General features: G+C 56.4%; 1 protein-coding gene across 10 annotated transcripts; it reads left to right on the top strand.

Annotated features, from left to right (window-relative positions):
* Positions 1 to 52,107: 52,107 nt before the first annotated feature.
* Positions 52,108 to 133,737, top strand: CADM1 (cell adhesion molecule 1). 10 transcript variants are annotated; one of them, XM_088540226.1, is made up of 13 exons: positions 52,108 to 52,231; positions 102,205 to 102,351; positions 103,001 to 103,153; positions 105,432 to 105,569; positions 106,906 to 107,061; positions 111,156 to 111,255; positions 113,506 to 113,678; positions 116,059 to 116,130; positions 123,305 to 123,337; positions 127,680 to 127,733; positions 128,975 to 129,055; positions 133,232 to 133,363; positions 133,608 to 133,737. In XM_088540226.1, exons 1-13 carry the CDS (start codon positions 52,129 to 52,131, stop codon positions 133,724 to 133,726), a joined length of 1,461 nt encoding a protein of 486 aa, XP_088396352.1. In that variant the 5' UTR covers positions 52,108 to 52,128; the 3' UTR covers positions 133,727 to 133,737. The 10 variants fall into 10 exon arrangements, with proteins under 10 accessions (XP_088396352.1, XP_088396354.1, XP_088396353.1 ...); XM_088540228.1 differs by lacking the exon at positions 116,059 to 116,130; XM_088540227.1 differs by lacking the exon at positions 127,680 to 127,733.
* Positions 133,738 to 138,574: the final 4,837 nt, after the last annotated feature.

Below are 138,574 nucleotides of genomic sequence, written 5' to 3'. Positions count from 1 at the left end.
GAGGTATCGGCTCGTAGGTGGAGGAAAAAAAAACCCGGGTGTCTCTTGGCAGGCGCCAAGTTGAACTTCAGGGGTCGCAGCCGCCGAGGCGGTGGCAACGCTTGGACGAGAAGCAAGCGGGACGAGGACATGAGCAGAGCGCCTGCCAGCTCCGTGCCCCGCAGCTGGCAGCAGTAAAAGCCACCTATTATAAAGAGCCAGGAGAATGATTTGCAATCAGGTACGGTGCTTTTTATCGCCATTAGCTTCCACCCCAGAAGAACCGTTAATGGAAAGCTGCATTAGCTGTCCCCACGGCTGTCACACAGCGAGACAGCACCGAGCAGCCGCGGCTGCGAGCCCGCGGGCTAATTAGCAGGTTTTAGTAGGCAGGAACAAACTCATCTGCCACTGTAAAAGAAATTGTTAGCAAAGGTGAATCCGACACTTGGAAAGCCCCGAAAGAGGCGCCCGGGGACGTGCGGGAGCGCTCCCCAGCCTCGTGGCGCGCCTGCCATGGGTCTGATTGCGCCCAGCGCCGGCAAGCGGGTTCCTCGACTGGCCGGCCCCGCTCGCCCATCGGGGCGCCCCGGCCGCTAGCAGGGGTGCCAGGCACGGGGGCATCCCTGGGAGCCGGCGGCTCCCCGCTCCCTGCGTGGAATCACTGCGGCTGGAAAAGACCTTCAGGATCGGCGAGTCCAGCCGTAAGTCCTTCAGCACCAGGCCTGCTAAACCGTGTCCCTAAGCGCCTTTGCGGGAAGCACGAGCAGCTTGTGGGCAAAGAATCAAAATTCACAGAATAAATTACATGCGCCGAATTATTTGCCCAGCTTTGCTGATTATCTGCAGTTAGGAAGTTGGAGGGAGAGGAGCTTCTCCGCGTGTAAACAGCAGACGGGGACCGTCACTCAGAGGCGCGCGCCCGGGCAGGGGGACAGGAGGCAGAGCTGGGCGTAGCGCTTGCTACCCAAATAACGCCAGGTTTGTGGCACTATCCAGGCTCTTCTGGAGCACTTAATCTGCGCACGCAGACGCAGGGGGTCGCAGCAGTGGCACCGGGGCCCGGCGGTCCCGGCGGAGCGGGGAGACCCGCGGTGGGTCATTTAATTGAGCGCCGTTCACCGGGCGTGATGATAAATCACAACTTGATGACTTCCTCTACATCAACGGAGCTGAACTGGCTTGGGGAAACGGTTTGATTTAAGAAGAATAGGCCTAATTTTGGAAGTGCTTCACACCCATCAATCTAAGTGAAATTCATTTATCTGAGGCACAGCTGATATGTCTCCCATTTACATAGTATTAAGTGCCTCGCAATCCTTGGCATATTGAAGCTCACAGCGGGAGAAGAGGACACCGTTGCTATCCCCATTCCGCAGATAGGGAACCAAAGGCACAACATAATGGAATCCGGCGCCCAGCACCGCACGGGAGGCCGTGGTGGGGCCGGCTGGAGCGGGAAGCGGAACGCTCCGGGGTGCCGGGTGCCCGCGGCATCGCCGGCGCCGCCAGATTGCTCGGCCCCGGCCCGGCGCTCCGGCCGCCTGATGGATGCTGCTCCGCTCGGTGGGGAACGGGCCGAGCAATGATTTGTCACTCAGCGCAAAGTGCTGCTATTTCATCGCTTAATGTCCCCCTGGTGCTGCCTGCCCGCTATATGCGCCAATTTATGGCGTGGCTGGAGCCTGACGGCGGCCGAGGCTGAGGTGCGCGCCGGCTCTGCCCGCGTCCCCGGCGGAGCGCGGGGAACGACCCCCTGGCGTCCCCGGGGCCTTCGGCACCGCGGCCGGGCCGGGGCAGCGCAGGTGCCCGCACAGCTGGGCCCCGTTGGCACGAGGGCTGAAAGGCACCGCCGGGGCTGGGCCGCCTGCCTGGGGCTGGGACACGGGGTGCTGCAGGGTGCCTGGGTGCTGCAGGGTGCCTGGGTGCCGTCTGCTCCAGCAGCACCAGGGAGGAGCGCTGCAGGCTCATGGGCACCACGGGAGCGAGGAGAACTCCATGGAGGGATCCCACATCTCCTTTGCAGCTGCTAGAGGTAGGATCCGAAAAGCCCCGGGGCTTCTCCGGCGGAGGATCCCGGCACCAGGTGCGGAGCCGCCTCGGGTGGGCAGTGGAGCCGGGGCTGCTCCCTTCCCTGGCAGCGCTGGGGGCTGCGGAGGAGCCGGGACAGGAGCCGCCGGGCAGGCCCGGGAGCGGCGCTGCGGCCCCGGCTCCCGGTTATCCTCCCCCAAGGAATGAAGCAGCCCGGTGCCCTGCCGGCTCCTTCGCTCACGGTGCTCAGCTGGGGAACGCGAGGCGCTGTCCTGGCGCTGCCGTCCCCGCAGCAGCGCGGAGACCGCTGTGCAAAGCTGCCCGTGCAGCTGCAGGGGCGGGCAGCGCATCTCCCACCCAAACACAGGCCCACCAAGGCAGGACGGCCAGTTTGCCTGGAAAATGGGAAAAGCCGGCGTATGCAAAATGAAGAGCGCCTTTGCTTTCTGTCCCCCTGGGAATTTCACCCCTCTTGACTCCAGGGCTGGGCGGGGGGAAGGAGCTGCTGCTGCTGAAATATCTGGCCATGATACAGCAAGCAGGAGGTGCTGGTTCCTCAAAGCGGAAATTGCACAGCAGTAATCGCTTAAAACCCCCAAGAAATCCAGGATTGCCAGGGTCTTCAGGAGCTCTTTTAATTATTACTCCAGCGGGATTGTCTCAGAAATTATATTTCCCCTGGAAACAGCGGCGGTAACTGTTATCACTTCATTTTATAGCCCGGGCCATTTGTTAGCCGCCAACGAGCGGGATCGGTGCTGCGAAGAGCTGGCACTGCCATGGGCTGGCGCTGGGATTGCCATGGGCCACGTTCCGTGTGGAGCGTCCGGGACACGGGGCAGAGCCGCGGGAAGGGGCTAATGGCAACGAGACGCTGCCCACGCGAGCCAAGCGTCCTGCCGGCCGCCCGGGGCTCCCGCGGGCACCACGCGGCTCCATGGAGCAGCCACGGAGTTATTTAGAATCATAAATAACATTATCAAAGAGGCTCTGCCGGGTAAACCGAGGCGGTGGATAAATAGTCGGCGCGCGGTATTGATCGCTCTTAGCTGACTAATGAATTATTCTGTTTCAGGGCCACGGCAGCGCCGGCGCGCGCTCGGAAGGACGTCCCGGCGGAGCGCGCGGCCGGCGGCGCTCGGGGACGGCAGCGTCTTGCAGGTAACCGGCAGAGCGTGTCCAGCGCCCTCGGTCCCGCGGGCTCAGCCCGTCCCGCTCCGTGCCTTCCGTCCTCATCCACGCAGGGCTGCACGCGCCGCTGCTGCGGGTTTTCCATACGCCCGGCTCCGTGCGCAGCGTTCCCAGCCCTTGGCATGAGGTCCGCACAGCCGCTCATCCCACGCAGCGGTGCCTTGGAGGCTGAGCCTCTAGCTGGGAAGGGTCCCAGGGTCCCCTCAGGACAATTACTGGCATTTTAGGGAGCGGAGCAGCATTAAGAGGCAGCTAATTCTAAAATACACTATGCAGTCAGCAGCTCTGTTTCCTCCTGCCCTTTCCTGGAGCCGCTGCTGTTTCAGGTGGAGGGCTGCAGCTCTGCCAGGCTGGCACTGGTTTTATCACAAAAACTGCCATTTCGCCGGGTCGTCCTTCCCTCGCGGCCTTCGCTGCGACTCCTGTTGTGTCCCCTCGCAAGGGAGCGGGCTGAGGCTGCAGAGCAACGTGCGCGTGTCCCGAGCCAGCCCGGGAGCTGCGTGTCCAGCGCAAGGCGCCCTGGTTACCGCGGCCGGATTGACTCCTCCGTGGGACCGGCGGCGTTCGGAAGGCACCCGCCGGAGAGATGGGAATGGGGTCGGGCCGCCCCGCTTCCCAGAGCGGCCGCGAGCCGAAAGGGCTCCAGGTTTGTGACTTCAGAATAATGCACTTCCTCTGAAGTGCAAATTACGGTGGAATTGGTGCTAAACTCCCTATTAACTACAGAGCCTGGGAAATCTTTAGTGTCCCAAATTACCTGTCACTTTCCCTGCAACACAGCATAATTCTGTTGCTTAAAAAAATGGCCGTAATTTGAAATTTCAGTGCAACTTCTAATTGAGCCAATAGTCAACTGTGCCGGCCTAGCGGTGTGTTCCGCGGGGCAGGCAGGACAGGGCAGCACCCCCGGGCCCTCCCAGCCTGGGGGTTTTTCCCTTGCAGGTTCAGGGGGACTCTGCTGTGTCTGTGTCGGATGGCGAGAGGAAAGGCGGACCCCGGGCAAAGGGAGGCAGAGAACGCTTGGGTTCAACCTGCCTTGGTCTCCGCATCTGTGGCCGCTTTGCCTCGGGGCCCGCGGGCTCCCGGGTGAGCAGGAGCGCTCGAAGCCGATTCGGGAGCGTTTGGGGCGTTTCGGCGGGCGCGGGGGAGCTCCGGTGCCTTCTCTCCCCGCGCGCTGCAGCCCCTGCTCCCTCCTGGCCAGATCAATAATTAAGCATATTCTAAGCAGTGCAGTTTTGCTTGAAATTTTTCATTTGGCTTGTGCATTAGCTGAGAATGAAATATTTAGAGGACAGAATATAGTAATAAAGCCAGAACACATTTTCTGCTGGTATATTTTATTTATTTTGTTTAATAATGAGGTGCTGTGTCTCTCCATCCATCCGCCTTCGTATCAGTGGCTTCCTCCTCTCCGCCTTTCCTTTGGAGGCAGCAGATAATATCCCCCTTCTGAAAAAATAATCAAGCCGGGCTTGTCTGACAAGTCTCCGCTCCCCAGCTCTGGTGTTGCGAGTGTTCAAAGGAGCTTTGTGATGGGGAGGAGGCGCCTGGCGCTGCCGCCGACCGTTCCTGGTGTTTAACCCGTCACGGGCCACCCTTGGGTCCGTGGGGCCGATTTGGGTCCAAGTGCAGGTGGAAAATGGCTGCTCCGTCCTAAGAAAGTTTTGAGACTTTGGTGGCTTTGTTCTCTGCACTATTTCTCTTTTTTTTGCGAGGGGGCTGTAAGAGCATATTTAAATTTCTCAAATTACTCCAAGGAAATTCATGTCAGATACACTAAAGCGTTTCATTTCAATAGCTTCAAAATATTTCCCTGAGATTTTGATCTTTTCTTCAAAACCTGTTTACGGTAAAAAAAGCCGTGCGTGTGTATTCTGAAAGAGAGCGTTTCTCGCAAGCGGGCTGTGTGGAGATGCACATTGTCTGAAAAGCAAATGCAATTTTCCATCCAAAAAGGCGCTCTGCCAGGAGCGCGGAGGCTCCCGGGAAGGCTGCGGGACGCGGCGGCCGCTCGCGGTGCCCGTGCGTCCCGGGGCCGTGGCCAGCGGGGCCGGGCGCCCCGCGACGCCGCGTGCCCCCGCGCAGCGCCCCGGGAAACGGCAGCCTCGGCGCTAAGCTCCAGCCCGCGCAATGCAGAAAATGGTATTAAAGGATTTGCTTTTCACGAGCGTAACTCGGAGTTAATGTGCATTTGATGTTTAATGTATGAACCGCAGGTGATTTCAAACTGGCACGGCCTTTTCTAAATAGTGTTTTAATCTTGGCTTTTTTTGAGTTTTTAAGGCTCAGCTACACAGCCTGACAGGCAGGAGGAGGAAAAAAACCGAGGCCAAGCTGGGTGTGAGAATGCGATGCGGGCCCCGGCTTTTGTTGCCGCCTTTGTTGAGGTTTTGCCTCTAATCTCGGCCTTTTTGATGCGATGTAGGATGAAGGCAATGGCAGGGGAGGCAGCCGCGGGCGCTGCGCCGAGGCCGGGCCAGGCAAAGGGAATGTCCCGGGAAAAGCGCCGCATTCCCCCCGGAGCGGCCCGGCAGGCGCAGACGCAGCGCCGGGGCTTGCGCTCCAGCAGAAGCGGAGTAACGTCGTGCTCCATTGATTGCACATTTTTTCCGACTGTTGTGACATTTGCAGGGAGGCTAATTTATTCGAGCATGGAAATCTTTAAAAACTTAATTAAGTTATTTCTGCTATTTCCATGCCGTATTGTTTCGACTTCACATTGAACTTTTATTCCAGTTACCGCGAAAAAAAAAAAAAACAGAAAGAGAAAAAGCCAGAAGGGGGGCATCGGTGCAGGGAAAGGAGCCTCCGTGAGAAGGCCGGGCAGGAGCGGCCGCTCTTTCCCCGATCTCCCGCTCGGGCGTTTTGCTGAACACGATGTTCTGGAAGGGCACCAGGCACTGCCAGGAAACCTAAATGCTGCATTAATAAAGTTTCTGTCAGTAAATTCCCTAATTAAGGCTCACAGATGGAGCTGTAAGAAATGCTTGTGGTGAAACCCAAGAAGTGTGAAAATTGTCTGCTTCTGGAGACATGCAGTGAGGCTGCAAAAAAAAAAAAAAAAAAAAAAAAAAGGAAAAAAGGACAGGAAAAAAACCCGCGGAGCTTTGGAAAGCGCTGCCCTGGGGCTCGGGGACCGGGCAAGAGCAGCGCCGGGGCGGCTGCTGCTGCAGGTGCTGCACCACATGCTGGCGCGCGGGCCGGACCCTGCACGTTCCCGCTGCGTTTGGGGACGGTGTTTTTAAGTCATTAATCTCTGCCTGCTGCTCTGACTCAGCAGCTTTTCCGGGGGAAATTTGCGGTGGGCGTCGCGCGGAGCAGACAGCGATTCACGGGGCGCTGCAACGGCCTGCGCTCGCGGATGCTGCGTGGCTCCGGCTTCCCCGTCCCCGTGGACGCGCCGGCGCCGTCGGCACGGGATGCTCGCGTCCTGCTCCGGGCTCCCCCGCTGCCGCTCTGTGCATCCACCTTGCTCCGAGCGCGGATCAAACCCCTCTAACGTGCAAGGAAAGGCGGGATGAGCACGGGCACAGCAAGCTCCGCATTTCTAAAGCGCTGCTTGCTGCAAATACAATTAGGCCGTAATGTTGCCATTGGAAGAGCAACAGCAAGAGCCGCTGGCGGCTCTTTGGGAAACTTGGAACCGCTTGGAAGTGTGTCTGTATGCAACAGAATAGATTGCGCGACAGCACCGATTTCAAACGCTTTAAATCCGACTAGCTTCATATCGGGCTAACTATTTTTTAAGTAAGGCAACATCTCTTTTGAAATCACTGTGGCAAGCACTTTGTAGCATATGTAACACAGTCCTGAGCAAATATCCTGCCCTTTCCGGTGGCGTGATTCCAATAAAACCGGTCTTGGAGAAGGGAAGGGAAGCAGATCTATGGCCTTGCTGTGCGCCCGGCAGTTTGCTGGGACAGGCGGAGCGGGCGGGAAAGGCGGGAGACGCGTCCTCTGCTTGTTTGTGCGCGCGGAGACGTTGCACGAGTGCGGAGTTTTGCAACCGTAGCAAATGCTATAAATTGAAAAGTCTGAAATTTACAGCCTGGGTTTCCTTTCATTCAAAATGATTTAAAAGGCTTCCGCGTTCCCGCAATGTAATTATCCGAAAGATTTCTGCTAGGGCTTTTTTTCCTAGGCCTTTATTTCTAAAGAGGTCTTTCTAAGAATGCCACTGGGTTAGAGTCATTATGGCATATAATGCAAACAGGGCCATTTATTGTATTTTTATGAGGGTTATACTGCACCATCGAATAAATTTTACAGGAGAGATTCAATACAGAAAATGCTGAGGTTCAGCCACAGCAGGGTCAGCCAATGTGAGTCCTCATTTGAGATGAAGGTAGTTAAAAGCAAAAAAAAAATGTTTTCTTTTTCCTTTGTGCGTTTCTTTTTGAAAGGAGAGAAGAGGACAGGGACTAAGGGAAAAACAGGTGAAGAGAAAAGCGGGCGAGAGGAGGGATGCGGTGCTGGGGGCCCCGTGGCTCTGCGCCCGGCTTGCAGCGCTGCTTCTCTTCATCAGTTCGCTACAGCCAGCGCGGGGATCGATGGAAACACGTTATTGATCAGAAATTCATAGGGCCGAACCGTGTCGTTCATCCCTCGGCGGCAGAGACGAGTCTATCGGGCCGCGCTGCCTCTCCTCGTTGGGGTCGTTGGGGCTGCCCTCGCACCGGGATGCCGGCGGGGAAGGAATCGCGGCAGGGACCTGTCCTTGGCCGTGTCCCCTTGTGCTGTGGACGCGGGGAGCGCGGGAGCTGCTGCCCTCCTTGCGAGGGGCCCCGGCACAGGCAGTGCCACCAAACGGGCCGGTGTTTCCATGTAATGAGCCACGTGTTCCAGCTTGCTCCTCCTGAAGGCGAGAGGGTTTCTGTCGAGAAGCCGGATCGAGCTGTGCCGCGGGCTGCCCCTGCCCGTGCTGGGCCCGGCCTTGGCCAGGTCTCCGGCTCGGCACGAGCTCCCGGGGCAAAGCAACCCGGTTCCGCAGGCTGGAAGGGAGATGGGATTGGTGATTCCGTCCTAATCCTCGCAGTGTTAGGAGTAAAGCAGGAGCTCGTGTCAGGCCAATTCCCTGTCCTGGTTATTTGCAAGGAAATGCGGCAACGAGAGAAGCATAACACTTCATTATACTACAATAGGGCGAGCAATTTACATGCTGCTCCTTTCTTCTAATGGCACCCGAGCACCTGAAGATGGAAATGAGCCGTAACAATAAACAAACACAGGGCTATGCCAGCGTCCCAGAGCCGCGCGGCCTGCCCGGCTCCGCGGCCCTCGGCACAGCCGGGCGCACCCGAGGCAGAGGAGAAGCCCCAACGTGCTCAGGAGTTTCTGCTCTCTCCAGGGTTCACTTCTGCTGTTGGAGCAGGGCTTCTGCAGCTGCCCGTGCTCCGTGTCGGGCAGCACCGCGATGCACCCTCCGCATCGCGCTGCCGGGGCAGGAATGCCAAAGCCATCGCGGCCCTTCCCTGCCTTCCGAGGGAGCCAGGCCGCGCCGCTGCGAGGACAAATGTCATTTCTGAAATGTGATTTGGCTGGAGCGCGCTGCAGGACAGCAGCAGCAGCCGCAGGCGCAAACCCAAATAATGCTCAGCGCCATAATTGCATCCGTTAGAAAGGAAAGAAGGAAAGAAGGAGCGGGAAGAAAGTGGCCTCCGTTCCTCTCCCGGGTGTGACAGATGTAGCTGTCATCCTATTTCCTTTGCTGAGCGCTTGTAGGTGTTCGGTGCTGAAACTCAGATTTCCTCCGCTGGGCCTTGTACAGGGATTTGGAATATAATTTCTAGTGCGCAGAGGTCAAACCACGAGGCTGTACAAGCGACTCGCATGTCTGGCAAGGACTTATCAAGCTTAGCGCTTGATCCGCAGTCCCCCCGCAAGGCTGGCAGCTCATAAAGCCGGGCGCGCTGTCCTCCTCCGCGCTGTTCTGCATGTCCTCCCGTAAGGACGTGGGGATTAAGAGCTGCCGCCTCGCTGCCCTGCGGGGCCCCGTCTCGGCCCCGGCCTGCCGGGCTCCCCGCGGCTCCCGCTGCGGGCGCTCGGAGCAGCCCATCCTCGCGCAGGCTCCGAGACTCCGTGCTAAATCCCTCCAGGTGCTCTGCAGCAGAAATATAATATTGTTTTACCGTGGCCTAAATTAGATGCTATGCTTTATATAGACATTAATCAATACAAGAAAGAGACACCATTACGGAAGACAGGGTTCTTAGCTTGCAAACGAACTCTTTGCTGCCTTGCATCCTGGCTTGTGAAAATTGAAATCAATGTATCAATCTAATTTTCTTCTCGCAATCGACGCTTTAGTTTTGCAATTGGCCCTAATGGGGCTGGCGTGTTCCGGAGCGCGGGTCCCGCGCGCAGGGTCAGCGTTGGTGCCATCCTCCTGGGGACGCGGCTCGCGCCCGCGCGGGGCTGCCCCTTTAGCTGGGACGTAGCAGGGGTGCTAAGTTGTCCTTAGCCTCACGCAGCGTTAACTCCATCGCCCTCCCTGAGCCGCCTCGCTGTTCTGGGGGCCGCGGGAGCTCTGTCCCCAGCAGGTGCCTTCGTCACCACCCGGCAGCTGCGCGGCCCTGCAAACCCGCGCTGCCCCCAAGGGCGGCAGTTATCAATCTGCTAACGCAGCCGCAATGCGCTCGGCCCTGCTCCCATCCTCTCCCAGGAAGGGAAAATGCTGCTGTCGTGGCAATTACCTTAATGCAATTATCTCGGATGTGAGCTTTCCTAACAGCGCGCCGTGCCCGGGCTGCGGGAGCGGAGCGCGGGCAGGAGCCGGGAACGTGCGCGGGCATCTCTGCCCGGCCGTCCCATCCCTTCCAGCTGCCGTGGCCGGTGCCGAGGGACGATTCCTGTCGTGGATGTTACCGGATCCGTGCCCTCGATAAGGATCCTCGAGATGGGGGGTGTTGTAGCAGCAATCCAGCCCTATCTCAGCCCCCAAAGCTGAATGGAAGAGCCTAGATTAATTTGTCTGGCTTCGACACGGCTCTTTGTGGCCCTTGCCGAGGATAAAGGGAGTGCGGGAAGCGGCACTTGCGCTAATCCCTGCCTGGGTTAATGGGACGCGGTCGCCGAGCGGTTCCTCCCCGCTTGCCGAACCCATGGCAACCAGTCATCAAGGGCACTCGCGTGCACATCCAAGCAGAGCAAGAAAGTTCTGCGGAAGGCTCGGGCACAGCCGCCCCGATCAGAGCAGAACATATTCTGCAGTTTGCTCAGGCCGGCCTGGAGGACGCTGCTCCTGCGCGCCCGTCTCTGGGGAAGGAAGGAAGCAAGTAATTGCAAAAGGATTCTTAAAAGAAGGCGATTTTAGCTAGCCCCAAACATTAAATGGATTTTACTTCCTCTGCTCTGATAAATATTTAATTATGAAATGTAATGGCAGGATTGGGTTAGCTCTCGCTTGTCCTGATGGGCTCTTGTTTGTTTTAGCATGCGTGGATATTTATTTAGATTCTGAGTTTCCATTGCAAGCGCTGTCCTTGCGTGGCATCTCCAGGCTGCTGTCTGCTGCAATTAGCACCAAGCGTCTTCCCGCACCTCGGACGGCAGCGGGCGGCCTCCCCTGTGAATATTTCGCTGCCCGCGTAGGCAGGCATGGAGCAGGGACGCAGCCTTTGCAGAAGCGTTTGGTCCCGGCCAGAAAGGCAGCAAGGAGTGAGCCGAAGGGAAAATCCCTGGGAGGGCTTGCGGGAAGGCCGGGGCCGCTCGTGTGCCGGGGAGGTACCGCTCGCCGCGGTAGAATTCCCGTCTCCTAGAGCAACAATCCCAAAATAAACCACCTCGCCGCTGCGGCTGCCTCTCTGCTCTCATTTGGCTGATGACCTCCTTTATCACTTGCTTCTCTTGTTGTTTTCGAGTGTATTTCCGCACGGTTCTTAACGTTTGATTTTTTAAAATCTCCACCTGAGGATGTAATTGCTTGAAAACCTTTATTTACATAAGGGACTCCTTAGTGAAAACTCCAGGCTCTCGACTGCTAATATCATCCATCGCCGTAATTGTGTAATTAGAAATCAGGCGGTGACTGTTCGGGGCGGCCTCCCCGCCGCGCGGGCTCTGCCCTCGCTGCTCCGGAGCATCGCGCCTCTCCCCACGCGGCAACCTCACCATGCCCGCATGGGGTTCCTCCCCGCGCTCGGCACCCAGGAATTATTGCCCATGCAAAACCTCATTAAAATCGCCGGGAATCTGCACGAGCGGAGAACCCCAGGATTTGGCAGAACGCTGCTGCTCTGCTGTGGATATGGCAGCCCTGTCCTTCGGCAGCGCTGTAGACGGTGCCGCCTCGAAGGGACTCAGCCCTGCCCAGCCCGCGGGCACCGCGCTCCTCTCCAATCCCATTTGGGGCTGTGGAATTTGTCCCGGCAGGACTGGTAACAAGACAGCCTCGTAAATGATGGTGCCCAATGGGATGCTGCAGCGGGGCCTGCCTATTAGCACACGCGTATTTCTCTTCATAATGCTTGACTGTCTTACCCATGATTAACGGGGCTCGCTGTCTTTCTAAGGAGCAGAAGAATGGGTATTATCGACCAGGACAGTATTTTTTAGTATATTTTTAAGCTGAAGGGTTTGTTACTGTAAAAGGGCCCTGCACGTCCCCAAAGCAAAAAGCAACTGTCTGTTTTTGACTCTCTAGGTGCCATGTGCAAAGCTCTACGTGGTGATCTGTTTGGAAACCAACCCTCCCTTCTGCACAGTCCGCTGCGCTCCGGGTGTTTTCCTCCTTGGAAATGCAAAACCCCCTTGAGCAGCGTTGGCTTGCGGGAAGCCTCGGTGCCATAAAGCTCCTGCTTCAGCTTCAGCGAGGTTTCCTGCTCTCCTCGCGGAAAGGTCTCTGTCGCTGGCATTTCGTGGCCTCGGCCTTATGCGTAGCCATAAAACTGGAAGGGCAACAGCACCTGCAGGCATCGTTTCCCCGGCACACGCGTGGCTGCGCGGGCTCCCGTCGCTGGGGCTGCCCGGGACGGGCTGCATGCGGCAGCGGGAAGCGCGACGGGGGCCACGAGCTGTGCTAGAAGTGGCTGTGATGGGCAGCCCTCGCCCATGTTCTGCAGTGCCGGGGTCTCTGGAGATGTGAGAGCTGCCGAGGCCGGAGCGCGGGGAGGTACTGCCCGTGGGCGCCTATATAACCCGTGCGGTCCCCGAGGAGCGATTCGGAGAGCGCTAAAGCCGGCGGGTACGTTTGATGTCAGCTTCCATCCCTTCGAGAATCCCACTGAACTGCCATCCATCAGCCGCGCGCGTTGAAAGTGCAGGGGAATAAAACTCCTCATGTACAATGGCCCCCAGAATGCCTCTTGGCAGCTTTATTGCCTGTCACGCCGGAGCCGGAGCAGATGCAGCTCGAGTTTCTGCGGTGCTCAGAAACCGCTCGGATGGCTCCGCTAACAAGCAAGGAAAGGTGCGGGCGGCGGGAGCGCGTGGGCCGGAGCGCACGGTGCAGCCCCGGCTGCCGCTCGCTCCGTGGCGCTGCCGTCGCCCCGTCCCCGTCCAGCCATGGGGCCAGTGCGGCAGATGGGCTCCCGCCATCCAGGTGCCGTCCCCGGGCAGCCCCGTCAGGGGTTGCCGGCCGGGTCTCGTTGTCGCCTGTCAGACTTGACATCTTCAGCGCATAATTAAATGCCAGGACGCGAGCGGCAGAGCAGGTGCATGCTAATGAGGAGATCAATTTTAATTATGATTTTAATTAAACACCCAATCCGGTAGGAAATATGACAAGCAGACTAGAAATGCAAAATCTGTGCAGGGGAGAAGGAGCGGCGAGGGAAGCGGGAACAGGGCGCGCGCATGGGCAGCATCCCGGGAAGCGGGTTCGCGGCCCCGCCGTGCGGCTCGTGGGGCACCCAGGGCAGCAGCGGTGACAGGAGCCACCCCGGGGTCACCTCCCCGCCCAGCCGGGCATGGCCACGGTCCCTCGGGGTGCGCATGGCCCCTGCTCACGGCAAAACCCCCGGTTGTTATTGCGGGTGCCGTGAGCACGCACGCCAGCCAGGTGACAGGGAGGCAGATTTTGCAGGTAGGGCCGAAATCGAGGGCACCTTGTGCGCTCTGCAGCTCCGGCAAACACCCCTCTGCGCCTCGGCCCGCGGGTGTCTGCGCTTGTCGGAGGGATAATGATACCTCTTTTCTCCCTCGCTTTCTCCAGCTCGCTGTTTGGACTGTAAACTCTTCAGGGCGGATTATGCCTGACAGTGAATCACTCTGCTCAGCGGGAGATTTTCAGCACAATCAGAAGACAAAAAAGAAGACAGAAATTCCGCATTGTTGCCATGACTTGATGGAGAAGGTCTGATGGCCAGAAAACTTTTTAACAGGCTGCTGCTATTTATTCCCCATCTCTGCTGGTTCGCGGGCCCCCCAGAAACGCCGCCGCCAGCCCTGCCCGCGCTGCCTCGGCTGCAGGGAGGCCACGAGGATGCGGATGCTCCTGCTCCCGCTCTGAAAAACAGATGTGTCAATTAGGCTGCGCGGCACCGCGCAGGAGGAGGGGGAATCGGCTCGATGGCCGCCAGCTGAGAGGAGCCGAGCGCGGAGAGGGGAGGATCTGCCAGCGACTTGTGCGGAGCGGCCTCCAGCATGGACCGGCTGCAAGCGGCGCCGGGGAGCGGGACGCGCGGGCGGCAGCTCCCAGAGCCCCGCGAGGGCTGCGGGGCCGCCCGCGGCCGCGACGTCCCTGCAGGCAGCACCCGTAGCGCGGGGACAAGGAGCCCTGTGGAGCGCGGCCCCGGCCTCGGAACGGGGTGCTGCAAGGCCTGGCTCTCCGAGCTCATCGCTTGTGTGCGCTGGCTCTGGGTGCTGGCCCTCCCCCCGGCCCTGCAGAGCTATCGCCGCTGCTGTTTTTCACGACTGCATATTATAAATTGCCGCGAGCAGCCCTTTTCCCTACCTAATGAGGCCATTAGCGATGGGGCGTGGGCGGCAGGCGGCTCTGCCCGCCGCTCTCGGCGCGGGCGCCCGCGCGCAGCGTCCGCGGGGCCGCAGCGTCCGCGGGGCCGCAGCATCCAGGGCCGCAGCATCCAGGGCCGCAGCATCCAGGGGCCGCAGCATCCAGGGGCCGCAGCATCCAGGGCCGCAGCATCCGCGGGGCCGCAGCGTCTGCGGGGCTGCAGCATCCAGGGGCCGCAGCATCCGCGGGGCCGCAGCATCCAGGGGCCGCAGCATCCAGGGCCGCAGCGTCCAGGGGCCGCAGCGTCCGCGGGGCCGCAGCATCCGCGGGGCCGCAGCATCCAGGGCCGCAGCGTCGCTCCGCCGCCCGCCCGGAGCCAGCGGAGGGACGGGGAGCCGGGAGCTGCCCCCGCTGCAGCCCCCGCCAGCCCGCGGCAGCAGGACGCCCGCGCATCCCTCCCTCCTCTTCAATTAGCGGCGCGCACAGCTCCGGCAGCGGCCGCAAAGGCTGCCCTGTGCTTTTCTACAGCCAGGGCTCCTTCCTGCCGCTCGCCCTTTGGAAATGTCAGAGCAGCGGGCTCCCGGCCGCTCCGCTGCTCGGGTAACGTCCCGGTGCCGCCGGCTCCCTCGCGAGGGCCACAGCGGCCGAGGCAGCCGCACGGGCCCACGTGGATGCGCGAGCGGCGCTGCGGTGAGCGCTTGTCCATATGGGGACACTCAGGCCAATGAATCCAAATTAACTCCTGGAGTGGGTTAGTTAAACCTTTGCGAGCTCCTTTGTGGGTGTTCTTACTCAGTATTAGAGTGGTTCTAATTCGATTTATCTTAATTCACTTACAATTTGCTTATAATTAAACTACAGTGAACCAAGGGATCTGATTTACCCAGCACAGTGCAATCTGATGAGGACTGTGAATCAGCCATCTCAGTTCACTGCACAGTGTATTAATATAAATTGGAATCAATGGTGTCGTACATTAATGCTTCCTTGAGTGTCCGCATGTGCGCGCGCCTGGGGAGAGCGCGGGCACGGATGGGGCGCACGGAAAGCACCACCCGCCTCCCTTTGCCCTTGCTCAGGGCGCCCGCGTGCCCTTCCCAGCCGCCCCACGCGCTCCCGGAGAATCCCGGGAATGTCTTTGCCATGCGCCAGGCAAAGCTCCCCGCTGGGGAAGCCCAAACTCTGTTCCTGGGGAGCAGGTCTGCAACCCGCCTGCACGAAGCACCAGGCTGATGCGCAGGGAAAGGAGAAAGCGAGCACGAAACTCGTGCTCCTTGCGCAGCTCTCCCGGCTGCACAAACGCGAGTTGAGGCGGTCCGGGCCACCCTGCGCGTGGGCACAGCCGGGCCCTGCGGGTCCCCGCGGCTCCCGGGGACTGCGAGCGTTTCCCTTGCTGGGTAAAACGGCCCCTGTTAATTAAACAAAGGAGGTGCCGGGGAGGATGGATTCCCCCCGAAGTGTCTCCTAATGGCACGAGCACCTGACAAAAGGGGGTCGTTAGCCCGACATAATGGCCCTTGTCAACATTAAGCTCTCTCAGGACGCAATTCAACACACTCAATTATCTCCTAATCAGGGCCATTTTGTCAGAGGTTATTGCCCCAAGGAATCAATTAGATTATATATACGTCATTAATATTTTATGGGAAAATCTTTCCCAGGAAAGTGTTAACACCTTCGGAAGCGCCCCCCGCCGCGCCCCGCGGAGAGCAGCCCTGGCCACGGGCCCCGGTGGCCCCGGAGGGGACCTCGGTGGCCCCGGTCTGCGCGGACCGTCCTCGGAGCCGCGTCCTGCCGCCTCCCCGCGCGGCTCTGCGGCTGTGGAAACGCTCCCGGTTATATTTAACTCGAGTCATAATAGTTTGGCACTTAGACACCTCTCTGCTTTATTAAGTAAGGCGTTTGGATACTTACAAGTCGAGCTGCTTGGAAAATGGAACTGCAGAAAATTGCAAGGGGAGTGATTTATTTTCATTATTTTTTTTTCCCAGAAAAAAATTCTTCCTTGCCACCTGCCCGTTACCCTATTCATCTCGCAAGGCTTATCTCCCGCGCGGGAAGGCCCGGGAGCGAGCGCCGCTATCCATCGCGGGGAGCGCACGGCGCCGCGCCTGCCAAAGGCCCCTGCGCAGCTCCCGTAGGACCCGGCACCCCGCGCAAGGGGCCAAATGTCCCCCGGGCGCCCCGCTTCCTCTGCAGCAGCATCCCGCTCGGGGAGCTTTTCCCAAGCAGTTCTTGCGTGCCGTGGAGCGCTGTCCTGCACGGAGAGGGCTGCGGAGAGCCCGCCGCCCCGTGCCCTGCTCGCCCTGCGCTTCTTGCATGTGGTCTGGAAGACGCCAGTGTTCCACAGTAACGTGAGGTGACATATGGTGGGGTTTTTTAAAAAGTAGTTCTCCCAGTTCCCTAGGCAGTTTTGATGTGAATATTAATATTAACATAATTTCATGATGATTAGAGAACACAATTAGGGGCTATTAATAATGACACAAATAACGACATTTAAGGCCTCATTTTCCTGTGAGTAATGCTCTGTCTGGTGGTATTTAACCGGCTCTGTCTGGTGCAGTGGGGGGATCCGTCCCAAACCAGCCCGGGGGGAGCCCAGGGCAGGGGGCAGCGCGGGAAGCCCCCGCTCCCTTGGTGCCCGTGTCCGGGTTTGCACGGCCGGGACGTGTGCGCTGCCCGCGGAGCTGCCGCGGGACGTGCAGAGCTCCCCCTCCGGAGACACCCCTCGTCCCGGCTCTGCTCCCACTCCCGTAGCCGTCTGCCTGGGAGGAATCCCCCAGGCCGCCGATGCCGAAGCGTGCTCCATTTGTCAGGCGCTATGTACACCTATAATTCACACATACAACACATTGCCATAAACAAAGCATTTTCATTAAATTCTTAAGACAAACAGCTTCAGGCCCTTCTGCATTTCAATGCACATACAAACATCTCGGTAAAATCCTGCTCGTTGAGACTTAAAGTTTAATTTCACAGAGAGCATTTTCCTACCACCAGGCACTCAATTTTGCATGCACAGTCTGGTGCCTGCAGTTATTTTGCGAGTGTCAGAGTTCCCATATGTACCTGGGAAGTAGGTGCTCTGAGGCTGACAGCCTGATTCACAGGCAGCAAGGGGCAGCTTTACCGAAGCGAGCCCGGGGCGGCAGCGGAGCCTTTCCAGAGCCTTTCCTTAGTACCGCGGCCTCAGCCACCGCGCAGGGGCCCGCGCTGCTCCGCGGGCGCCGCTGCCCACGGATGCGCCCAGCAGCCCGCGTGGACACGGGCGGCCGGCAGATTTCCATCTAGATGGGGCTGTTCCGGGCTGGTGCCCGTGTTCCTCGGCAATACATAGCTGGAAGCGATGTATTCAGCTGACTGATGCAATTAATAACAGCCTCAGTGAAAGAGGCAGGCTCCGTGATTGCATGAAGCCGTTCCAGCCATTTCAGTCATCTGTGGGCTCAGCCTGCCCAGATTAGGGCCTCTTGCTCGGCAGCGGAGCGTTGCTGTTTAATTTCTCCTCCCGCTCGGTAACAACCTCCTAATTCCTTCTGACAATGCAAAGCCCACAAAGACCCTTGGCTTCCTCCAGCGAGCGCGGGCTGCGGCGGAAGGTGGCAGAGGGCAGGACGCTACCAAAGATAGAAAAAGCTGCCCAGAGAGTTATTAAACTTCAATTAAACAATGCCAAAGCTGCGCAGGTGATGCTAGAATTCCTTGAGCCAGTTTTTCTGCCTTCCCAGGCCTGTAACTAAAGTGCTGCTGCTCAAAGGTGCCCGGCTCTCCAACACCGCCCACAGACCCTCTTCAGCCTTGGTCCAGCAGAAGAACCCACGTGCAAAACGGTGCAGTGCAACCGAGGGCCTTTTTCCCTGCTGACCGGACACAGAGGGAGCGGAGGGGGAAGCGAATTCCGGGAGGTGGTGGGTGGCAGGCGCTGCGGCCGGAGCTGGGGGCTCTCCTAGGAGCCTGCAGGGCCTCGTTTGGGGCCCTGAGCCTGGCAGTGCCGCCCGGCCGGCACCTCTGCCCCCTCTCCTCCTTGCAGAGCACCGGGATCCCTGCACCAAAGCTGCGCACGGCGCCTTCTCCCTTTAACCTAAGGAGCAGGACGCTGTGCACGCCTTTTGGGTAGGTAGAAAGGGAAAACAGAGCAGACCTGTTTTATTTTGTTCTGGCTGAGAAGCTGCTCTAGCTCCCACTTTAGGATGCAGCAGCTGAACGACCCAGCTGCAGGGTGCAATGCACAGGTTGTCTTATCGGCCTCCAACGTGCCATTCAGGGCCATTTCCAGTGCTACGGCCTGTGGCACCACAGAGGGGACAGTGGCTGTCAGGGAGCGCGGTGTGGCACCAGGGATGCTCTCGGGGTGGCACGGGGTGGCAGGGTGTTGTAGGGCAAGGGAAGGTGCAGGGAGCCGTCTCGCAGAGCAGAGCGCGGATACCCGGCTCGGGCAGGGCGGGTGCGAGCTCAGGACACCCGGAGCATCCTGCATCCCGGGCAGAGGATGCTGTGTCTCTGGGAAGCTTTCTTGGCACGTCTTGGCAGCGGCGCGGCCCCGTGGGCGCCCCGGCAGCCTCACGGGACCCTCGGTGTCTCCTCGGGGCCGTTTCGGACCCCGCCGACGGCTGCGCGGGGCCCGCGGCGCCCGGCGCCGCTCGGGGCAGCTGGGGCCCATCGCGCCGCTGATTGCGGGCCCTCCCGCGGGGCCTCCCGGGCTATAAAGGGCCGGGCCGGGCCAGGCGGGGGCTCCTCCCCTGGAGCGGGACGAGACGGGACGGGGCGGCCGCGAGCGCGAGCGGGAGCACGAGGTGAGTCGTGGCGCGCGCGTGGGGAGGCGGCCGCGCCGCCGGGGCTGCCCCACGGCCCGTCCTCTCTGCGGATATTTGATGATTTGGTTAATTAAGGAGCGGCGTGTGATGGATGGCGCGTGCGGGGCTCGCCTGACCCCGGGTGCTGCTGCTGCTGCTCGGCTGCCTCCCCTCGCCGGGCCGAGGCGCTCCGCGGCCTCGCAATTTGCATGCATTAAATGGAGCGCCTTAATAGGATGCAATGGTAGCGAAAAGCCACAAGCATAGCAGCTGTAACTTAAAAGACAGCCCCATTACTGCAAGCCTTATAATTAGGGTAAGAGGGAGACTCGTGCTGCCATATGTTAAACTCTTTTGAGGTTAATAGCTCTGTAAGATTTTGCAATTTAAGGAAATTAGTCTTGAGGAACGCTGACGAGGCTGCTTGCTGGGGCCGGTGGGACGGGGCCCGCGTGGCCGCGGCGCTCGCGCGTGGTCCCGCCCGCTCCCGGCACTGCCCCTTTTTGCAGAAAGCCCCGTTTCGCGCCTTGTTTACACGATGGTGACGGGGAGGCTCCTGGGGCCTGGCTGGCGTCCGGGGCCCCCCCGTGCTCACGGCGGGCCCGGTGCACCCCCGCGCTCGGCTGCGCTCCGGTAGCGCCGGTGAGCGGCGGGTGCAGCCGCCGAGCCGAACCCGGGCCCCCTGCCCTCCGCGGCAGCCCCGGGGCTTCCTTCTGCTCGCCCCTGGTCCGGGGCGGTGTCTAAAGCAAACCCGCTGTCGCTGGATCAACGGCAAGGCCATTACGGTGCCCCTGCACTTTCCGTGCGTGATGCTACCCTGTGCATCACGCCAGCGGCACAGACTGTTTTTAACGAGTTCATCTCCTCCCGTATGGGGACATACCTCACTGCCCTGTCCTCCCATCCCGCCAGGCTGGCTGTGAACTGCTTGGGGCTTTAGCAGCAAAAAAGATTCATGAGGGTTTTGCGCCAGAGCGGCTGCCCAGATGCGAATCCTCAGTGGGAAGCGGGACTCGCCTGCCTGCAGCGGGTGTCCCTCGGGGCAGCAGCAGTGCAAAAGCAGCAGTATATTAGGGTGGGCTCCGGGGCGCCTGCCTGTTTGCAGGCACATTCTGGACGTGACTGTGCTGCAGAGAGCGTGGAAACCCCTTCCCTGCCGCCTTGTTTGAGCTCTGCTCAGGCTGCCGAGCTGCGGGGCTCGAGGGCTGGCCGCAGCCCTGCCCGGTGCTCCTGCAGCTCCCCGTTCGCCCCATGCGTGTGCTGTGTGTGGTGCTTTCCCTCCGTTTCCATCAATAGTGTTGCAATTATTCAATTCAAAGTGTGGGCTGCCGGTCCTTCCTCCGCCAAGGAGCGATCTCCTGCAGAAGCGGCTGCCGCGCGTGTTCTCTGCTCGGGCTCGGCGCTGCCGGGAGGGGAGCCCCTTGCAAAGGCGCATCCCGGGCGCGAGGCGCCGCAGGGTGCAGCACAACTCGCTGCCGAGTGCGCTGCAGCCCCGCACGAGGTTTTACTTGAGCTCCCGGGAGTTTTCCGGAAAGGGCCTAGACCCAGGCGTGGTGCAAACTCCCGGGAGAAGAGGTGTGCGTGTCCCCGCAGCCTTCAGTCGTGCCTCTCCCTGCTCTGGAAATGTCCTAAGAAATACTTTTTTAAAGTAAAGAAACGGCCCTTGAGCAGTGCTGCAGTGCAGCCCCTGGGTGCGGGGAGCAACGTGGCGCTGGGTTGGGGTGCTGGGTGCCATGCGGGCCATGGGGCCCCTTCCCCGGTGCGTGCCCTGCTCCCGAGGGGATTTGGCCCCTCCGTGCTGGCAACTTTGTTGCTGCTTCAGCCCTCCACCCGGCTGTGTGTTGGCTAAACTGAATGCTAATGAGCTGTAATTGCTGTTCTGGCCTCGGAAAGTTCACCTCAATTTCCTCGGATGGGGAGCTCTGAGCAGCTGCTGAGGTGACCATTCCTGCAGCAAGCCAGGGGTTGCAATGCTGCCGCTTCCCAGCATTGTACCGGCCCTTGCACGAGCAGATCTCCAAGCCCTTCACAAACACAAATGAGGCAGGTGAGGACAAGTGTATCTGTTTAACAAGCACATGCGATTCCCAAGGCTGCGAAGGCACCGATGGGACTGGCACACGCGATGCACGCAGGGACGAGCACCGCATCCGCCTCCAAAGTGGCTCCTGGTGCTGCTGCGGTGCACGGGGTGGCTCCTGCTGATCCGTGCGATGTCCCTGCCCGCCGCTTCGGCATCTTCCCGGGCTTGTCCGCAGGGATGCCATCGGCCGGCCGGGAGAGCCGCGTACGGAGCCGCTGGACGGAGAATCCTAAATGCAGAACAACCTATCACGTTTTGTTCCCCGAGGAAGGTTTTCCTTCGCTTTTAAAGTTATTTAATTGATTAGCCCTTTCTTTTTATATACCCGCGTTAAGCTGGTTTCCACAGTAACAACCAAACCGGGAACCCAAAGCTTGGAGCCAGATTAGCATAAATAACGCCAGCAAGGTTCCTCGGGTGTTTCCGCGGGCTCCCCGTGTGTTTGGGGTGAGTCCTGCCCGCGCGGGCAGCGCTGGGCTCACGGCTCCGCTCTGAGCATCCCGCACCCCGACAGCAGCCTCACGAGCGCTCCCTGCGCGCGGTAATTTGGGCTCTGGTAGGGATGTGCGCTCTCAAGAATTTGAATGACATGTTTTTGTACCTAGAGCTCTGTTCCACAAAGTCATTCCTCCCACAATCTGCCTTTTAAGTGAACTCTCCTCAAAACACTGGCTGGCTTCTCTGCGCTGCCAAGCAGAGGAGCTTTGAAAGGTTGTCTGACCTAAACAGGATGCCCTTCACTGAAGGCCCTCTTTGGTCCAAGTAGCGGGTGTGTGCTCAGTAATTTGGGGCCATCTGATGTAGTCAGCCTTCCTAATGGCAGTGCTGTGCCCTTGGCTCCCCGGAGCACACCTTGAAACCAGGGGAGCGAATGAGAGCATCCCGGCCCTGAGCATCAGCTCGTGCTGAACCGAGGCGGTTCCCGCCCGCGGAGCAGGGCGCGCTAGGGACACGGGGCGGCAGGCAGGTGACATGGGACAGAACGGCGGGGGGTTCCGCACCCGGCTGCCTGCGGTGGCAGCGCACAGGAGAGGATCCTGGGCGCTCACCGTGGCGTGGGGCCGCTGCAGGCCAGCGCGGGCAGCGTGGGGCGCAGCGCGGGCACGTCCGGCTGTGAGGGGGCTCGGGATGGGGCTCGCGGGAGTGCGGCTGTGCTCACAGTTCCAGCCTGTGGTGCATGCGGGTGTGCTCGTGATTTCAGCTCATGGTGCGTGCGGGTGTGCTCGTGATTTCAGCTCATGGTGCGTGTGGGTGTGCTCATGGTTCTGTCCCGGGGTGTGTGCGGGTGTGCTTGTGATTTCAGCTCATGGTGCGTGCGGGTGTGCTCGTGATTTCAGCTCATGGTGTGTGCGGGTGTGCTTGTGATTTCAGCTCATGGTGCGTGCAGTTGTGCTCGTGATTCCATCCTGTGGTGCATGTGGGTGTGCTCGTGATTTCAGCCCGTGATTTCAGCTCATGGTGCGTGCGGGTGTGCTTGTGATTTCAGCTCATGGTGTGTGCGGGTGTGCTCGTGATTTCAGCTCATGGTGCATGTGGGTGTGCTCGTGATTTCAGCTCATGGTGTGTGCGGGTGTGCTCGTGATTTCAGCTCATGGTGCATGTGGGTGTGCTCGTGATTTCAGCTCATGGTGCGTGCGGGTGTGCTCGTGATTTCAGCTCATGGTGCGTGCGGGTGTGCTCATGGTTCTGTCCCGGGGTGCGTGCGGGTGTGCTCGTGGTTCCGTCCCGTGGTTCTAGCCTGTGGCGCGTGCGGGTGTGATCATGGATGTAGCTTCTGGGTGTGAATCCTGCTCAGCTGTTGTGACTTCACGGTGCAGATTTGTGCTCTGCTTGTGTGTGATTTCACCTTGGTTAGGATAGAGGGGATTTCTACTTATGGATCCAGCTCTCAGGTGGTGACTCCGTCTCGGTGGCTGCTCCAGCTCGTGGTGCGTGCGGGTGTGCTCGTGATTTCAGCTCGTGGTGCGTGCGGGTGTGCTCGTGATTTCAGCTCGTGGTGCGTGCGGGTGTGCTCGTGATTTCAGCTCATGGTGCGTGCAAGTGTGCTCGTTGGTTCAGCCTGCCGTGCGTGCGGGTGTGCTTGTGACTTCAGCTCATGGTGCGTGCGGGTGTGCTTGTGGTTCTGTCCCGTGGTTCCATCCCATGGTGTGTGCGGGTGTGCTTGTGATTTCAGCTCATGGTGCGTGTGGGTGTGCTTGTGGTTCTGTCCCGTGGTTCCATCCCATGGTGCGTGCGGGTGTGCTCGTGATTTCAGGTCATGGTGTGTGTGGGTGTGATCACAGATGTAGCTTCCAGGTCTGAATCCTGCTCAGTTGTTGTGACTTCAGGGTGCAGTTTTGTGCTCTGCTTGTGCTCTGCTTGTGTGTGATTTCACCTTGGTTGGGATAGAGGGGATTTCTACTTACGGATCCAGCTCTCGGGTGGTGACGCCATCTCGGCGGCTGTTCCAACTCGTGGTGCATGCGGGTGTGCTTGTGATTCCAGCTCATGGTGTGTGCGGGTGTGCTCGTGGTTCCAGCTTGTGGTTCTGTCCTGTGGTACGTGCGGGTGTGCCCGTGATTCCAGCTCATGGTGCGTGCGGGTGTGCTCGTGATTTCAGGTCATGGTGTGTGCGGGTGTGATCATGGATGTAGCTTCTGGGTATAAATCCTGCTCAGTTGTTGTGGCTTCAGGGTGCAGATTTGTGCTCTGCTTGTGTGTGATTTCACCTTGGTTGCAATAGAGGGGATATCTACTTACGGATCCATCTCTTGGGTGGTGACTCCGTCTCAGCGGCTGTTCCAGCTTATGGTGCATGCGGGTGTGCTCGTGATTTCAGACCATGGTGCATGCGGGTGTGCTCGTGGTTCCGTCCCGCACTGCGTGCAGGTGTGCTCGTGATTTCAGCCCGTGGTGCGTGCGGGTGTGCTCGTTGTTCCAGCTTGTGGTTCCGTCCTGTGGTGTGTGCGGGTGTGCTCGTTGTTTCAGCCTGCAGTGTGTGTGGGTGTGCTCATGATTTCAGCTCATGGTGTGTGCGGGTGTGCTTGTGATTCCAGCTCATGGTGCGTGCGGGTGTGCTTGTGGTTCTGTCCTGTGGATCCGTCCCATGGTGTGTGCGGGTGTGCTCATGGTTCTGTCCCAGGGTGTGTGCGGGTGTGCTCGTGATTTCAGCTCATGGTGCGTGCGGGTGTGCTCATGGTTCTGTCCCGGGGTGCGTGCGGGTGTGCTCGTGATTTCAGCTCATGGTGCGTGCGGGTGTGCTTGTGATTTCAGCTCGTGGTGCGTGCGGGTGTGCTTGTGATTTCAGCTCATGGTGCGTGCAGTTGTGCTCGTGATTCCATCCTGTGGTGCATGTGGGTGTGCTCGTGATTTCAGCCTGTGATTTCAGCTCATGGTGCGTGCGGGTGTGCTCGTGATTTCAGCTCATGGTGCGTGCGGGTGTGCTCATGGTTCTGTCCCGGTGTGCGTGCGGGTGTGCTCGTGGTTCCGTCCTGTGGTTCCAGCCTGTGGTGTGTGCGGGTGTGATCATAGATGTAGCTTCTGGGTGTGAATCCTGCTTAGCTGTTGTGATTTCAGGGTGCAGGTTTGTGCTCTGCTTGTGTGTGATTTCACCTTGGTGGGAAAAGAGGGGATTTCTACTTACAGATCCAGCTCTCGGGTGGTGACTCCATCTTGGCGGCTGCTCCAGCTTGTGGTGTGTGCGGGTGTGCTTGTGATTTCAGCTCATGGTGTGTGCGGGTGTGCTTGTGATTTCAGCTCATGGTGCGTGCGGGTGTGCTCGTGATTTCAGCTCATGGTGCGTGCGGGTGTGCTCGTGATTTCAGCTCATGGTGCGTGCGGGTGTGCTCATGGTTCTGTCCCGGTGTGCGTGCGGGTGTGCTCGTGGTTCCGTCCTGTGGTTCCAGCCTGTGGTGTGTGTGGGTGTGATCACAGATGTAGCTTCTGGGTGTGAATCCTGCTCAGCTGTTGTGACTTCAGGGTGCAGATTTGTGCTCTGCTTGTGTGTGATTTCACCTTGGTTGGGATAGAGGGGATTTCTACTTATGGATCCAGCTCTCGGGTGGTGACTCTGTCTCGGCGGCTGTTCCAGCCTGTGGTGCGTGCGGGTGTGCTCGTGATTCCAGCTCGTGGTGCGTGCGGGTGTGCTTGTGATTTCAGCTCATGGTGTGTGCGGATGTGCTCGTGGTTCCATCCCGCGGTGGCGTGCGGGTGTGATCGTGATTTCACCTTGTGGTTCTAGCCCATGGTGCGTGCGGGTGTGCTCGTCGTTCCAGCTCGTGGTTCCGTCCCATGGTGCGTGCGGGTGTGCTCGTGATTTCAGCCCATGGTGTGTGTGGGTGTGCTTGTTGTTTCAGCCCATGGTTCCGTCCTGTGGTTCCAGCCTGTGGTGCGTGTGGGTGTGATCATGGATGTAGCTTCTGGCTGTGAATCCTGCTCAGCTGTTGTGATTTCAGGGTGCAGATTTGTGCTCTGCTTGTGTGTGATTTCACCTTGGTTGGGATAGAGGGGATTTCTACTTACGGATCCAGCTCTTGGGTGGTGACTCCATCTTGGCGGCTGCTCCAGCTTGTGGTGCGTGCGGGTGTGCTTGTGATTTCAGCCTGTGGTGCGTGCGGGTGTGCTCGTGGTTCCATCCCATGGTTCCGTCCTGTGGTGCGTGCAGGTCTGCTTGTGATTTCAGCTCGTGGTGCGTGCGGGTGTGCTCGTGATTTCAGCTGGTGGTGTGTGCGGGTGTGATCATGGATGTAGCTTCTGGGTGTGAATCCTGCTCAGCTGTTGTGACTTCAGGGTGCAGATTTGTGCTCTGCTTGTGTGTGATTTCACCTTGGTTGGGATAGAGGGGATTTCTACTTACGGATCCAGCTCTCGGGTGGTGACTCCATCTCGGTGGCTGTTCCAGCCTGTGGTGCATGCGGGTGTGCTTGTGATTCCAGCTCGTGGTGCGTGCGGGTGTGCTCGTGATTCCAGCTCGTGGTGCGTGCGGGTGAGCCCGTGATTCCAGCTCGTGGTGCGTGCGGGTGTGCTCATGATTTCAGCTCGTGGTGCGTGCGGGTGTGCTCATGATTTCAGCTCGTGGTGCGTGCGGGTGTGCTCGTGATTTCAGCTCATGGTGCGTGCAAGTGTGCTCGTTGGTTCAGCCTGCCGTGCGTGCGGGTGTGCTTGTGACTTCAGCTCATGGTGCGTGCGGGTGTGCTTGTGGTTCTGTCCCGTGGTTCCATCCCATGGTGTGTGCGGGTGTGCTTGTGATTTCAGCTCATGGTGCGTGTGGGTGTGCTTGTGGTTCTGTCCCGTGGTTCCATCCCATGGTGCGTGCGGGTGTGCTCGTGATTTCAGGTCATGGTGTGTGTGGGTGTGATCACAGATGTAGCTTCCAGGTCTGAATCCTGCTCAGTTGTTGTGACTTCAGGGTGCAGTTTTGTGCTCTGCTTGTGTGTGATTTCACCTTGGTTGGGATAGAGGGGATTTCTACTTACGGATCCAGCTCTCGGGTGGTGACGCCGTCTTGGTGGCTGTTCCAGCTCGCGGTGCATGCGGGTGTGCTTGTGATTCCAGCTCGTGGTGCGTGCGGGTGTGCCCGTGGTTCCAGCTCGTGGTGCGTGCGGGTGTGCTCGTGATTTCAGCTCGTGGTGCGTGCGGGTGTGCTCGTGATTTCAGCTCGTGGTGCGTGCGGGTGTGATCATGGATGTAGCTTCTGGGTATAAATCCTGCTCAGTTGTTGTGACTTCAGGGTGCAGATTTGTGCTCTGCTTGTGTGTGATTTCACCTTGGTTGCAATAGAGGGGATATCTACTTACGGATCCATCTCTTGGGTGGTGACTCCGTCTCAGCGGCTGTTCCAGCTTATGGTGCATGCGGGTGTGCTCGTGATTTCAGACCATGGTGCATGCGGGTGTGCTTGTGGTTCCGTCCCGCACTGCGTGCAGGTGTGCTTGTGATTTCAGCCCGTGGTGCGTGCGGGTGTGCTCGTTGTTCCAGCTTGTGGTTCCGTCCTGTGGTGTGTGCGGGTGTGCTCGTTGTTTCAGCCTGTGGTGTGTGCGGGTGTGCTCATGATTTCAGCTCATGGTGTGTGCGGGTGTGCTCGTGATTCCAGCTCATGCTTCCGTCCTGCGGTGCGTGCGGGTGTGCTTGTGATTTCAGCTCGTGGTGCGTGCGGGTGTGCTTGTGGTTTCGTCCTGTGGTTCTGTCCTGTGCTGCATGTGGGTATGATCATGGATGTAGCTTCTAGCTGTGAATCCTGCTCGTGACTTCAGGGTGCAGATTTGTGCTCTGCTTGTGTGTGATTTCACCTTGGTTGGGATAGAGGGGGTTTCTACTTACGGATCCAGCTCTCGGGTGGTGACTCCATCTCGGTGGCTGTTCCAGCTCATGCATGCGGGTGTGCTTGTGATTTCAGCTCATGGTGCGTGCGGGTGTGCTTGTGATTTCAGCTCATGGTGCGTGCGGGTGTGCCCGTGATTTCAGCTCATGGTGCGTGCGGGTGTGCCCGTGATTTCAGCTCATTGTGTGTGCGGGGGTGCTCGTGATTTCAGCTCATGGTGTGTGCGGGTGTGCCCGTGATTTCAGCCCATGATTTCAGCTCATGGTGTGTGCGGGTGTGCCCGTGATTTCAGCTCATGGTGTGTGCGGGGGTGCTCGTGATTTCAGCTCATGGTGCGTGCGGGGGTGCTTGTGATTTCAGCTCATGGTGCGTGCGGGGGTGCTCGTGATTTCAGCTCATGGTGCGTGCGGGGGTGCTTGTGATTTCAGCTCATGGTGCGTGCGGGGGTGCTCGTGATTTCAGCTCATGGTGTGTGCGGGGGTGCTCGTGATTTCAGCTCATGGTGCGTGCGGGGGTGCTTGTGATTTCAGCTCATGGTGTGTGCGGGGGTGCCCGTGATTTCAGCTCATGGTGTGTGCGGGTGTGCTCGTGATTTCAGCTCATGGTGTGTGCGGGGGTGCTCGTGATTTCAGCTCATGGTGTGTGCGGGGGTGCCCGTGATTTCAGCTCATGGTGTGTGCGGGTGTGCTTGTGATTTCAGCTCATGGTGTGTGCGGGGGTGCTCGTGGTTTCAGCTCGTCGTGCGGGCGGGTGTGCTCGTGGTTCTGTCTCGTGGTTGCAGCTCGCGGTGTGTGCGGGGCTGCTCGTGGTTTCAGCTCATGGTGTGTGCGGGGCTGCTCGTGGTTTCAGCTCATGGTGTGTGCGGGGCTGCTCGTGGTTTCAGCTCATGGTGTGTGCGGGGCTGCTCGTGGTTTCAGCTCATGGTGTGTGCGGGGCTGCTCGTGGTTTCAGCTCATGGTGTGTGCGGGGCTGCTCGTGGTTTCAGCTCATGGTGTGTGCGGGGGTGCTCGTGGTTTCAGCTCGTCGTGCGGGCGGGGGTGCTCGTGGTTCTGTCTCGTGGTTGCAGCTCGCGGTGCATGCGGGTGTGCTCGTGGTTCCAGCCCGTGGTGCGTGTGGGTGTGCTCGTTGTTTCAGCTCGTGGTTCCATCCTGTGGTGTGTGCGGGTGTGCCCATGATTCCAGCTCGTGGTTCCGTCCCATGGTGCGTGGGGGTGTGCTCGTGATTTCAGCCCATGGTGTGTGTGGGTGTGCTTGTTGTTTCAGCCCATGGTTCCATCCTGTGGTTCCAGCCTGTGGTGCGTGCGGGTGTGATCATGGATGTAGCTTCTGGGTGTGAATCCTGCTCAGCTGTTGTGATTTCAGGGTGCAGATTTGTGCTCTGCTTGTGTGTGATTTCACCTTGGTTGGGATAGAGGGGATTTCTACTTACGGATCCAGCTCTCGGGTGGTGACTCCATCTTGGCGGCTGCTCCAGCTTGTGGTGCGTGCAGGTGTGCTTGTGATTTCAGCCTGTGGTGCGTGCGGGTGTGCTTGTGGTTCCATCCCATGGTTCCGTCCTGTGGTGCGTGCAGGTCTGCTTGTGATTTCAGCTCGTGGTGCGTGCGGGTGTGCTCATGGTTCTGTCCTAGGGTGCGTGCGGGTGTGCTCGTGATTTCAGCTCATGGTGTGTGCGGGTGTGCTTGCGATTCCAGCTCATGGTGTGTGCAGTTGTGCTCGTGATTCCATCCTGTGGTGTATGTGGGTTTGCTTGTGATTTCAGCTCATGGTGTGTGCGGGTGTGCTCGTGATTTCAGCTCATGGTGTGTGCGGGTGTGCTCATGGTTCTGTCCCGGGGTGCGTGCGGGTGTGCTCGTGGTTCTGTCCTGTGGTTCTAGCCTGTGGTGTGTGCGGGTGTGATCATGGATGTAGCTTCTGGGTGTGAATCCTGCTCAGCTGTTGCGACTTCAGGGTGCAGATTTGTGCTCTGCTTGTGTGTGATTTCACCTTGGTTGGGATAGAGGGGATTTCTACTTACGGATCCAGCTCTCGGGTGGTGACTCCGTCTCGGCGGCTGTTCCAGCTCGTGGTGCGTGCGGGTGTGCTCGTGATTCCAGCTCGTGGTGCGTGCGGGTGTGCTCGTGATTCCAGCTCGTGGTGCGTGCAAGTGTGCTCGTTGGTTCAGCCTGCGGTGTGTGCGGGTGTGCTCGTGATTTCAGCTCATGGTGCGTGTGGGTGTGCTTGTGATTTCAGCTCGTGGTGTGTGCGGGTGTGCTTGTGGTTCTGTCCTAGGGTGCGTGCGGGTGTGCTCGTGATTTCAGCTCATGGTGTGTGCGGGTGTGCTTGCGATTCCAGCTCATGGTGTGTGCAGTTGTGCTCGTGATTCCATCCTGTGGTGCATGTGGGTTTGCTTGTGATTTCAGCTCATGGTGTGTGCGGGTGTGCTTGTGATTTGAGCTCATGGTGTGTGCGGGTGTGCTTGTGATTTGAGCTCATGGTGTGTGCGGGTGTGCTCGTGATTTCAGCTCATGGTGTGTGCGGGTGTGCTCATGGTTCTGTCCCGGGGTGCGTGCGGGTGTGCTCGTGGTTCCGTCCCGTGGTTCTAGCCTGTGGTGTGTGCGGGTGTGATCATGGATGTAGCTTCTGGGTGTGAATCCTGCTCAGCTGTTGCGACTTCAGGGTGCAGATTTGTGCTCTGCTTGTGTGTGATTTCACCTTGGTTGGGATAGAGGGGGTTTCTACTTATGGATCCAGCTCTCGGGTGGCGACTCCGTCTCGGCGGCTGTTCCAGCCTGTGGTGCGTGCGGGTGTGGTCGTGATTTCAGCTCATGGTGTGTGCGGATGTGCTCGTGGTTCCATCCCGCGGTGCGTGCGGGTGTGATCATGATTTCACCTTGTGGTTCTAGCCCATGGTGCGTGCAGGTGTGCTCGTCGTTCCAGCTCGTGGTTCCGTCCCATGGTGCGTGCGGGTGTGCTCGTGATTTCAGCCCATGGTGCATGCGGGTGTGCTTGTGATTTCAGCCCATGGTGCGTGCGGGTGTGCTTGTGATTTCAGCCCATGGTGCGTGCGGGTGTGCTCATGATTTCAGCCCATGGTGTGTGTGGGTGTGCTTGTTGTTTCAGCCCATGGTTCCATCCTGTGGTTCCAGCCTGTGGTGCGTGTGGGTGTGATCATGGATGTAGCTTCTGGGTGTGAATCCTGCTCAGTTGTTGTGATTTTAGGGTGCAGATTTGTGCTCTGCTTGTGTGTGATTTCACCTTGGTGGGAAAAGAGGGGATTTCTACTTATGGATCCAGCTCTCGGGTGGTGACTCCATCTTGGCGGCTGCTCCAGCTTGTGGTGCGTGCGGGTGTGCTTGTGATTTCAGCTCGTGGTGCGTGCGGGTGTGCTTGTGGTTCCGTCCTGTGGTTCTGTCCCATGGTCCATGCGGCTGTGATCATGGATATGGCTTCTGGGTGTGAATCCTGCGCAGTTGTTGTGACTTCAGGGTGCAGATTTGTGCTCTGCTTGTGTGTGATTTCACCTTGGTTGGGATAGAGGAGATATCTACTTACGGATCCAGCTCTCGGGTGGTGACTCTGTCTCGGCGGCTGTTCCAGCTCATGGTGCATGCGGGTGTGCTTGTGATTTCAGCTCATGGTGCATGTGGGTGTGCTTGTGGTTCTGTCCTCTGGTGCCTGCGGCTGTGTGCTCGTGATTTCAGCCCATGGTGCATGCGGGTGTGCTCGTGGTTCCATCCTGTGGTTCCAGCCTGTGGTGCGTGCGGGTGTGATCATGGATGTAGCTTCTGGCTGTGAATCCTGCTCAGCTGTTGCGACTTCAGGGTGCAGATTTGTGCTCTGCTTGTGTGTGATTTCACCATGGTTGCAATAGAGGGGATTTCTATTTACGGATCCATCTCTTGGGTGGTGACTCTGTCTCAGCGGCTGTTCCAGCTTATGGTGCGTGCGGGTGTGCTCGTGATTTCAGACTATGGTGCATGCGGGTGTGCTTGTTGTTCCAGCTTGTGGTTCCGTCCTGTGGTGTGTGCGGGTGTGCTCGTTGTTTCAGCCTGTGGTGTGTGCGAGTGTGCTCGTGATTTCAGCTCATGGTGTTGTGCGGGTGTGCTCGTGATTCCAGCTCATGCTTCCGTCCTGCGGTGCGTGCGGGTGTGCTTGTCATTTCAGCTCGTGGTGCGTGCGGGTGTGCTTGTGGTTCTGTCCTGTGGTTCTGTCCTGTGCTGCATGTGGGTATGATCATGGATGTAGCTTCTAGCTGTGAATCCTGCTCGTGACTTCAGGGTGCAGATTTGTGCTCTGCTTGTGTGTGATTTCACCTTGGTTGGGATAGAGGGGGTTTCTACTTACGGATCCAGCTCTCGGGTGGTGACTCCATCTCGGCGGCTGTTCCAGCTCATGCATGCGGGTGTGCTCGCGATTCCAGCTCATGGTGTGTGCGGGTGTGCCCGTGATTTCAGCCCATGATTCCAGCTCATGGTGTGTGCGGGTGTGCTTGTGATTTCAGCTCATGGTGTGTGCAGGTGTGCTCGTCGTTCCAGCTCCTGGTTCCGTCCTGTGGTGCGTGCGGGTGTGCTCGTTGTTTCAGCCTGCAGTGCGTGCGTGTGTGCTTGTGATTTCAGCTCGTGGTGCGGGCGGGTGTGCTCATGGATCCAGCCCGTGGTTCTGTCCTGTGGTGTGTGCGGGTGTGCCCATGATTCCAGCTTGTGGTTCCAGCCCGCGGTGTGTGCGGGTGTGCTCGTGATTTCAGCTCATGGTGCGTGTGGGTGTGCTCGTGATTTCAGCTCATGGTGCGTGCGGGTGTGCTCATGGTTCTCTCCCGGGGTGCGTGCGGGTGTGCTCGTGGTTCTGTCTCGTGGTTCCAGCCCGCGGTGTGTGCGAGTGTGCTTGTGATTTCAGCTCGTGGTGCGGGCGGGTGTGCTCATGGATCCAGCCCATAGTTCTGTCCTGTGGTGTGTGCAGGTGTGCCCATGATTCCAGCTTGTGGTTCCAGCCCGCGGTGTGTGCGGGGGTGCTTGTGATTTCAGCTCATGGTGTGTGCGGGGGTGCTTGTGATTTCAGCTCATGGTGTGTGCGGGGGTGCTCGTGATTTCAGCTCATGGTGTGTGCGGGGCTGCTCGTGGTTTCAGCTCGTCGTGCGGGCGGGTGTGCTCGTGGTTCTGTCTCGTGGTTGCAGCTCGCGGTGCATGCGGGTGTGCTCGTGGTTCCAGCCCGTGGTGCGTGTGGGTGTGCCCATGAATGCAGCTCCCAGGTGTTGACTCCATCTCAGCGACTGTTCCAGCTCCTGGTGTGTGCGGCTGTGCTTGTGGTTTCAGGTCCGGGTGTCCTTTCCAGTCTCAGCTGGTGCTCAGGGTAGTGGCTTCAATTTGAGGATATTCTTCCCAGCTGCCAATCACTCCTGCAACTGCAAACGAGAAAGGGCAGGGAGTTGGGATAACTCGTGTTGAACTTCGGGAAAGTCTGCTGGGCCGAGCGGTGACTGAGATGAGGAAGCAGCGTTGGCTGCTTGTGTTTGTGCTCTGGCGTAGGCGTGAGCGTGGCGGGTGTCTCCCAAGGGCCGTGTTACAAAGTGCAGGGTAGGGGATTATGCCCAGGGCCGGCTGTTCTCACCCCGTGTCTGTTCCTGATGCTCTGCAGAGAGCGGGAGGTTTCACTCGGATGGCACTGTCAGCTCTCCGTAATTGTCTGGGTTAATCTCCAGGCAGATCAATTATCTCTCCTGACAGGGGATGTGATATTAATACCCAGTTGTGTTGGTTTACTTACAATAGCTCTTTGGTACTTTTGCATGGTATCACAACACATCTTCATCAGATGGTGAGTGGGCTTAATTAGGCGAAGTATGGGTTTTATTTTTGATTTCTATGACTACTTAATCTAATGGCAACGCATTATCTGCTCGGAGGTCTGCAGTTTTCCATTTGTAATTATTGCTGCTCTTAATTGATAGTGCATCGGGGTTGTGGCTGCAATATGGGAGTTGAAATATGTCGCCTTTCTTAAGTACAGCTTCTGATATGGTGCTGTCAAAGAGCCTGTGCCCTTATATTCTTAAGCAGATGGACTCCCATTTTTGAGTTATTGCATACCTGGCTTCTGTCAAAGGAAGGAGGAAATTCTTTGGAGCTATGGATCATTCGTTGGCATAGAAATTATGTATTATGAAGCTTATCATGCCATTTCATGGTGGAATTCAGAGTATTGCAATGCCTGCATATAGTGTCTGGAAGCTGTTCGGGTAATGGAAGCAAAACAGCTTATAAATTTCCAAAATGACGCCTGGCATTTATGACTAAAACCTCACATTTCAGGACATGCAGATGGGCTAGGAGAGAACAGCTTGGAGGGATGGGCTAATATGAAGTTATTAATTGGAGCAGTTTTTTTGCCCCTCGGTGTTATCTGCCGGGTCCCTCGGTGGCGGGGCGGCTGCTCCGTGCGCTGCGTGCGGGTGATGCCACCGTCCTGGCGTCTCTCCGGAGATGTGCGTATGTTTTAGGTGTGTCCTCGGGGTCCCAACACCTTCATGAGAACAAGCGTGCGCGTTTAGCCTTTTCCTGCTTCTGCCAGCAGAGGGGATATGCGACAACGTGCCCAATTTGTTCTCTGTGCCCTGCTTGTGGCTTCCTGGTAGCAGGAGGTACCTGCCGTGTGTCTTGGAGCAGCCGAGCGGGGCCACGGGGCTCCGTGCTCGGGCAAGGCCTCCCTCGTGCGCCAGCAGCAAGGCCGGCGGGGCAGGTTCTTCTCAAAAGCGCTGCCTGCGTCCCCAACTGGCCGCGGTGACAGTGCGAGGCTCAGGGCGCTTCCCCCAGCCTCGCGCAGGGTGACTGATCGCATAATGCTCTCTAAGCAAATGCACAAATAACGTGAATTGGGGTTGGCACTGAGCAGCGAGGTGTAAAAAAAGCAATTTGAGGTGTTCTAAGGAAATGCCAGAGCCTCTAAGATGTGATTGCTTGTCGGCAAGGCAGCCGCACAGCACGGAGCTGCAGCAGGCCTGGGAACGCTGCTGGCGAGGCGGCCGCCCCGGGGGAGAGCCCAGGGCTCATCTTGTGGATCCAGCCCTGCACTTGATGCAGAGAATGGGTGTACAGAGCCCGTGTGCGATCCCGAGCTGACCGGGGAGTCTCCTTTGGCCGTGGTGCCTGGGCAGAGCTCCCTGGCTGCAGCGCGGGGCCCGGCGCGCTGCGTCTGCGCCAGCCAGCGCCGTGCACGCTATCCGGGATGGCAGCCTTGTCCTTCTGCTCCATTTCCCTCCAGCCTCTCCCTGCGCGATGTTGGGCAGGCAGCAGCGCTCCGGAACAGCCTCGGTGCCCCAAGCCGCGTGTCCGTCCCCCCTCTCACCGGAGTAATAAGCCCTCACCTCTGTGCCCCAGCCACCCCGAGTACTACTGATGTTCCTCGTTAGCGTGGCAGAATCCACATCTGTCTCCTTTATGAGCTCTGTTTATATTGGGAAGCTTCTGGGGGAAGCTCTTTATTGTTAAAAATAAAAGCCAGGTTATAAGAGACCTGGGAATTCTGCGGATGAGGCTTTGTAGTATTTAAAAATCACACAACTTTCAAGTGTAATGGATTGCCTGCTTGCAGCCCTCGCGGATTTCGCTGATGTGAATGGCTGTTACCTAAAGAGCCATACCGATGGCATACAGCTCCAGGCACGGCTGCCTTGCGGGGGGCAGCACGCACGCTGGGAGATGCTCCAGCTCCCATGGGAAGGACAACTCCGGAGCCGGGTTCACTTCAGTGCTTGTACCTGGCCATCCTTGGCTCTTTGGAGCTCCTCTTTCCTGCTTGGCAGGCACAGGAACCCGCAGCTGCCTGCTCCCTTTCCGCAAAGCCGCTCTGCTCCTCCTCGTGTCATTTCATGCCTCCTTCGACACGCTTGGGCTCTGCTTTGGGGAGGTGCCTGTACCCTGAAAAGCATGTTAATGCTTAAATCAGTGCAATGGCCTGGGAATAATGTCAAGTTTAAAGGACCTCTCGTGAAAAGAGCACAGCAGGGACTTGGCTGAAGAGTTCTCTTATCCCTTTAAATGCACGCTGCTTCACGGGTTTTCATCAGCAGCCACTTTCATGCTCGCTAATCCATTAGGACGTGATTTCGGCTGCCGGCTGGATGGGCTGGGAAGGAAGGCAAGGGACTTGCCCCTTCTGCTGTCGCTCGATGCACGGTGCCGAGGTGGAAGGAGGCCAGGTGGGCCCCGCTTTGCTTCTCCTCTCCTTCCCTGCTGGAAGGCTGCCCTGCTCCATTTTTTCCAGGCTTTTTCCTTATGCAGCAGACTGACATGTGGAGTTTTTGGTGTGTTTTGTGTTGCTTTCATGGTCTCTGTTATGATTTTTGTTATTAAACTCTCCCTTCTGGGGACAAGGTAATAAATACTGTAAGCAATGTACTGCCCCACAGAAAAGCCCTTTTTTGGGAGTCCAAAGGGGTCTGGGGCATGAAGGACGCAGTTTAACACCCTTCTCTGGAACATTTTGCCATTTGTTACAATGAAGCTGGATGTTCATAGTATCTGTGCAGGCTTGCAACCCCTCCTGGAGCCTTGCAAAGCTTTGGTCTTATTTCCAGTGACAGGAAGTTCCCCAACTTAATTACAGTGTGGGGAAAAGTACTTATCTCCTTGGAATTGCCTACTGTCTAACTTAGCAAAAGCCTGCTTTTCTTGCCTTAAGAGGCAGTGGAGAAATTCCTGTCTACTTTTTATAGCTTGTTTATTGTCTTTTTGTGGTATGCTCTTATCAATTGCTGTTCTAGGGCGGCAGTCTCGGTGTTTTTGGCCTGTCCTCCTTTCGGCGTTTCCCGGGACGCTCAGCGCTTTCGTGGGGATGCGCCGTTTCCTCGGCGTTCCCGTGGAGATGCGGACACGGGAACACGTGCTGGAGATGCGGACACGGGAACACGTGCTGTCCTGCGGCTGGAGCAGGGTGCGGAGCAGCGGCGCTGCGGGGATTTGGGGTGCGTTTGGGAGCAGTGCGGAGCAGGGCTCTGCGCGCAGGTGCCCGCGGTGCTGCCGAGCGCCCGGCTGAGCTCCCAGGGTGTTTGAGGCTGCCCGCGCTGCCCTTGCCCTTCCCCAGCACGGCTCTCCGGCGGCCGCTCTCCTACCTGCATGTCTGCTGGCGCGTGAGGTTCCTGCCGGCCCCGCACAACAGCTGCCCTGGCCGCTGCTCCTGCCGTCCTCGCCGCTTTCTGAAACGATAATAAAACACGTGCAAGCCTGTAATCGCCCACCCGCTGCTCGCGGCGGGTGCACGCGGGTGGGAAGACGCTCCTCGCAGTGGCCCGAGGCATTCGGGGCGGCCCTGGCACGCTTCCCTCTCCCCCTCCATGCGACGGCAGAGTGCGGGGTCCTGGGGAGCCCCCCGTGACCGCGCGTGTCCCCGGGCAGAGCAGGAGCGCCGCGGTACGCGGGGCAGCGGGACGCGAGCGGCCCGCGCTCCCAACGGGGACGTTGGCGCCTGCCGGCTGCTCCCAAGCCTGCCCGCGGTCAGGATAACTCGGGCAAGTCCATTAATCTTCCTGTATTTCCCCCTCCGCAGCTGCCAGCGTTGAGCTTTAGCTGGTTAATGTTTACAGGAGCCGTTTGAAATGCGGCTGTTGCCGAGTGGGTCCAACAAAGAGAAGGCATTGTGAACAATAAAGGGAGGTTTGCCAAAACACAGTGCAGTACAAGCAACTGAGATAAGGTCTGCTCTCATTAATTTAAAAAATGGTATTTTTCTTTCTTCCAATAAGAACTGTCTGCATGACAAACTGACATCTCACACAATCCTTTAAGGAGTGCAGGTTTAAATATACACTTCCTGCATATGCTGCTGATGAGTCACTAGTCAAAATTATTTATCAGATGTGATGATTCTTTACTAGACAGTGAAAGACGGAGCTCCTTTTCTTACTAGAACACACAGTCATTGTGAACAATGAGGGACCTAAAGCTCTGCCCGCGATGAAATGATTTTTGGGTCGGGTTTCAGTATCTTTGGGGAAGCCAGAAGACATCGGCACGAGGCTGCACACAGCGGCGTGTTCTCCAGCCTGCAGAAGTAAGCAAAGCTTAGGCTGCTCTCAAGACATGGATTTGGAATTGCATTCAAAGAAAATCTCAGATGCTTTGAGCTTCGCTGCCAAATTTTGAAATTATTTCTTCTGGTTGCAAACACATGCGTTCTGTGCCTAACGTAAGAGTAACTCGCTATGCAGAAACGAGCAGACAGGCTGTACAAAGGCCTGACAATGAACACGGTGCAGAGATTCCAAAATATACGGATCCGCGTACGCGGTAGGCTTTTCCTTATGTCAGCAATGGATGGCGAGTGACAAGTACAGCGCTTTAAAGGTTGTTCATAATATATATAGCAAAAAGGAGCTCTGAAGTGTTTTTCAAAGTCAATTTGCAGGCTTGAAATGCCTACAAGCACGGTACTTGTGGTTTGCCTTGGGCATAGTTAGTATTTATAATTACAGTAAATCTGGGAACATCTTCACTTGGAAACCCGCGTGTTGGAAAGCAGAGCGGTGTTGAGCAAGGTGAATGCTGTGGTTATGCACTACGCGTCAAAACGGGGCTTACGCGGGCTGTAGCAGTGCTGGAGAAGCCGTAGCTAGGACATGTAGGGAGTAACGAGGTTATCCGTAATGCAGCGAGCGCTGCTCTCCGTCTCCATGACCTTGAGAGGCCGTCGGTGCTGCGGGGGCCTCCGTGGGAGCCTCCCTGCTCCTCTAACGAGGCTGGCCCCGGGAGCTTGTTTTGCTGCTCGCATCGGGGGCGAGCAGGGCTCTGCTCATGCAAAGCACTCGAGCCGGGCTCGGCTGCTCCGATATCAAAGGCGCGCGCTGGAGAGGTGGCCTGCTGCAATTTGCATAGAAGATTGCAAAGTGAAACACAAACAGCGGCGAGATGGGAAAGATCAGCGTGAAGAGCGAGCATGAAAAGGCCTGGCAGGCCCTAGGAGCGGGAGGGAGCGAGGGCAGGTAAGGAGAAAGCAGCGGTGGAGATATGAAAGGGGAAGAGAATGAACGCACGGAATATTTTAACTAACAGAAAAGTTTCTTGTACTGAAGACAGATGATGAAAGAGCGACAGTGAGGAATTATTAGGACAGAAGATAAGGAAACAGCAGAGATAGGAAATAATTATTTTGTATCTGTCTTTATAAATGAAAATGAAGGGCATTAACTTAAATAGGATTTAGATTTTCAGGGACAGAAGGGGATGAATTAGGAAGCGTTCAGATAACGCAAGAAACGATGATGAAAGGTCGGGGCTCTTGAAACGGATGCTGGCGCCGGCCGGGAGAGCAGCGCGGGCCGTGCCGCGGGGCCAGGCCTGCCGCAGAGCTGCTCCGTGCGCGTCCCTGTCCCTCTGCGAACGCTCTGCGCCGAGATGTGCCCGCGTCGTCCTCCCCGGGAATCCCTCGGGAAGAGGCTGGACGGGCTCCATGCGCTCATCGCTGACGGGAGCAGCGGGATCTGCGTCTCGTGTGGGCCGTTCGCTCGGGACGGTGCCCGCGCGGCGTCGTGGCGCTGTGCTGTACGGCCTGCCAAGCGCTGCCAAGGCCGAACCTGCGTGAGCGAAGCTCAAGTTCACGTGCTAAAGCGGGAAGGCGCGACCGCAAAGACTCAGAGCACAGCTGGGAATCGCTAGAACTGCTAAATGCCAGCCTTCTCCCAGCAGACCGGCAGGTGACACATTGGGAGCGCTTGGTCCTCGCGCAGGAATGGCTTTTGTTCCCCAGCCCTCGGCGGAAGGTTTGGGGAGTGGTTCTTGGAGAGCAGTCCTAACTGGGTGACTCGAGCAGGAGTGACGCCTCGAATGAGCCCGGGGACGCGGCCTGCGCGGGGAGGTGGCCTGCGCGGGGAGGTGCTCTCAGAGGACAGGGGCTCTGTCCCTTTTCTGCCTAACGCGCTGCAGCACCGGCAAGCTGTGCCCTGTCTTAATGAAGCCAAACGGATTCCATCCGCTCTGCAAGACGCGGACTGCAGCTGGCGAGGGCTTGCTGCAAGCCCCAGATGATGCACGGAATTGCAATATGGCCATTTCATGTCATACCAAAGAGAAGGTGCGATTTAAAATACCATCCGGTAGGTGCATTGAGCAGTATAGGGTTATCGAAACTGGATTTCTGTAAGGCAATGGGCCAGAATAAACTGGTGGCGAGGACTCATTTGACAGCAGACAAGCAGAGAAAGTGTGTGAAAATAATACATGAAAGACTTGTAGTTTGTCATGCATTTAATTGACTTTACATTTTTTGCACATAGAGCTACGTAGCGCAGAAGGTAGCTCGGTGTAAGTGCATGCTAGGGATGGAGACGGTGTGAGAAACGAGGTGCCCGCAGAGCACGTGGGCGCAGAGCGCGTTGGCGCGGGGCTGCCCGGCGCGTCCCTGCCCGGCTGCGCTGCTCGCCGGCCGACAGGCTGGAAAGTTTAATATCCTTTCAGAAGAGAGCGCCAAGAAAATATGAGATTAGCAGCATGACGTCAAGGGGGTTTCCAACGGCTTAGAGGAAAGCAAGGTGTCCCGTTAAACGTGGCTCCCTGCGCTGTGCAACAGAAAGGGCTCCCGCTGGGACTCCCGGCCGGAGCGACTCCCTGCTCCGGAGCGGCTGCTGCTGGGGGCAGCCCGGGCGAACAAACTTTGATGAAGGCGTTGGGTGAGTTCGTGCCGCCAGAACGGCCTTTGATTTCCCAGGAACTGCGCTCTATCTGGAGCTGCATATGGGAGTATGAATTATTAACGGCACTAAATCTGTTGGGCAGGATGCACTTTTTCTCTCCCTTAATGCACTTGTTACACGAGGGAGTCTGGGTCATCTACTGGGAGTTGGATTTTTAGATTTTAATAAACTGAGCCAACTTCTTAATCTTCCTGCGTTTTCCAGCAGGAGCCCACCAGCAGGGCAGAGTACAGACTCTTTCCTACGGCGGAATTCCCGGTGGGATGGCAGCAGCTCGCTCGGGCTGTTGCTGCTGCACGTTGCCCAGTGGCCGCCTCGTGCCCGTGTTGGCTGTGCCGTGTAGGCTGCCGCACGGCCCCTTCACCTGCTGCCTTCTCGTGTCTTCATCAAGGGCTGCTGAGAGCAGCGATCCCCGCAGAGGACGGGTGTCTTGACAAGGCACGGGCTTGTGGCAGCGCCTTCCCCACAGATCAGCGCGCTCCGCAAGAGGGAGAGACAAAAAAGGCAGATTTTTGTACCCTTAAGCTTCCAGCACTGCAGTTCAAAAGAGCAATCTTTACAGAAAATAAATTTAAAGGAGAATTTTTGATGTATATGATGGTCTCTTGTGGTCGACAGGAGTGCTGCTGGCAGTATATGGAGTTATGCAAAGCCAGAGTTGGGATTACTTAAAAGTGTCTGTAGTTCTTTGATTAACCAGTGTGTATTTTATTTTTTATATGCCACAATCAGAGCCCTACATTGATAATATCTCGCTATTATTGTTGGATAGATGAAACCGCCTTTTTTCCCGCAGCGCGCGGGGGCTTTTTGCGGCCCTTTCTCCGGCGTTCACCCCGTGCATGTTAAGATGGGGTGCGCTGTGCGCGCGGGCGCGACGCTCTGACCGTGCCGAGCGCGGCGGCCTCGTGCTGCGGCTCCGCTTCACCGCGTCCTGGGTCCCTGCGTTACGGCCGTCCTGGAGAACACCCCTGGGGCTCCGTGGGGTGAGCACGGAGCTGGGCCGGGGGCTGCGCTGCATTCGCTGCTGCAGCAGCAGAAATGAAGAGGAAAGGCATGCTCGGCCCTTTGATTATTTTTCTTCTTCTCTAATGGTTTCACTTAAAATAGGAACGAAGGTAGACGGTGTGTTTCAAACCCAGAGATGGGTGTCTGCTTCTGAATAGAATTGATTTAGGGTCAGTGCTTGAAGAGCTCCCAGCATCTGGGTTTCAAATGCTCCCAGCCATTACTGCATTCAGGCTTTGTAAAGGGCTCAGCATGCTGACATTTACAGCCCGCTTTTCAAAAACACTGCAGTACTTTAGATGCTGAACTCCCGAAAATCTACTCGTTTAATTTGTTAAATGAGAGCGAAGGTCTCCTCAGATAATCTCGCAGTCATTTGAAGAGTCCAGCTCTTCTGTAGAGAAAGCAGCCCATTCTTAACTGGATCTCCTTTCAGGTCTGCAGCACATTAGCCTTAAGTTGCTTTAAGGAACGTTTTAAAGGCCGAGAGCGACCCAAGGAATGAATATTTGCGCTAGCGTTAATTAATCGCAATTTGCATAGCTTGTTATGACAATTGCAGAGCTGTTGGTGTGCGCCGAGGCTGCCCGCAGCCCTCGCGGCGCGTTGCTGAACTGAGGCCCTTCCTGGAGCTGGGAAGGACACGCCAGTGAGTGACGGCTCTCGGAAGGCAGATAAAGACGGCTCTGTGGCGGCGCCGTGCCCAGATTGAGCGCTTCTCTCCGAAGAGGCTCCGCTGGGCCGAGCGCTACCCGGGGAGGCACAGCTCTGAATTCACTGCCCTCTCCAGCGGGAGCTGGGGAAGCGGCTCCGCGTGCCCAGGCTGCAGTCCCTGGCGTGCAGTGCAGCCGCGGAGCTCTCCATGACACAGGGCCGCTCCGGGAATGGGGAATGCTGCGGCGGGGAGACGGGATGGCCCCGCTGCGCTTCCCCGGAGAGCGAAGGGGATGGAGGGCGCCAGCTGCAGCGTGCCCAGACCAGGCGCTTCCCCGGGCCCGCGGAGCCGGGGCCGCTCGGAGAGGCTCCTCTGCGACCCTGTGTGCCAGGGCCAGCTCGTGAGCTAAACCCTGCACCGACCTTCTGCTGCGGCTGCCCCGTCGTAAATATGTCCTGCAATTAATAGGCAATTGGCGCTTAATTAATGGAGCGAGAGCAGCGGAACAGAGTGCTCTCGCAGGATAACGGCCTGCCGCAGCGCTCCCCGTGGCTGTGCCCTAAATCCAAGCGCGGTGCGGTCCGGCGCAGTGCGAGGGGTCGCGCTGGCCGCCATGGGCACTGGTCGCCCTTCCGCGCGCGTTCCCGTGGGAAGAGCAGCACGGAGGCTCTGTGTGCGCGGGCAGCAGTGCTAGGAGAGCAGGGGGAGGCTCGGAGCAGCGTGCCTGGCGCCACGGCCGCGGCCTCGGCCAGCTCCGTGTCCGAGCAGCAGGGCACGGTGGGGAACGGCCCCTGCGGAGCTGCGAAACCTCCTGCGCTTTGTGCTGGGCCCCGTCCTTCCCTCCAGTGCAGGCTGCCGCATTAGAGGTGACTCCCAGCATGTGAGCACCGGCTTCCTGGCGTTTTTTTAAAGTCCCATTTTTCTGTCTTGTCAGGTCTATTTAAGTATTTAATGAGGTGAGATAGTACCAATAAATTTAACACAGCACAATAACTCTGTGGGCCACAGCCTAATAAACCTCCATCCTTGGGACAGGAGGGCGATCTAGCCAGCGCTAGATGGTATCGCCTTTGATTGCTCTGCTCAGATATTCCAGAGGTTGCACAAGGACTTTGGAGGCGGCGCGCGGGGCTCCCGGGAGCCGCTCCTGCGCCCGGGAATGCCGAGCGAGGCGGCCGGTTTCACCGTGGCGCCCACGTGCGCTGTGGGACTCGCTCTGACCGCGCTCGGCACCAGCGTTTGCGGCAGAAGCAAAGGTACTTTGGCATCTCTTGAGCTTCGGAAACCATCTCAGACGAGTGCTACTTGTTGTACTGCTGCAGAGCAAGAAGGTGGAGAGCTCCATGATTTTCCAGCCTTTTTTACTCACGTTGGTCTCTAAGTCTTGGTGTGAGGATGAGGGCACGCAGGCGCCCGTGAGCTGTGCCCGCAGCCTCATCCCACCCGAGTTTGCTGAATCCTGCAATTACTCGTATGGAATAGGCGCCTTTGGAGATTGCCAGGTCAGTAGTAAATCTGGGGTCACATCCAACTGCTTTGCTTTTTCCCCACGTTCTCTGAATCTCCCAGGCTACCTGGAGCAGGGGGCTGTACACGAAGCATTGGATTATGTCCTGGTCCTTGTGCTTACTCGTAGCGTGAGGTGCCGCAGCCAGTTCTAGGAGTAACTTCTTGTTTTGACTGGGCACGTTTCGTTTCACCTAAACAAGGAATGAGGCGGCGGGGCCTTTGAGCAGAGGGCTGAGAAGTGCAAAGCCAGTCAGGTGAGCAGTGACTCAGCCTGCAAACATTCCTGCCCTGGTTTGCTTGCGCTTGGGGTCGCGGGCTGGGCTGGGTTGTGCGGGGCAGAACCGCCTCTGCGCACAGTTCTGGAAAGCGTCGTTTCTTCCAGCTCCTCCTTCCCCATCCGTGTGCGCGCTTGCTGCTTCTCTGCCTCATTGTCATGCCAGGCTTTCGTAGAGCAGCAGTGACGGGGCGCCCGGACGTTACGTTCCCTCATGCGTGTTTCAAACAGAGGGCTTCACCTGTGCGGCGTGTGGCGAGGGCAGAGCCGTGCCCACGGGAAAGCTTATCGCAGGGCTCTGAAAGGCGCGGAGCTGTGTCATTAGGTACTGCCTTGGGAAGCCGGCGGCGGAAGGAGAGCGCCCTGGCTGCCCGACAGGCCCAATGTGGCCGAGGTCCCGTGCGTGTCTGCCCTCGGCCTGCACACGGCGAGCCCGTTTCACCGCGCCTGGCCGTGCCGACGAGCCGGGCGCCGGCCGGCCCCAACTGGGGTGCTGTTCTGCAGAAGGCGCCGCGCGACGCCGAGCTGGCGGCGTCCCTAACGAGCATATCAAAGGCTCTCTGCGCGGGGAGATCTGAGCAGCGCCTTCTCATTCATAGCAGGGGAAGGCAGAATGTGCTGAAGCCTGTTGGAAATGGGGGAGGTCAACAAAACGGAGCAGCCAGTGCACAATAATTGGGGAAGAGGCACTGGGCTTGCTTTCCGTGGGAGCTCCTGTGATGCTTGTACTTTAATCTCCCACTTCCAAAGGGAAGCCTTTGTCTTGCATACTCTATTATAGCGCTCCATTTTTTCAGGAGGCCCTTGCAAGAAGGGAAAACTTTTTGGCAAGAGGGGAAAAAAACGCAACTAAAATTAATGCTGCCTTTACTCCCCCCTTGGTTGCACAGACTGAAGAAAAGAGGAGAAACCTCCTTGTTCCCACTGCGAAGGGGGGGCGGCAGGAAGCCTGGCACCCAGCCTCCATTTTGAGGATTTTTTTTTCCTCCTGTAGACTCTCTGCCCTTTTCTTCCTGAGGGGAGGGCCGATGTTTTCCGTGCAGCGCTAGCTGTGAGGATGCGGCCGGTTTCCCGCACCGCGTGCGCAGGGCGAGTGTTTCCACGCGGCCACGAGCAGCGGGCTCCTTGGGGCCAGCATGAGCCGCCCCACGAGAGCTGCCGCCGCAGGAGGCTCCTCGGCCTCTCCGGGTTGGGAAGAGGTGGGAAGCGCTTCCCTTGGCCTCGGCGCTTTTCCGGGAATCCCTTCCCGGCGCGCTCCGGGCCGCGGCTCGGGCTCCTCGGAGGCTCTGCCCTCGCGGCCTCTCCCGCCGCTCTTATCTCAGCCCGCAGCTCTGCCTGTAAATTCCACATTTGAAACCGTTATCGATTTTCCTGCCTAATGCACCTGGCTACATTGTACGACACACACCAAACAAAACAAAAAGAACTCAATCAGCCACTTAAACAAAAAAAATCAAACAAAACCCACTGACTTCCCGTTATACAGCGGGCAGATCATGCAGTTACAACTTGAAAGGGTTCCCATTGACCCACAGCACTCAGTTAAAATGAAGGGAGCAGTGCAAATACGGGCTAGAGAGACACACTCGGGAGCTCTTTCCTTACACAGAAAAGAGCGTTTTGCTTTTTTCTTTCTTGTTACCTGCAAATGAGAAAGAAATGCTGCATTCCGCTGCTCCTTGTAGCATTATTCCGACCATACCCATTTCAGCCCCCTTTTCCCTCGGCTAATAAGTAATCATGAGAAGGTTTGTGCTCTTGTTTTATTATATTTGGGCCAGCAAAGGCTTCTTTCTCCCCTCCTCCCTCTGCCTCTTTGTGGAAAAGAAATGCCCTTTTTCTTCTGTTAAAGAAACGCTTTCTTTCTGCGGAAATGATTTATCTGTGAGGCTGCAAATACGGAGTAAATAGCTTTAATGTAATTTCCCGGCGCGCCGTGTCTATGGAGAGGCACGTCGCACAGCGCCTGTGGAAGCGGCTGAAAAGCGGGATTGTCCCGGCCGGCACAACGCGTTTCCGTACGGTGCGGAGCGCCTGGGCCAGGGTGCGCACAGGGCCCCTCGGAGCGGCTGGCGCCTGCTCCCGTGCAGCCCGGCCAGCGTTCCTCCTAATTAGTCACGACGCCTTGCCCAGCGCAGGAATAAATAGCAAGCGTTCCCTAAGGATGCCAGGCGAGAAGCGCTATTTATCGTTGCTCTCGGAGGAAGCTGACAACATGACAGGTGAAATATCAGGAATAATTAAGAAAAATAAGGGCGTGTGTACTTTGGTGCGGCGGCGGCAGCAGGGCGGGCCCGGCGGCTCCCCGGCGCGGTGTCGGCGCCGCTCGTGCCGGGCGCACCCGGAGCGGACCCCGCGGGCACCGCGTCGCCCCGGCGCGCGGCCTGCTGCTCCCGCTGCCCGCAGGCCTCTGTCCCTCGGGGCTGTCGGCAGCCCCAGTATCGTACGTGCCTTCTTGCAGGCTGGGCTTTGCCTCCGCGTGCTGCGGGGGGATTTTTCACTTAGCCCTTGCTTTGCCTTGTGCCTCGGAGCTCTCCTGGAGAGGCAAGCGCGTTAGGTAACAAATCTGTGTGTTTAGTGAACGCTGTTCTGCAGCGTGCTTTCCCTCCAGGAGAGAGCAAGGAGCAATCAGTAACGTGCGCGTGAGCGAAAGGCCGCGGGGTTTGAGGCTGTGAATGGTGCGAATCGGGGCCTTCGCGCAGCGCCGGCCGGGTGTGCTGAGCAGCATGCGGGGGCTCCCGCGTGGACACACGGGACACGGTGCCACCGCCTCGTCCTGCACGAGGCCTCGCCGAGGTTGGGCTCCGCGTTCCCGAGGCGCGGGCAGGACAATGGCGCTTATTTTGGGCCTTGGGAAGAAAAGGAACGCTGTGTGCCAGGCCTCGTCTCGCGTCCCCTTTGACCAGATGCTCCGAGCGCTCCCGGGGCTTCGCGGGAGCCTTTGAAAGGGATCTTTTGTTCGGGGGGAGGAGAAAGGCAGCGGCAAACAAGGGAACTGGGCAACGCCGCGCTCGGGGCGCTTATATTTAGCTCGCTTGCAGCAGCGTCCCTTCAATTCCTCCTGGCACTTTTGTTCCTTTTAAGCGCCGGCACTAAGGGCCTGGGAGAAGGACGCGGGCGAGGAAGAGAAGCTTCTCCTCGCGGAGCGGAGGGTATTTCTAACAGAAAGGGCCTCGTTGCCTCCAGCCTCGCTCCCCACAGTGCCGCTGCCTCTTTCAAAGCCAGGCTGGGCCCTGCTTGGCGTGTTAGCTGGAACGGGGCCGGGTGCCAGGGTCTGCCCCCGCTGCAGAGGACGAGGCCCCGTGGGAGCGCGCGGAGCCCCGCGCAGGGCCCAGGCGGGCGCTGTGTGCGGTGCCGCGGGACAGGCCGCTCGCAGCGGGCGCGAGCAGCGGCCTCACGCACGGAAATAGGTCAGGTTTCGGAAGGGCCGCCCCCGGCGCGGGGAGCGCTCGGCCTTTCGTGCTCCCGAGGAACGCGAGGTTGAAGGTCTTGTGTACCGCGGGGCTGGCGGACCAAAGGAGCGAGTCAACACGCTTTCAACCGGCCGCTTTCTCTGTCGGAGAAAGGGCTCTCTGCAGAGCAGCAGCGTTTGACGCTTTGTGCGGAACCTCGGCGTGATTTTGTGCGCAGGGTTTGAGCCAGGACCGCCAAATCCCACGGTGCGCAGATGCTGGAGCGACACCTTCTTTTGTGGGAAAGTTTCTAAGGGCAAAGGGAGCTGTGGGAAGAGCGTTCCCCAGCAGATGAGGCGCTCGCGTGCGTTTCTCACCCCGTTTCGTGTCCCCTTGCAAGCAGAAGCCTGTGCCCGCTCCCTGCTGCGCCGCTCCTCGCCCCGCTGCCGGGCAACGCTGGCTGCATGCGGGCTGCTCCCCAGCTCTCCCAGCAAATAAAGCAAGATAAGAGCTCAGCCTTGCAAGCTCGCTCGAATTGAATACAGCTGAAAGAGTAAACAGGGAACGGCTGCGAAGGAGCGCGATCAAAACCATTGACTTCCTCATAGTGACACGGTGACTTTTGAATAATTCCCAATAATGAGGAAATCTGAGAAGAGAAGCCTGCTTGCAGATATTACAAGCCTAAACGATCAGATAAATAATTAGCAAGTTCCTCGTAGAGGCGCAGTATGACAAAGCGAGCAAATCCTTCGTGTTGTGCCGGGGCTGCGTCTGCTCGGGCAGGAGCAGGAGCGCCGTGCGCGGAGCAGCCCGGGGCCTTCGTGTCCACACGGGAGCCCGTGGCGCGCTCGTGCTGCGCGCGGGATTGTGGTGTTACCGTCCTGCTGCGTCCCCGTGCGCGTGCGTTACCTTCAGAGCGCGGTGAGCCCCTGCCCGGGTACGGCCCCAGCAAAGGAGGAGGGCCCTGGCGGGACCTGGCCCGTTTTGGCCTAAGGCTTTGAGAACTGCCACAACTGCAGTGGCAACAGATGGGCAGAGTCTGGCAGCTTCCAGCAGCTCCCGTGCCTGGCAAGGCAGCGCCTGGGAGCGGGAGGGAAAAGGCAGATTCCAGCAGGTGCATTAGATGAAAGCAGCGGAATTCTCCTTTGCCGAGCGGCGAGCAAAGGCTTTAGTGGGAAGGCGACGGGAGAGGCTGCGCGTTGCAGCCCGAATACGCGCGGGGGCATCCGTGAAGCACGGGGGTCCAGTACGAGGTGCGCTGCAGAACGGGAGGGAGCGGAGCAGTGAATGCGGTGGCACAAAGCCAGGCAGCCCTCGGCGAGCGGGGACAGCGAGGAGGGAGGACGTTGCGTGGGCAAGAAGGGGCTCGGCAGAATCGTGCAGGGAATCCCCTCTCCTCATAGCGCCGGGCTCCTCCGAGCTTTGGTGCGAGCGGTGAGAGACACCATACACCTGTAGGAGCGGCAGCGCCGGCCCTGCCTCCCCTGGCACCGCTCGCTCGGGCAGCTCTCCTTCTCCTCCCTGCCCCTCGTCTCCCTGCCTTGACTCTTACAGGCACTTTTCTCCTATAAGAATATTAAACATATTTAAAAAACACTTAAATGCTAATGTGAAACCTGAAAAGAGGATGTCAAATGCAAGAGACACTCTGAAGACATGATGTCTCTGCAGAAGGATTTGACCCTGGTAATCTAATTTGCCTTACATTTAAAATGATACTTCATTCTCTTATTATAAGGCTGTGTGTCATTGGCTCATAAAGATTACAATTTCTCGTCTTCCCCCTGCCATAAATCGCGGTGAAGCACCCTCTTCATCAGGAACTTGTCACAACAGCACGCAGAGGGCGCAGCTCGTGCGCGTGACGGCGAGGAGGAGACCCCGCGATTCTGTGCCGGGAGAGAACTCTCCTGGGCTTCCATGTGCTGTTTGGTTGTGTTTAGAAACCACGGTGTTGGCCAAGCCAAAAATCGCCTCTTTAAAGGCTTTTTTATTAAAAAATAAAAGGCCGAGTTCATAAGAGTTAGCGTTAAGGCACGGTCCCCAGCAGTCTGAGGCGCTCCCCGGCTGGGGACTCTCTGTTGATTTCAAATGCGCCTTTATCACTTTGTGGAGCGCGCGGTGTTCTCTGTAAAGCTCTGCCAACTGCAGGAAGAATCCGATAATGAAGACTGATGCTGCACTCATGACAGCCCTTCAGATCCTCAATAGGATTTCTTCAAAACCAAAAGGGCTTTTTTTGTTGTTTTATTGTCACACTTGTAGCTTAAACACTAAATTTAATCTTTTAGGTCTCCACAAAATTAAAATTGAAAAGTGGCCCCCTATATGCATACATACACACACATGGAGAAAAGACAAAGCAAAGGCAAGTATCAAGTGGGTGTTGACGCAAGTTTGGTAAATGGTAGATGGAAATCTCCTGTCTGCAGGGCACACGGAGTATACATGTGTATATGTTGTATAGATGTCTCTTAGATGTTCTCAGCTCTTAACGAATTTGCTGGATGCAGTATGGCAGGAGCTGCGCACTGTTACGGAGTACCCCATGGGTACGGGGGGAGCACAGCAAATGCCACCTTGGCCATAGCACAGCAAGGAAAGGCCACGAGCGCTTCATTTCCTTACCTGATCTTTGAGCAGCTCCTCTGCGCACAGCCGGGCTCAGGGAGATGCTCCAGGGTGCACCGGGGAGCCTGCTGCCTGAAACACAGCACATCCTCCAGTCACTGCAGTGCCTTTCAGACCAGCTGCTCAATCCCAAATGCTCTAACTCGATTATTCCCTGCCTGCATTCCTTCCGACAACCCCCACATTTTCAAAGCGGTACAAGGGATTTAGCCCCATGCCGACTTTCATGTGAATTGTGTGCTTTAAGTGCCATGCAGCTCTTTGAGGATTTCGGAGCGGGTGCCTTTGGCAAGATGGACAACTGTTTCATTTCTCTTGACGTGATCCGTGGAAGGAACACGCCGCCATTGGTAGGAGAACCTTCTGGGTGTGTGTGTCCTTCAGAGCGCTGTAGGAGAAGTTGCCCGGTGCTCCTAACGTGGGCAGGCAGCTGCTGGGTGGCATCGCGTGGGCTTTGCCGTGCTCCGGGCCGGTAGCCCGTTGTGGAGGCGGCAGCGGTTCGGAAGCGAGCGCATCCCGCGGCGCCCGCGCGGTCGTCGCCGCGAAACCCACGGTGACAAATAGCGTGGAGCGCAGCGTCCAGGCCAGAGGAAATGGCTTTCCTCTGGAAATTGAAGCCGGTGCCTAATGGAAGGCGCCAGGACGGTTCCAGCAGGAACACAGCCAGCTTCAGTTCATCCTGCCTCCCTCGTGTGTGCTGAATGAAACCTAATAGGTTAAGGAAGTCGTTTCCTAGAGTTCAGGAATTGCAATTTGCATTCGGTAATCTCCTGGTCATTTAGTGGCAGATAATTTGTCACGGTTTGTTTTAGCTGTTGTGATATCGGTATTTATTATGCAAATGGTGTTTCCTACGCCTTATTGTTCTGCACCCCATGAATACTTAAATTATTATAAACCTTTTTACTTAATACGGGTTGTCTTTCAATTTGATGTTTGAGCGGCCGTGGGTCACAACGTGTGATATTGTCGAAAAGGCAATAAAATCAGTAATTACAAATAGACCAAGCTGCCGGTGTGGTGCCAGGGGCACAGGGGCGACGGGGGCTCCCGCGGGGCTCTTTGCTGGCACTGGAGCCCTCGTGCAGGAGAAGAGCGTTTTAGCGTCCTAGATGAAGATGAGCGCCCCTTATGAGCCGGGGGATGAATCTGGGTGGCTCTGCCCCGGCCTCTGATGCGACTCAACGGTTGCCCCGAGCGGTTTTAACTGGAGGCTTGGCGGAAGACGGGATGATAAAGCTGAAGTGACAACTCACCTGCCTCAGGTTAACGTGGAATAACCTAATTAATGATGTTGGAAATACCTGACAGCCCTTCTATTTCCTCTCTGTTAATGCTTGTGCAGACCCTTAATATTTCTGGAATTTTAAGTGGGAGGCCGAGCTCATTTCCCTTCTGCAGGTGGGAGAAATGCACTGATCACAATTTATTAAGTCATGACGTCGCAGTCTGAGAGCACTTCTCTTGACTTGGTGTAGCTTAGCGAGCGGAAAGCGGCATAATTTACTCCATTTAAAATCTGTCAAAGTCACTGCACAGATGAGCACTTACAGAAAGGCCCAGTTCTTGCAGGACCACGGTTAATGAGTCACTCGGGCTCGCGCTCCGTGGGGCCGCGCGGTGCTCGCAGCGGCCCTAGGGATGGCATTTCTTTGGCTCTTCCCTCGCGCTCAGCCGGGCCCTGGAAGGCTCAACATCGCCTCCAGTGGCCTCGCGGGCAGGCAGAGCGCAGCGAGCTGCTGCGGCTGCCGGGGAGCGGGCTGGAAACGCCGCCCCATCGCGGGAGCGGGGGTGTCGCGGGCAGGCTGCCCGCGGCCCAGCGGGCACAACGCGCCCTTCTGGGTAGGAAACTGCCTGTCCTTGTGGCACGTCCCTGCTCGCCAGGGCCCCACTTGTTGTGCTTGCGAGGCCTTTCTGTAGCTGTGGGCTGGCCCGGGCGCTGCTCTGGTGTGCGGGAGGTGGCACTAGCGGTACCCAGGGGTGCCCGGAGCTCTCGCTGTGCCACGGTTTGCGCATCGCTCCCGTCTTGCTGCTTCACAGGGCTCGTGACCGCAGCTCACGGTGGTGGCGTTCGCGGTAGCCGCGCTACGGCTCTTATTCGCGTGTGGTGCCATGGGGATGTTTTGCGTGCAGGCACTGAGGACACCCGAGTCCCACGCGTGGACGGCGCTGCCGCTCTCGTGGCTACGTTAGCAGCAGTCACCAAGGGTTATAGCAGGGTGAGCCGCACTGCGGACGCGTGCAGGGGTCTGTTTTTCCTAGAAAACATGTACTATTCCCCTCAAATTCTGCTTTAGCACCGGTTCCAGCGGGTATCGAGGATGAGCAGCAGGCGCGTTAACGCACGTACCCCCCCGTGGGACACACGTGCCTTGTCCACGGGGGAGAGCGGGCGGGCACAACTCACCTGTCGCGCGGGGACCCCCGGCTGGCGCGCGCGCGTCCCCTCAGCCCTTCCCGCGGCGCCTGCGCGCGGGCTGCTGCGGGGCGGGGCCTGCGGGGCGTGGCGCGCGCGGGAGCCGTTAGGGCGGGAGCCGTTAGGGCGGGAGCCGTTGGGGCGGGGCGCGGGGGCCGTTGGGGCGTGGCCGTTGGGGCGTGGCCGCGCGCGCGCTCTCCCGGCGGGGCGGGGCGTGGCGGCGCTGGCCCCGCCCCCGCGTGACGCGCGCGTCTCCCGGGCGGCGCGCCGGTCGCTAGGAGGCGGCGGCGCGGGCAGAGCGGAGCAGGTGCCCGAGGATGGCGGGTCGCGGCGAGCCCAGCGGCCCCTCGGCGCGCGGCGGCGCCGGCCTCCTGCCGCCGCTCGTGCTGCTGCTGGCCGCCGCCGCGCTCGTGCCCCCAGGTAGGAGCTCGCCACGCGGGGCGGCCGGAGCGGCGCGGCTGGCGGCTCCGCGCGGCCGGGATTGCGCGCGGGGCGGCGGCGGCGGCGGTGCGTGTCAGGCGCGCGGGCAGCCTGTAGCCGTTGCCATGGGAGCGCCGCGTGCTCCCGTCTGCCTGTCCTGGCGCTCCGCGCGGCTCCGCGGACGCGCAGCGGGGGCGCGGACCCGTTGCAGCTTGCGCGGCTTCCATTTTGCGGCGGTCCGGGGGGCCCTGCGCAGAGCGCCGTGGCGCGGCGGGCGCCGGTGCAGGCGGTTCATGAGCGCTCGCTCCGCGGCAGCCCCCGCGCTGCGGCGAGCCGCTGCCCCGTGGGGTGGCCCTCGTTAACGCCACTTTGTATTTGCAGTGTGTCACTGGAGACGCACAAGGCTCCATTGAGCGGCTCGCGCGCCCGGAGGAGCCCGCGTTGCGTGCCCGGGCCGCCGGGGAAGAACAAGGGGGCCATTGAGCGCGCTGCTCGTTTCCCTCGTGGCCGGAGGGGGGACGCGGGAGCGGGCGGCGCGCGGAACAAAGGGCTCGATTCATGCGGGCGCTTCGCGAGCCCCGGCCGTCCCCGCGGTGCCGCCCGCGGTCCCTTCGGTGCCGCCCGCGGTCCCCTCGGTGCCGGCGGCTTCCGAGGGCGCCCCGCTGCAGGACGAGCGCCGTGCCGCGCTTCTGGGCGCCGCACGATACCTTTGTTTTAGCTGCGCGCGGAAGGAGCGGCTTGCCCAGCTATCTGCTCTGGGGAATTTATCCTGGAGACAAAGCACAAAAACAAAAGCCCTCTTGTCGGATAGCCGGGCTCGCTGCATTGCTCTCCGAATTTTAACATCTCGTGCTGCCTGTAGCTTTTCTTTTTGTAGATGCGTTTCTATATATGTGGTTAAGGTCTGTGTTTTCGCGGAGCGGCTCGCGTGGCACAATGGGGAGCGTGCGGTGAGGTGGCGCTCGGCCGTGCTCGCCCTGCCTTGCAGTCCTGCAGCCGCGGGCAGGGAAGCTCCGTGCCCGCCCGGTGCAGCGGGCGCCTTCCTGCTGCTGCCGCCGGAGCGTCGCCGTCCCGGCTTTGAACGCGCTGCCGCGAGTCAAAGGCGACGGAACAGACGCTGCGCTTCTGCTGTATTGCAGGCGAAGTTCCCCCAAGCCCCACAGCCCGTTTTCCCCTTTCCCTCCCTTTCGCGAGCAGTTGGTTTGTTATTGCAGCCGCCTCCAAAGGCGGGTGGTTGCAGCAGCCCGGTGCGCGGCGGCGGCTCCGTCTCCTTGCCGCTACCTGTTGCTGGTACCTCGGCAGGAACGCGCCGTTCCGTGGCACCTTTTTTATCAGTTCCCAACGCTTTGCAGTTAAGTAAGCTTCATAACACTCCTGCGGATAGAGCTGAAGAGCGAATACAGCGAATACCGAAACGCAGTCAGCGTCGGGGCGGAACGCAGCATCTGCCTAACGGGGCAGGGCAACGTTGCACAGCCGTTTGTGCAGGATGACTTTCAAGTGGAGCCACAGGAGATATTTTCAGAGACCGAGAGAAAATTGGCACTGAAGTGAAACGCGGTCGTGGCCCTGGCTGCAACACAAGGATGCGAAGGGGTGCGACGTGCCTCAGAACCCGTTAGGAGAAACGCTCCGAGCTGTACAGCTGCGTGCGCAACGTCCAAGAGGCCCCCAGCACGAGGCCAGCGAGGGAGCCGCTCCAACGCGGGCAGGAATCCCAGGGAAGGTGTCCTAACGGGGCGCTCTTGCATATACCTGCGGGTGCATTTCTGAGCAGCTTTGGAACGCGAGCAGAGCAGAAGTGTTCGATGTGCTGCTGCTTCGCCGAGGCTTGGCTGGGCTCTTCCCTTTGGAAAACGTATCCCTGTTCTTGTTAGCGTGGTGGTCTGTGAAACGCAAGCCCGTCGGGAAGATGGCACGGACGGGCTGGCAGAGAAGCCGTCTGGATTGCAGTTGCACCGCTCTGCGTCTCGCACGGAGGCAGCTGAGCACAGGTTTGTAAGCAGCACAGTCTGGCGTAGGAACCCCGGCCAAGGAGGCTCCGGGGATTCCAAGGATGCAAAGGCAAGCGAGCACTCGGCTGCGTTTCTGCACGACCCGAATGCATTGGGGGCAGTTCCTGGCGCCTTGGGCTTGCCAGCCACCTTCCAAATTAATTGCCCACAATATTGGCCGTCGCCGCGCGGGTTGGTGCCAGCTGCTGCGGCTGCGGTGGCTCCTCCGTCGTCGCCGGGAGCCGGGGAGGGGGATTCTTGGGGCATCGCTGCTCAGCAGGCCGGGCTGCCGTGCATTGCCTTGCTGCTTGCTGCCTCCTCTGGGCGCGGGCACGAGGAAAGCTGTAAAACTGCCTGCCCGCCGGCCGCAAAAACCCCGCGGCAGCAGCAGCAGCAGCAGCAGCAAAACCCTCCTGCTGCTGGAGCCGGGCAGCTGCTCCTCGCGTTTGCTTAGCGCTTGCGTTTCTGGGGATCCTTGTTGCACTTTGGAAAGGGATTTTAGCGGCTCGTGCCGCACCCGTGCCTGGTACGCCGTGCTGCCGCGCTTGCTCTTGGACGCGGGGCTGCGTGCGCAGCAGGGGAGGCTGCTCTCCAGCTTCACAAACGGGCTGCGGAGCTGGACGTGCACTGCGCCCTGGGAGGTTGCAGCACTGAGCCTGCCTGGCGCCCGGCCAGACAGTAAATACTTATGCAATGCTTTAAGGACGCAAGCAGAGCTGGGCTTGTAATCTGGATCTCTTCTGAGAAACTGGCTGCTACGTGGAAAAAAATGGGTTTGTTTCCTTGCGGATTGCTGCGCGCCGCTCTCCAGCGGTGCCAGACCACTAGCAGAAGATAAATAGACTTTGTTTGGAAACCCAAAATAAAGGAGAACACTTAACTGGTATGTAGTGCTCGCAAGTGGTGCGGGCTGGCTCCAGTTTCATACATGAGTTCCTTTTCTGGAGCCTTAATTGCGGGTTGCAGGTGGCAGCTGCCGTTGTGGCTGGCGGGAGCTGCAGGCCGAGGCCTTTGAAGAGGGGCCGGTGCTGGCCTGGCGGGCTGGCCCTGGCCATGGGCGAGCAGGACAACAGCGGGGCCCTGCTGTGCGGGGGGCTCTCTTCCATTTCATCCCATAGGCGTTTGCCACGGCCTCCCCGTGCCGCTGCCTGAGCTGGCACAGCGCGTGCCAAGGCCATCGTGCCTGGAAAACGTGACCAACGGCAAGGTCCTGACCCTGCCGAGCTCCCCAGCGGAATCGCCTGCACTAAGTGGCCTCCTTAAGATGCTCGTGCTTAGGATCAAGGTGAGATTTAATGCGTTAGCTTAGAAGCACAAGAGGCTTGTGTGGGTTGTAGCTTAAGCAAAAGACCTCTTCTCTTTGATGCTTTTTGGTGTTTTCTCCCCACTGCAAATCCTCGCATGGTGTTGCTCTCTGCTGCTTGCTGCTGTCTGCATACGCAGGCAGTGCTGGGATCTATTTGATTTTATTTTCTCTGCGCTTTCAGGGCTGCGTGTTCTCACCCCAGCAGCCTCCCCGTGTTGCAGCACTCGTTGCGTAAGCAGCTTTCCCAGGTAGCAGGGCCTTCCCCCGGGCTGCACGGAGCCGCGGTGCTCCTGCTGTTGGGCTTTGCGGGGGACAAGAGCCTTTCCGCAGGAGCAGCGCCTGTTGTCATGGCCTGCACCTGCACAGGGGACACACCGCGGCCCGCAGCTCCCCTCGATCGGGTGCAGTGCAGACGAGAGAAGAGGCTCCGAGCTGCACGTGATGGAAAATGTTTGTGAGTCTTAGGTATGTCTTGGCACCACAATGCTTGTGTTCGTATCTGATTTTCTGTGAGAAAGGCAGCCTGGAAGGGCCGGCCCTGAGCAGTTCTGTTGCAGGCCTGGTTCTTCCCTAGGATGGCAAAACTGTTTAACTTTTGTTGCTTTTCTCTGGAATCCTTGACTAAGCCAGGGAAAGCGAAGGAGAAAACTGTAGTTAAGGTGGCGTTTTCCGGGAAGCCTTTGGAGCGGCCCCGGGCCGTGCGGGACAGTGCCTCCTTTTCCGGGCTGCCCGCCGTGCGCTCAGCTGCAAATGTCACTGTCTGCCCAAGCTGTCACCGAGTGTCACCGTCACTCTGCTCTGCGACGGCCGCTCGTGCCGCTTTCCTTCCGTTCACGGAGACGTTCCTAGCTGCTAATCCTAAACAGGGCGGCTTTGGTGTGAGGTCGAAGCTGACATCTTGAGTGCAGGTTCTGCCTTTGGGGCTTGTCGCTGAACGGTGATGCCATCTTGAGCAGTCACCTCTGTTGGGCTGCAGGAGGAGAGCTTTAAGGACCCCTTACTTGGAGCAGCGGCCACGTGGGGGCCCTGGGTCACCGCCAGCCTCTCCAATACCTGCACTGGAGACGGGGCCCCTTGGTTCGTTGCAGTTCTGCACAGCGTGTGCTCCTTCTCGGCACCGCGGCAGGGAAGCAGAGGATGTCCAATGGCCAAGGGGCGTCCCCCGCCTGCCCCTGCAGCGCTGGGGACGTGCGGCCGGGTCTGCAGCGTCACCACGTGCGGGTAATGGGGTCCAGGCGGAGAAGCTCGGGGCCACCTCGCACCTCCCCTACGCTGCTTGTAGGTGTTGCTGGCGTTGAGCTTAGGGGTTCCAGCTGCACGGGCTCTGCTAAAACAGCCAGGAAGCGACCTCTTTGTGCAGACGGTTCCCGCAAACGCGCCGGGCCAACGCACTCAAATAAAGGTGAAAGGAGAGGAGCGTCGCTCGCTGGCAGCCCTGGTTTTGTGTCTCACAAGATGAACGTTTGTCCCCGGCTCTAATTGCAGAGATGGCACTTTCACTTCACACGCTTTATTGCAGCAATACTTCCCTAAATGTGCCGGGTGACGCTGATGTATGTGTGACCTTGGGAAGGCGCGTGACGCCGCTCGCCGCTCTCCCATGGCCCGGGCGCCGCTCCGGCGTCGGTGCCGCGCTCCGAACGGCGCCACGGCCCGTGTCCCCCGCTGTGGACACCGGTGTCACGGGCTGCCCTGGCGGGGCATCGCGCGATCGCTGGAGCTCCTCAGGAGCATGGCAAGCGTTGCGATGCGCCCTGCTTTGGCCAAGCACAAGGCGCGTCCCAATTCCCTGCCGGACGGGGCGGGTGAGGTCGGCAGCGTTCAGGAGCGCTCTCAGAGTCGTTCCTTTCCAAACCTGCCTTCAGGTGTTGCCCTCTGTTTTGGTTTTGCTGCGCCACAGACGCTCCATTGGCTGGAGATGCTGACTTGAGACAATCCTCAGCGAGGTTGCTGCTCGAGCGAGAGCGAAGGCCGAACTCCCTGTGTTCCCAGTGAGGCTACGTGGTGATTTTAAGTAGAATCATTATAAGGAAGGCGTAAAAATCTTTTAACGAATTGTGTTTTGGAGAAGCGTTGCAGTCGCTCTTCTCTGAATTTCCTTTTGAGGTTATTTTGCTGAAGCAACGATATTTCAGGCCGCGGATTTGTGCTCCCATGACTTATCTCTCTGCAAACCTAATCCGTGTTAGGTAATACGCGTGTAAGTGGTGTCGGAAGCGACGTTTCCCGCGGAAGCAGAGGGGCTCCGAGCACCGCCCGTCCTCCTTCCCCAGCCCTCGCAGCGGGCGCAGCTCCCTCCCGTGCTGGGAACAGGGTGCCTGGCGTCGGGCAGCTTTCTGCATCGGGGTTTAACGCGGGGGAAGAGGGCTCAGGCCCCTCGTCACCTTGTTTTTCTGCTTGTTGTGTGTGTTTGGTTGTTTGTTTTGCAGGAGCAGATGCCATTATGAAGCATAAGTGTTTTGAGAGAATATGCATAGAAAACATCTGTAAGGCTGTGCACGGGAGGCTGGCAAGGAGCGATGTTAATCGCTGCCACTGGGGCTGGAGGAACGAATACGTTGTTTGCTAGTAGTTCCTTTTTAATTGACTAATAAGCTCTGCTTGAACTGTCTTCGTTTAACAGCGTTACTTCCAGAATGCCTTGCGTAGACCCCGTGCACTTCCAAATGGGTGTTTAGGAGGCGTTGTGCTAAATAAAACATCTCGGCCTTGCGAAGATGTCCTGGCCCCGGCAGGGCCCTTCCACGCGGGCTGCTCCGCCAGCTCAGGGTCTCCTTTGGACCCGCTCCCTTGGAAGCACGGGCGCGTTGGAAGGAATATCGGTTTTCTCCCGGAGGGTTAAGTTACAACTGCAAAGCAGGTGTCGTTAGCGGGAGCTGGAGTAGCTTGCCTGGATTTGTAGTGTGCTATGATGATTTCTTTGCCCCTGGGCAGCCCGCTTCCCCAGTGCTTTGCCTTTGGGCGCAAACCGGCGCTTGCAGGGTCAGCACGCGGGGAGGACGGGGCTCCCGCGCGCTCCGTATGGGCAGCGTGAGCTCTGCACACTCACACATCCAGATGGATTACATGAGGAACTTGACGTCTTGTTTAAAAACAAATCATTCATTATGTAGCAGTGAATAATCAAGCATTACGGTTTCATCTCTGGAGGTTCCTTTTTTGGTTGGAATTTTGATAGTTCAGTAATTAAAAGCTGAAAGCTATTACACTGTCTCCATGTTGATCAATTGGTAATTAAAAAGTTGATGATAGATATGCTATTTCACGGGACCGGTTTGTTACCATCAGATTTCCTTAGTGTGTTTTGCAAATTGTCATTTAACGTAATGCTTAAGCATTCTTCAATATTCGCAGACTGTTTTACTCGGATTTTCTAAATGCCTTTGGATTAGCAGAATTTGCAGGCGGCGCTTTGCCGTCGCAGTGGATCCCGTGATTTAACCCGGTCGGAAGGGTCCGTGTCCCTTCCGTGCCCGGAGCGCCGTTCCGAGGCCGCGTGGATGCTCCTCCTCGGGACGTTACGTAAGTCTGGGCTGGCATGTGGTTAATTTGCTGTGGCTGCTTTAGCCAGCCTGGATGCGCGGCGGCCCCTCGAGCCTCCGTTGCACGTTGGGATGGAGGGATGCGCGGCCTGGGCGCTGCCCGCAGCTCAGCTGCACCCCGCAAAGCCCAGCACTCAACAAGCTCGAGGTGCTGCCTGCCTTCTGACAGCTGCTCCCAGTAATTTGTTTTTATAGGGCTGTTTGGAGTAAATGAATGGCATGTTGAATATTTTACTGAGATTTTAGATTATCTAAAGAATACTTTCTGGTTTACTAATTGGTAGATAATGCCGAATACATTGATGTTGACACGAGCAAATGGATTTAAAATGATTTTGAAGTGAGACTCATTAAAAGATGCTCTAATTCAGTCAACAGGAAATGTCAACTCATGCATCCTGCGTGCTCTCCCGGACCGCGTTGTGCAGCGCTGGAATTGGGGCAGGTTTGCGTCGCAGGCAGATGCGGACGGTGCATGGAGATACCCATAGCTCTGGTTAAACTCGCGCTGATAAACTCTCAGCCCTGCGTTGTTTAGAAGGTGCTAAGTGTGAGAGGGTGAAAGGGCTGCGTGCATCGTGCGTGGGCCGGTTCACTGAAATCTGCTGTTGGCTGGGGGAGGTTAATGCCCTAGAGCTCGCCGGCCCAGCGTTAACCCTCCTCTCTCCTAGGGGAAAGGCGCCGCTCTGAAGCGGAGGAAAGCAAAGCAAAAGTGCTTTAGAGACATGACTAACATAGCAAATGCCTACCGTGTTGCATAACCCTATTACGGATGTAATTTAATGTTCTCTCTGAAGCGATTTGTGGCCTGTTGCGGGGAGGAAGGAAGAAATCCTTTCTTAGTAAATTGCGACTAGGTGAAGCATTTCTCATCAGAACGCAGGCACTGGAAACCCTTTCTTCTCCGCCGTGGTTAGGGCTCTGTGTGCTCCGCTGCGGTCTCCGGCTGCGCGCGCCGCTTTGGGGAGGTGGTGTTGGTGACTTCCAGGTGATACACATCGATGCATGCCGAGGGAGTTTAGCGTGGGGGTTGTCTTGCAGCTGTGAAGTTGGGTTCGCGATGGGCTTTTCTCTCGTAGCGGTGCCGTGAGGACGGGTTTCCGTGGGGCACTTGCCTGTGGGCCAACCCCTGTGGACCAAAGCTCAGGGTAGCAGCAGCGGGTGTGAAAACGCTTGTGCCCTGTCCGGACTAGGAGAAACTGTTGGGAAGGTTAATGAATGACGATGGTTACGAGGAATCGTCCCGCCTGAACCCTGGGGCGGGGGGAAGAAAAGGAGAGAAATTCTTCTGGTTTGTGCAAGTCGAAACCGAGTGCTTTGGGAGTAACCCCTTAGTTTCCTAAGGTTGATTCCTGCAGAGGAACGACAGCTAAAAGGCCCCGCGAGGCTGACGGGGGATGTGTCCAAGGCAAGAACCCCGCGCTGCAAGCAGCCTGTTCCATGGGAAGGAGGGATCTGGAGTAGCGTCTGAATAATGAACCTCCAGGAACAACAGATCCGCTCCCATCTTCCTCTCATTTTGGGCAAGCCAGGGTGCTCGAATGGTGGCTTGAGCCTCTCTGAATTTTCATTTATGTCTAAAATTAATAAACTTGACCATTATGCACTGAGTGAATAATCCCTTCAGTAGATTGCACATAGGCAGAATCAAAGGATGCTTAATGTATTACATTACCTGGGCTGGGGCTATTTTCATTGTGTTTTGCAAGTAATCTGCAAGAAGATCTGATACGAAGGGACACAAAAGGTTAGTCGAAGGCAGATGAGCCGAATCACTGAATGGAATAAAACTGCATTGTGCCAACTATAACGCTCCTTTCCATTCATTACTGCAATTATAATTATGGAACCTGAAGTATTTAATTGGCCTCGCACTCTCTTCACACTGAATAGATTGCATTGTTTCCATTGTAAAAAAGTAGCGTTTCATGCATTGCAAATCCGTGTGCGTGTTGCTCTCTGGTTCTCAAGAGGTTTCTTTGTTTATATGATTAGCGATTAACTGAATTATGGATCTCTCCTATGTTGTGTCAAACTAAAATCAAATGGAAGAAGGCTTTTTTTTTCCTCCTGTGTCAGATGGAACTAGATGGAAGCAGGAAAAGCGTAACTTGCTGCAGCGGCCAGGCGAGGTGCTGGGCCTTGTGCGGGGCTCGGGTGTGCTCGGATCGTAGCTTTGCACTTAGACGGTCTCTTAAGTGGGTCTGCTCTTCCAAACCGCGACTTCCTTGTGTTTTCCTACTGTTCGCTGAGGAGCGGGGCTGAGGTCTGGGCGCACAAAGACGCTGTGTGTAGCGCTTGGCAGGATGAGCTGAAACCGGACTACGAGCTGCTACTGCAACGAGCGACTGTCCGCGGCGCTTTCATCGCTTATCTCCATTCATCTACGGTCGCGAGGCTTTGCTTGCCAAGTGTTAATGTAAACACGCTATTTTGAGCCGTCGCTCCATTTGCCTTCTGGAAATTCCTGCTAGGAGGTGGCAGTAAAGCTCGGCGCGCGCAAGGCGAGTCGCCCTGCGGCCGGCGTGCGTCGTCGCCAGCCCTTGGACGTTTCCATGGCCGTTTCCCAGGGCCGACGCTCCCGCGGGAAGCGGTAGCTGCAGCGTGTCGGTGTCGTCGCACAGCGGGTGCAAAGCCCTGGTCTGCGGCGCTGCGGACGCGACGTTTCTATTCCGGCCGCTCTGAGCAGGGGACGGTCCGCACTGCGGCCCCTCTCTTTTGGGGAGGTGACCTCAAGGTTTCCTGCAGCTCCCGCGTGATCGTCTTTCCGCGGGGCGCGTGGGGAGCCTCTGCGTCGATACCGTTCGTAAGGCTTCCCCAAGACTACTGTTGAATCCCGTGCTTGTCAGCTCCATTTGTGGAGATGTAAAGAGCCAACCTCCCCGTTTGGGATGAAACAATGGCTCCGCGCTCGTGTTTCCAGGATTTTGTGCTTAATTGGTAGTTATGTTTAACACTCTCACCCACAGTATTTCCAGCCTCAGACTACGGCAAACTGTTCTGAGTCATAAAGATTTAATGGGAGTGACATTATATTGCTTTGCTTGCGCTACTTGCCAGATTAGAGCTAGAGGGATAGAGCGGCTCTCCGAGCGCTCCAGTAGATGCGAGTGCTGGCAGCCGTGTTGTGAGTGTTCCCAGCCCTCGGCGAACGCGAGTGCCGGCTCATCCACTCGTGCACCATTCCCAACCGGTTGGCTGGACTTCCAGAGGGAAGGGTCCTGGTGCTGTGCGTGACTGAGCCTTTCCCAGGGTACCTGGAGCCGGGGAGCAGGATTCCCATTGGGAATGAGTGCGCAGCCCTGTCCTCCAGTCTTCAAACCGTTCCTTGGCAATCCAGGTCAGACATGAGGAATGCAGTTGATGCCCTTTTTGAAGGTTACTTACCTGTATGTAACGTGGCTGTCTGGAATGAGTGAGAAACTACATCTAATAGCAGGGTGTGTTGCTTAAATTTTTGCAGTGCCAAAAGTGCACACCCGAATGTATTTGTCAGTGTCAGAGTCACTCCGAGTAGTTCAAGGTTCAGGATAATTATGTTTAGAATTGGCGAAGCTGCTGAAATTGCTCTTGAAGGACTGCTTTAAAGGCGCACAGATCTCTCTCAGTATCAAAGTTACCATGCTGAGATGATTAGGTGTAATAATGCACTGGTAATTCCGTAAGGTCTTTTTAGGCAGAGCACTTCTGGTGTCTTCAGATATCATTTTTTTTGACTAAGGGGCAACTCCAAGCTCTGACTGAGTGTTTGGATGTAGAATCTTGAGGCCGTAGCCTTAGTTCTGCTCAGATCAAATGCCCTGCATCACAAGCTGAGTTCTGAGCATCCTGCAGTTCCAAGGTCCTGTAAAGCTCCTCGGTAGCGTTGACGTGTGCTCAGCTTTCCGTGCAGCTTCTGCATTGCTAAGTTTTGCAGGCGCCAGGTGTGGTCTGTGTTGCAGAAGAGGCCTGTGCTGCGGCTCAGGGGATGTCAGTGCATGTGCAGCACATTGCGGAGGGTTGGAGCGGAGCGCACGTGTCCTGGACGCCCGGTATTTCCCTTCCATTGACTTCAGCCAGAGAAGCAAAAGAACTCAGCAAACATTGGTCAGGATGATGTGATTTGCTGGAAAAGTCTGTATTTTGGGGTGTTTGCTACGGAGGCCTGAAGTTGTGCGGACAGTTGGCCAGCCTCAACAAGAAAAATCGTATCTTGACTTAAATAGCGTGCTAAAAGCAGTGCTTTAATAGACCTTTTTGTTAAAAGCTCCAGTCTTTCAGTGACACTTGCGTTGACATAAATCAAACTGCTTCTTGCTTACTGCTCGTTAAAGCCAGCCCTGGGCTGGTGTTTGTGCTGCGAGCGCTGCCGAGGCTGCTGATGAGATCCGTTCCGGTGCTTTAATCCACGGAACACTCAGGCCTCATCGGGCCTGTGGTCCCTTCTCGGGGCCGTTTCGGGGCCGTTCCAGGCCCGGGGCTGCCCGGAGCTCTCGCCGTAGCCGCCGGGGCGCTCCCGGCGCGGTGGAGCTGCCCCGAGGCGCTCGCGGAGGCGCGCGCGGCCCGGCCGCTCCGCCGACGCCGTCAGGTACCGCTTTGATGTGGGAAGAGGAGCCTGACCTGCCTCGGAGAGCTGCTGAGGATTAGTGTTTACACAGCGCTCCGAGGATGTCAAGCTCTATATAAATACTTGATATGACTATTAATACCCGCCGGCACACACAAGGAAATAGCCGGCAGCGCGCTCGGCTAGCGAGCGCGGCGCTGCAGCGGCCGCCCCATGGCACGTGCGCGGCGCCCAGGCCGCTTCCCCAGCGCTCTGCCCCGCCGCCCCCGCTGCGACACGGCAGAAATGCCCGCTCGAGGGTTAGAAATACCCCGTTCTGTTCCGCGGAGCGGTTACTGCGCACAGAAACGGCTCAGGGGCTCCGTGTCCTTTCGGGCTCAGAGTAAATTCCGTTAATTTATGGCTGGCCGGGCTGGTGACGTCGCGTGCTTAAACAGGGCGCGTTAACTGGTGGCCCTTCTGCCCTCGTGCCTGCGCCTCTCCTCCAACAACGGATTTACAAAACCCTTCTAGGACTCGGTAGGAAAGGTCAGATGTACGGGGCAGCGTTAGGCGTTTTAGCGCGCGGCTGAGGAACCCATTTTCACTGCTTATTGTTATGCCTAGGGAATAACGGAGGGGGGAGTTGACTCTTTGCCAGTTACTTACTTAAACTTAAAAGATCTTTGCATTCAAATTACTTATCTGGAGTGCTGGCAGGCTAATAAATTCAAGGAACTGCTCTAAACATTGTCAATCTAAAATGTAATCCTATTAAAATAATTGAGTATTTTCGGGCTAGAGAATCCCCTCGTCCTCCCGCGCGCACGCGGGCAGCGGGAACGTGCTCCGGAGCACACGGAGCGGCCCCGCGCGTGCCCCGGGGCCGCCCTGCGACGGGCACCGTCTCGGCCATCACGGGGTGAATTTTGGCCCGTTTCCTTGCAGGGATTTGCGGCCTTGCTGCGTGTTTGCATTGGACGGGCTCCTGCATGGGAGATGTTTGCTCTAGCCCAGCGTGTGTTTTTGGAATGCAAGGAATGGCAGCCCGGGTGGCACCCGGTTCTGCCCGGGGGTTTTTCCCTGTGAATCCGGCGGGTGCTTCGCGTGCCGAACCCCGGCGCGTTCCCTCGTGCTGCTGCTGCCGTTTTGGACCGGGCACCGGCACTGGGTGCTGCTTCCCGTCTGCTCCCCGTTCCATGGTGTGCACCCCCAAACCGGCGCTGCAGCACGGCCGGGATGAGGGAGGGAAGGTGCCGGCGAAGCCCCCGAGCATCCGAGCGATGACAGCGCTCCGCTTTGCCTCCTCATAATCCGCAGCTGCAACGTGACCTGCCTTGGAAACAGAGACGGAGAGAAAGCGGGGAAGGAGACCTGGAAACGCTTAAAATAGTCCTCGGTAGCGGTAAACAAGAGGAAAGGAGCACGAGCTCTTCCCTCTCGCCTTCTTTGTAGGTCACTTTTAGGGAGATACGGGAAAACGGGAGTACTTGAAACACTCGAACCGTCTGTCCCCGTCCGCACCGTCAGCGGCACCGCTGAACCTGCGAACGGCGGCCCGGCCCACGGGCCCCGTTCTGCTCCGGCAGCCGGGGGAGAGGAGCGTTCCGGATTAGCTCCCCCGCGCCGGGACGCGAAGCCGCTCGGAGTAGCGGGAATGAACAGAAACGCGTTTCCGTCAGTAAATTCCCCGTGGCCGAGGCTCTTCCGTGCCCGCACCGGGTGCTCTTTGCCGGGGCGTCCGTGTTCTCCAGGCCTGGGCTGCCCTTTGGACCCAGCGGGGCCGCGCGGGTGAGTGTCCCCGGAGCGGCGCGGATCCCGCAAACCCGTCCAAAGGTGCTTCAAAGCCATCCGTTAAGTGAAGGGATTTTCTTAACGTGAAAGGCAGTTGCTTAGCCTTGGCCTTAAGGTAAATTGTACTCGGTGCTGAAAAACCCTAGGGCGAAACAGGAAATCTATGCTGTATCTCCAGATTTTGTATCTCCTTGATTTAGGTTTCCGTGTCTTTCATCTTCCCAAAGCAAAATGGGGATTTATGCGTGATGGCCGCGTACGCAGAGTAAGTACTCGTGTCTAGAGCGATAGTTGTCGCTGCCAGGAAAATAGAATTGAGCAAAATTAAACCTAAACCTGATTAGTGACCCACTTAGAGGATGCAGAGGGCTTGCGAGCTTCCCTCGGGATTACAACCCAAATGCAAATGCTGCATTTAATTGTTTTTCTTCTGCTTTTAGCATTGCGGTGAATCGCTAGGCGAGGTTGTGAACACAAGGAGCCAAGGAAAAGCAGTGAAAGCTCCTTTTACCCTGGCAGATTTTAACTGGATGTCGTATCCCGGTGAATGGGGACTTTGGGATGGAACTTTCCGCTCTGTGACACGTTCCGGGGAGGTTTTCCTCCTAGCTTTCAAGCTGAAGGAAAATGGTTGGCCGTACTGGAAGGCACTTACTTTAAGGGAAATGGCTTTGCACCTCCTGTTTCTGTGTATTGATTAAAGCACCGTGTGACCCCCTCTCCGTTGAATGTGACTAATGCACAGGGGCATTAAATCAGGTCGCAAGTGCGCTCGGAAGGAAACGGTCTCGTGGTTCTCCATGTAACGGGCTTCTTTCTTGAGCGATTGAACTTCCATCATTCCACTGGATACCCTGCTAATTTGCCGGGCTTATTTTACAAATGCGGTAAATAAAACATAGCCAGCAAATCACTTTAATGATCCTAATGTAGAGCTCCTTGCTTTTCCCGTCACGCTGGGAGCGCGTGGCCGGGCTCTGGGGGGAATCGCGGTGCCGGACGGCGCGCGAGCGGCGCTCCTGCTGCCGGGACACGCTCTGTGTCCCTCCTTCCTGGTGCTATTCCTCCCAGCCGATACCCAACACCGGCTTGAACTTTTCTGCTGCTTGTCATCTATGCAAATGGAGTGTATGAAGCGATTCACTTCAAAGCGTCAGAATCTTTCGGATGGCGATTAAATATTTAAAGCCTTCGGTAAGCCTGGTTTTCGTGGACAGGGCTGTGCTGCAGCGCTGTGAAAGCTGCACCGTGTCGTGTGACTTCGCTGTTGCCAGTCGTGCTCTGCAGCCCTTCGCATTGGGACTCGCTGCTTTCTGAGGCAATATCGAGAGAAATTGTTAAGCGCTCCCTGCGTATTTGTGGCAACTTGTGACAAACAATTTAAAATTTGGCAGATGCGACAAAATTGTTAGCTGTATCCTGACACTACTTCTGGGGCCTAGGAATGTGTTTTTGTAGCAGATGGAGCTATTAGTTAGCTGTGCTATCTTGAAGAATTGCTTTCCCAGGTAATCAGCTCTGCTCATTTAGGATGTCGTTTCCCCACCTCGAGATGTCAGCGGAGGAAGCGGCAATGATTAATCACTGCGGCTTGGACACTGCACAAGAGGAACGGCGAGGAGGGAGCCATGCCGCGGAGCACCAATGCCACGGGGACTGGCGAGCGCTCCGATGCAAAGCAAACGAGATGGGAAGACGACCGTGATGCCTCCCGGCGCCTGGGTGGCGGCGCGCAGAGTTCTGTGGCAACCTGCGGGGCTGCGAGTCGCGGAGGGCCGGAGCGAGGCCGCGCCGCAGGGTCACCTTGGAGCACGGCCCTTGCAAACGCGTTCGCGGCGCCGCTCCCTTCAGCCCTCACGGCTAATGCTCCTTTCGGTTTGGGTTCTGTAGCAGCCGGTGGACTTTATTTGAATATAAAAATGTATAGCGGCATTAAACCTTAGCTAAGGGTTTTATGGCAGATGAATGGTCTGGTGTAAAACCTAAAGGGATATATTGCAGCAGCTCAACAGCAGCATTTCGTATAGCCAAGATGCCTTTAGGTTTTAGTGGTGCTATCTCAGTCAATTCGGCAGTGTATTGGCCAGAACGCTTCATAGTGCTGTCGTTTTGTGCAGGAGCGTCATTGAACAGAGACCACCTCGTGGTTTGGGCATCCTTGGCACTTCTGCCTTGTCTGACACTCAGCGCAGCGGCCCTGTTGGAATAACCCTTGGGAATGTCCTCCGTGTCTCTCGTGTCCGTGCAGCGCTTCCCGGAGCACCTCGGTATTTCCTCGTCCTCCTTGGGCACACTGCTGTTGCTTGGAAAGCAGCCTCCCTTCAGGCGCTGGTGGCGGAACAAGGTGCTTGTGTTAGCGTGGCTCCAAGCTCGCCTTGCTCTGCCTTCTCTGCAGCTAATCCTGCACGTTGCCAACATTAAGCGTGAGGCCACGCAGATTTTTAGCCGCCCGACACAGTCATGCTATTCTGTACTTACAATGGGTTGAATGAGACGTTGCACAGCTTGTTATGCGAGCAGCTAATGCGCTGCTCCGGGCTGCGGTTTGTGCTGGCCTCATCAAGGAGCAGGGACCTGTCATTTGCAGGGTAGCTGGGTTGTTCACATTCACAGGGCACGTTCGTGAAGCCGTGTTAAGGTGTCGTCGCTCCGTACCCTGGGAACACCGCTGGTTGTGTTCGGAGCGCCCCGTGCGAGGAGCAGGGCTCCTAAGTGCATTGCCCGGGTGCGGGAGCGTTTTCCGCAGTGCCCGGCTCCGGGGAGCCGCTCGCTGCTCGGGTTTTATTCCCGGAGCGGTGCGGGATCTGCGCCGTGCTTCCCCAGATGCTCAAATGTCGGATTGTCCTTTAGCAGCGGCTGCGGCCGCCGCTTTGTCTCGCCGCTGATGGATGATGAGTCTCCTGGCTCCCGGCACTTCCCTGGCAGCTCGGAGCGAGTGGGAGCGTCCTGACGTGCGGTGCCAGCTCCTGGCAGGCTGCGCCTGAGTCACCCGCGATGGGGCTGGGGAGGTTCGCGCTTCCCACGCACGCTCTCCGGAGCCAGCATCCCAGGGAAGGGAGCTCCCATTGGCAGGGAAGGGGGGGCGCATCCCGACGCTCTCCTGCCAGTGTCGAGGAAGGATTCCCGTGGCTGTGGGTGCAGGCCGAGCACCTGGAACGGCTGGGAGCTGGCTGGTCAAACGGAAGCTCTTTCGCTGGGTCTGTGCCCTTGCGGCTCGTCGTCTTTTTGCTCCATTCCTTTTTGTCCTTACGTGGGAGCCCCAAAGTGCCAGCCTTGGCTCTAAGTTGCCAGCGTGAAACAAAGCGCCGTGGACTATCTGTTCCAGTTATGAGCAACGATAAGAGCTGCTTGAGCGCTCGGCTAGCGCAAGCGGGAGCTGCACGAGAGGGGCAGGAGGTTTATTCTCCTCTTCCCTTATCGAGCTCGCTGCGGTGCGCGGCGCTCAAGCTCCGGGTGGCCCTCGCTTCCCAGGCGCTAGCGGGAATGAATATGAGGATGCGGCCTCCGGCTGCGACGCGTGCGTGCACAGGTACACGTGTCTGTGCACCTCCCTTCGTGACGCTCTTGGGTGCAGAGGTTTAGAAAACCACGTGGAAATTACGCGTAGAAACGTGTCGCCCCGCGTCGCCGTATGGAGCGCGCTCCTCGGCGCGCTGCCCTGGGCGGCACCGAGCCGGGACGATCCCTGTCCCCCTGTCCCGCACACCGCGCGTCCCGCTGCAGCTCGCCGGAATGGGAAGTGACACTCGTCACGAGAAACCAGCAGCGTTCTAACGGCGTGTTCACTCGCTTGTAAAATCTGCTAGCCTGCATGTGGCTCTTAATCATTAATGTGAATTAGCCAGGTTCTCCGGTGGTTTAATTACTAATATGTCATGTTTAAATTCTGGCTTGACAAACTAATGGTTAGATCGTGTGCACGGTTTCATCGGAAGTAATGGGCAAAACAAAAACACGCGGGGTGAGCGTGCGCGCCGCGTAAAGCGCTTAATCCGGCACGGATGGGAGTGCGATTGCGGCGAGGACGGCAGCCCCGCGCCGGGGACCATCCGGTGGCACCGCCGCAGCCGCCGTCGCGGGGGGCAAGTTACTGATAACTGCCATCGCCCTGTGCTTTACGCTTGCAAAATGTGAGTTTGTGGAAGCCCGTTTGCTTTGTTTCTGGCCTCGGGAATTCCAAGGCAGTTGTACTTATTCTTAATTGTTTGTTTTATGGCCCAAAATGAAGTTGTAAACTGCGACAAGAGGAGACGAGGATGGAATTGCTGTAGTATGGGAGCGACAAGGAGAGAAATTGGTGCTGAGGGTTGTCTAATACTTCAGGTCCCAGATTTTATTAAGTTTAACAATGCTCCCGTTTCCAGGCTTTTTATAACTAAATATAGTAATGAAATTTTATTTGAAGTCAGGAACATTATCCAGATCTGACTTGATGTGTGCAAGATAGAGCACATCATCGCAGTGCTACAGATTGTGGTAAATGGGCCTGAAATAATCTTCAGGAGGGAAAATCGCTCGCTGTTCTTCGTGGCACAAAGTGTTTGTCACTGATAGGCATTCTTATCCGCCTCTTGTTAGTGCAATCGTTCTACTTTTCATTACAACTTTTATGCCAACGTGCTGGTTTCCCTTGATTAGCTGTCCACAAATTAAGCTGTAATTGCGGGCTGAGGTGGTATTGGTGGGTGACAGTGGAGCACGGAGCGGGCTGTGAGCTCCGGAGCTTTCCGTGGCGTGCGGTGCCTTTGGACTCTCCGTTCTCATAAAAGTAATTCTAAAATCGCTTGGCGCTTTGGGTCAGACTGTTCTTCGGTTTGGTGCTGAACGGGCACATGGAGTAGGAGGCAGCACGTCGGCAGGTTTGTGTTGTTTGGGTTTTTAATAATGCTTAATCTAGAAATGAATTCAGAGGTGTGCCCGGAGGAAAAAAGATCTCGCTGATCAGATTTTCCATATAGTTTTTGTCTTATCTAATAAGCAAGAAAAGCTGGTGGAGAGAGCTACACGCTGGAAGGAGAATTTTAGTAGCAGCAGATATGCAAAGAAGGAAGCATCTCAACCCGATGAGGAGCGCGCACTGGCAATGACTGTGGTTTTTCTCTCCGCCCTGCCTGAGGGATGCAGCTTTCTGGCGCCGGCGCCGCGGCTGCGAGCGGCTCCGTGACCCTCTGTCCGAGCACCGGCCGCCGACCTGCGCGTCGAGCAGGGAATCGGCACGCAAGGAGCGTCCTGTGATGGATGCACTCGCCCAACTTCGTTTCGGGCAGTCGTTAGGGAGGGTGTTGCATTTCAACGGGGATGCAAGCGTGATCAGCCCTGCCAATGAAGCAGCGAGCGTCCCCGTTTTACTAACGCTTGGGGATGCGGCAGGAAGGGCCGGTAGGAGAAACGAATGCAGGGATTCGAGGAGGTGCCGAGGAGGACCCGTTCAGTGCAAACGCACGTGCCGCGTGTTAGAATCCCATTTCCAGCAATAACACCCTCGGCGTTGTATTCAAACACCGAGATAAACGCATCAATCTAAATTCATGATGTCGGCTTTTTCCTGCAGTTGCTAATTATTGAACATAACTAGCTTATTCATAATTTCTCTTCTCCTTCTGCTTGATAGCCATAATCCTGTATTTGTTCGGCTGTCATTCCCATGGTAACCGACTAGTGTCTGAAGCAAGAGATTATTAAACACAGAATAGTACATTAAAATAGTGCTAAGGTTCTGACTTAGAGACTTTCGCATGGGGGCAAACTTCAAAAAAGGGAGCGTTCTTACAAGAAGCAATTTGCTTTGCCGGTAACGCTCCCTATTCCCCGCGCTATTAGCGGCAGCGGCTGTTGGAGGAGCGGCGGCTCCTCGGGAACGGGAACGGGCACGGCTCCGGTCCGGCGGTTCTGGTGGTTCTGGCGGGTGGAACGGCCCGTCCTGCGGCGCCGCTCGCTCGCTGCTGCGCCGCCGCGTTGGCCTGGGCAGCTCGGGGCCCCTCGCGAGGCCGTTCACGGGGGCCTCCATAATGGATGGCAAGCCGATGTGCAATCTGCGTGCACCGAAACGGCACGCTTGCATTAACTAAATTGAACTGAAAGTTTGATAAAAGGATTAAGAAAGGACCGATAAAGGAAGGTGCTGGGGAGGTTTGATTATCTGCCAGGGGTTGGGTGAGTAATGTTTCTTGGATCGTCGGATGAAAGAGAAAGCTCTGTGTACCCGGGGTATTGACCTGTGCGTGTCACCTAGCCCGTAATGCTTTTGGCTGCTTTGTGCTGGCCAGACTGATGCGATAAAGTTCCGCTGGGAAAGGGAATGCCCTCGGTGAGTGCGTTGGCAAGAGCTGCCGCTCTTTTCCTTGGCGCCGAGCAGGTGAGATGGGAATGTTAGCAGGAATAACGCAGGAAGAGCTGCCGTGCATTAGACACTGCACCTAACCCCTTTGGGTGCTTCGTTCCCGCTTTCCGCGTGTGCCGGGTCTCACAAACCAGCCTTCCCTCCGGAGACGGGCCGCACAGAGAGGCGCTGAGGAGCGGCATCGTCACCAGAGCATCGCGTTTCATGCTCAGCCTTGAGAAACACGCGACTGCAAAGGGAAGAGCGCTCGGCCGGCTAGATGTTATCCGTGTTGGTGTGCGCCGTTCGCAATGTTGTGCGCTCCGTGGCTTTGTTTTAGGCTGCAGCCTGCAGCAGCTTCACCAGACAGCTCTGTACAATTACATGCCGCACCACTTTCTACCCGGGATTTTGATGTTGCTGCCGCCGTTGACGCGTTCCCTTGATTGCTGAAGAGGTTCCAGCCGTTTGAAACGCTCCTGCTTTGCGTAGCCTCCTTAGGTGGATTGTAGAAGAGCAGAACGCCAGAGCTGGCAGAAAAACAGGCTTTCAAAGTAGGGCATCTTTGCTGCCAGGCTTTGCAGGGCTGCTGCTGTTTTGTAACTCTCCCTTGGCCCCCTTTCCAGCGGAGCCTTCCTCCCCCTGCGTGATTGATGACCGGCCTCGCTGAAATGCTGCGTTTCACTGATACATTGGAAAATCCATTTACTGTCAATGACTTCCTTTAGAGGAAGAGGGAGCACATTTATGGGCACAGGCGCGCTGCCCTCACAAGGACCTTTTATCTTTGCCCCCTTAGTAGCTGCTCGCTCTTAGCCCGAGTCCCTTGGAGCAGGAGCACTGTGGTCTCCTGAAAGGGTAGGATTGGAAACTCCAATTTTAACTGTGCCCTCCACCTCCTGGGAAAGAGCCTGAGGATGGGGCCGTGGTTAAAACAGGGAGGCTTGTTTCTTTCTGCCATGTGCCCCTTGTTAATCTTCTCTTGCATTTTTCCAGCTGCAGGTGAAGGGAAAAACGAAACGTGAGTGGGAAGCAGCGATTTTGGCTTAATTCTTCCACTCGTGTCCACACGTGATGCGTTGTGAAGGATGCGCTAGCCGCCTCCTAGCAGGATAACCCTGCTAGTTCTCTAAATAGTGTGTCTAATTGTGCGCAATTGCCGCAGTCTAGTGCAGATAGGTTAATAGTTTCTCGACAGTGATGTATATTGATTTCCTTCACAGGCTTTGACACGGTTGTCAATTTATAAGGAGCGACTAACTTTGGTTTACTGTCAATTCTGCTTTTTTTGCGTTTCTGCCGCTGTATTATTGGCAGCCTGTAAATTGATCCAATTTGAAATCTGAATGAGAAATTAGCATGTTCTCGTGCGGGCATGTTTCAAGTAAATTATTAAATGAAGAGTCTGACTTCTCCGTTTGACTGAAGGCAGCAGCAACGCGGTGCTCACCCCGTCATGGGCTCGGAGCGGCCCAAAGTTCTACTCCTGATCCAAATTACAGAAATTCTCACTCCCCAAAGCGTGCAGCTGAGTAGAGAGGACGTTCATTCCACCCTAACTTCTTGCTTACGTTGGCATGAGACGTTGCCTGGGGCTTTGGTGCTGGCTGTCGCGTTTTGTTACATGGCAGGTGGGGGAAGCGCGTTGGGATCTGCTGATTTGGGAAGCTGGATCAGCCCGTTGAAAACGCTCTGCTGTTCGGGATGTGTGTTAGAATGAAGAGCACCGCGTTAGCTCCGCGGCCGGAACCGGTGCCGGCGCTCGGGAGGTGCGGGGGGCCGCTCGTGCGGCCGCTCCGTCGCGCTCCGGCATCCATCAAAAGCGCAATCCTGGATTTGGGTCTTCTGTTTAGATGAAGTGTGTTAAGAAAGATGGATGGCAAGTGTCTTTCGGCAGCGTTGTCCCCAAAGCGGAATGAAATGTGCGGACTCTCAAAGGAGGATTCAATTACATTAGCAAATAGCTTGAACAAGAGCTGGGTAAAGGAAGGTCACGGGGCAGGGCAGTGCCGGTTGTGGATTTCTGTTATTTTAGCAGGAAAGCATTTACATGAACCTTTTACATGAACTGTTTGCTGCAGCGAAGGTGCCTTGCGGGAGGGAGGGCAGGAGCAAGGGGCGCGTACCTAGCAAAGCCCCTCTGCTAAAGGGTGAGCGTTGTCGAACGTGGCGGGGAAGCGATGAGAATCCTGTTAAGGTGCCCCACTGCCAAAGCACTTTCTTAGCCTCGCCATGCGTTTTGGGCCAGATTAATAAGATATTTTAGTATTGAACTCGCATTCTTTTTTCTAGGGGTGATAACGCGCCTAAATGCCTCTCTCTGGTTAGTTTTGCTTGGCTGTCAGGAGGCTCTCGGTCAGTCAGTTTGCTTGGCATCCATCAAATAACCCTCCTCCTGCCGTGTTTTGCAGACGCCAGGAGATGGTCCATGCGCGTGCGGGGAGCTGCCCTGCCGTGGGGCTCCCCTGGATCCGTGGGTGCCGGGAAGGTGCCCGGGCGCTGTGGGGCTCCCCTGGATCCGTGGGTGCCGGGAAGGTGCCCGGGCGCCGTGGGGCTCCCCTGGAATCCGTGGGTGCCGGGAAGGTGCCCGGGCGCCGTGGGGCTCCCCTGGATCCGTGGGTGCCGGGAAGGTGCCCGGGCGCCGTGGGGCTCCCCTGGTTCCGTGGGTGCCGGGAAGGTGCCCGGGCGCCGTGGGACGGCGGGAAGAGGCAGCCCTGGGCTCTGCGCGGGGCGGCCACGGCCGCGGCCGCGGCTCCTCCTCGAGGTAGCGCGCAAAGTTCTGTAGGTCAGCCTGGAAGCGAAACGCTCGCAAGGAAACCAAATTAGAATTGACTTCAAAGGACAACTCTGACACGGTCAATTAATAATTAAAACAGTTTTTTAATGAGCTATGCAATTACCTGTGTGTCCCAGGAGATGAGAGTTTATGGTATTATTGCACAGTGCCCTTTCTTTAGTCATGGCAGATGACATCTGTAATTTAAAGCAGACGAGACATTAAAGTGACAGAACTTTCATTAACCTTGTCTGAAGTTTGTTAATGACAAGCGTCTCAGGAACAAAGAGCTATTGTCGAGCAGCGCTTGGCACAAGGGGAGGCTCCGGGCCGGCCGTCCCCGCGGTCCCGAGAGCGGCTTCTCCCGGTGCCCCGGTATCAAACACTGCTGCACCGACAACCCGGCCTCCTCCCAGACCCCCTCCGCGATGCTCCGCTTCCGTCTGCGGCTCCGAGGAGTTAATTTGGTTTTCACCGGAGCCCAGATTAAAGGCAGAAATTATCTGCTTGAATCGTGGGCAACTTTGTAGGAAAGGGATCAGCCACAGGGAAGGCTGGTGGGGAGAGATGCATTAGCAAGGAGATTGCTTTGAAAAGGATAAGGCAGATCTTAACTTGTGGGTATTGAATGTCAAGCTGCTTGGAAATGGAATATTTTTGCAGCAGCTTTGCTGGAGAATCCAATAGAAGAACGCGTGTTGTTTATCTGCCGTTCTGGCAGAGTCCTGGGCTCCAGATGGGGAGGAAGGTGCTTGCTAATGGGCTTCGGCTGAACTCGGAGGGGTTTGCAGCAACACGTTAACCCAATGCGAAGTGGTGAAATCCTGCGGATTAACTTGTGCAGGCCGCAGCGCTTGGGAGCAGATTGCACACACAGCCCCGCTACCTCTAGCACGTTTCCACCTTGTGAGACCTCTATTCCGTCCAGCAGGACGGCGTTCCCAGCGTTCTTTCCCTTTGCAAAGGAATGTGAATGCCTGTGTCAGGCTAGTAGTGTATGTCATGCCTTCCCATTAGATATGACAAATGGGATTTAAAAATTTGCTTGTGCAAGAGCGTTTTCTGTGCCCTGAAGAAAGGATCGGTTACACTCGGCGGCGCCCTGCACCGCCGGAGCGGGTGTGTGTGTGTGTGTGTGTGTGTGTGTGTGCACACCTATCCGTGCCTGTAGGTTGGGAAAAAACCGGCACGTGCGGAGGCCGCGATCCGGCCCTCCCGTCGCTCTCTTAGTTTTTGCCCCTTTGTAGCTGTTCAGTTTGACAAAGCAAACTTCTGAAACCTACAGCTTCTCCCGCGATGTTTTTGCAGCGCATCCTTAGGTGTTACTAGGCCTCCGTTGCTGTTCTTTCCTGACTAATGGCTCACAAAACGGCACCGATCGCTCCTAAATTCTGACACAATCTACTGCAGTGAGAGAGCTCCCATAAAGCTGGGAATTGCTCTTCAAGCCGCTGCTCGCTAATAAAGACAAACCAGGTCTCATATTTACTGTCATCGGGATTCATAGACAAGGCCGGAGGGGTGCTCGCGGGGACCCTGGCTCGGGATCGTGACGGGAACGCTTGGATTGTTTCCAGGCTCGGATGGCTGTGATCCCGGGAGCGGCTGTGCTGCTCCCAGGAGCACCAGGTGGAACCTTTTACCACCTCGGAGATGAAACATCATTTTCTGCATGGCAGCTTTGACCTTCTGCCGAAGGTGGGGGACCTTGGTGGTGGCGAAGCAGTTCAACGAGGCGGAGAGTTGCTGCAAAGAGAAGGGGTTTTGCCAGTGGGTACATTTATCCAAGTAGCGACATGATGTGTAGTCCCCGGGTAAATATATCACGTTGCCAAATTTTTGTCTACAAATCATTAAAAGCAGTTGTGAAAGCACATTTGCAAATCCACGTGGCTCTGGGGAGCGCGCTTTCCCTAAAATGGCCCATTAATTTGAGCAGCGTGCTAAATATTTGTGGGTTATTTTAGGGAGCGGAGCGGCTCCGGCGCAATGGGCAGCAGATAACAGATGTTGGAGGAGGCCGTGTGCGCTGGATGGGCTGGGAGCAACGCCGCCGTGCCATGCCGTGCCATGCCGTGCCGTGCCGGACCCGCTCGGTGCCTGCCCTCGGAATGTTGCAGCACGGGCGGCTCTGCTCATCGCCATGGAAGAAGGCTAAAATAGGAACGGGTTTGATCGCGGAGATAGCAGAGTAACTGGTGCATGGCTAACCGGTGGGTGCTGCCGCTCGCGGTGCGTTCGAGCCACAAAAATAGCACACGGTGGCCGGGTCACGGCCCGCGATGTTGGGGGGAAGCAAGGTTAAGTAGCATCTCGCACCTTGCACTCACAGCTCATTATTCATCGCTAATAGAAGCGGGGACCATCTGTCTCCGCAAAGAACGCCGCTATGTGACGGGCAAAGTGGATATTGCAGCACTGGGAGATGTTTTTGCGCCTCGTTGATGTCTCTGGGCTTCCTGCAGCCCTCAAAGCGTAAAGGAGAAGCTCCCTTGGTGCGGACAGGAGCCAATTGCGATTCCAGGGCTTTGCTGTGCGCCGCTTTCTAGGGTGTCCAGAGCTAGGAGCGTGGCTTCCTTTGCTCTTAGGTTCTGCTTACCTATATGCAATGTTCCACAAAGGCTGACGCATTTTTCCTGTTCCTTCTAATGTTTACGAGGCACTGAGCGAGTTGCACAGTGTCTGATAAGCAACGTGGCGTTGCTGTCTCCAGACATTTTGTTTCTGTGCTGCCGGAGCCCTGTGCAGGACTCGAGGATGCAGAGCAGCCTCTGCTCGTAATCGGGATGCTGGTGGCGTCGCTGTCATTAACCTTCATAAGGGACTCGCTGCAGCTCTTGCTTCTCCTGCTGCAGCCGCTGCCGTTCAGTCCGGCGCTCCCGGGTTGCTCGGGCGGCCGTGGGAGTTGAACCGAGCAGGTAGGGGGCAAAGGGGCCATTCACCTGCCCCCTCTGCGGAAGGGAAAGGAGGTTTTCTCCTTCTTCATTGTTTGGTGTGCAGAACTCCTTTCTAAGAACAAAAAAACTTAGGTTTACTGCAGAAATGCTGAGATTATTGAATACAGGGCAAGACCTGCTGTGGGCTTTGTTGGTGTGTGTCTCAGAGCAGCAGAGGGGACACCCGTCAGCCTGTTTGCAGGCACTCAACCCCCTTGGTTGGAAGAGCCTCTTGGCGGATGACACGGTGCTCAGTCACGGGCTGTGCTGGCAGCGTCAACCGCACAGCTACAGCCCGCGTTGTGGACATCAGCACAACCGGAGACGCAAGCACCGCCGCGGCGTTGGAGATTTAGTCATGGAACGTAAGGAATTTGCAACAGTAAACGTATCCGGGTTTGAAGTGTTTTTATCCTCTGCAGAGCTTTAAGTTAGATGCCAATGGGATATCAGTATTCATTTTACAGAATTCTCTCCGGAAGATATTGTTCCTATTTTTGCCAGTCTGAGGCTGTTCACGCTCGGCTTTTCCGCCGTCAATAATTGCAGAGGCATTTCTAGCAGGAACCGCTTTGTGTGCGCTTTAACCTCTCCAGCATCTCTTGCCTCGCGCTATAACATGATTAGTTTTCTGGGTCCCTATTAGGAGACAGCATTGCAAGGCGATACCCGCGATGCGAAATGCGCAGTTTTCCTGTGCTGTCGCCCGTTAGAGTGCAGGTAGCTGCTTTGCAGCCGCCGGGGCCGTCCTTCCCTTCTCCACGCCTCGTGTCGCACGCTCGTGTCGCCGGCGCCGGTCCGGAGCGCCGCGAGGCCTCGAATTCCCCGTGCGCCTTCCTCCTGCGGGTGCCTCTCGCTGCTGCTTTTGCCTTGGACTTGCGTGATAAAGCCCTGCTCTACTAGTCAAACAACAATTTTGTCCGCGTTAAGTATCTTTGCCAGATAAGTGTTTTTTAATAAACGTAGCTGTACTATTTTGTTAGATTTTGTATTATGACAGCCTGGAATTCTGGATGAGAATTGACTGAGATGAATAATTTATGGTGAGCTTTTGCAGTCTGCGATGTTACTTCTCCGTGGAGAGCAGATTTATTAGTATGGGTAGCACAAGAATGTTCCATCTGTTTGAAAAGGTGTCTTTCAAGAAGGGTGGTGAGATAGATTATTATATCAGATGAGTTCTAGAGTAAACTTGAGGTAGGGTTTGAACTTCTGCAAGGGGTTCGTTTTGCTGCGCTCATTTACGAGATGCACCAGCAGGGTTTGCCGGGCCAAGCCGTGGGTCTTGCTGCCGTGCCGAGTCCCGACCGGCAGCCAAGTTGCCAAGTGTGACAATCGCTAGCAGATTGGTGGAAGTAACTGTTAAAATTGGGCAGCATAAGTTACCTTGGAGCCAGATATTGATGACTTGTCTGCCTGTGCTCGCCGTAGTTTTTATTCCGTTACAGCCAGTGAGGCGATGGGCCGGTAGGCTCCCCCAGCAATGTGTATCCCCCTCCCGTTACGCTGGAGAGGAGGGATTTAGTGGGAATCGACAAAATGGGGTTCGGCAAACAGGAGTTTGGCAGCAGCCGGGTCTCTCCCCTTCCCTGAGAGGAGGAGGAGGAGGAGGAAGGCTCCCCGTCCACGCTGCTTGCAGCTACCGTGCAGAATCCCCGATGAGGACCGAACAGGTGTCGCGCTTGTTCGCTGCTCCCCGCAGGAATTTCTGCTGCACAAGGCGTTGGGAAGCTTCCCGAGCAGCAGCTCCAATTAAAGTGAAGTGATGCCGGGTGCTATTTCCCAGCAGGGCCCAGCTGCTTCCCGGCGCTGTGCGGCGGGGCCGCGCGCTCCGTGTGTCTGTCACGGCAGCCCCACGCGGCCGAAGCCCCTCACATCGCACAACCAGACCCACGTGTGTGCATCGCTGGCACAGCCCGCATGTCCTGGGCTTTCAGAAGCCTCCTGACCAGCTTTGTGTCTCTGCCCAAACCGGGGCTATCTGCCGACCTGCTGAAATGTCAGGGTGTAATTATTTTAACAGGCGGTCGACGCTCCTGTGTTTGGGGGATATTAACCTTTCTAAACAAAAGGAATGTTAATATACATCGGAGACGCAGCTAATGGGATTTCATTTTTCTTATTAGGGAAGGCTTGAATTATCTTTTTAAATTAAAGAATTCGGCAAGTGAAGTAATTGCCTAAAGCTAATCCATGATAGCGAATTGGAACGTGAATATCCAGATCCTTTGTAAGGCTGGGAAGAGGGAATGTGCTTTCCCGGCTTTGTTTCTGTTTGTTTCGTTTGCTTTGGCTAAACGGTGTTGGGCCACAGTGCAACTTCACTGAATGCGGAACCAAAGCTCTGTTAATCATTAATGCAGTGCGTTCTGATCGGCCGTGAGATGCACGGCGGTTCTGCACGGCTGCTTTGCTTTGCTGCACGTGGGGCCGGGCTTTGCGCTGCGTTGGGTAGGGGCCCTGCGGGGTGTTTCGGGCCGGCCGCTTTCGCGGCCCTTTCCCTTCGGTGCAGGAACGGGGCTGGTGCTGGCGCTGCTGCTCGGCGGGATGGCTCCTGTTTGCACACGTGTGGGTGCCGGGAGGGGGTTCCTGCTGCGAAGCCTCTTGCCGCCTGCGTTAGGAAATGGAGACTGTAGCTGGCAGAGCAGGCCGGGCATATTTGTGTGCGTTTAGCTAGTGTTTGAGAGCGTTTGGCTCACGTCAGCTATTAATTGAAAGTTTGTGCGTGTGCAGGCTGTACTCGAAGCTGTTGGCTGCTGAGCACAGAGCCCTTTGGCTGGCGGGTTGCTCCCGGCACAGACACGATTGCCTTCCCGGGCTCGGGCTGCGCTCCCAGTCGTCCTTTTTGGGAATACCTTGCAGGTGGAGCGTGTTGGCACGCATCTCCCAGAGCCCGGACACCTTGTATTTCCGTGCCGGCTTTGACAGAGGTTTTGGAAGCGCCGTTGTTAACCACGGTGCTTTATGTGCAGTGAACCTGGCGCGTTTGGCAGCGCTGCGCCTGCCTCAGAGCTTCCAATGCGCTTAGAAAGGGGCTCTGCTTCGAGGTGAGAAACACCCCAGAATTTAATAGAGCCCCGTGGTGCACAAAGGAGGACAAGTGGGAAGCGAGGAGGGTATTTGTGCCCCGTTTCAGCTCTCCTTTAGCACTGGGCTTTCTTAGTGGTAGGCAAACGTGCCATCAGCACGGGGCCCGCTTCTGCTTCCCGTGTGCTTCCAGAAATATTCCAGGGCAGCAGCCTCATTCCGCGTCCTCCCCCTCCGGAGCGGCCGTAAATAACCGGCTCCCGCGCAGCTGCTCAGGGAGATCTGCTTACGACGGGTAATTCTGCGCCACCAAGGCGGGAGCTCGCAGCGTTTTCTAGGCATTAGCGATGCTCACCAGAGGGTGAAATAAAAGATGAATCCGAAGGCTTTCTGAGCTGTTAAACATATAGCGCGATGCTTAAACATTCCCGCAGAGTTATTTCTTCACATCGTCTCTGAAAAAGCTGCTGCAAACGGTATGAGAATCCTCAGTTATAATTAACGTTGTGGAGTCTCGAGGGTTGTGACCCACGGTTTTAAGTGTCAGCCCTGCGCCGGGGTCATCTGGGATTACAGCAGTGTGAGAGCTGCAGATTTAAGAGCAGAAACGTCACCTGAACAGGAACTGGAGGTTGCTTGTGACCCCAGGACGATGTACAGAAATTGATCCTTTGTTTGGTGTCTGCGGGAAGAAAATGAGTATTAAATTTGACTAGCAAGTGACAGGCAATTTGCAGCAATTTGCAATTTTTATTAACAAACTTGTAAAACTCATCTGTAACGGTGGAAGCCCCTTGGCTCCATTGAAGCTGCCCTGGGTTTTGCAGGGAGGGTTAGTGCACGCGTCAGTGCGGGAGGGGAACGACGTGCCCGTTGGTCGCGCGCGCGGGCGCCTGCGACGCGCTCGCTCGGGACGCTGCTCTTGGAACTTGTGCTGCTTTTGTAGATAAACACCGAGACGGCCGCTTTCAACTTCACATTCCTTAACCTTGTTCTGTTCCTCGCTGAGCGCTGACGTTTCCAAGGCACATGAAAATCATCCTAAATTTAGCAGGAAGAGAAGCCCCGTCTTCCTCCTTCCGCCTCCCGCAGCGCCCGCTCCAGGCGTGCTGCCCGAGATGCGCTGGAGATGAGCGGTGCTCCGAGCGTGCAGCCCTGCTCTCCCTGGCGCTGCCCGTGCTCCTTGGCACTCCATGTAACGCCTCAATTTATAGCACGGAACCCGAGATTTCTGCAGCCTACCTCTCCCTGCCTTGCTATTTATAAGAAAATCCTGACGTCTGGAGATCGCTTTACACAAGCGCTGTGCGTGTCTCAAGCTGTTCTAACACGTTCCTGGGCACAGTGCAGCAGTGACGCTTCAGCGTGATGAATCGGGACTGTTTTTCAGGTTCTCTATTAATGTTGTTTCTGAGGAATCAAATTAAAGAGCTCTTCTGTTATGGTGTGACACAACCCGTGCTTGCAGATACGTTTAGCGGCAGCTGTAGTTCGGGAGGGAAGTCGAAGTTACTTGGGCTGTTACTTATCTTTCAGATGACGGTCATGAGAAATGGCTGGCGTAATTTCTTTCCATACTAGATGGATATAAAGTGAAGATATTATGTGGCTTTCTCTGCAAATTCATAAATTTTTAGATGGGGAATATTGAATTAGATGTTGAAGCATTTAACTTGACAAGAAGCTAGAGCAATGTTTTCTCGTCTGCTTGGCGTAATAAAGCGGATGAAAGCGGCTGATGAAAGCTCGAGAGCATCCCCTTGTCGCGGTGCACGAGGAGCAGGGGATGCGAGAGCGGGACACCAGCACGGAGCCAGAACGGCCTGGAAAGGAGCTGGCACGGCAGGGATCGGGAATGGCAGCTCCCGGAGCGGGCAGGGAGGCCTTCGGGACCCGCTGGGCGCTCCGGGCACTGACACACTTAGGTCTTCGCCGTGTGTTGCTTTTAGAGCTGTATAAAGCACACAGTGAAAATATCATGTGAGTATTTTTAGGCAGATATGAATAATTGAAGCTTTTGAAATTTCCATGTCGTGTAGTGCTCAGTAAGGGAACTCATACGTGCTGAACTGGAGTGAACTTTGATGCTGCCTTATCCCGTGACAGCGGGAATCGGCTCAAGGTGGCATCTGGCCTAGGAAGCAGCGCGGCCCAGGGCTCCTTCGGGATTGCTGCTGCTGGCCTGGGTTGAGCGTCCCGCGTGAGCCCCGCGGAGCGGCGGGAAGCTCCGGGACGGACGGGGCTGCAGCGCCGTGCGCAGAGCCGGGGCCGTTCCCGGCCTCGTGGCTTGTGGCTCTGGGCACGTGAACGGACAGGCGGGGTGAAGGCAATGCCTCCCCTTTGCAGCTCCTGATGGACCAGCTCCTCGGCTAGATAAACTCTCGTTCATCTTTCATCTCCTGGATGGTGGGCTCATAAAAGATACGGATGGCTTTCATTTTTTCAAGCTTCTGGATGAAGAGCTGCAATCACAAAAAGCAGATGTGTGTCTTGAAGCTCTTGCAAGAGAGCGCAGCTCCTGATAAAAAATGCATGCAATTCAGAGGCACTTTGGTACTGGAGGAGGGAAAGAAGCAAAGGCTACGTAGTATGGAAACCGCCTTTTATTGAATGCGCCCATTAAAGATTACATTTGCAATGATAGGTGCAGAAAAGCAAGCCCAGCTCGTGGGCACGCACGCTGCCAATTTCGGAGAGTTCAGCTTTGTAAATATTAATTTGTAACCTGCGCGGCACACGGCGATGTGCAAACGAGGAGGCTGCCGGCGGCTCTGCTCTTCCAGGGGCTGTTTGCTCAGCACAATTGCAGCTGGAAACGACTCCAGCGCCGGGAAGAAGCGACGCAGGAGCCGGCGGGAGGCCCTGGAAGTGCTGCCGAGCGCCAGGAGCCGCCGGGAGGCCCTGGAAGTGCTGCCGAGCGCCAGGAGGGCTGGCCGGGCACGCGGAGGCGCCGGGCACAGCGGCCAGCAGAGAGTCTCTCGCTAATTGGTATTCCGGATGCAAGTTTGAAATTAGGTTGAGATCTTAAAACGGTTTTTTAAATGCCAGGCACATCAGAGATGGAACTGATATTAATATTAATAGGCTTAAAAAGATATTTAGTGAAATATTTGTATAATTTAATTTTCTTCCCAACCAAGCCGGAAAACTATGAAGTGACCGTGGGGTTCAGGGACGTGTTGGGGCAGCCTCTCTATCCCTCGGTGTCCTGAACGTGTCGCGTGTGCGGGAGCGGGGTCGTGCTGCAGCCCCAGCCGGGTCGTGCTGCAGCGCGTTGTGCCGCTTCGGACAGGCGGGGATGGCTTCTCTGCTCCAAGGTGTGTATCTCCCCACAAGGACGTGTTTCCAAAGGGGCCAGGGCTCCAGAGCAGTGTCCTGCCGGTAGGGATAAAGGGGTAGCTGCGGGAAGAGCACAGAGGAGAGAGACCGAAATCCTAATGAACATGTAAAGCCCTGCGCTCCGCGGAGAGCAGCGCGGTGTTCCTGCTCAGCTCCTCCTGCGGAGCTGGGCCCTGCACGGCTGCGCGGCGCTGCGGGGAAGGGCAGCGCTGCAGCCGCAGGGCTCCGCGCGCCTCTGCAAGGAGTCTGCCTCCACCTGCAGGAAGCGGGCGGCGAGGAGAGCAGAGCAGAGCAGAGCAGAGCGCCGCGCGGCGTCCCCGCTCCGCGGCGTCCCTGCTTGGTGTCCCCGCTCCCCGGCGTCCCTGCTTGGTGTCCCCGCTCCCCGGCGTCCCCGCTCCGCGGCCGCGGAAGGACATCGTGCGGGTCCCGCCGCTTCGCGAGGGCTCCGTGCCGCTCGGCGGGCTTCCTCCCCATCCGTCACATTGCAGTTTGCCTCTTCTCATAAGCCGAGCCTTACAGAGAGAGCGTGCGAGCTGACGAGTCGGTAATTGAATTTTGCCTGCCTTCAGCGAGCTTTCCACCGGCGGTGCTGGTGGGAAGACAAAGCAGGTATTCCTGAGGAGAGGGATGATGATGCTGGAAGGCAGTGGAAAATCCCGGCCTTGGGCAGAGCGGAGCACGGAGCACACGCTGGCCGGAGCAGTGCGGAGGTGAACGTGGCAGGTGAACTGTCTCAATCTGCCGCCCGCGCGTCGGAAGAGAGGAGCAGGTCAATGACTGCCATCTGTCACGCAGACAGGCCGGGCAGGAGGCTCGGGAAGCGGATGCAACAGAAAGCCCTTTGCTCATAAAGATGGTTAGGAAAGGGGAACCTGGGCCCTTTGCCGTCGCTCCTGGAGCCAGCGCACAGAAGGTTAATTTGGGCTTGGTGTGTTTGAAGCACCGCGCTCCTGCAGCGTGCGCGCTGCGGTGCGGCCGGCGTGGGCAGCGCTGCCCTCCGTGCCGCTCCTCGCGCTCCCCCTGCACGGCAGCTCTGCAGCCCTGCAGCCCGGGCAGCAGCTTCCCCAGGGCCCTCGTGTGGAGCTGCACGCTGCTCTCACTGCTCTGGAACGTGCTGGTTGCAGCAGCCTGTGGCAGCCCTTGGCGCTGTTTGGGGTTAAGCTGTGCTATTTCGGGCTGCTGCTGCATGTTTACAGTTTTGTTTCTCGTTTCTCTGTGCGCGTATGCAGAAGCAAAAATAAAACCCGGGCAACTCCGGCGCAGCCTCCGCGCGGGGCACGCGGGTCCCTCGGCGCTCCCGGCTCGTCCCCGCGCTCCGCGTGGGCTGCGCTCCCGTGCGCTCCCCTGCCCCGCGCGCTGCAGCCTCCCCGCGTCCGGTACGCGCTACCTGTGACGGTGGAACTGCCTGCTGACCTTTCTGTTTATGAGCTGGGAGAGCTAAGGAGTTCTGTGCTTTAGTTTAATTAAGCAATAAGGCATAACAGATGGTGCTTCTCTGGAAGATTGGTGAACGTCTCTGCTTTGTCTGAGAAGCGCCGTAGCGCAGTAATGCTGCGCCTGCTTTCAGCGAGACGATCCGGGTGTTGGCGGGTGCACTGGAGTATCCGTGCACGCGCTGCCAGCAAGCAGAGTGCCGGGGCTGCGGCCCCCTGCGCAGACGGGCCCGACGCCTCGGGGATGGGCTCCTCGCAGGGCCCCGGGTCCTGCTGTGCTCCGGTCCCCTCGTGAGCTCTGGGTTTAGGAAACAAACCCTGAGAGCAGCCGGGTTTGGCTGCAGAGAGGGACGTTGTGCAGTGAAGACGCTCGTGTTCGCAGTGCGGTGGATCTGTGTTCAATGCGTGGCGAGTTCCCTTAGCGAGCTCACGACTGCGTGGGCGAACGCCGCTGGGATCCGTGTTTAGCTTGGCGTGTGGCCAAGTGTCTGGGGGCGCCTGGACCAAGTCCCACCTTTTATGGCTCGGCAGCCTACGTGTGGCAGTGGAATAATCTGCTTCCATTCCACGTTGCATCTGGAATGCCTGAATACAGAAACCTGCAGGAGAAAGCCTTGCTTTATTGACTGCCACAGTCGAGATGAGGCCTTAAAGCATTCTTCGAATAAAATTGACCGATAAATTACCCTAGAATTTCTAAAACCGCAGAGATTCCCCCAAATCTTTCAGGGTTTAGACCCCTCTTGCTGTGAGAATTACAGGCCTGGTAGGGCAGCTTTCTCGGCAGCGTAGCGAGAAGCACAGCGCCTAGGAAAGCCAAATTAGCAGCTTGAGGAGGTTGCAACTGCCTTGAGCTCCGTGCCGATTATGAGGCACGCGTTCGTGTAACATGGGCCTTGGGCTTGCGCTCCCTTTCACATCGCTGACTAATGCGCCTCCATTTTTCTCGTTAATGGAGTATTTGAAATCGTCAAAATGAAATAGACTCGCTTACTGCCTATAAAGTTATTAGCAGGATGATCTATGGGGAGTTGTTAATATAGTTTCTTTGGACGGCGCTGCCAGTTTGTCCCTGTCGTGTGCTGTTTTGGGGAGGCCTAGGATCGCGATTTGAAGTGTGACCTGGAAAACGGCTGTTTCAACAGGACAGCTTTGCGTTTCAGCCTCGCCCGGGGTCTCTTCGGGAGCTCCCTGCTCGTGTCCGATGTTGATTTTAGGGATCTGAAAGTGCGCTGAGTGCAAACGCTGCTCGTTCGGGTGCCGCCGTGCCCAGCGGAGGTTCCCCGGGCGCCGTCGCGGCGCCGCGCGCGCTCGCTGCACGTTGCCGGGCCCCGTGCGACACTGTCCCACTTTAGACAGCGCGGATTGGGCCGGGAAGAATAATTGCGGCTATGAAATAATTTTGCAATTACCACTGTAATTAAGGGCAGTTTGTTAATGAAAGCGCTCGGTGAATAATGACTGCGGGGCACTCCATCTTGCGCCTCCGTACCAGATGACTGGTTCATGTGCTGGAAATGGTTGGGGAATTAGTGACACAGCTGTCACAGTTGCAGGATGGATGTAAATATTCAGTGCTGCTTGTGATGAAGTGCGATCATTAGCCTTCTGCCCTATGGGAACTGGTCAGACAAGGAAAAATAAACTTAAAATATGACAGGGAGTGTTATTGCTGATGGCTTCAAAACTCCCCCTTGTGCGACGCGTTTCTTTGATGCGCAGCTGCCCGGAGCCAGCTGATTCATTGCTCAGCTGTGACTTTGCTGCTCAGGAGCACGGGTCTAGCTGGGCTCGGTGCTTGGAGCTCTGCTTGTTCGGAACTTGTTTCCTGGGTGCTCTTTCCCTTCGGCCGTATAGACCCCGGTGACTTTTGCCTGGCCATGGCCCGCACCGCCTTCCCGGGGGCTAGTAACCTGCGTAACGGGGGTGATGGGCCCCTTCCCGCTGCCCCTTTCGCTGTCACACAGCACTGATTGCAGCGGTCGCGCGGGTTTGGTCCTGCCCTGTGCTCTAGCAGGTGAGAAGCGCTTTGCGCTGCTTACAGCAGCGTCTCCCGTCCTCTCTGTTGAGGAGCAGTTAGCAAAGGCGAAGGAGGTGATTTCGGTGTCGCAAAGGACGTTCCTGGCGGGAGCCCGCTTGGAAGCGACTCAGCACGAGGGTCTGTTGGTGACACCCGAGCCGCAAAGAGCCCTCCCGAAAGGCATTGGTGAACGTCGCGGCTCTGGATACGAGTGCATCCCGCTGGCCGGCTTGGAATTGTTACCGTTTAATGGACATTCCCGCTCACTGTACGAGCAGAGCATCTCCCGCAGCGCGGGTGGGTGCCGGGGGCGGGAGGGATGCCCGCCGTGAGGAGGCAGAGCCCACGGGAAGGACTCACGGGCTGCGGTGCCTGTCACGCGTGGGTCACTGTGCAGGGAACGCAGCTGGGCGTCCGCGTGTCCTTGGAGCTCGACGTCGCGGGGCAAGCGCTGTGCTTCTGTGCAGGGAGAGAGGCCCCTGAGCCGCCCGGCCCCGCGCGCGCGGAGGCTCCAAGGTGAACGCTCAGCGCGGAGGAGAGGCTCGCACGCTCCGTGATTGAAGAGCCTCTCCACTTTGCAATGGATCCGCTGCTTTACGGCTGCGCCTCGGCTCGGCGCCGCGCTGCCCTTGGCTCCGGCTGCGCAGGTGTCCACGCGCCTTCCCGCGCGCCCGCGTGGCCTTGGACGCTGCGAACGAGCAGCCACGCTTCGTAGAGCCTCTTTACTGTGAAAACCCGTCGTGTTTCCCGTGTCCTGCGTCTTTCCAGCTCTGTAAACCGTTGGAAAACACTCTGTGCAGGGCAAAAGGCCGGTCTCATCGGCCTGAGGGCAGCGTTTTGGGTAGGAAGCGAGTGCTGAGCAGCCGTGTGCGCGCTCGGCGCGGCCTGGCGCTGCTGCCGCGACCGGTCTGTCCATGAACCTCAACCGCTGCTGGAAGGCGCTGCAGATAGAGAGGTTCTGAGGTACTACGGGGACTACCAAACTAACACAGTTGGGTTTTTTGAGCCCAAATCCCATAACACCATCTTAAAATGGTGCATTCGCTGCGTTTCTGCCGCTTTGCGACGTGGCCGGAGGATTGCTCCCGTGCAGCTTGTGTTCCTTCACCCAGCATGGATTTCTGCTCAGCTTGAGCCGCCTACTTGAAGGAGAGAATAAATATCAGAGCGCTAACACAGGAGCGCACTTAAGAGGTCACGGGCGACATGTCATTATCATTTGTATTAGTTTATATTGGCTGAAAGGGATGAAAGGGCAACCAAGGCTATTGCCTTACATTACTTAATATTGAATTAGTTTTGCTTTGCAAAGGGCTTCTGATTTCAGCTCCTGAGTGTAAATAGTTTTCCTTTCAGCATGGATCGCAAAGTTTCAGAACAGCGGAGCACGAACGTGCTCGTCGCTGCAGATTATGTTCCTCCGTCTCTCGTGATGCCAGTAAGTCTCTTGAAATTTCCTAAGACCTCGTCGTGCTGCAAGTGAAGTGGGCTTTAAGCTGGACCTTGGGACGGTGGATTAGTTTGGATCACGCTGTGTGCTGCTGAATGAGGGATCCGCGGGATGAGGGCGTCGTGCTGCTGCTGCAGCAGTCGCAGGGCTCCGTGCAGCCTCTGTGCAGCCGGCGGCTGCAGCTCAGTCGTACGGGTTTGCTTTTTGCTTTGGAAATCTATCACCTTGTGGTTGGTGTTTGCGGAATCGCCGCCTTTGAGGGCGCGTGCAGCAAGCAGGCGGGCCGGGGACGGGTTTTGCCCGCGTGCATCTCGTGCAGCAGCGCGATGCTGCTGCTGCTGCTGCTGCTGGGTGCGTCGCGCTCGCCGCAGAGATCGATCACAGCTGCTGCCCGCGCGCCGTATTGACCGACCGCCTAAATACTTCTCATTTTAGGAAGTGCAGCATGGATAATTAAGCAATGGGCTCTGCAAGTTAGTGATCAGCTCCTCACGGAGGGCCGGTAATGAATAAAAAGTGCATTAAGCAAATTAAACTCCCGAAGCCTCAAGTTCTGCCTGTCGCATTGCTGCTCTGAACTGGGCTGCAGTCTGGAAGAATTCTCCCAGCCAAAAGCGTCTGGGAGCTGCACCTTTGCTTGGCTCTTTGCAGGAGGGAGGAGGCTGGTGCTGCTGCTCTGCCCCAGGGCTCTGCTCTGCCTCTGGGTCCCATTGAGAGCAGGGTTTAATTTTGACAGTCCCATGCTCCAGCCAGGAGCCTCCTGCCAGCAGGAACATGCTGCAAAATCCCTGTTTGCCGCCCTAACTTTTGTGGAGGAGAAGCTGCCAAGTGCAGCCTTGGATGGGAGCCATTTATTTGTAGCTCACTCAGTCTTTGCTTAAAGAAAACCAGCACAGAATTAGCTTTTGCATAGTGTTTCCATCAAAGCATTTGATCCTTGTTTCTGTGAGATAATCCTAAGAACTTCTTATTTTGAGAATAGAAGACCATGATGGATTTAATTCATAAAGGGAAGCAGCCGTAAGGAATGTAAATGTAAGAGCCTGATAAGGTAGGATTTCCTGTTGCTATGACAACCCCTGGGTCATGAGCCTGGGAAAATACGAAGTAAGTCCTGGAGCTGTGAAGATGATTAGAAAATTTAACTGTCATTCTTCATTTGGAGTTGATGGCAAACATTATTTACTTAAGTTTATCTCCAGGCAGCCGAGGAGCCTTTCTTCCCCTCTCCGATCTGAGCCTTGGATCGCAGAGGAGCGTGTGGAGCGCCCGATGCCGCGGAGCGTGCGCTCCGTCGTTGCGGCGCGCGGACGGCGCGGGATCGCCGGGAACGCGGGCGCACTGCGTCCCGGGAAGCTGCACGCGGGAACGGGAACGGGAACGTCCGCGCCGGGGCCGGGGCCGCCGCGCTCCCTTCGGCTGCGGTAGCGTCTGGGTAATTACGGGGAGCGCAGCACTTGCAGGCACAACTGTAATTCTCGTAGTGAAGTTTTATAGGGATATATAAAGCAAATTGCCTTCTCCCGTTTTGATTGCTGCAGCCTTTTCCCGTGCTGTAAGGGCAGGAAAGGCTCTCCCTGTTGGTTTTTGACTGATCCGTCTGTGGTGCTAGTGCTCTCAATTCGGGTTCGATGCTCTGAAAACCATCCAGAGCCCTGACCGGCAGCCTGCGATGGCTTTGGGAAGGCTTTCCGGGCCCTGCTCGACCTCCCTGCAGCCATTTGTTTGCTGGTAAGAAATCAGCATTGCTGGGAGTTGTGACCGCGTTGCAAAACCTCGAAGGCATTCCCTTTCCTGGGATGGGAGGCTTTTGAAGGAATCGGGAAGCAGCCCGAAGGAAGCACCGTGCACAGTGCTGCATCTTAACCCAAGCAGCGGTGCTTCACGGCACTGGGGTGCTGCTAGCGAGGAGCCTGAGCCTCCGACCGAGCAGAGCCTCGCTGCCTCTGAACAGAGCGTTGCCCTGAAAAACGCCCCTTTCCTCCTTTCCATCGGTGAAGGGACGGACTGCGCGGCATCCTGCGTACAGGAAGCGCTTTGCTTGGTAATTCGTGCCACGCCGTTCCTCCTGGTGCAAGGAGGCCGGTGGAGTCGGTCCCAGGAGCCGGGTGTTTGCGCTTCTCCTCGCAGCCCGCGTAGCCGCCAGCGGGACGGATACCAGGGGGAGGATGTTGTATTGCTGCTGTCTCGCTTGTCTGGTTAATTACAGGCCAGCCAGGAGCTTCCTTGTTCCCGAGCCCCGTGTTCCTCGTGCCTGAGCGCTAGGGCAGTAAGTCGCTCGTTTCCCTCCCCGTGCCCAAGGGGACCCGGCCGAGGGTCCCTCCCGTGCGCTGGTGTCCGTGCACCTCGCGAGCCCCGCGTGCACGTCCCGAGCCAACGTACCCAGCACACAGAGAGCAAAGCAAAGATGGATTGAGGCAGGGGAAGGAAACGTGTGCTGGGGAGCTGTGTTACCGTGCGCGTGTTTGCTCCCGCTCAGAACCCAGGGAGCAGAGGGCAGCCCCTTCTCGCGTGGTGCCGGAGGGAGGCTTTTCTCCTTGGATAACTGAGGTGGTAGCAGCCCCGTTTGCAGCCTGGTTTAGGCTGCAAGGAAACAAAACAGGTTGCTGCTGCTGCCAGACCTTTAAAAGAGCTAGTCCGAACCTGTGGCTTTCTATCGAAAGACCTTTGGCTGCTTCTGAGCAAAGACTAGTGTAACTAGTGTGAGAAAGACTAGCGTCTTTTTGCCAGTCTGGTTTCCTTTTGCTCGCTTTGTGCAAGTCTTGAGGGAACGGATGTTGCCGTGGCCGCTGCTCAAGCATTCCTAATTCGAGGCAGAGGTCCTGCTTCCATTCCCCTACCGTTCTGGAGCACCGTTTTGGAGGGAAATGGTGATGGCACGGCGCAGCGCGCAATATCACCTCTCTCAGGAAGACCGATTACAGTGTTTATGATGACTTCCAAGGCCATCGCGCGCTTGCTTCTGCTCAGTAAGGCCGCATAATGCAGTGCAGCCTCCGGAGAAGCGTGTCAGGCGGCAGCCGCGCGGGAGCGTAGCGCTGAATTACAACCCAGCGCGGCCGCCGGCCCTGGGGCCGCTGCACCGCAAAGGAGAGGCCGTTTGCTCGTGTGCTGCTCCGGCCGCGACTGCTCTTGGAGCCTTTCCTTGCTCACCTTGGCCCTTTGCCGTTTTCAGCACCTCTGGGGCTTGTGTTTTTTGTGTTTACTAATGGGAAGAAGCTGAATCTCGGTGTAAATCGAGCAGTGTTGCGATGAATCTTCGGCGTTCTCCGACCAGGCGCGGGTGAGCGCTTTCTCCGTGCAGCATTTAGCCATTCCCGGCCCCTGTCCACAGAGCTGGATCCAGAGGCTTGTCCAAAAGGCTCCTGTAGGGCAGAGTCTTGTCTTGCAGCGCTGAAGTGCGGAACAGATGCAGGACATGAGGCTTGAGCACAAACCAGCATTTTTAGAAAAACCTCTTGCCCTGGTAGCGCCTCTAAATTGGCTGGGAAGGTAGCATGGCTGCCCTTGTTTGTAGTTTGAGGTGGAAAATACTTTGCCCATGCTGAGCCTGGAGCTCCCGAGTTGATTAAATCCACGAGGCAATGAGACGGGCTGAGCATTACAGGTAGCCCCTTCGGACTCTGCTGGCAGGCGCCGCGGGTGCTGTCCGCTTGCTATTAGTATTCTGCTACGGCCTGGCCTGACAGGGCTCCGCTAACATCCATTTTTTTCCTGCAGAATGGAGATCTCTGAGCCCTGCTCATGTAAATGCGCTCCCGAAATAGCTGCTGTGGCGGAGGGCGGCAGGGACCTGCCATTCCCTGCCGTGGCACCCGCTGCCCGGGAGCAGCAGGCCCTGGAGAGCGCGGAGCTCCCGTCGGATCGCGATGGGAAAGCTGCTCGCCAAGGGAGCTGTGCAGTTGCATAACTAAAGCAAACGGAGACGTTTTTGTTCCTGTTTTGAGCTGCTCGGCGTTGCTTGCGCCTTGTTGTAAGGTGCGAATGGCTGTGATCCGCTCTGCCTGCTGCTTATTGCTGCGGTGGCAGAGCTCCGTAATCCATGAGCACACAGAGCGCGCCTGCTCCCGAGACGGGGTAACCTGTTTCCCGGGGCAGCGCGCGGGTCTCGGCGGCTCCGCGTGCGGCCGCTCCGGGGTGCTCGGCGCGTGGAGCCGCTCCGGAGCGGCCGCGGTAGCGGTGCGGGCGGGCGGGATGACCGTGCGCAGCTGCGGGGACGCGCGGTCCCGCTCGCAGCGACGCTTCTAGCGCCCACGTAGAGCGGTTGCGTCAGGGCTGTGGCTTCCCAACGAAGTCGTCGTCTCCCCGCACGTGTTCGGGGAGTTGTTCTGTGTGAGGGAGCACCTCTTCTGTTACCCACCTGCTTAGCAACGCAAGTGAACCCCTGCCTTCCAAGGGCTTCTACATTCCATTTCATATATATATTATATATATTAGATGTTAAGCAAGTGATAGCTTGGAAGGGCAGGTCTTATTTTATTGTCTCCATAAATACCAGTAGCAATTAAAGAAACATCTTCTGAGAAGGGCATGCCACGCTGATAACGTGCTAGTAAATTTAAGATGCCCTTGGAGCTCTGGAGGGCTTCAGGTCCAAGAAGGAAATAACTCGTATCGATAAAACGACTGTGCCCTTTCTCCAGGCTCGGCACTCACTGGGCGTTAACGGATGGAGGTGGCGGCGCTCTCGGTACGTGAGCGTTTTCCCGTCCGTTCGTGTTTTCCGTGGGCTCGCGGGGCGTCCCCGGGCCGAGCGGCCGCAGCGGGGCTCTGCCGAAGGACGCCGTGCCGGAGCCAGAGTGCCTTTAATTCCCGGGAAAGGCGGCTGCGTGCGCGAGGACGGAAATGGGCCGCCCTCTTTGTGCGGGAAAGGTCAGGGTACTGAGCCCTGCAGGGTGGCTCTTGAAAAATGAGCTCCTGTTTGCTGGGAATTAGAATGACTATCTGATTTTCCTTCACTGCTGACCTTTAAAGATGCTGCTCTGAGATTGATAAGCAGGCTGATGCTTTTAGTAACCCAATCCAAAATTTCTTTCTTCTGAAAAGACGATCTTTCAAACACCATGGACGTTACATCCACAAAACATGCTTTTCCGTGAAGGCTCTACGCCACGGAGCGCCGTGACGGTGTCTTATCCGAGCCCAAACGTTTGCCTCGGATCAACGGCACGGCGAGTTCCGCGAGGCGCAGCGCGCCGCGTGGCGTCGGGAGCCGGGCTCCGCGCTGGCCGTGCCCGCGGTGCCGCCGGATCCGGAGCACGCGCCGCGCTCGCACGCGGTGTTTGCGTGTGCGACGGGAGCACGTTTTCCGTAGGCCGTCTTGTTGCATCCTGCACGACTGTCGGCTCCCGTTTGTTGCGTTGGGTTTTGCAGTGGATGTCGCGGGTGCGAATCGCCATATGTTGGCGCAGGCTGCAGGCGCGCTGTGTTGGGGGAAGCTTCCTGCTTTCGGCGCTGCCAGCAGGCCCCTCCGCAGCCCCCTCGTTCCGAAGGAAGGCGTCTGCTCCGTGGGAGCGACGGGATGCACGCGGGCTGATCCGTCCCGCGTTCCCCCTCGCGTTCCCACAGGGATGAGCGTGCCGAGGCTTGGCCCGGGCTGCGAGGCCGCTGCGGTGCCACGGACAGCGCTCCAGCCCAGCCCCGGATCCTGCTCTGCAGCCTCTGGGCTTTGATTGCATTCCTCGGGAGCCTTAGAAAACCTAACGACACGGCCTCTCCGGGGCATTGTGCTGAGAGACACATTCCCAAGCAATTACAGGACTCGTCGGCATCGATAATGAGTTCCTGCTTTGGGAAGGGCTGTCGGAAGGACAGAACCGCGGGTGTGAGCGCATGCGGGCTGGCGAGCCTGGCTGGCCGTGGCCTCGCGTGGCCCTGCTGGCCGCTGCCCCGGGCCCTCCCGCGCGGCTGCTCTGGGGCAGGCTCGTCCTGGGCGGGAGCAAGGGAGCTTGGAAAAGGGCCGGAGCTGCGGCCAGCTGGGGTTCAACTCCTGTTTGCACGGAATCGCAAGCAGCAATGGGAAGTTCATGCAATCCTGTGTGCGAGGTGCAACAATGGAATGTTTTTTAGATGCAGTAAGGGGCCTGCTAAAATGTAGACTTCCTAAACTAGCGAAGAGTTTGTACCTACCCATGGTAAAGGCAGGGAGTGCTGTTTCAGCGTTTTAAAGCTTGCTGCTCCTGAACGTCGTCCTTGGCGTTTGGCAGCTGCCAAACAGGGAGGCAGGTTGGAACGGGAAGCGGTCTCCCGCCTTGGGTTAGTCCTGGCGGGCCCCGTGCAGGACAGGGCGCGTCGGCGTGTCCCGTGTGTCGCGGTGCTGCGCGAATCCTGCCGGTGTTCCCTGGGGAGCAGGGAGGGATTCGGCCTTCGGGGAGCGGGCCGGCGGGCCAGGGCTGGCACGGGCCGCGCTCCCGCGCTGCTCTGTCCTGTCACGCATGGTCCCCCCGGCACCCGCGTGTCCTCGGCTCCTCACGCGTCCTCACAACACGCAGCAGCCACGGGCAGCAAGGTTTCCTCGTGGGCGGAATGCCAGGGCGGGGTTTTTGTCTGGAAATTCTAAGAAACAGCACACTCCTAAAATCCTATGAACCACGATGGATTGTTTTGTTCTCCTCGTGCAACCTAGGCTAGGAAGCCGTTCATGGAATCTGCTGTTCATGGGCAGATTGATGTGCCCGAATCCAAGCGGGCGCCGGGCGATGCCTCTCCAGGCCGCTGCTCCCATCCCTGTGCAGGCCGGTGACAGCAGGACGAGCTGCCCAGGCCGCTGCAGCGATGTTTCCAAGGCGGTTTTCCGTCCTGTCCGGTCCGCGTTCTCCTTGGGCCGCGTGGGCAGCTCCGAGAGCTTCCCAAGCAAACGCTGCCGCCCCCGTGTTTGGAGCGAATGCCGCTCGGGCGGCTTCCCAAGCGGCGTTTCCACAAAAGCTGTTTTTAACTTTGAAAGCGGCTTTTAAAAGCCAGTTGGAGCCCAGCTGTAATTTCAGTGACCTGTTAGGAAAACACCCGCAGCGAGTCGTGCTTGGTGTTTCTAGCTCCAAAACGCAGTGGATACCGCGGAGGAGCCGCGCTCCCCGAATCCAGGGAACCCCCTGCGCGTTTCCCCGTTCCCGGCGGAGGGAGGGCAGCAGGGCTGCAGGCAGCGCGGTGTCCCCGTCCCCGTCCCCGCGCACGCAGCTGCCGTCCGCCTTCTCCAGGCACTGTTTTGATAAACGCTGATGAGTTTAACTGTAAAACTAAATGACGTTTATAGCACGGCGCGCGCTTTACCCAGTGCTTAATTATATCTAATGGTGTTGCATGTAAATGCATTTACTATTTTGCTTTTGTTTAAAATGACAATCGAAACCTCAAGGCCCGTGCTTTTCTTTATGCAAAGACGAGGGCTTAATTAAAAACTAAATACCATATATTTTTAAAAGGCAAATGCAATTCGCTATGAACCATGCGATAAAAGCTCCAGCGTGCTTGGTAAGAGGCCGCCTGCTCGGCGCTCAGGGACGGTGGGCTCCTCTTGGATGGGGTCCCCGTCAGGCTTAGACGGGCTCTAGGCACGAGCTTGGCCTGTTGGCTGCAGCGCCGTGGGGTGCCGGCCGCCTTCGGCACTCCTTTATTTCTCCTTATTTACACGTGTATTATGATTCCCCTGCTGTGAGCCCAGATGCAGCAAGGAGATAAGACTAATACGGTTTATAAAATCAGTTTCATTTTGTGTGCAGGTTATGTTTTTTTCCCCTTTCTTCCCAACTTTAATCTTCTGCTGTTAGCCAGGAAATGCCCACAGCTCCTCTAATTAAAAATAAGTTATGAAGAACATGCATCAAGCGAGCTGCCTCTATAAAAATAAACCCTGGATGCGGGCTCCGAGCGCGCAAAGCGGTGACAGGCGGCGGGCGCCTGTTGGGGACCATCTGCCCTGCCCGTTGTCCCCCTGCTTGCGCTGGAATGGCAGGAGGGAGCCGCGTCCTCCCCGTCTGCCCTCCTGGAGCACAGCGAGGACGTGCGAGAGGGTTTTTTGGGGGGCAGAGCGGGTAGGACACGTTGGGTAGCTGTTCTGGAAGGGTCAGCAGCTCCTGCGAGCAGAGGAACGTGAGCGGTGCGGTCGGAGCGCCGGGGCTCCCGCTGCAGTGCGCGGTGCTGCCGGGGCCGCCCGCCGCGCGGGGAGGAACGGGCCACTAAATAACGCCTTAATAATGTAAATATACGGAACGCGCTTAGTGTGTGGGAACGCGGAGGCTGCGCGCGGCGCCCTCCTGCTACCTGCGGCAGCCGCGGTAAATCAGAGTGAAGTTACTAATAGAACAAGTCGTGGCAGACAGAGGAAATACCGGGAGTATTTCAAAGTACGGATTAATCAAGGTCTCCTTGCTCAGATCTGTGCCGCGCGCGTCCTTGATGGCGATGTAGCTGGAAGATAAAATGCAGATAAGAAATTGTGCATTAGAACAGCATTAATAATAGATGAGTGTTGATCCTAATTGAGTGTTATTTAAACACGGGAGCGCCGGGAGGGAGGCAGGAGCTGCCGGCGCCTCCGCTCGCGTTGCGGCGCTGCACGCGGAGCCGAGCGCCGCGGCCGCGCGCCGGGCCTGCCCGCAGCCCCATAGGGACCCATCGATGCGAGCGCCTCGTGATGTGACCTCTGAAGGGACGGCCACCGCATGGTCCCTGTCGATATCTGAGCAATGGAAAGGGGAGTGTGACATCTAATCCCAGCGCAGGGGACAGCCCGTAAATCTGTGCCCGTGTGCGGCTCCTGGCAGCGGCCAGGGCGGAGGGGGGACATTGACTAACATGAAGTCAGGAAATGCTTTAGATGCTGAAAGATCTTTCGCCACAGAAGAAGGCATGGATTTTCACGGCAGAACGAGGCTGTGTTTACAATCGCCATATCCGAGGGAACCGTTTTAACTGAGCCTCACAGGTTTGTTTCGGATGAACCATCCCGTTGTTCTTGGTGAGCGCTGTCGCGTGGACGGGGGCTCCTGCGGCTGCGTGGGGCTGTCCCCATGGGGTCCCCGTGCCCGGCCGAGGCCGCAGTCCCTTTTGGGAGCGACGCGTCGTGCCCGCCGGCCGTGCGGGCGTTCGGGGGCTCCCGCGCCGACCCCGCTGTCTTTGCTGTTCAAAGATCCCCCGGTCACCGCAGGCGCTCCCAGCGCTTTGGTGGGTGCTCCCCGGTGTCAGTTTGGAGCTGTTGTCACCTCCTGTCCTGTAGGCAAGGAAAGCAGTCAGCGTGGGGACGGCGCTTCCTTCTTTTTGTTCCTCCCACGTGTGTGAATCATGACTTCGACCCGGCGCTTGGTTCGGCTTTGTTCCGTCCTTCTTTCCTGATACCCTCAACAGTCTGGGGCATGTTCACCAGCTCTGATGCTGTTTGCCTTCCCATTCTGCGGCCTCGAGGGTGTCTGCTGGTTGTTTTTCCCTGGCTTTAGCCTAGAAGAGACACTTCAGGGTGGGAGGGTGTCGGGTAATGACTGATGGCTGATGAAGCGAGCAAGGCAGCGCAGCAGACTTTGCGAGGCCGAGTCACAAAAACCCAGTTTTCTGCCGAGAAATGGCCCTTTTGTGTTATCGTCCAAAACAACTTGGCTTCTTCCTGACAAACAAGAGGGCTTTTCACCTCGCCGGCCGACTCGGCGTGACGCTTCCCTGCCTCTCCGGGATGCCGATGGGTGCCCACGCGCGCTCGGAGCTGGCGTCCGAGGGGCTCCTTCGGAAGAGGCGGCTCGGGAGCCTCCCTCGAAGGGAGGCCGTCCTCGTGACGGCTCCGAGGAGCTGCCAGGGCTTGGAAGAGGTAGGAAGAGGCAAAGCGCTTGGAAGAAACGCTGCCAGACGTGACAAAACTTGCCTCATATTTCTCTGAACTTTTGTAGGTCTCTCTCTACTACAGCATTTTTTAGATACCTGGAATTGATGAGCTTTGAGGCAAGGTCCCTGTGCTGCGCGGGAAATATAGGGGCAAAAATTAATTGCATGGCTTGTGGTCAAAGGTTTTCCTTAAGTCCCGCATCCTTCCATGCGCTCTCTCTTGCAGTAAGGGGAAGGTGCTGCACAGAGATTCACTAAGCGAGGCCAAAGCGCCGCTCCAGGCAGTGCAGGAACCGCAGCGCTCTTTTGCTGCCTGTTGCCTTGCAGATATCTATTTCAGCTGCTGTGCTTTCCCATAAATACTGGGTATGTGTGTTTATTGCGTGTACATGGCAGCTCCCCCTGAAGCCCGGCCCTGCGGGAGAGCTGCTTTCACGGGCTCTTCCCGCCCTCCATAGAGACGCGTTCATGCTCCACATCAAGGACGTTCTTGCCTCTTAGGTGAAGTGTAAGTCAGCCGGGTTCTGCAGACAGTGATGAAGAGCTGGAGCCGAGGCAGCGCGTTTGGAAAATCTGCCTACCTGCGAGCGCGGGTTATGTGTGCGCGCGGACCGCTGATTTATAGCCGAGCTCTGCATGGGCTTGCACAACGGGCAGGCTCTCGTTTCGTGCCTTTTGCAGAGCTCTGCCGGCTTACAAACAGAGCGCGCTTGCAATAATTTTAATCTACCCTAAATAATTTACAGCTCCTGAGAGTACGTGTATGCTGCCAGTAAATATTTAGCAAGAACCTTAATGTGCTCTCAAAATGGGTCCGGAGAGCTCTTGTTTCACATTGTACTTTTATTTAATTGGAAACTCATAATTGATATTGTTCATGGAAATAGCCTGGCCTATTAATTGGGAGCAGCCGTGAATACAGATGATGGACAGTGTTAACTTGTACTGTCCGGGGCTCGTGCTTGAGCAAATGTAGGTCATCAAGGCCAGCGGATCTCGGCCGACGAGGGACGGGTTCGACGTCCTTGGATTCGGAATGAACGTTGCGGCGTGTGAGGGTCGAGGGAGCGTGCGGCGCCGTCCTCGCGTCCCCGCGCCCGTCACCAGCGCCAGGGCCGGCGCTTTGGGGACAACGTGGCACCCGGCGGGACCCGGGGCAGCGCCGGGAGAGCCTCGGCGGCTCCCGCTTCCAATCCCCCGGTTCCAAATTACGTCCCCTCTAATTCCTATGGAGTCAAGAGGGCTTCCATGCTGACGCCAAGCTCAGGAAGTGTGAGGAGCGGTTTAGGGAATTGGAGGACAGGGCTGAGTAGGAATAGGGAATAGGAGGAAAGGTTGGCCACGGATGAAAATAATAATGCTGATTGCTTGCTGGATAAAAGGATTTTCTGAGGCCGACTGTTAGAGGTTTAACAGGGAACACTTGGTGAGATATAAGTAGCACCTGGTAAAGGTAGAGAGGTGAGGATGTCAGGATCACCTGGGAAGACTGCTGGAGAAGGAGGAGGGAGAGGAACCCTGGGTGGAGAAGGGCTGGTGGGGCCTCTCGGTTGTTGTTACCTGCTCCTCTCTTTGCTTTCCCACAGGATTTGAGTCTTCTAAAGGAAATCCGAAAAAAATAAATAAAAGAAAAGGAAGGTATGCTGGCAATAATTGCTCAGATGGACATCGAGTCTTAATAGCGTTGTTAATGAGAGCGGTGAATCTCGTGTTCATGAAGAAACACAGCGAGCGCACGCAGCTGATGCGAGCGCTTGCCGGGTTGTTCCTAGGGGTGTGACGGGGGAGCGGAGGGCAGCGATGCCGGGGACGCAGAGCGCGCCGGGGACGCAGAGCGCACCGGGGACACCGAGCGCACCGGGGACACCGAACACGCGCCGGGGACACCGAGCGCACCGGGGACACCGAGCGCGCCTCGCTCGGCCGGAGACGCGGCGCTCCGCAGCGCTGCCGAGGGCGGCAGCAACATATGGCCCTGCTGGAGAGGGTTGTCCTGCCCGCGATCAGATTAGCCACGCTGAAACCCGCTTTATGGGGTGGAAAGGCTTAATGGGGACAGCGGAGCCATTCGTTCATTTATTTCACTCTGTAAGCAATGAAGGGAGTTGCGTTTTCCCCGGCTGTGATTAGGTAAATCATAATACACGAGGAAGTAGCGCGGTGCAGTGGTTGGAAGGGTCAGGAGCGCAGTCCTGCGGGTGCTGGCGGCAGAGCCGGGCGTCCTCTCGCGGCTCCACGGGCTGCCCCGGGCTCCTGCAGCTCCTGCAGCTCCTGCCTTGGGGCTCTGCTGCAGTGCAAACTCCATGGGGATGCTCATGACTTCCGCAGTCCTTCATGCTCTTCCATCTAGAGAAATAAAACTTAGGCCAGCAGGGTGGAAAACTGGGCGCAGGCTTTGAGCAGATGCTCACAGGTATCTCACAGTCTGTCATGCCTTTTCTTCCCAGCCCATCCAGTTTTCCTTTGCCAAACACTTTGCTTTTGAGGGAGCCTAAGTAATAACGGGCAGAATCCTTTCGCTTTTCTTTTTGAGAGAAAGAAACCAGGATGTATTTAGTGTTTGCAGACTTCTCTCCATGGTGGTGCCCAACGTGCAGGCCCTGCTCTGTAGCTCCTCGTCCCCGTCCTGGGCAGCGTTTGGGGTTTTCCTTGGTTTTGTTGCTTTTCCTTCCCCCACGGTCGCTAGCAAGGGGCTCAGTCCCAGTGGCCGCGCTGGCCCTTCCCGTGTCCCTTTGCTTCGGCTCCCCTCAGGTGACAGTCCTCCGTGAGCTGCCCATGAAGGAGCTGGGTAAGGGACAGGGCGCGCGGGCCCCGGGGGACCCTCCGGCACCCGGCCCGTTTCGGGAACCTCCTGCTCTGTGTCCGGGCGAGCCTGCGTGGCCTTGGGCCTCCTGTGAAAACTGCAACGTTCCCTTGGGAAAAAACGCTGCGGACTGACTTATCTTCTCCCCCAGCACAGCCCGATGCTTTCAAAATTAAGCCGTTTTCTTTTCAAAGGAGGGAAAGAAATCTGTCCGTGTCTATCATTTACTTGAAAAATAACTAATACATTTTTAGCTGACACTTCCCTTGTTTTTGCAGCGTGTAGCTTTTCAGACGGTGCCATTTTTTCCGTGCAGGCTCGGTTGTCAGGGAGCGCTCCAACACATCCCGGGCAGACGCGGGAGCGCTCCCGCTCTCCGCGTGCTCCGAGCCCCGCTCGCGCTGCGGCGCGGCGAGCGACACGGGCACGCGCGGTGCCTGCCGGGGAGAGGAGGCTCGCTCGCTTGCAGGGATTAATTTCGTAGCAATTAGAGCGCAATTTAGAATATTGGTGCTATACTGCTCGCATAAATTAGAACAATAAAAGTTGTTTCATCAAGCTTTAAAATTAATTAACTTGTTAACAGATTGCAGTTGCATTTTTTCTATACGGCTCCCTACCTAGCGTGGTGTCTAGTGCACTTAGGGATTTTTTTCCCTTCCCTGTTAGAGGGAAGAGTTTGCTTAATTAAAAATCTCAGGAATCTGGTGTCTTTCGGCTCTGTGTCCGCAGACAGAGGTGGGCGCCGTGTGCCCGCGTTGGATGGGATAGCGATGGGCGCGGATGGAGGCCGCAGCAGCCCTCGGTCGCTTGTTCCCGTAGCTGCGGCGGCTCCGTTCACGTTCCCGTTCCCATTGCCGCTCTGCCCATCCCATCCTGATGTCTTCCCTTTGCTGCTCCTCAAGGTGACGGACAGAACTTGGTGACGGAGGACGTGACAGTAGTGGAGGGAGACGTTGCCACCATCAGCTGTCGGGTGAAGAACAGCGATGACTCGGTGATCCAGCTCCTCAACCCCAACAGACAGACCATTTATTTCCGAGATTTCAGACGTAAGTTTGATCTTCGCGCTGCGATTTGGTCGCAACTTTTCCTCCACCTTGCTTGCTCTCTGAGTAAAGCGATTGCTAAGATCTCTACTTTTAATTTAATGTTAGACACTTAAAGTTTAGTCAATTCTTTAGAGGGTAGATGAGACAGGCAATCATAATCCTTCTCCTTAATGGAAACCTTGATGGTCCCTTTTAAAAGTCAGACTGTCTTACTTTGCAATAGGAATTGATTGTAGTAATTCAGGGTGAATTGCAATTGAGTGCCAAATATTTAGCTGACACAAACAAATTGAATAGGGCAAAGCAGAGCGAGTGCAGCGTTCTCAGAGGTAATATGTTTAGTTTGAAGACTGAAATTTCTGACACAATCTATGCCTCTTTATAACCAGAGCAGAATCTGTCACCCGGTGCGTGCAGCTGCCGTTGCTTCTGGCTGTGTCAGAGCTGAGAAGTGACATGTTTGATGTCCGTGTCGCTGGGCCCGTGTGCCCAGGGCATCGTGTTCTCTTTACGGGCTGAGCGCGGGGTCTGCGGACACGGGTGGTCCTGCAAGGCCGAGGGGAACGCGGGGAGGGACGATGGCCGCGGGCGCCGCTCGGCTGGCGTGGCTGCCGCTGCGCCCCGGCCCTGACGCCCCGTCTCTCCGCAGCGCTCAAGGACAGCAGGTTCCAGCTGGTGAACTTCTCCAACAGCGAGCTGCGAGTGTCGCTCACCAACGTCTCCATTTCCGACGAAGGAAGGTACTTCTGCCAGCTCTACACCGATCCCCCCCAGGAGATTTACACCACCATCACCGTGCTGGGTAAGCGCTGCGTGGGCGCGTGCTGCAGCCGCTCCGTCGCTCGGAGCGCGCAACGCCGAGGGAGCACTGGGTGGGTTGGCGGCCCCTTGCACGTTCTGTGAGTAAAGCCCCAGCCTCCTCTGTCCCTTGGGTTTGACCCTGCTCTCCACGAGTGCTCGAGACCTGGAAGAGGAATCAGGGCTAGTGCTGGGCTGCGGGGTGCAACCGGTGCGTTTAGGAAGTTTCTGTTTTCACTAAGCACACTCCTGTGACCACGCACTTCATACTTGCGTCTGAGGCTTGGAGTTTTGAAAGATGATAATGAAGAATGACAGCATCTTTATCCATCTTCTTTTGCCTGCCTATTTATATTCCTTAGCATCAATATTGCAGACATGCCTAGCTGGTGACTCTCCGGGCGCCGTGACGGCGTGCCGGCTTTGGAGGGTTTGCTCGCTGGCGTGTGCTCAGCAAAATTCTGAGTGTGACTAACAGAAAGCGATAGCGTCCTGTCGATTTCACTGGAGGGTGTGTGTTTAACCTGCAGAGCCCCCAGGGGCGTTCATGTGGCCTGGTGCAGCTGCTGTTTGTGTGGGAATGGCCGTTTCCAGAGGCGGTTTGCAGGCCCCCAGTGCAGCGGGCTGCTCCCGTTGCTGCCCTCGCGCCGCGCACGGCCCTGCTGCGGTCACCAGGCACAGGAGCTAATGCCCACAGAGCTCGCCCTGCAGATTAGCAGGGCCTTTTAAGAGCCTGTTAATAGCAGAACCTGAATCGCAGTGGATGACTTGATGTAAGATCCTGCTTGCTGATTAGTTTAAATCTCTCTCCTCTTTTATTTAATGAGATTGGCTTCTTAGCTTGTTGTGCACTGTTTAAATAATGTTTATAATCAGCTCTAGCATAGCCGTTACCTTTACCAACAGCGTGAGGCTTCTGGAGCCCTCACGTGCACCTTTGTGCCAGCGCTGTCCCCATAATCCTGCGTGCGCGACGCGTCACCGGCGCCGGGCTGCACCGATCCGCAGGAGCTGCGTGCCTTCCAGGTGGAAGACTAACGCGGCCGTCGGTGTTCCGGACGTTCCGTGTCCTGCCTGGTCTCCCGCAGTGCCGCTCCCTAGCCGGGAGCAGGGATGGGGGAACGGGGGCGTTTTGGGGGTCAGGATGCCCTCCGTGCTCCATCGAAGACGCCCCTTGGTCGTTACTCGGGCTGCTCTACATTGTCAGCAGAGGGATTTGCCGCCTGCTCCCGCTCCGCACGATCCACACGGGAGCGCAGAGCCAGCCCTGCTCCCGGCGAGCAGGGTCTCCCGTTCAGCAAGGTCCTGCGTCCGAGCGCGCGCTCCCGCTCCCGCACCGCCTGTCCCCTGTGTTCTGCTGCCTTCGGTGACACTGCGTGTCCCTTTATGCATGCCTAATTGGAACATGTGCAAATCTCAAGTATGGGCTCTGTTCTCTTCTTTTGAGAGGAAAGCCACGAGTGACTAATTAGGCCATTTGATCATCTGCATGCTGTTTACTCTTATTTGTTCTTCATTAGCTAAAGAACACGTTAGTCACATTTGAACTATGTGCTTCCTTAATCATATTGATCAGAGGAAAAAAGTTAAGTTTCCTCTCTAAGTTTTAGGTTTTCCCTGCAAGTGCAACTGCCTGCTCTGCAAGCAGGTACTGCCCGCTTTTCCCCTCCTTTTCGCCTCACTACCTCCTGTTGTTTCCACATTTAAAAATAATATGGACAAGCTCTGCTTTCTGTCACAATGTCACTCTGGGTGGTAGTGGTGGAGCGGGTCTCCCCGCCGAGGCTCCGGGCTCGCTGTCCACATTCTTGGGTTATTTTCCCTGCGGATGATGGTGTTTAGCCTGGCGGCTGCAGCGTGCGGCCATGCACGGCTGCTTTCCCGGGAAGCGCGGCCGCTCCGGGCACGGCGCGCTGGGAAGCGCCACGGGGAGCCGGGAGCTGCGTGTGCAGCCAACGGGAGCCTCCAAAAGCAGCACAAGCGTCACCACGACCGTGGGTTCCACTTGGAGCGGCGCCTGCCCAGGACAGCTAACCACCTTAACCGCTGGCTAAGTAACGGCTGCAGAAACTGCTGCTGGCACGAGGTGCAGGGAGTGCTCAGGGTCGTTATGGAACCCCTCATTAAAGGCTTTGATCGACCGACACATCAAAGAGATGGCGGTGCTTTCTGTAGCGTGTGCTGGGGCCTTTCCAGAAGGGCTCGTCCTCTGCTAGCGCTCCAGAGCTGCCCTCTGTTTTGCATTGCTTTACTGTGTGCTGTGTTGTCTTTTCTCCTTTTAGTCCCGCCACGCAACTTGGTGATTGACATCCAGAAGGAAATTGCCGTCGAGGGAGAAGAGATTGAGCTGAACTGCACTGCCATGGCCAGCAGACCCGCCACCACCATCAGATGGTTCAAAGGGAACAAGGAGCTCACTGGTACAGATGTCTCCTCTCCGTCTTTGCCGGCAGCGGGGCTCACTTGTGCAGTGCTGTGTGTCTGTCCGCATTGCTGGTTGAGAGAGCAGCAGCGCGGGCGCCTTTAGAGCCCGGCGCGGGCACAGGAGCGGGTGGCAGCCCTAGGGACAGCTCGAGCAGGAAGGGCTCAGCAGCCTCTGGCCCTGCTGCCGTGCGTGAGGCCGGGCTCAGCGCCGGAGGGGTTTTCTGACTGCAGGAGACCCTGAGGAGCCCTAACGCCGTGCGCACAATCTCCTCCTGCGGTGCCTGGGGTAGCTCTGTGCCCTGCCCTGGCTCTGGGCAAGCTCAAGATCTGCTTTGCAGCTGTAAAGCTTCTCAGGTCACTTTTAGAAGCAGATATTTTGCTGGTAGGGCGTTGTTTACATGGCCGGGTGAAGATTCCTGCAAGCAGGGCGCTCCTCCCTCTCCAAGGTCTGGTAGCCCGTAGTAGTATTTGCACATGCATAAGGTGCACTGACTGCACTTGATGTGCTGTTAGCGCAAGTCTGCATGTAGATGCGAGCTTGGTTGACAGCACTTTTTGCTTTAGTCAGTCAGGGACAGCAAAGGGCTTTATGCAGAAGTTGGACTCATTCTACAACCCTGACCCCCTGCAAGGGCAAAATCAAATCCCGCTTTTGCATGTAGCATCCCCGGGCCTCCAGGCTCGCGGAGACGTGCAGAGCTTGTGCTGATAAAGATGGAGAGCAAAACGTGCTGCCGCGTGGAGCGTGACCCGGTGACTTGCAGCAACTGTTGTCCTCTAAATGTTGTGCACATCTCCAAACGATCTCCTCCCCGGCTTCCCCTTCCATTCGGGAGGGCAGCAGCGTTTGACCCTTCATGCTCGACCTGTCTGGCATCTCGATTGAGTTTTCTTGCGCTGGCGATTGAATTCCCGCTTCCCTGTGCCTTTGAAGGCGCTGAGCCGAGCGGGAGCTCTGCGGAGCACCGGCTCACCTGGCTGAGCCCTTGGATTTGTTTGCTTGTTTGTTTTAATAGCAGCGGGGATGCTGAAGCGCTTGCTTGTTTCATTCCTGTTGTGTGGGCTGTGAGTAGAGTCTGTAGCTTCCGATGGGGAAGGCTTTCCTCCGAATCTCAAGGATGGCTTTTCTCTGCGGCTGCCCGCGTGCCTTCCTTGAGCGTGTTGCACGGAACCGCTTCTCCGTGTGACAGAGCGGCCTTTCCAGTTACTGGTGACACTTTGCCTCAAAGGCTCAGCTCCCGTAGCGTAAGGGGACGCTGGGGACGGGGACGGGACGCGGCGCTTCCCAGGCGCTGCCGCCTGCCTCGCCACTCACGTGGCTCCTCTCTGCAGGCAAATCGGAGGTGGAGCAGTGGTCCGACATGTACACGGTGACGAGCCAGCTGCTGCTCAGGGTGGGCCGCGAGGACGACGGCGTCCCCGTCATCTGCCTGGTGGACCACCCCGCCGTCAAGGACCTGCAGACGCAGCGCTACCTGGAAGTCATGTGTGAGTATCCGAGTCCCGCGCCGGGGAACCCTCCATTACACCATTGCGTTTTCCTGCAGGGTAGAGGGAGTTTATATCCCCCTGTTTAAAAAGCAAATCACAGCCTTGGGAACTGTTCGGTGGATTAAGCTGTGACTTTTCCCAGCCCTTTGGCAATGCAGCAAATACGCGCTGTTTTTCTCTTAAGGAATAACATTGTGTACCTGGAATTTGTACCAGTTTGTTCCTGGCTGGCTTTTGTACTTGTCAGAACAGATTAAATCCCAAGTATTTTTCTTCTAGCGGCAGGCTTATCTTTCTGCAAAAAGGGAGCTGCACTCGCAGTGCACAAAAAGCAGCTGGCTGCTCACCGGCAAAAACGGTGAACGTGGTGAAAACGAAACGCTCCCTTGGTGCCTTCCGAGCCTCCGGCGCTGTCCTTGGTTTAATTCCGTGGGGTCGGCACTCGCGGTGGGAACGCGGCCTCCCGTCCCGTCCCGCAGGGCCCTGCGTGGCCACGTCCACCCCAACGCCGCGCGGGGGGACGCGAGCCTGTGTTAATTTGGCTCCTCTTCTTCATGATGTAGCCTCATTAGGAACGTCCTGGTGACAATTCTCATACCTCCGAAGCCAGCGTAATGTTCCTGTAATGAGGAAAACAGAAAAGATCAGATACTACCTAAATTGGCAGATCCCGGATTTCTTGTGACTGTGCTAATGCGTAATTCATTTATGCAAACTTAATGCCCATTAACATTTCTTGTAGAGCTCCATTAGCTTTAATAATACATTAGCACCTTTGTGAGGCTTGATCAAATACTTAACGGGGGAAAAAAATCCCGTCTCTGCTTATGCGGAGAAGTTGAAATCTTGCAGGCTCTCCCGTACCTGCCAGCGAGGGCTCCGAGCGGCCTGCGGGTCCCTTTGGAAGGCTCCCCTGGAATCCTGCTCGTTTTCCCGCGTGCTGGGGAGCTGGAAGCGTGGAATGCATCGCGGAAGGGCAGAAGGGTGAGGGATGGGGCCGCCCAGGCTAACGAGGTGTTTCTTGTGCGACCAGATTTCAGAATGTGGAGATCTCTGTAAGATGCGATGCAAAGGTTAAAAAATAAGGCGAAAGCCAGCACCACTCCCCAAAACGTACTGTAGTTTGCCAGGTGGGTCTTTTGGTAAATTAGGACCGTAAGTGTCAGTGAAAATCTAAAGGGCTTCTGCTTCAGCTTTTCAAAGTGCTTCTGGAGATGTTCCTGGAGCCGAATAGACATTTTAGTGAAAGGTTCTCGCCTGCGTAAAGGAAAAGCTGTAGGAATTGAGGTCTGCAAAGTGACCTAGTTCGCTGCCTTTTCAAAACGGCCACTGTGAGCATTTTCTGTGTGATACAGTCCAAGACAGCTGCAGACCTGGGGGGTTTTACGTTTCTCGGTGACGTGCGGAGCGTTCTGTGAACGGCGCCCGCCGCTGCTCCCGCCTTCCCGGGCTAGCAAGAGGGAGGCAGGGGCTGCCCTGGAAGGGGACAGCTGAGATAAACCCGGGCTCTATTCACAGCCGAGTCCTTGAGCAGCAGGGCAGCCCATACGTGTGCAGTGCTGCTGCCTTAGCCTGGGTTTAACGCTCAGTGGTGCACGGGAGCGGTGCGGGAAGAGCTGCTCTTCCTGGCTGGGCTGCTCCCCCTTTGTGATCCACATCATTCGAGAGGGATGGAAGAGCAGTAGGTTGAGTGTAATTTTAGAAAGGAAATGAAGCAACAAAATGCATTAAAATATCATTAAGGAATCGAATGGAACGAGATATTCTCGGAGACATTTAAGCCCAGTCTTTCGGTACTTTTCCTTATCTGATTATGTGATACTGGAAATGAGAGCGTGGAAGTCCTATTTTGGCACTTTGTCTTTTCTGATTCTGTTCTTGCTTGGGGAGTTTTTGGTTCTAATTAATTGCACGTTCCCTGTTACGTGCACGAGTCTAGCTCTAAAGCGCGCACCCCGAGAAGCTGCTCTGCTGACAGGAGGGTGCCTGGCACCCAATTATGTTGAGAACGTGTCCTTCTACATATGCTGTCATATCTTCAGTAATCTTTGTATTTCTGTTGAGTACAAATACTAATTGCATAGTATGCAGTGAAGTGATTAACATCAATGTAATTTATCATCTGGAGATTTCGGGAGATGGCTAAATGAGTTGTTTTGTTCGGCGAGGTTTCGACCCTTCCAGAAACTTTCCTCGAGAGCCTTTTTCCTCTTCCCGTCCATCTGGGAAGCGGCGCAGTCAGCCCGTGGTTGTGACGTGTCCCCGCGGGGGCTCGTTGGGGCTCCTTAGCGAGGTGCGTTCTGCGGCACGGAAAATGCTGAAATTGGGGCATTGGAAGGTGCTTCTTGCGCAGACGTACCTGAGGTCATGAGGCCCTTCCAGATGAGTTGTGAGCTGCCGCTCATAGGATTTTAAGCCTGAGATGTGTTTATTTAATAGGTTTCTTTGTTGGCTGGAAATCAGGAAGGCTGTCCTTGTGGAAGCTGAGGAGCAATTCGAGATTGTCAGGGCTCTCTGTCTGGGATGCAGACTTCGTTTCCCAATAAGCAAGCTTGATTTGGGGATAAAGGTGACAGCTGGGTAATAAGCTGTGAATAAACGGTAACTTTTCTGAGTTCCTTTTTAATAGTGCGGAATAGATCCCTTGGGAGCTTTCACAAACCCGAACGGGCCGGAAAGGGCAGGAAGTGCAGGGGTCTCGGGACGCGTGCTCGTTTGGCCACGCGCCGGAGCAGAGACGAGCGCGCGCGGGGACGAGCCGTCCGCAAGAGATCTCATCAAACGCCCAGTGCTTTCCTAATAACTTTTTCAAATTGGTTGCTGCTGCCAGGTAACCTTTAGACTGCTGCTGTTTAACCTTGTGCATCACTCTTGGCTTTTGAATGAGTTTCCCTTAATAAAGGCGCCTTATTAAGTTCCTAGGCAGCTTTTTTTAAGGCACTAGCACTGGGCATTAGAGGACGTCGCTGCGGGTGTAACTGGGTGTCCCGGTGGCAGCTCGGCAAGCCCCGAAGCCGCGAGGAGCGTCTGCAACGGGGATTAGCTTGGAAAATGTGTTTATGGCATGGGCATCTCGGGAGAGGGTTGACTAGTGTGGCTGATTCCATTACGGGAAATTATGAGAGTTTAAATTGGTTAAAGCCTAACATGGATTTTTTTTCTAATCTCTATTATTCCATAGGAAGCATGTTAATGAGTTAAACACAGTTAATAAAATACAAGAAGCCAATAGTTTTGCTAGCAGTTCCTCCCAGAGGAAATAGAAACATTTAAATTGTCTCAACCTTTACACATGCTGATTTTTTTTTGCCTGCCTTTATTCCTCATAGTTGAGCAAGTTTGTGAAAAATATGCATGACTTAATAGCATTTGTAGCATTGAATTGATTTGTGCGTCGATAACGTTCTAGCTAGAGCCTGGGTGCATTTTAAATGTGGGTTTCAGTTGCAGGAGGCAGGAGTCTCTTTCAGGTTGCGGGCTCCATTTTTGGGGGTAGATGCTGCTGTTTTGGGCGGTTCTCACACCCTTCCCTCCTTCCCTGCAGCCTGAGCTGGCTGCTGGGCTAGAGAGGTGCTAATTGTGGCTAGTTAGTGAGCAGAGGGGATTCCCTGGGGCTATCTGCAATCTCGCATTGCTTAAACAAGCAGTAGTGCTGCCTGCGACTTCTTTTTGCGCCCCTAACAAGTGGCTCTTGTAAAGGCCAACGTATGTTAATATGCCTGGGCGTAAGGTATTGTGCTTCGGTAATATATGATACATGATAAAACATATCACTTCTGAGCGCCACAGATATCTCTGCTCTCACCTCAGCACGAAGGCAAATGAGTTCCTTTTAGCTCGAGTGCGTTCCGAGATAAACGGCAGCGGAGCGGAATGCGTTTCCCGGGAAGCAGAGGGGCTCCAGCTGGAGTGCGGCTCTCCCGTCTGCGCTTCCCATTTCGCCCTCGCCAATCGTGTTATCCCGGGAAAAGGCCGCACTCGCTGGCTGCTGAGATGCCCGGCGTGGAAGGGGACTCGCTTCTGATGGGGGCGCACACAAACCCCGTTCTGGCTGACGAGGTGGTTTCTGAAACGCTCTCTTTGTCCCGCAGATAAGCCTCAAGTGCGGGTTTCTCAGAACTACCCGGTGCAAGGCCTCACGAGAGAAGGGGAGCCGCTGGAGCTGACGTGCGCCGCGTTCGGGAAGCCACAGTAAGTCTGCCAGCGCGGCGGGCGGCGCGGGCGCCTCGGCGCTCTCGCAGAGGGACAGCAGCACCAGAGCGTCCTTCTGCACCGCTTTCTGCACCGCAGCGTGTGCCGCGCTCCTCGGGAGCCTCTTTGGAGCGTCCTGAGCCGCGAGGGGAGCGTTTCGAGCAGGCAGGGCCCGGGAACGGCCCGCATTGCCCCGGGTGTCCCTGACCCGCAGCACCCAGCAGAGCAAGGCAGGGCAGTCCGGCCCCAGCTCGCAGTCACCGTGCGATTCCTCTCCTCTTTCCGGGTTGCTTTTTTAATGAAATGCAAGTTTTCTTCTTTCTCCTCTTCTTGCCCTGCCCTCGAGGCTTTCTTAAGCAGTCTATTAAACTGATGCATCAGGAAAGGAAAAATCTTGACGAGGGAGGTTAGATTTTCCCCTGCATTTTCATCGTTTTTCTTGTCTGAGTTTTGTTGACTTTCTTAAACACTTCCTTTTCCATTTGGATTTATGGCTGTCAAGTATTTACCTCCTATCCGTTTTTATTTCCATCATGTTCATAAGATTTCTGCAAACATCCCTGAAAACTGTCAGTGTCTCCTTGGTAGAGTGCCCAGAGCTGAAGAGTTACTGCAGGTGCAGCCTGCACTTGAAGCCATCGACTTTGACAGCTCTGCTTCTGGGGGCAATGACAGTGAGGGTAGACGCGCTCAAAGCGAGGAGCCTCGTGACAGTGTCACCTGCCACCGGAGCGTCCTACCTCAGCCAAATTGCCTTGTTGATTCCTGCCTCCCAGCTCCCTCTCTGCGGCACGTGGGCGAGCCCTTCCCCGTGCGTCGGAGCGGGGCTCGCGCAGCCCCTGCGGAATTTCGGCTCCATTCCCATTGCCTGCGCAGCAGCTGTCAAGGCCCTCGCCCTGCTCTCCCCTCGCAGGTAGCTGCAGCGTCTCCCGTTTGTAGCACGTGGGGATTTGATGAACAGGCTCCTCCAGCAGCCCCTGCTCCCCGTGTCGAGCAAGCGGGCCGCGCGGCCGGGCCCGGTGCCACGTGCCGTTGCGGGGATGCCGCTCGGAGCGAGGCGCCGGTTCGGCAGCCCAATTCACCCGTCCCGCTCCCCGCGGAGGCGCAGCAGGATACGGGGCTGCCTGCAGCGCCGCGGTCCAACGTGCACAGCCGTGCTCGAGCCCTTTGCAGAGCCCCAAGGGTCCCAGGGATGAGTCCTGGCTGGAAATGGTTTCTCTGCGGAATGTGGCAGTGCAAACCCTGTGACTAAAAGAGAGACATGAAAGAGCAGAAGGCAAAAGTCTCTCTTTTGGTAATAATGCAGGCATTTCCATTGTCTAGGGTGGCACAAAAAATAATCCAAACTGTGACAAAAGTGGGCAGACACTGCAAGTGCCACTTGTAGAGCAGCCAGTGCAAGTCACCTCTTTGAGGAGAGGGCTGCTGTGCAGCAAGCAGCATCGAAACCTCGGGACGCTCTGGAAGCACTCACGGGTTTTTGAGAAGCTTTGCCAGGAGCATCAGACACCTTTTACCAGTGTCGAGGGTAAAAGGAGATTCCCGCATTTCGCCACGTGGCCACGGCCCGTGTGTCCCCAGCACCCCGATTTGTCCTCCCTGCCATGCAGAGGTTGAGCAACAGGCCAACCCCCTCCCGGGAGCTGCTTTCCTTCCCCCTAGAGCAAACCGTGCCCATTGGGTTCCTGCCTCCCGGGAGCGTGAGCCCCGCTGTGGTCCCACCACGGGGTGCGGGAAGCACATGCTGCCCTTTGGAGAAGCAGGGCAGGGAGAGGAGGGAAGCGTTCCCGTGTCCGAGCAGCTCGGGCGGCGCTAGCAGCGCAGCCCCAGCCTGGGTCCGTCACGGCTCCCGGGGCCGTGGGTCCAACCTGGTCACAATGCGCTTGTTCTGTCCCACGCTGTCCAGCTCTGCGCTCAGGGCACCGGGCGGGTGCATGTTTAGCCCGTAGATCTTGCAGATTGCAGCTTTACCGATCAAGTGAATGCTTAACCACTAATGACCTTTCTTCCTGCTTGCACTAGTGTTTTCGGAAAGCTTAAAGTCTGGATACAGTTTCCAGTTGGGTTAAAATGCATTTAAATGCCGAGGAAGCCCAAGAGCATCGGGGTTTGAGTAGTACAAAAGTATGTGTTATTTCTTTACAGTTTTTCTTGGTTTGGGCTTTCTGTCTGTGGATGAACTATTGAAGATGCCATCTTTACCGTAGGAAAATAGTAATGTGACTGTTTCTTTTTCTCCCTCCTCTGTAGGCCTACGGACATGAGGTGGTTAAGAGTAGATGATGAGATGCCTCAACACGTTGTAGTGTCTGGTTCAAACCTTCTCATTAGTAACCTAAACAAAACAGATAATGGTACATACCGCTGTGAGGCTTCAAACGCGGTGGGGAAATCACATGCGGATTACATGCTGTTTGTATACGGTACGTGAGAAAAACCACCGTTCTTCTAGACTCATTTACACATACCTGCTGCATTCCCCTCCCAACGCTCTTAGAGGTTCCCATTTTGCCGAACGCAGGACCGCGGGCGGCACCCGGGACGGCCGCGGGGAGGGGACGGGGTGGCCGGGCATCGCCACGTCGCACGGGGCCAACGGGCGCCTCTGCCCTCCGACCGTGCCCTCGCGCTTCCCCTTTGGGGTTCGTGCGAGCCCTTTTGAGCACGGGCAGCAGCGGAGCGGGTTTGTTTGTTCGGGGCTTTTATTAGCAAGTTAAATTACTGGAGGATCAGCCGGCCTGCTCGGATAATTACAAACCAGTAAATAAACGGGAGGAATGAGATGTCTTGAGCCTATCTTTGGCTGCTGAGCAGACACTAAAACATGTCTCGGCATCTTTTTAAGTGCTATTAAGTACCTACTTTAAGTCCTCAGTTCCTCTGCATTATTTTACCATCGCTTTAAACCTCGCTGTGCTCTTGTCACAGAGGTCTCGCATATAATGAAGATTCAGTAGGCGCTCAAGGAGCGATCCCTGTTTACTGATGAACAATTCCCGCGTGCTTAAGGCGTCTCCGGCAGCAGAGGCGCCCGCGGCCGGGCCGGGTCCCGCGGCGCCGTCCTGCCGCGCTCGCCGCCGTGCGGGTCCATAGGCAGAGCCGGCGTCGCGCTCGCTCCTCCCGGGGCCGCTTGCACACGAGCAGCTCTGGGCCCCGGCTTGGACGGGTGGCCAAAGCGAACCTCAAAACCGTCACTTGAGGCCCAAAGTACAGCTTGTCTCCTGCATCATGGGAGCAGCTTTCTAGTGGCGGGAGCACCAGGGAGCTCCAGTTTGTGTCATGACATGCAAGGCTTAAAGATGGAACAGTTCATATGCTCGTGGTATGACAATTGTTTAATTTACAGAAACGTTTAAAGAAACAGCTGACGTAGCAGAGAGCCTAAAAAGCACTTGCATCAAATGGGAAACCGAGGACTCCATGTGGGGTTGGGATTATAGCCGGCCCCTGGAGTAAAGCAGGTGTAGAAGAGCAGGGCAGGTTTTTGCTCATTTCTTCTGTTTCTAGCCCAGTTTCACCTACCTGTTTTGTTTCGAGGGAGTGCTAAGTTAAACCTCCCCCCTGTCAAGTGAACTGCTTAGTCCGGTTTGCGGAAGGCCTGGGGACAAGGGCTCCAAGGACCTGCTCCTGCAGCCCCCGGCGGTGCTCAGCGGGCCCTGGGGCCAGCGCTCCCCTCTGCCCTTCCAGTGGCTCTGAATAGGGTCGGTGCTGCGAGCAGGGCGCCCCGCTGCCCTGGGGACGCAGAGGGGCCTCCTGGCGTCCCCGCGGACGGGCCGCCCGTCCCGGTGCGCGCGGTGCACGCAGGTGCGGCGGCCAGCGCGGCCCGCGCGCCTTCGTTAGGGAAGCCGGGCGCTCCCTCGCACATAAAAGAGGAGCAGATGGGTGAGTGGTGAAAAGTTGACATACTTTAGAGGAAATTTAAAATCAAAAGCCCAGGAACTGTTTCATGCTCCATTATTGCAGAATGAATCCTTAGTTCAAAGCCTTCCTGACTACTTAACGCATTCAGTTTGATCATTTGGGCATTGATATATATGTTTTCTTTTACATCTTCTCACATCGCCCCTCTCCTGCTCAGTAGTTTGGAGGAGGATGTGCCCCTGTACGTAATAGAAATGCTGTAGAGAGAGTGGCAGTGTTTGAGTTTGCACAGGTCGAGGCTTCTGCAGAAATAGGTACTAGTTACAAAGAACTCCTCAGTCGCGGTGTTTTCCGCTGAGGCTGCTCTGTTAACAAAAGCAGCCGTGTCGAAATTGTCAGGAAAATATTGGCTCTTTTTTAGCAAAAGACGGTGGGGAAATTTTCCATGCCTCGAAACTGATATTTAGTAATGACGTTCCCATTGCTTTCTGTTTATTGCTGCGGTGGAAGTAGCTTTTAACATCCCGCTGACGCGTACTCCGTGAGGAAGACTAGCGTGAGGCGAAGCGCGCCGCGAGGCGGGCGGGCTGCCCCAAGGGATGGCGCCCCTGTCTGTGTCGGTCCTGCCACGCTGCCTCGTGTCTGTCCCCGTCACGGAAAGCCCGCGCTCTGTTCTCCTCACGGCGCTGCCATCCCATCGCTCTCCTCCTCATTGACTAATTTACGCTGGGCTTTGTCTCCTTGGTTTTGCTAAGTGTTTTGTTGAAGCACGGCAGAAGGGGGGAGTTGGTGGGCAGCCCCGTGCCCGGGGCCCGCAGAGCAGGAGCCACCGCTGCTGCTCGGTGTCCTTGGTTCTCTCTGCTCGTTATTGATCGCTGTTGTGTTCTGCTTGATTTTTCTTAATTTGCTTTTTTGTTATTTTCCTTTTTATATTTTATCCAGATCCCCCCACAACTATCCCTCCTCCCACAACAACCACCACCACTACCACCACCATCCCTACCACCATCTCAGGTACGGTACCTTCATAACCATTGGAAATGTCCTGATTGCCTGTTGTCTTTCTGTGTGTATAAGCCGAGCTTGAAGCCTGGGGAAAACCAAGCAGCATACGAGGGGAGTTTGTCCCTCCGATGCACCCCCTGTGCTGCCGAGCCCTGGCCTGGCAGTGCAGCGAGTGGCATCGCCCTGACTGCAGGTGGTTCTGGAACGTGCAAACGGCCACGTCACAAAAAGCTATTAATGCAGTTACTGCTGGCGAACATTGGGTGCTTGAAATGAAGGGTATCAACAGCCTTAAAACTCATTTAATGTGGCGAGGGGGTCATAAATTCCATTCTCAACCCCATCAGTAGCAATTTTTGCGCAATTTATCCTTGGGAGCGTGAAGTTTGGTCTTTAGTAATTCACTCCACCTACGCTGACTGTAGATGCTTATTCTCACACGTAGATGTTTGCTCTCTTTTTTTCGGAATTACTGTAATAAGCTGTCTAGCTCACTTCCAGAAAAATGAATTCCCCCAGTCATTGTACTTGGAAGCAAATAAGATCAGTATGGCCATCCCTGAAGCGTTGCCTTGGAGAACTTGGCGTTTTCCCCTGTCGTCTAAGACGAGCTGACTAAAAGCGCTCAGCTGCTCGTGAGACACCTCTTCCTCCTCCTCCTCCTCCTCCTCCACACGCATGCCTCATGTGCTCATGTGCCGGACCTGACGCCCTCCGCCCATGGGCAAGGCCTTTCTGCTGTCTCTCTGGTCATCCCCATTGTCATTTTCTGCTCTCTTCTGTTTCAACTGCTGCTTTTGGTTTTGCCGCTTTTATTTATTTATTTATTTTATTTGGGTGGTTTTGGAGGTAGAGCTGTGCCCAAGCGAAGGCGCGAGCGGACCGTTGGGTGTCTGACAGCATCGTGTTTATTGCTGCTCTACGCCAGCCCCTTCGTAGAAGGAGGCTACGTTTAGTTCCCGTGCCTCGGCTCGGCTGATTCCGCCTGTCCTGTGCGGGCTGTTGTGCGGGTTTTTCCCCTCGAGCCTGTAGCGCCCGCTCAGCCTCCGCAGTTGGAGCCGCCTCTCCCGAGGTGCCCCTCGTGCTGTGCCCTCCGCGCGCCATCGTGGTGTCCACCCGTGCCATTGTGTGTGTTCCTCTTTGCAGGTGCTGGTTCACGTGCTGAGCCGCAGGCAGCCGAGCGCTGCTGCCCGGGACGCTCGGCGCTGAATGTTTCCTCCTTTGTGACGTGCTCATTTCGTTTCCCTTCTCTGTTTTTAATCTCTTAACCACTTTTTGTTCTGGAATAGGTTACCGGTTCAGAGTCTCCTTAAGAGCCTTTCGGGGAGACCCTCGCTGCCGTGTGCCTCGGGGTAACCGAACCTGCACGGTTGTCTTTCGTTTTGCAGTAGCTGATGGACGTTTCCAGGGAATTGGAGCGGGCCGAAGGAGGCACGCCGAAGGCCCTGTTCCTTGGACGCCGTTCCGTTCGTGGCGTGCCCGCTCCCACTGAGGAGTGTCGGAGGTCGGGAACGTGCCGTGCTCGCCCGCCCCGTCCCGCTCTGCCGCTCTTCACAAGCGGCAGTGACGGGTGCTGTCCCGCTGCAGGCGCAGCCGTTGCTGTGCGAGTTCTGAGCAGATTCCACCCCTCGTGGCCATGGGCTTCCAGCTGTTCCACAGCCCGGTTCTAGGTGCCCCGTGCTGGGGCTGTGCCCGGCGCGCGGAGCTGCTGCCCTCCCTGCGGTGCGACACGGTCACAGCGCGGCCCCGTAAGAGACGCGGAGCTCCCCGGACACGCGGGATCGCGGCGTTTCCCTCGGCATGGCGCTTGGCAGCGTGGCATTCCCACCTGCACCGCGGGAGGTATCGCCCGCTGCTGATTCCCAGTGCCATTTCTGTTCCTTAGGACCAAATCCCGGCTCCTCACTTATTATCCCACTGGGCTTAGCGGGTTCTGGCTGCTGAGAAGACTTGACCCTGTGCTGATGGAGGGCTTTTAGGAACCGAGGGCCTTCCGATAGAAGGTTTTTCCTGCTATTTCTTCTGGATAACTTTCCATCCGAATGAGCTCTTTCCCTGAATAGAGGATGAGGCCTGTCGTTCCTGAGGTGGCCGGCAGCATGAATAAATGGAGAGAATGATTGCGGGCACAGACGAAGGTTCCCCCACGGGCAGTCCCTCATTTCTTTCCTTGGCAGCGGATCGGGGCAGTCGGAAGCGTGTGGCCGGGTGCCGTTCTCCCGCCTTCCTCTCTCCTCAGCCACGGCCAAGGTGCAGCCCCAGCTCGTTGCCAGCCCGGTGACAGAGCACGGGCAGGATTCCTTCTCCTCCCCGACGCCTTTGAACTGCTGAGGAGGACAGAAACGGAATGAAAAAGTACCGGTTCTCCCTGATAGCAGCAGTTACGGTTTGTGATTTGCAGCGAGAAGGTTTGTTAATAAGAAACTGCAAGAGAAATCTGTTAATCTCCTTCCTGACGCCGACTGAACGCTGGATCCTCTTGACGTGCGGCCTGCCCACAGGTTCAGCGTGCTTCTCTCTCGAAAGAGCAGCGAGGGCCCGGTGTCCTTCCCCGCGTGTCCACGTGTGCGTTTGTCCCGGGTGTTTGTTGGGGGCGCGGTGCGGAACGGGACCTCGCTAGTCGGGTTGGACGGCTGCCCCTGTGCTGACCCGACCCGTGCAGGTAGCGCTCGGGCCCCCTTAACACTTTGTCATTAGCCTTGCCAACAGCCCTGGTTGAGCTGGTGCCGCGGGCAGCCCTCGGATCGAGGGTTCTGCTGCGTGTGGATCAGGGCACGTCCAGTCCTGGGGCCCATCTTGTGCGATGGGACTTGGCTCATGGGATGGGAAGGAATCTCCCAACCCCTTCAACGTCGCGATCCTGGGAGCCGCGTTCCCTCTGTGCGCAGAACGGCTCGGCGCTAATGAGGGAATTAGCGCTAGGGCAGGAGGAGGAGCAGGAGGGCTGCCAGCCCCGCTTTAGAAAATCCCCCGCTTTGATGGAAGCGATTGTGCGCTCGCAAGCAGCTCTGGACGTATTTATCTCATCCCGAAGGTTGCACTCGTGGAATTGAACGTTTGCTCCTCCTGCCACAGATTAAAGGTTATAGAACAACACGTTTTCAATCTGGGTTTCTGCAGAGACCAGGCAATCTGCGGAATGTAACTTGATGGCCAAGCCTTGACAAATGGATGGCAAAATTGTTTCCTGCTTGTGGCCTGCAGTGATTAATCCACAGTTACCAGCTATTGTTGCTCGTAACAGCTTCAAAAGCAAACAGTGGAGAGCGGCAGAAACTTGCTGGTGGTTTTCGGTGGTGTAGAGGGCTCGTAGCTGAAAGGAATTGGGTCAAATTAACATAAGCTCCAGAGTGACGTAGCACGGGCGTGGAAAGGCTCTTTCGAGCCTCCGGGGACAACTGGTAGCGGAATTCTTGCCGTCAGCAGCGTGTTGGGCTGCTGTGACATGATGCCGTCGGTGGCAGGTGGCCGCGGTCCCTGTCCCCGTGCCCCGGTGGGGTGGCCGCGGCCGGAGAAGCTAACGTGCCTTTTTGTTTCAGGAGAAGGAAGGACGGAGCGGCGGGCGAGTTTCCAAAGAGCGCGACCTTTAGAGCTTTTCCCCTGTCACCGTTGCTTTGCCTCGGCGTAGGTGCTCCAAAGGCCTCCTGCGTGACAGTTTGCTCCTTCTCCTGCGTCCCCCGGCCGCATTGGTATTCTGAGCACCCTTTGGCGGTTCGGCTGTTATCGCTGGCAAACCCTCTTCCCTCCCCCTGCCTCTTTTTTTATCAGTGCAAATTGTCCTTGTGGCTTTGTTCATTAAGATGTACGATGCGATATGGCAGAGCAAACTGCATAATTTGGATTACCCCCGGGTCCGCACTTGAAACGCAGGTTTGGGTCAGCCGTTGTTTCCTGGGAGATGGAGGCTCGCTCTGCAGCAAAGCGCTCCTCTTTGGACTCGCTCCCGCGCGGAGCAGCTCCCGCACACCCTTTCAAGCATTATTTGGCTGCCTCCTGGACTAGCTTAGCACATGCACCCTCGTATCCACAGAGCTGCTCGGGTGTGCGCATTTGCATTTATTACGCTTTGTCTCTGCAGCTAGACTTTGCTGCTGTCTTGGCAACAGGTTCCGCGGAGGCCCGGGGCGTCTGGCCAGCACATACGTTCCCCAGCGCTGACGTTACGTGCTGCTGCTTGCCTCGCTTGGCACGGGTCTCGTTTGTCGAGGACCCCTCCCGTCCATCTGGAAGCCGTACTGGTGCCAAGCTGGCCCGGGGCAGCCTCGCGGGGCTTCAGAGCAATCGTAGGCCGTGGTTTAAAGTCGACGTGGCCTTTGGAGAGCACCCTGAGTAGCAATGAGTGCGCTTAGGTGAGCCCTTGTGGGAAGGAGCTCCGAAGCAGGGTGGGTAAGCGATGCCGGGGCCAGAACTGGGGCCTGGGTGAGCTTTGAGGCCAAGTTCTTCATGGCTGCCGGAGAAGGACCACGTAGGTGCCAGTCGGTGTGGGACGTGAAGCAGCACGTCCTTTGGGCTCCTGAGCAGTGGTGGTGCATGCAAGACGCAGCGCTCAGCAGAAAGGCTGTGGTGTGTTTTCAAATCACGCGTCAGGTGCCAGAAAGCTTCCTTAAAAAGGTGAAAGCGATGGCTTTATTCTCAGCAGAAGTTGGTTGTTTTCTGGTTGCAGCTGCCTGTGTGACAAACTACAGTTGCATGGGATTTATTCCAGCAGTAATCCAAAGAGGTGGTGGGTGGGAAGAATGCAATAAAAATCATTCTTTGCTCCAATTACCCTGCAGCAGGTTTGTGGGAGGAGAAGAGGCAGCGCAGGGATTACTCGAGCAATGCATTAAGTGGGGATCTGTCCTTCAGCCTTCTCCAAGCAAGTGCATGTTGCCGTGGTGGTGGTTCGGTGCTGTTCCAATGCTCTGCCCTCGTGGTAAGTGCCAGTGTATTGGTGTGTGTTTGTGAGGCAGGAGAACTGCAGCTCACCAGGAGGAGGAAACCGGCAAGTCTGAGATGTTAACGTTGTCACTAGGGTTCGAGTTCCCCTTACAGTCTCATTGGGCTTGAGATTGTGACTTAATTTATGGATTAGTTTAAGAGGCCAAGTCTGTCACACTCGATGAATGCCTTTATGTTGGAGAGAAGCCAAAGGAAAAAACTAAGGCATAGCTCTGGAACTTGTAGCTTAAACCTTGCACTGATGCCTTCATGAAGGCTTTTTTTGTATGTTGTATAAGTGTATAATGATTTTCATACGTATAGAATTTTACCCCTCAATGTTGCCAGACGATTCTTCCTTGGCAAAACGTTTGCCACGCTGTGCCGGTGGCGGCACCGGCCTGGTGAAGCTTGTTGAGGGCAGAAACGTAGTGAGGGCCTTCGTGTCGCTCTGCATTGGAGGAGCAAGGGGACGGGAATTTCCTTGCAGAGTCGGGGACAGAAGTCTAGTCCCTGGGGTCCTGCGTTTGTAGTCTGACTTAGAAACCTGATTGCTCCGCAAAAAGGAAGCAAGCAAGATGCCCCAAAAAGGGCCCTTTTCCCGTTGGCCGGGCTGGGCTACGTCGTAGGCTGGGGCCTTGGCGCTGCCTTTCGCGTCGTTGGCAGCGACACTCGTCTCTCCACACAGCGAGCGTGGTGCCGGGGTGTGTGTACAGTGTGTGTACAGTGTGTGTGTGTGTTGAGCATGGTGCCGGTGTGTGTGTGTGTGTGTGTGTGTGTTGGGGCCCTTCGCTTCCCGCACGGCCTCGGCGCGGGCTCCGGCCTCCCCGCGCCGCGCGCACGACGCTCCTCCTCGCAGCGCCCGCGATGCACATGGACCGCCAGCAAGCCGCCCCGATCTCTAACCGGTCTGTGCTTCCTATTGCAACCATCCGAGCCATCTGCTAATCATAACTTTGCCATTCCAGCTGCAGCCAACATGTTGTTTGACTTGGATATTTGTTCGCACTTACAGCTGCTTGAGAACTTTATTTTTGTAACCTGTTGGTCTCTGTCCCCAGAGGGGGAAGCGAGATGCACTGTCCAGTTCGCACTGTTTCTTGACTAATATCTCTTCCAGCACGTGAACACAAGTTTGCTTTCAGCAGATTTTCTGTTTAGTGTGGAAGCTGACATAACTCTTTTATTTCAGGAAGACAGTAAATTGAGACCGTTTGTAGACGCCAAGGTGCTATCTCAGGACGTGCTACTCAGTGTATAATTCTCTCTAAGCACAAGCGCCCCGTGCCTTCACCGCCATGTCCCCCCTCACCGTTTGCTTGGGTGGAGCGGGGCGTTATTTTGGTGCCCTTAGTGCAAAAGCGAAGGAAAGGCCCAAGCAAGCGGGTGGCCCCACGCTCGTTCCCCGTGGGCTTTGGAAGGCTCCCCGTGCTGCCTTATTAACGCACGTGTTAGATGGGACGGGGCGGCTGCAGCAGCGGGAGCAGGCGGATGGCGGCCGGCGTTGCAGACGGTGGGGACGAGTGGGGCGCATCCATGGGTATGGAAGAGCTTGAGGCAGGACCCGAGGACGGAGCTGCCCAGAGAGCCCCTGGGCCGGTCGGTGCTGAGGCTGGAGCCTGCGGAGAGGTGGAACGTCCCTCGTGGTGGCAGGGAGGCAGCTCCGCGCGGCGAGGACCGAGCAGGGCCACCTTCAGCTTAGCCCCTCGTGCCCGGAGCGGCAGCAGCTTTAGGCGCCCGCGGTGCCCGCACGCACGTGGGGAGCCAGCGCAGAGGAGGGAGGCCGGTGTCCGCAGGACCCGCGGGAGCTCCTTGTGCTTCCCAAGCGACGGGACGTGGGGCAGGGCCCGGCGGGACGCTCCCGTTGGAACGTGGAGACGCTCCCGTTGGAACGTGGAGACGCTCCCGTCCCGGAGCCTCCGCTCCGCTCGGCGCTGCCCGCCGCGAGAGCTGCCTCTGCGCCAGCCCCGGCCCCTGTCCCCTACCTGCCACCACCAGGGATCGTTCCGCTGCCAAGGCCCGGGACAGAACGCAAAATTTACTGTTTTCCTCAGGCTTATAGCTTTTGAACTCGAGGCATGTCTTCTAAACAGTGCAACTCACTTCAAATGCTTTTTGCCTTTCATTTTATTATTGCTTGTCACGCAATGTTCTTTGAAAGCTTGCTCATATATTATCTGTTCCATTTTTTCCATTTTCCCTTTTTTTGCATGCCGTTCCTCCTGTTTCTTCCCTTCCTCCAATCCTCTGTTCCCGTGTGTAGACACAACGGCGACGACAGAACCGGCAGTTCACGGTTGGTATCACATTCCTGTTTATCTTATTTCTCAGCACTGCTGAGTGGCAAGACAAGCCTGGGAAGGGGAAGCAAAAAAAAAAAAAAAAAAAGAAAATGTAGTCTTCAAGGGAAATTCATGTTTCAAGTGGACTGCTCTCATAAATATAACATAGTCTTTAAGGCTTGAAAGGATGCTTAGTCTTGTCATTTCTGTTGCGAGCTTCACAGCCAATTGTTGGAGCGCGGGGCGAGTCCCAGTTCCCCAAACCCGCTGGGAGCGACGCGCGTGTAGGAGAAGCACAAAGGAAGCGAGAGGGGTTTTTGGGAAGCGTTTTTGCTGGCGTAATCATTTCAAACATTAAAGAGAGATCTGCCTTTTGAAAAGACGAACTCAAATTTAATTTTTTAAGAGATGCATGAAACTTTCAGCGCTTTTCTTTTTTTAACTTGGTAAGGAAGTGAATCCTCCGAGTCTGCTGGAGACGAGTCGTATTTTGGTATTCTGCGGCTGTTCCCCGCAAGAGCCTCTCATCTCGTAGGTCAGCAGTGAAGTTTGCATTATTACGCTGCAGAAGGCGATTTTAAAAACAAATAGCAACACTTTCTTCTCGGCGTAGCAGTCTAGCAAACTAACCCTGCTCGTCTGCGCACGGCAGTCTGGCTAACAGCTTGACAGCTCCCATGGCTTCCTGCGCTTTTAAAGCGAGCTTAAACAGGCACTTCAGGCTGAAAGTTGAGCATACAGATTTTTGGCACAAACTTTTAGGCTAAATAACCAGGAACCTCTGACAATTTTAATTAAGACTAAGCTGTATTTCATGCTAATCTACAATGCGGCCTGAATTTTTTTCCTCTGTTTTTTCCCCTGCCTCCTCCTACGAAGACACGTCTTTGGCCATAGGCGGAAGGCAAGGCTAAGCGGGGCGCTGCTCAAGGAGAGCTGCTGCATATCAGAAGGAGGGCAGAGCCGTTCCTGCAGCGACCGCCTTGTCCGCCTGGCTGCGTTTAGGGCAATGACAGCGCTCGGGCGCCCTTCTGCTTGCAGCGCTCCCGCGCACGGCGCTGTTGGCTGTCAGGGTTCAAAGGGAAGGGTTTGTAGCTGCCTCCTCCGCGGGCGCCGCGCAGCCGTAGGCAGGGTCCGAGCGCCCGTCCTACCCCGGCAGCGGCTGCGGCGCGCAGTGAAAGCGCAGGGCGCTGCAGATAGAATATCGAGCAGTGTTCAAGGCGCGGGTGCTGTTTTCCATGACATCAGTAATTAAAGAGGGATGCTTCATTAAGCCAACATCCCACTGCATTAGCTAAATGCAGCCGCAGTCTGCAGCGCTGCAGCCGGCTCGTCCACGCCTCTTCCTTAAGTGCAATTCCTTAGGGCCGGGGCAGTTTTCCTGCTATCGGGCAAAGCCCCGAAGGGCACGTTTGGAGCGCGAGGAAGGCCCCGTGCGAGTATTTCAACCTGCCTCCGCGCCGAGGCTGGCAACCGAAATGACAAGCGCTGCAAGTGGAGTGAGCGGTGCCAGACCTTCCTGCCTTAAAAAGCAGCGCGTTTTGCTCCAAACTGCGCTGCCATTGTCCTCCTGGGGTCTCTTCCCGTGAAGACTCGGCCTTCTTCCCAGGCTTGTGTTGCTGGAGTGTGTATGGAGTATACCAGGTGTTTCTGTATGTTGGCCATTTGTTCTTACCAATCGGAGTGAGCATGTCTGTGAATGACTAGAAATGCATGGGCATGAACTAAAGCCAAATGGATTTTCTCCAAAAACGACTTTAAATGAATTGGAGGGAGGGAGGGGGGGCTCAACAGATTGGAAGCCAAGCAAATGAAATGTGAGGCTAGTGTGGCACCAGCACAACACTTCAATCTGGGAAAGGATTTTTGAGTAACGGAATTTTTTGGAGTGTATCCTAGAGGACTGGGGGAAAAGGAGTCCTGTATGTGTGTGCATGAACAAAACGGTAGCCGAGTCCCCGCCATTCCTGTTTCCCTAAGGAATGGAATTAACAGCAGCAATGCATGAGCGACTTAAAGCACGAACATTGTTAACTCTTTTGTTCAACAGCGAGAGCTTAACTCGATTTTCTGACGCACTTTCTCCTTTCTCTGCGCTGTCCGTTGCCAGAACCCCCGTAGCAGCATGGTCATGGTCATGGTCATGGTCATGGCCCGCAGGAAGGCTTGCGCTGCTGCCGCGCTCCGGCGCTTCCTCCCTTCCCTTCCCTTCCCTTCCCTGCCCGTGCGCAGGAGGGCCCTTTTTCACCCCTTCCCCTTTCTCTCCTCCTCTCCTGCCCCTTCCCTGCTGCAAATCCACATGTAAGTGCTGAGCAGCTCCAAAGCCATTACCGAGCCCTGGCCCTTTTTTTTAATTTTCCAGGGCTACCCCATTCACTTTTTGTCTCCTGTGTGGGAAACATGTATAAAAAGCCATGACCTTATACATGCTGATTTCTTTTGCTACAGCAAAAGTACTGAGACAATTCCATAACTTTTTTTTTCCCCCAACTGGACCGCAACCTACTGTAAGGCCAGACCCTAAATGGCTTTTGAATGTTTTGGAAGATCCCCAAAGAATGCCCGTTGCGCTTAGTTGCACTCGCTACGTACACGGTGTGCGGATATGTGTTTGGGCATCCACATATGCGGACACTGGAGCTGAAGACTCCCGCTCAGGACACAGGTGTTCAAAGACCCGTTTGGGCCTCCGTGGCCCGAGGATGGGGAGCAGAAAGCTGCGGTTTAGCCCCCAGGATGTTTCTGTGTCATCATGGGCAGAAGTTCTGCTAATAGTCAAGAGAAGATAGGGTGAAAAAAGTCCTCTGAAGCTGGCAAAGCAGGACGTCCCTCCTAAGAGGAGTATTATCAAAATACACCGGACAGGGACAAAGAGTGACAAGAAAAGGTGATACCCGTAGCATGATATAGAGAAGCCATTTTATAACCAGAAGATTATGCACAAGTTATATTTTGCTTAAGAATTAATGTTAGCTGCGCAGGAAGCGCAGGGTGTTACTCTGTCAACATAAATCTGAGCCAATCCCGGGTGTCTTCAGCTAATGGTTGAAGTACCTGGCTGAGCCCGCACAAGCTGCAGCGTGTTGATTGCAGCCTTTTCAGATGTACTGTTTGACAGAGAAATTGTGTGAGAGGGGCAAGTTCACTTTCATTTAGTGAAAAGGAGTTGCGCTTCTACACTTCGAATAGATCTGATCGGAAGCGGGAAAAAAAGGGACTTTAATAGCTTATATGAAAGTTTAATGAGAAAAATCAAGAAGTAATTTACCACGTATTTAAAATGCCTCACAACACATTTTAATACTGTTCAGTGACATTTTTAAGTGTACCAGGTGCAGGTAGAAACGGAATTGTTGAATTTTCTCTTGGAAAAAAAAAGGGGGGCACTTTTTTTGCTTCATGAAAAATGCAGCGGTGCCCTTTTCCGTTCCTGAGAAAATGCCCTTCCCTGGAAACGCCGGGGCCGCCATGCGGAACCGGGAGCCGCGGTGCCTCCCGACATCCCGCACTGGTGCAAACGCAGATTGATTGCTGCGAATGCCAACGGCTTCCCGCTTTGGAAGATTATTCGCAGCAGATTCCGGACGCGTTGATGTGTTTGGAACGCAGTCGCTGAAAACGAGCTGTGTTTTTCGGCAGCTCTATTTAGTGCTCGCCGCTTTGCAGCGGGTGACAGGTCTGCGCGCTCACGAGGCTGGGGTTAAAGGCAGGCCCAGCAACGTGACGTGTCCCCTGCGTCCCGGCCGCTGCGAGGGACGTTCGCTGCAGAGCCTTTCTTGTCCGACTGCTCTATGAGCTTTGGGGAGAGACGCTTTTTACACAGATGCTTCAAATTTGGGAAATAAATCAAAAAGCCCGGGTCAGATCGATTCGCAGAAGATGCAAGCTGCAGTCGGCAGATGCCCTAGCTTTGGAAAGTGCTGCACAATATTCCTTAATGGAAAAGTTGGATGCTTATTAATGCTGCCCCAATAAATTGGCTTCTGTTGAAAATTGGAAGACAGTTTGGCACTGATGCCAATACGTAAACTAAACAGATCCAGAGTAAGTAGAGAAATTGCCCTAGCTTGCGAGTGCAAAGACTGAGTTTAGAGATTTTGCATGCTGTTATGAATGAGTGATTATAATTCACCTACATGTTTCGTGTGTAGACTGAGGAATGTTTCTGATAGTCTGTTAGCTATAAAGCAAATAATTGGAGAACTGTATTACAAGTTAAATCTGCTCGAGCCATCGGGAGATGGCAAGTGTTTGACTCACTGTTTTTTCCCCAAGAAATTCATCCTCAGTTCTTAAGTGTGTTGTTTTTGTCCTTGGAGGAATCCAAAGAAAAATGAGTTTGTTTTTGCTTGTAAGGCTTTACTCAGTTGCCAAATTCCGCAGAGGAGCTGGACTCTGGGGATCTCTCAGGTAAGGGCTAGTCCTTAGGTAAAGCTTAAATCTAGATCCTGGTTGCACTGTGCTTTCTGCATCTTGGCCATTGCGCATGGTATAGTTGCTGTGGTGTAGTCACTGCGGAGAAGGGAAGTCCTCCACGTACTGCTACTGCCCTGCTGGGATTTCCCTCCCTCCCTTCATATTGGCACTGTCCTACACGTAAATCATCCTGGAAAATGGAGTGGGAGGTATGCAAAAGGAGCGACGCATTTCGGAGGGTCCCCGAGCTGCCTTCAGCGCCTTGGGATGGTTTTTGAACGCTCATTTCGAGAGCGATCTGTAAAAGACCGCGGCGCTGGAGTCTGTGCAGCTGCCCAAGCCAACGCAGCCTGCCCTGGGTGCTCGATAACCTGCTCTAACCTGGCGCTCAGGACGGGAATTCGCTCGCGTTCGGGGAAGAAAGCCCCAGCGAACGCCTTTTCCTAGGACGCTTTTGCTTCTCTCCCAGCTCCAACCAGCAGCCTCTCTTCCTCGGAGCTGCTATAGGTATGCTGTGGCCAAGAGGTCAGAAATGACTGATTGATGCATTGATTTAGAATGTATTCTAACACGCGAGCCATACTAATGATTATTATTGCAGGCCCGGGCCAGACCTCGTAGGTAAGAAGCACTAGGTGTCTGTTAAGTATCACTGTGTGGACGGAAAATAACTGTTTTGCTCTGACAAGCTTTGTATTTTTTTGATTTGTATTTTTTGAAGAAAATACACATTTTGGTGAGCGAGCGGAGGAGCGGGCACCAATTCCACGGAGGAATTGCTCAAAATGGGTGTGCGCTAGCAGCGGCGCCGTGCGCCCCGGGGCCCGGCGGCACGTCGCGCTGAGAGCACCCGTTGGTGTTTCTGCGCGTTGTGCTCGTGCTGACGGCACGTCTCCCTTGCAGCGTGGCGCGGGGGAGCTCGAGCCTGCGTGCTGGGTGTGTGGGGTATCCCGCGCGCTGGCGTGCACCCATTTTGGAGCAGCGGCCGCCGCTCGTGTCTCGGGGCGCTTCCCAGCCGTGCTCGCTGCTGCCTCCGTCCGCAGGGGAGCTGCACGAGGCCGCGAGCGCGGGGAGCAGCGTGAGCCGCGTGGGAAGCGCAGGGGCGTCCCGAGCACGGGCAGGCGCCCGGGAACGGAGCGGGAACGCCTTCCGAGCTGGGAAGCGCTCCTGAAATGTGCTGTAATGAACTGTGCTCGTCCTGCTGCAGTGTTTGCTCAGTGTGCTGTTCATTTCAGGTGCTCCTATCCTGCTAAGTGGTTCAACGGAGGCTCTGCCAACTGTGCAATTAAGTAATGCATCTATTGCCTTATATCCAGGTAGCTAGTTTCCAGCGGGGCATTCCTGTTTGCCGGGCGAGCTGTGTGTGCGCGTTCCCCTCAAACGTTCTGTTTGCAACAGAAAGATCCTACTGCAAACGAATGGTTTGTCCTGCCGTGCCGCGGCACGGAGCCATTGACTCTTCTCCTTCAGCCTTTCGTGGGGCCGCGTGTGCAGGACGTCCCTGGGGTGCACTATGGTCTTTCTGTTCTGCTGCCGAGCGCTGATACCCATCTTGTAGAGCGCGGAGAATCGAGGAAGACCTGTGTAGCCTTTACATGTGGTTTGATTAACTAATCAAAACGTGCTTAGCACCTTTGTTCGAGGGGGCTGCTGATTAATCAATGACTATTGACTGCAAGCGCGACTCCATTTTCCAGCAGAGAGAAGTCTGCAGACACCACGCGTAAGCATCGAGCAGCTGTCATAGCGGGAAAATTTATTAAAAGCAAATGCATTATTTTTATGAAGCGATCTTGAAATGGGTCACTGAAGGGGAGCGTATTGATTGAAGAAGGATGAACTCCTTGAATTTCTCCAGCTTAAATTAGACCAAATTCAATTACAGTGTGACAAACAGGTTAACACCATTCTTTAGCGGCCCATCGATAAATTAGAGTAGGGGTAGCGCGCTTAGTGCTGAACCCCGGTAGGAACAGTGTTATCATTCATCCTGTCGTGGGCAGGGTAGTGCCTCCTGTCCTCCCTGGTTGTAGGTAGTTTGTGAAATAATGACAGAAATGCCCATGAAAACCCCTCCAGACGTCTCTTGTGGGAGCGCAGCGTTTACTGGCCACCGTAGACAGCCAAAAAAGCTGCCCAAGATAAACTGGGCCACAAATGGTAGCGGGAGGCGTCGCGGTGGCAACGCTGCGGGTCGCTTTGGCACGATCCCTCGTGACGAGCCGGGGGGAAGGCTGGCGTGCCGGGATCTTGGAAGCGGGCAAGTGGCTTGATGTCATCGGTAAATTACAGCCAGTTAATGCAATGGGAGCCGTTCGCATGGTCTGACTGTTCAAAACATGAGCAAGAGGGAAGAAAGGGGATTGCTAAGTCACAAGTTCTTCCAAGAAATGAAGTTGGGTTTTCTTTTCCAACGGCCTGTCGTCCCAGGGGTGCGTTACCATCCACGAAGCAGCGTGCTTGTCAGTGGAGTTGACGGCTGCACATGTCCATACTGCCCGTGCCCTACAGCCGGAGCTTGCGGTTAATTTTCCCCAAAAAACAGAAGGCCTAGTGGGCAAAAATTCTGTGCAAGTGCAGCAGTAAATCCAAGTGCGTCAAAATTAACAGCCAGCCGAGGTGTTCACAAAAAGCTCCATCCATTTTCTGCTTTTACAGCACGAGTGTGCGCGGAATAAGCTCCGGCGCTGCCTGGGAGAGCCCAAACGCTGTAAAACGTCAGGGTACAAGCTGCGAAGGCGGAGGGAGGCCGGAGCTCGGCCTGTTTCCAGGCTCCAGAGACGGTCCAGAGTAACCGAGGTGTTTATGAAGGCTGCAGGAAGCTTTAGACGTGAGAAGCGGCAGGGTTAAACGTGGCGCGCCAGGTCGTGGTTTGGGCGCTGCGGTACCAACCAAAAATGAGCCAAAAAAAGAAAAAAAAACCTAACAGAAAATCCCCAGTATTCAATCTAAAGGCCAGCATGCTCCAGTATATATTAACATCTTAATGGGAAAGCTCTGCATGTATACATTTACTACTCCCTGACAAGAGGGAATTAAATGTCAGAAGGATTTGTAGCATCTATAATTGAATTGGTGCTGAGAAAAGCAAATCTTAAAGAAGAATAACATATTAGGATTAGCAAATAATGTGGCGTTTTGTCAGCTCCTGCCATCTAGTCTGTTCCCTCTTCAGTAATAAAATTGTGATTTCTCTTTTTAATCATAGATAGGAAGCGGAATAGGAGACAGCCTTTTAAAGCAGATGCCTGTTTTTAAGGTCAGGCCTCTTTCTTGGCGCAGATTTGGAGCTCTCCTCCGGGGCAAGAAGGGCTCCGGGGCCAAGCGGCTGACAGGAGGCAGGCGCGGACGGGTCTGCTCGTACACAGTGCTGCTATAATCGACTCATACGTGCGGCTCTCCTCGGGAATAAGCGCTCAGGGCGTTTGCACTGAGACATGAGGAATCGGGCCCCTCCGCTGGGAATGGGAGCCACAAATGAGCCTATTATCTCCCAAGGCAAAGGCGTGTTGTTGAGTGCCTCGCAGAGTTGATACGGCATGGTCTGCACGGCCAGGCATCCTCGGCATGGGACCTTTAATTTTTACTTAATGTATAAACCTGAAGGTGCATTATTTTGCACTTAATATATAAACCCGAAGGTGCCTTATTTTGGCATGCACATAATGAAAAGAACTTGCAGCTCGCACTTTGCAAAGCTCTCTTTTAATGGAAATAATGGTGCTACATGTCCTGCTGCAAGAAATCATATTTAATAACTCTCCCGGCCAGGACTGTTGCCCGGGCTTTGTGCAAACGTCCCATCTCTCGTCTCGTGCTGTTGACTTCATTGCAAATTGGGCAGGAACCACAGAGGATCTGCGAAGCTTGCAGCCCTCAGCGCAGTGTTGCAGATGATCCCTGGCGCGATTTGCTCTGATTGCTTCTCCATACAAGTGCACTGAGGCTGCTGTCCCTAAGACGAGGGGCACCGCCAGAGCGGTTCGGGGTTTGTGTTCCAGAACAAATTTCGGGCAATTAATAGGAAGAAAAGAGCGAAGGCGTGTGGAGATGAGCAGCCTGTCCAGAGCACATGGGATGTCCCCAAAGCGGGGCTTTATTTATTTATTTGGAATGAAACCGTTTTAATTAAAAGGCGCTTTATAGGGCGCTCGGTCACGAGTTATTTACTTACATGCCTCGGTACCGAATCTTGGGAGAGAATTGGAAATATCGATGGAAAGTATAAATCCCGGGCTGCCGCTTGAAAGCATTGTATCAGGTTTCAGCTCAAAAGAGCACCATTACCTTTAGCTGTCACGGATCTGTACGCTTGATCGATAAACTTCAAATATTATTAGAGGTGGAGGCTTCGGAGATTTGCCCTGTTCTTTGGAGAGAGACGGAGATAAATCTTTCTTAAAAATTGACTTGAATTTGCACTCTCGGTCTTCCTGCTGAAATGCATTTCTCTTAGGTGTCTGGGCTACTGCATGCAGGACAGATTTATAGGCCATGTGCTTCTTGTAGTGAAAGATTTAAATGGTAAATCCTTCGCATATGACTTCACAAATCATGTAAAGTTAAAAGATTTTTACCGTTTCTGTTGCTGCTGTGCTTAAATTGTAAGGTATGGCCAGTAAATCATGTTAATGGAGGTGTCGCGCACGACGCGCCAAAAAAAAAACAAAAAAAGTGAGAGCGGGAGACAGACAATGGTTTAGCTTCTATTCCCAAATGTTAATGTATTAATCAAGGGGAGAATAATTGGTTCTTAGTACGTTATAAATCTCGGTTGCCACTAGGATTGCAGCGCGGCTTGATGTAGTCGCTTTCTTAAATTAAAATTGTTTACACTGCTCTGCATTCGTTTTACATGGGCATAGCTCATTCCGGGTTCATTGTGCAGTTGTTCCTCAGCCAAAGAAGCCATTCCTCTCCCGGGCGATGGCATCCTGAGGGAGAGATGCTTATAAAAGAAAATTAATCGCATGGCGAGGTGTTAAATAAATAAAATAAAGCGGTTGGAGGCAATGTGCAATTATTGCTCGCTATCTGCCTTTGAAGAGTTTCTTTATGCCTCGGATTAAGCGTTCTTTCTCTTCACACATCACGAGTCGTATCGAGCGGAAAAGGTTGTGTTTAATTACCGCATCCCGGGCGCGGGGTTTCCGGGGTGGGGAGAGGCTGGGGACAGGCACGAGGGAGCGTGGATCATCGCGCTCACGCAGCTCCTCGGGCTGCAGGGCAGCGCCAGGGCCCTTATTATTATTTATTGGCACTTGGATGGCTCGTGGTTCCTCCGCGCGCATCCCCCGCTGCTCCTCCCCTGCGGTGTGCGGAGGGGAGCGCTGAGGAACACCCGTGCGCTGGTGCCTCCGCGTGCCCTCCCGCTCCCCGCGCGTAGCCTAGTGCCGCTGCCGCTCGTAGCGCCCGGCCCTCGCGAGCCGCCGCGGCCGCCGCGCTGTGCCCGGGGGAGCGCCCGACTCTTGTTCCTCTTCTGATCTCAACAGATTCTCGTGCAGGTGAGGAAGGGGCAATACGGACGGTGGACCATGCGGTGGTCGGTGGCGTGGTGGCCGTGGTCGTGTTTGCCATGCTTTGCCTGCTCATCATTTTAGGGCGATATTTTGCCAGACATAAAGGTAAGAGCAAGCCCGCAACTGGGCAATGAGAGGCCTCGGCCGGTCGCTCCCTGCTTGCGATGGGGTCCTGTGCCACGGGGGGACCCTCGCGGTGCTCTCCAAAGCTTCCCAAAGGCCCTTGAAGGAAAAACCCCCCCGGAGCGCTGCTTGCAGACCCCGAGCGCTGTGCGGGAGGCCCCGGCCCCGCTGCGCGCGCGGCCCTCGCGCTCCCGGCGAGCGTCACGGCGCTCCCCTCCGCTTCCAGGTACCTACTTCACCCACGAAGCCAAAGGAGCCGACGACGCCGCGGACGCCGACACTGCGATCATCAACGCCGAGGGCGGCCAGAACAACTCGGAGGAGAAGAAGGAGTATTTCATCTAGAGCCGCCGCGCTCCCGCGAGGTGTCCAACCGCGGACAGCTACTGCCCAGCGAAGCCACAGAGACAGCGAGAGGGGAAGTTGCGAGCAGCTCGCGTCTGTACAGAGAGAAGCGACGGGGTGGAGAGTTGTGAGACCGGGAGGCTCCGGGATTTGCTGTGTAAAAATCTTCTTCGTAAAGTACACTCTGCTGTTCGACACCTCACCTTGTTTGGGTTTTCTTTTTTTGGCCAAGTCCAGCTTGGATTTAGTTTAGTGAAGTCCTTTGCAGAGAATTCTGTGCCTTGTTTTCATTTGGTTCGTTTGGGTTTTTCTGTGGGGGGAGGATGGGGAAGCAGAGGGGCCCGTGCGCGTCCGTTCCCTTTTGCCCTTGCGTTTCTCTTCTTTTCCTCTCTCGTTTCCCCTTTGGTGTCCTGTTTCTGGAATTGCCTGCTGGGACCCCTTGGAATAGCTTGGTTTCTCTTAAGGTTCGTTCCCCCTTCCGTTCCCTCTTCACCGTTTTCCGTTCCAAAGCCGCGCTCATCCGAGGAGAACCAGCACATTCTAGCGTTGACAGTTTGCGCTCCGGTGCGTCCGTGCTCCGTTTCCTCCCCCGTCGCGCGACGCCGGCATCGCCCCCGCGCGCTCGCGAGGGCCCGGAGGGACCGTCCCCGTCCCCGCTGGGGACCGTCCTCCCGCGCCCTCCTGCCGTGCGCTCGCGCGGGCCCTGCTGCTCCCCTAGGACAGGGCCGTTCTCCCGGGCGCGAGCTGCGAGCGAGCGGGGTCTGCCCTGGTTTCCCCTTCTTCATGCGGCACTGGGGCTGGCGTGCCATGGGGCACGGATAGCGCAGCCGGGAAGCTGCATCCCACCCCTCGGGGATGCGGCGCGATAGGGACGCGCGAGGAGCTCCCGTCCCGTCCCCGCGCCCGCCCCGGCCTCGCCTCCGCCTTAAGAGCCGGCTGCGGCCGCAGCCCCGCACCAAACTGCCTTCGAGCGGGCAGGGCGCCGCCGGCACCGCGCTACCCTGCGCCAAAGCCATAGGGGACGCGGGGCCGGAGGGCGGGAAGCGCGCGCGCCGGGAGCGCACGGGCAGCGCGGCCCGCAAAGGACGCAGCGAGGGCTCCATGCTGAGCCGTGCCGCGTTTGGGTGGAAATCCTTGGACTCGCTTAAGGGAAACATACTAGTGATCCGAGTGTCAAAATGGGTTTTTTGTAGGGTTTTGGGGGAGCATCTTCTTTTGTCGCTTTTGTTTCGTAGTTCCTGTTTTTGGCAGACCCATTTCAGTGCAGGAGTCCAGGGAAGGGGATGGCAGGACGGAGCGCGTCCGTGCGGCGTGGAGCAGCGATGTCCGCCCGTCCCCTTTAGAGCGGCCGGCGCGCGCGGCGCGGTGCGGTGAGGAGCGTCCGGGCGGGCGCGGGGGCCTCGCCACCCATCGGCCACGGCATCGGCACCCTGCTTCGGAGCGGCCCATCTTTCTGTTTTGGAAGTGTACAGTAGTGCAGTGTTACCGATGTAACTTTGACTTACAATGTTGACATGTCTCAGGTTCATGTGTTTTTGATTGGTGTTTTCCGTCTCAGGTAGATTGCAAAATTTCGGCCCCACACATTGGAGGAAAAAAATTTAAAAAACGGAAGAAAAAAAAAACAGGAAATTACGAATTTTAGTTGTATATTGGTTTATGTATTTTTTCTTCAGTATACAGTGCACTGTTTGAAATGTATTGTTGAGTATTACTTTGTACAGCTTTAGATCATTAGGATTTTAAAGTGTGTGAAGAAAGAACAACCTTGTTTCCGGGAATATGACGAGCGAGGGATGCGCAGCCGATGCTAAACAACCTTGTTCTTTGTTCACCCGACCTTTTTCTTTTTTCCCCTTAGGTCAGTTCTGTTTTAAGGTGTCCATGGACGATGTTGCAGTGTAAGAAAATACATATCCATATGTTCCCATTCACATTTTGTATTGGTTCATGTATACCATTTTTACAAAGGAAAAAAGAAGTACTATAAAGTATCTGTCTTCTTAATAAAAAAAGTTAATGTTACAAAGCTCCTTGGCCCTGTCGTTTGCCGCGCGCGTGTCCCCGTGGGCTTTGCCCTCCGCGTCTCCTCTCAAGGGTCTTTTCGGAGCCCCGCGGGAGCCTCCGGCCGCTCGTTGCCCTCCCTTCGTGCAGGGGGACGTGGTCGGTGGCGGCCAGCGACCTGTCCCTCTCGTCCCTCTCAACCCCACAGCCTGTTTTCCCCCAGCTCTAGGTAGCCGCAGGGCAACACAACATTCCCGTTTCCTCACGGTAAGTGTTCTGCTGGAGGGACACGTGCTTCCCAAGCACAGAGCAGAGCCCGTTCTCCTGGAGAGCCTTTGGAAAGGGCACTGCTGCCTCCACGGCCTTCCTCGAAACACGCCGTGTTCCGGGCGAGCTTGGAACGGAGCTGCCAAAACACCCTCGGGGTGAGAAATGCAAACGGAGCACGGTGGGCAGGCGAGCGGAGCTCATACATCCCTCCCAGAGACATCTTGTGCCCCGTATTAACCTGCGGTGCTGGCCAACTTCTAACCCTGCCTATATTTTCTTGACAGTTCACCTGGAAATGCTCTTTTTGAGTAGTGTCACCCTGTTAATGGCTCTCGCAATTGCATTTTATATTGCTGGCTGAGTGATGGTGCTACGCCGAGCAGTTTGTTACGTGCTTTGGAATCCCCAAAGGTGAGATATCATGGTCAGCGTTAAGGAGTGCTGGTTCTTGGGGTCTATTAGTAAGGACGGCCCCTTGTCACACGCTCCCGCTGCGCCGCGTCCCCGTTCCCCACACTGCCGGCATTCCTGGGAATAGCAAGAGGAGCCACCGTTGGTGGTAGCCGCCCGACGCGCCCGGGAATTGCTTCGGCACCCGGTGGTTTTACAACCGTTTTAGCCACGAAAGGAGGATTTGGGCCGTCTCACAGAGCTAATCTGTAAAGCCAGCAGCATCCGTGCCAAGGAAAACCAAAGGCAGCCGGGGGAGGAATCAAAGCGCGTTGCGCCGCGCTCGGGCTCGCTGCCTCCCCGTTAGCATGCACGACTTCCCCCTCGCTCATATTCCCAACGTGATAGCCCTAAATCTTCCTTAAGTGATATCTTCTCAGGTTAATTAATCTCTAGGCTTAAACTTGCTGTGAGCAGCAGGAAGTCCAGCCTGAAGTCAGCAACGTTACGATTGCATCTTCTAATACTGTTTATCCTGCATTAGTGTTTACTTAAGGAGAAAATTGATCTGTAATTGATATTTCAATCTTGCAGAGCTGCTGCTGGGGGAGCGCACGCAGACGAGCGTTGCAGTCCTGGAAAGGTAGGTGAACGCCGACGCGCGCCGCGCTCGCCGCCCAAGCCCCTTCGCCCCTGCTTATTGCTACATTTTCTCGCTTCCCCCTTTCACATGCTCAGGATTTCAGAGCTGTGAGACGTGAGGCCGCTTTGCCTTGACACGCCAGGCCTCAATTAAGGTACCGACATGAGGAAACTTCTCAGCGCTCGCTGCTCTCAGCGTAGCAGGGGATGGACCCAGTGTTCATTTCCCCGGGCTATTTCCCTTCTCCTGACTCCAGGAGACGTTCAGCTGTCTCCCAGCTGAACTACTGAAATTAGAAGCATCGCTGTCCTGTAGCTGCCACAAAGACTGAGAAGGAACCCGGTTGTTTTTGGTGCGCGGATGCCAGCGAGAGGCCGTCCTGGCGCCCAGGGGCAGCGACGCGGGGCCGGGCGGGCGCAGGGCCGGGGCTGCTCGTCCCCGGCTGCGGGGTGAGCGAGCGGGCTGTCGTGTTTGGGCTGCAAAGCTCCTCGGCAGCCATTCGTGACACATTTGAGCACGATCCCATCACCTCCGAAATGCCTGACGCACCGGGCAGAGCCGAGCAGAGCGAGCTGAGCACTGTCATCCTCCGGTCGCGTCCTGTCGAGAGGGTTCCCTTCTCCGTGCGGCACAGTAACCCCATTAAAACACGCTAAAGGTTGTAAGCAACAGCAAGGCGCCGAGCAACACCATTATCCCATGAATCTAGCCGATTATTGTTGAGCTCAGTTCAATAACGGCATCGTGTTTGTGCCGCCTGACAAGAGCATCAGTCGGGGCGCCGGGGCGCGAGCGACACGAGTGTGGCTGAACATTCCCGGCCTGCCAGGGAGGCGGTCGTGGACACGGTGCGGTGCAGGCGCAGCCTTGGCGAGGGCGATGAGCGGCGCCTTGCAGGGCTCGTGGTTTATTTATGGACACGGGTGGCTCATTCATAGCGTTCCCCAAATCAGAGCTTTTCTCGTGATTTCTGCCTTTGCCAGCTCTTCTGCTCTGCGAAGGAACTGCAGTTGCTTTGCTCCCGGGCTGTTTACCTTCTGTGAATGTTGAGCAGGGCCTTTGCCAACACTTTGGATTCCGCTCCTCAGATGGCCCAGCTATTTCCCCTGTCATGTGTATTAAACTACTGCTCCCTTTAATCTTGGTAATTTCATGCTGCACTCTCCATCTGTTTGGAGAAGGAAACCCAGACAGAAAGGGCGGCTTGAAATGCTCGCAGCCTTGGGTAGCTGCAGCTCCCGAAGCGGCCGCCTTGCACCTCCCGGCATGCCAGGGAACAGGAAGGTCTGCTGGGACGAGCGGAGCTCGCCCCTTTCCCGCTCCTTCTTCTTACATGCTCCACTTGGGAAGGGATCTTTCCTTCTTCTGCCTCTCCTTAGACAATGCAGAGACTTCCAAAGACACTGTAAATGTAACATCCCGATGAAACGCTTTGCGTTAACTTTTCAAACAAACATTCAAGATAAGTCAAGATGTAAGAAAAAGTTGATAAAGCCGAAGAGAAAAACATTTAGAAGCTAGACTTAGTGAATCTAATATCC

The sequence above is a fragment of the Tinamus guttatus genome, unplaced genomic scaffold (genome assembly GCF_059628265.1).
Source record: "Tinamus guttatus ecotype Peru unplaced genomic scaffold, ASM5962826v1 Tinamus_guttatus_pri_ptg000057l, whole genome shotgun sequence".
NCBI lineage: Eukaryota > Metazoa > Chordata > Aves > Tinamiformes > Tinamidae > Tinamus > Tinamus guttatus.
Note: the sequence above shows the minus strand (reverse complement) of the source record. Positions and strands in the feature narration are given on the sequence as shown.

What these genes read in the sequence shown, in the direction of transcription:
- CADM1 (XM_088540226.1), top strand. Translation starts at nt 52,129, where the DNA reads ATGGCGGGTCGCGGCGAGCCCAGCGGCCCCTCGGCGCGCGGCGGCGCC. An exon ending in CATCCCTACCACCATCTCAG is followed by an intron (nt 116,131 to 123,304) that starts GTACGGTACCTT and finishes TCCCGTGTGTAG; the next exon opens with ACACAACGGCGACGACAGAA. An exon ending in GACAGAACCGGCAGTTCACG is followed by an intron (nt 123,338 to 127,679) that starts GTTGGTATCACA and finishes TTTGCTTGTAAG; the next exon opens with GCTTTACTCAGTTGCCAAAT.